The following is a 139,068-nucleotide window of genomic DNA, read 5'->3' on the forward strand; positions in this document are numbered from 1 at the left end:
GACACGCCGTTGGAAGATGCGATAGATGAGCGAAAACCCTAGTCGGCAACCGTCGGACGCTTTCGCAGGCAGCCAGTCCTCGCCGGTCATGGATCCACAGACGACTATCGTGAAGGCGGCCCTTGATTCGGATTCTCATTCGGTCTCGGAGGCGGCCCTTTCTTCGGGTCTCGCAAAGAGCCGCAGAATGGTTCCGGCACTACCTCGCCGGTCACGGACAGATCCGGCCTGAATCTGCCGAAGGTCTCCAATAATTTCATAGCTTCGAGTATTTCTAGTTCTGGGAAGGCGGCTGCGACTGCGGGCGTCCTCACGCAGAAGTCCTTGTTGCCGCCGGGAAAGTCTTTGCTTGGTGCTGGTTCGGCTGACAGGCAGCGGCCAGACGCCATTGGGCAGTCACTTGTCTCTAGCGCAAAGGGAGGATCGATGGAAAATTCAGGGAATGATATACAGGCCTCTGGCGAAAAAGGAGAATTTCTCCCGAAAAACATTTTTGTGAGTAATGGTGTTCAGCGTGGCTCTTATGCGGGGGTTGTTGCCCCTCAAGTTTTACGACGTCCGGACGTCTCCACTCATAAATTCACGGCGCTTCAAGCCCAAGACTCTGGTCATGGCTTCACTCTTACCTTGCCTTCTGAATTTTGCAAGGAACGATTTGAGGAATTTCAATTCTCGATTATTGGAAGATTGCTTTTGAAGAAAGGTGATAAGCCTCGTTCGACAGCTGATCTTAAGCAGGAACTTCAATCACTTTGGAAACTTTCTTCGACATGGAAGCTGATTCCTATGTGCAAAGGTTTTTTTATCTTAAAGTTTCAAACAATGGAGGTGAAAAATCTTGTGAAAGCACGATCTTTATGGGAGTTATCTAAGGGCTCTCTCCGTATAAGAGATTGGGTGAAAGGTTTTAATCCTTATAAGGAAGTGTCCTCGCTGAGCGAAATTTGGGTTAGAATATATTGCCTCCCGGTGGAGTTTTGGCACCCGGAAGTTATCACGGCCATTGGCAACGTGATAGGCACTTCTATTAAGATTGATGGGGCATCTGCCCATGCAGACGTTGGGCATTTTGTTAAATTGCTCGTTGAAGTTGATTTATCCCTTCCGCTTCAAGAGTCGATGCACGTTCAAGGTGACGATACTTCCTATCACGTTCACTTTTATTATGAGAAGTTGCCTCTTTATTGTACCCACTGTAGGATCACTGGGCATAGTGTTGATAAATGTAATAAGGTCAAGAAACAGCCTCGGGATGAGGCTGAGAAGCTGGAATCAAAGGATGCTACTCATCCTGGAGTTTCTGTGTCGAAAGAGCAGTCATGGCAGGCCAAGGCTAGGGACAATAATGTTGTTAGCATGGATGATGATGCTAACAGATTTCGAGTTTTGGAGGACAATGAGGTTGGGGAAATTGTGGTGGCAGGGCCTGAGATAGATGATGATTTTACTCGAGGGGCCGGTGATGTTAGGCACCGTCATTCTTCAGCGCCAAGATCTGTGGCTTGGTCAAAGGTTACCGAACAGGCGATAACAAAACAGATTGATGTTCCGGTTCTTGAGAAAGAGGCTGTTGAGACGCGGAACGCATTTCAGGCTCTTGACTTGGAGAATAATGCCCAGACTGTTTTGGATATGGGTGTTGATCCTATTTCTGGAACGTCTTTCGGGGTTCATTTATTTGGGCCGAATTTGTTGGAAAAAGACTTGGTTCCGATTCAGGGGGATAAAGATGTGATTATTAAAGATAGTGACTTGGTCATTAACGAGGAGGACTCGGATGTGGAGGAAACTTTGGAGATGGAGGCTCCAGATGGCACGGGTTTGAACAGCCCGATTATTGACGACACAGTTGTTGCTCGCGAACGTGACCCAACTTTGGACAAAAGAGGGGGTGTTTCGCATGAAGGTAACAAGGATTTGTCTGCTCTTGGCCCGGACAATATTGCTAGTCGCATTAGTCAGTTAGAAGAGCAGGCTAGTCAGAGGATGAAAATGCTCTCGGACAAAACGACCAAGCGGGGACGTGGCCGCCCAAAGGGCACGGGAAAGGGCATGGGAAGGGAGCCGATGCAAGCGGTTCCGGAAGGTAGCATAAAAGGTCGTCTCAGGAATGCAGGGGAAATGGGCTACAAGCCGAGGGACTTTGTAGTTGATTGTAGCAATAGTGATAGCATGAGGGCAATGAATAATATAGTTCATAGACGTTGGTCAGATGAGATGGACGACTATCCTGATTTATGGGATTGCTAGTGTCTTCAGGTTTCGTAGCTTAACGATCTCTTTTCGAGTTTCGTGCCCTTAGTCTGCGTTTTGTGCTCTCAAGGGATTTTTTTTCTTTTTCTTTTATAATAAACCTCAATTTAATAAAAAATTAAAAGGACGAATTCCAAGTTTAAAGCAATTTCAAAATTGTGTGACAATTTTGTAGTTATAATAAAATTAAAGGTGTACTTGTAACTATATGTTTTTATTTTCTTTTTTCCATCTTCCTTTTTATTTATTTATTTCTTTCTAAATTATAAAATTCAACTAATTATAAAATATTTAATATGCATATCAAATTGAAGATCACGATCAGAGCTTTAATTTATTAATATTTTATTTAAATATTTGATTTAAAATGCAAAATTTATATTTATTTAAGTTTATTTTTTTGATAAAAAAAACTCTCCCCTCTCTCATCTTTTTCTTGAATAAATCTAATTTTGAATTATTTTTTATTTTCTTTTCTTTAACTTTTTTTTTTGCTTTTTCATAATATCAAGTTTCATTATTATGAATTCTTCTTATTTTTTTTTATATTTTTTAAATATTCGGTGCAAATATATTTAATTAAAATTTATTTATTTGTTATATTTATGAATATAATAATTGAGACGATATCAATATAGAAATAAGAAAACGTTTTCCGTGCATTGCATGGGTTCAAATGTTGTTGACCTATTAAAATAAAAAGTCTAATTAAATAAATGTGGCATATTCTCCCTATGTCGGTCATAAGTATCTCACTTTTGTCATTTTTAACGTCCAAAAATGTGTCACTTTCATTTTTAGGACATGATCCCACATATTTTTCTTATCATGTATCTTTACAGATACTCGTTATTTACAAAAAAAATCATTCCCTATTAAATCTTAACCATTTATTTCATATAATGATGAGACTCTTTCTCCACTACATAAAAATCACCAATCATTTTATTTATAATACTAAAATGTGGCTATAATTTATTAAAATAATATTGAGTGGATAACTATTAATTTTTATTATTATCAATAGATATTTCGCACTATTGCCACATAAGTATATTTAAATTTTGATTTTTAACCAATATTTATAATAAAGAAAGAAATACATGAAGTTTTATTTGTTTGGAATCCGACACAAATTAGATTATGTTAATAGGCAAAAATGTCACTTTCCTTAAGTCGTATATGAAAAATGCTCTATTTTATAAACTTAAGCATTTTATGCTCAAATTATATGAAGAACCTGTTTTATCATTTGATGTTGATGGGTTTGCTTGATTTTTTGTGAAAGTTTTGTACATTTGACCGATTTGACAGCTATCAGCCATAAAAATCAACGATTCGACAGTTATCAGTCAATAACTCATATGACCGGTGAGTGGCTAGAGCATCTGACCGCCTGGGAGGTCAGATCATTTCATCGGGCGTTCAAATGATTTTATCGGGCGGTCATATGACGTGACCATCCAAATCATCTGATCGTCCGGTGAAATGATAACCGCCCGGATGTTCAGATAATCTAGCCACTCACCGGTCAGATGAGTTCTTGATTGATAGCTGTCAAATCGTTGACTTTTATGACTGATAACTGTCAAATCGGTCAAATGTGTAAGATTTTAACAAAAAATCAAGTAAACCAATCAACGTCAAAGGGTATTTAAAGAATATGGCAAATGAAATTTATGTTTATAAAAGATGACATTTTCATATATAACTTAAGGAATAAAGCATTTTAAATTTTCACTCAATTAGATTTCTGATTGTACTTAATCCTATGCAGAGATTGAAAATTAATTATTTATATCGAATAAATAAGTTTTGATATAATTCATTCGTCCCACGAATCTTGATGCATATTTTTTTTGGGTCATCCCACGAATCTTGTTGCATTTCTTAATATAGTAACAATTAGTTAAAAAATAAGGGTTCTTAATTATACTTAATTATCATTTTTCTACTTTATTATCTACACACTTCTATTTTATCAATTTTCTACTTTATTACTTACACATTTAAATACTATCACGTTCCTAAGGATGCTCATACTGTGACAATAGAATATGAAATAATTTGATCTATCTTAGAGCATCCATAGTGGCTTACTCGATGGGGCTTACTCGAATAAGCTTTCCATCGAGTAAGCCACTGTGGGGTGTTGCTTACTTGAGGCCTACTCGTTTAAACGAGTTAGGCTCATCCGCTTTTTTCCTTCATGCATGTAGTACACGCGCAGAAGAAAAAAAGGAAAAAAAAAAAGAAAAAGAAAAATCTGAACATTACCTGGAAGTTGCGGCACCATTGAAAGAAGAGGAAGAACTGGGGATGAAGCGCAACTGCGCAGGAGCAGGAGGTAGGTTAAATGAGTAGTTTAGGGTTTTAAAATTATAATTAGGCTAAAAATGTTTGGGCTTCTATTTTAAATGAGTAGTAAAGAAAAACTGAAAATGTTTAGGCTTGTATTTTTTATTGTAATTTTTTAAATTTTTAATTTTTTAAATTTATATTTAAATTTTAGTAATTTAAATTAATGCAATTTTAATTTTAAGTAATTGTGTTATTTAAATTGGTGCAATTAAAATTACATGAAAAATACAAAAATCAAAACTAAAGAGAATGAGTAAGAAAATGAGTCACCTCACTATGAGCTCCTTACTCATAAGTGGCCCATCACTCTATTGAGTAAGGAGCTTAGTCAACCACTGTGGATGCTTTTATAGATCTAATCTAAGGTAAAAGACAAATATATTTTCTGTGCTTTTAACAAATAGTAAAATTTATCATACGTTCCTAAGGATGCTCATACTGTGACAACAAAATATGAAACAATTTGATCTATCTTATAGATCTAGGGCAAAAGGCAAATATATTTTCTGTGCGTTTATCAAATAGTAAAATTTGTCATAAGAGGTGCTTCAATAATTTAATTATTATCATTTCTATTATATAGCTATGGGTATTTGGATAATTTATTAGGTCAATGAAGTCAAGAAACATCCTGCAAAAGCTTATATTTTAGCAATCCGCCCATTCAAAAGACTTTGATCATTATTTTTTTATTTTACATATGTGTCTATATATTAAGACAGACGGGCTGTAAACAAACCAAGCCGCTCGCGAATTATTCGGAGCTCGGCTCGAAAAAAGTTCGTTCAAGTTCGTTTAGAGAAGCTCGATAAATAAATAAACTAAACTTGAGCTTAATAGTATTCAGCTCGTTAACTCGTATCGAAAATAAATGCATAAATATTCGTGGGACGAAGAGAGTAGATATTTGAAAAGAGTTTTAAATTTCAAATTATCACATAAATAATTTGAAACTTTCACGTAAGATTATGTATGATCGAAATTCTAATCAGAGACAAATTTCATAAAATTAAAAGTTCGAAAGTTTTTTAATTAAAAATAGAAATTTAAATATGCTTGATTCGTAAATAAATGAGAGTATTTGGGGCAAAAGTGAATAGAGTGAAGCGCTGCAATCAATGAGGGGCAGTGCGGGGACCGAAAGCTACTCGCCCACGGATTACAATGCCAAAGCATAAAAAAAGTGGCAGACACCCAAAAGCAGATTCACACATACATACATACATATTTATATGAAATATTTAATTCATTTACATTAGAGAGAAGATTATTGTGCTACGAAACGTTTAAAAACGAAAAGATAATTGAATAGTGGGGCTGTGGGATGTGTATTATGGATAAGAGCGTCACATAATTTTGCCCCACTTGTCCAATTTTTGGCTATTAAATAATCTTTTATTTCCCACCAGATGTATTACGTCATACTCGTGTAATTTAAAATTTTGATGGATGTTAGTTAAATTTGAATCTCAATAGCAAATTTGAAGAAAATGAAAAATCGAGCTAAAAAGCTATTGAAAATTGTAGACAAAAGATAAAGAAAGAGTGTAAAGAATAGAGAGAATTTTTTTTTTTTGAGGGAAGAATAGAGAGAATTATGATAGCTTGAAGAAGTTGAATAACTTGTATTCCTCTCATTTTGAGTATAAGGGATAAGGCCCTCTTTTATAGTCAATTAATTAAATTTAAGACTAAAACTTGATATTAATAGCCCTATTAAGTAAGGCTCTTTTTTTAAAATATTTCTAACAAAAATTCTATATGAAACACCAATTAAAAAAAAAATACTTATCTATTATAATTCTTATTACATATTTTTTTTTATCTTTTAGAGATGACAATTATTTTTCAGGTCTGTCGGGTTTGGTACTTGTCTTCGTGGCAATTAACTGTCTTCCTAAAGTACCTTTGTTGTTTTCACTATTGACTTTTTTTCCTCCTTCATTGTTGATTTTGTTGACTTCATTCAGAGTTGACTTCGTGTAGGACTGCCTTTGTTATTTCAAAGCTAACTTCGTCGTACAAAATTGCAGGTGTTGACAACGACATTTCAGATGCAGTCAAATGAAAAGTTTTCAACAGACAAATTAAAGATCAGAATTGAAGCAGATTTTCTCCAACGGCTTTATTCATTTCCCCGTTTATAAATACAGCGGAAGATCAAGATACGCGTGGGTTTGAGCTCTGGACGCTACTGTATACTTTCCTTAAAACCTTTATGATTATTCTCAAACAACAGCAACGATCCAAAGAATAACTTGTTCTCATTGTGATATTCCAAGTATACACTTGTGAATAAATATACATATCCTAGATTAGGTAGCTTTTCATTGCAAACATCCTTAGCCTAGAACCGAACACACTGAATATACCCAACTGTTCTTCATTGTAGTAGTTTGTTCACTTAGTTGGACACCACTTCTAAACCTCCCCATCCATTGTAAAAGATAGGTGATGAAGTTAGGATAAGTCCGACAAGTCAACTACATGTGAATAGTCTGACAGTTGGCGAAGTAACGGGTGCTACCGAAAATAGCATATGGAAGCAATCTGCATAAATTTGCCATTACGATCACGATCGCGCAACCTGTGGAACGTACAACTCAACGTAATTAGTTGATCGATTGACTTGCAACCTTAAAACAAGGAATCCTAAATTAAGTGGATTCTCATGTTTAACAGGGCGGTGGACATAGGAGCAGTTGGCTCCGGGCCACATTAAATCTTTATACACTTTACTTTATGTTTTATTTTGTTGTTATCTTTTATCTTAATTAAAACATTGCATACAATCTTTCGGCATGAAGTTAGCAAATAAATAGTCAGCACTTACTTCACCTATTATTTCTAAGACAAAAATTTGTGTGGGCTCTACCTCACCGTGAGCTCTTATTTAGAATAAAGATAATTTGAATTTTTAAATTTTATTAAAAATTAATTAAATTTTAATTAAATTAATATGTAATAATTAATATTGAATAATGGTGATTAGAGTTGATCGCGCATGGGAGATCAACTCTATTTCTAAAAGAAAAGCTGACTGAGTCCTCCTGCTGATTTGAAAGAGATTTTGATAAAGCGAGTTTTCACAACCACCAAATTCTGTGCACACATAAGTTACTAGTCCAACTAATTAGCTGAATCGTTGTCAGTAGGATTGTTAACTGATCATTTAGTGTGAACATGATTATCTGAACCTCAGTCAGACTATCAGTTAGCTTATTGGGATCTGAACACAATTGACTAGTTATCTAAACATAGTTGACTCATTATCAGTTGGACATGTTCCCAGACACAACTTTGATCAAGAAACGAAAACGATGTAATTGGTGTATCCCCATACTCCAATACACACTCGCTCAACACCAACAATTTTTATTTTAACATTTAATCATACTTGAAATACCTCATATATATTTTAATTATTAGTTTTAGTCATAAATTATATATTGAACCTTTAAACCTCTATTTCATAGATGAACTTCGTGGAGTCGAGTCTAACAAAAGGGATGCACATAACGATCCACATTGGGAGCGTTCAATTGCTCGAGATTGAATTGTCCCGAAATTATCTTGAAATTACTTGAGATACTTTTATTATAGGAATAAACTACAACTCATAAGTCAAGACTAATCACATGTGACATTGTCTCGAATGTAAATATTTGATCATATCTACCTAAATAGTCCAACCAAGCAAAATAGTACAAGATTAATCCTATATAATCCTACAAATTGAACAATCCTAAATTTAGAAGTTTTTGGGCAGAAGTAGAGGTCTAAAATTTAATTTTCATCATCCATATACCTTCAACTAAAAAATAACAATGACAATAAGAACTATTTAATTTATTTGAGAACAATAAATGTTAATTAGATAAAATACAGTGTCAATCAGATAGATAATTACTCAAGCTAATAAGGATAAAATTATCAAGAGGTGGTCTTGGGTACATTCGGGTGTACTGTACATCCGAGTTGACCTATACCCGAATCCTGATCGTACCCGCATCCTGACTTAAATCGTGTAAATGACACTATTCGGTTATACAAATGACATTGTCTGTAATGGACACTATGTTGTTATACAAATGACACTGTGTATAAATGACACTATAACATTGTAAATGACACTGTATATAATTGACATTATTCAGAAATATAAATGACACTTCTTGTAATTGACACTATAAGATTATAAATAATACTATAATATTTTAAATAAGACTAAAAGATTGAAAATAACACTCTAACATTTTAAAATGTTATAATATCATTTATATAATTGAATAGTGTCTGTTATAAATAATGTCATTTAAATTAGCATGCGGGTCATGATTTGGGTACGGATCAACCCGGATGTACAGAAGATTTTGTAAATTACGAATACCGCTCCTACAAGCAATCTAATGAATTCATGATTCATGGATTTAAATCTGACGGGGGAACAATCCAGACAAGTATTTTAGAGTTCGAGGGTTTTTTAGGACAGTAACTTAGATTGATTTGGAAATTAGGACAATAACTTTCGGACTTGTAAAAATAGGACACTAATTTTTCTTAAGAGTAAAATAGGACACTAATTAATAAGTGTTGCATCCGCAGGATATTTTTCGGCCAATTATCGGCCGAGAAATGTCCTATTTTTACGACGCTTATTAATTAGTGTCCTATTTTTACTCTAAAAAAAATTAGTGTCCTATTTTTACAAATTCGAAAGTTTTTGTCCTAATTTTCAAATCAACATAAATTATTGTCCTAAAAAATCCCCTGACTCAGTATTTTATAGGTTGCGGTTCATTTATTTGATTAGTTTTTTTTCCTTAAAAAAAATCAATAATAGTTAATTCAATCCCAATTAATTGGAAGTGAAATATTTTATCAACTGAATATGCGTTTTATTATCATGTATTATATAAATTATTAAATGTAAGAAGTTCGTAATGTTTGCTAGCTCTAACACTAGTATTTAGGGATTAGATTATAGTGAGATTGCTATTTTTTGTAATATGTAAATATATAATGATGAATAAGACAGTATATAAATATAATGTTGAATAATTATATTGAAAAAATTAGTAAAATTTACGTCCCTCCAAGATTTAAATTCAGGTAAAATTTTCTTCTTCCATATCAATTTCAATCATAAAATACATTAAATCAACGCCTATAAATTAATCTAAGATATCAAATGTATATAAAAGATTTCGTTGAATGATGCCCTATATATTAGAGCTCTATAGTGCATATATGGCATATTGCTTGCATATAAGTATATGATTGTATATCCTTGTACACAGTCAACTTATCAAATTGGCAGCATAAAATATAGTTTATGTCTTTTTTTATAACGAAACATAAATGTGGTTGTGGATAAGGTATACCTATTATAATGTGAATAAATAACTTCTTTTAATAGATTTTTGTAGTATGATTAAGTAGTGAAATTTAATAATTAAAAAAAAAAGTAGTGAAATTTAGAATAATGGGTTAAGGTTCAATTTAACCCCTAACGTGGAGGCCCCTTGGACGTTTAGCACCTTATGGCAGGGGGTGCATCAACTAAGCCCCCGAAGTCCATAATTTTCAACAAATTAGCCCCTCAACCAAACGGAAAGTTAACTTCGTTAGTTTTTCTCTTAGGCATTTCGTCGAGCAGCTTCTCTGCAACACGATCCGGCGCTTTTCGGTGGGCCTCCTCTCTCCTTCCCCAGCCACGCAATTTTCGACGAGGTTACCAACGATTTTCGGCTGCGTCATTGCTGGAGTTCACAGAGAAACAATGCTGACGTCGAACCACGACCTCGAAGGTGACCAAGGAGCCTCCGTCGTCGGACAAGCAGCAAGCCACCTTCTCGACGGGGTAATCGACTGCGAGAATGGAGATGATAGTGTTGCAGAGAATTTGCTCGACGAAATGCCTAAGAGAAAAACTGACAGAGTTAACTTTCCGTTTGGTTGAGGGGCTAATTTGTTGAAAATTATGGACTTCGGGGGCTTAGTTGATACACCCCTTGCCATAAGGTGCTAAACGTCCAAAGGGCCTCCATGTTAGGGGTTAAATTGAACCTTAACCCTAGAATAATATACCGTTGTAATAAAATTATGACTAGGTTAATCAACAATTTAAACTCAAAATCCTAATAATGAACATTCTTCTACTCCCTCCGTCCCAATAAATGTGGCCACTTTGTTTTCGGCACAGAGATTAAGAAAGTGATAGTTAAGTTTTAATTAAGTGTGGTCCACTAAAATTAGTGAGTTAATTAGTCATTTCTCCAACCTATCTTCTTCAACCATCTTCTTCTCAATTTTCACCACTCAGCCTCATTCCTTCAATTCCGGCGAGCAACAGCAGGAGCCACCACCACCGGTCTCCCTCAATTCTCCGTCGCCGGCGAAACTTGCATTTTTCTCCGGCGAACTCCAAAATCAAAACTAAATCCCTAAATCAAAATCAAACCAAATTCTAAAACCAAAACTGAATCCCTAAATCAAAACTAAATCCCTAAATCAAAACCAAACCAAACCCCTAAATCAAAACCAAACCAAAATCAAACAAACTCCAAAGCCAAATCCCTAAACCCTCAAATTGGTACAGTTGGCGACGGCGCGGCACGCGTTGCCTCGCGTCGAATCTCCGGCGGAGGAGGGCAAAGCCGGCGTCACAGCGGAGTTAGAACAGCAGTGCGGTTTCCCAGAATCAGAGGGCCGCGGTCGTGGCTTTGTCCGCTGTGACTGCTGCTGCTACTACTTCGTCACTGCTGCTGCTACTGCTTCGTCCATGGTCGTGACTTCCCGGAGTGGTAGAGGGCCTCATTGATGGCGCCGCCGTCGAGGCGACGACGGAAAACAAGAGATGGTGGAAGGCAGGAAGCGGGTAGGGATGTCAATGCAGCCCGAAACCCGTGGGCCGACCCGAATAACCCGACAAAATTATAGGATTAGGGTTAAAAAATCGTAACCCGAAAAAATCTCCAGCCCGATTAGCCCGCACCCGACTAACCCGGAACCCGATAGGGCTAGCCCGAAAACCCGATGGGCTGGCCCGGTGGGCTGACGAAATTGTGATTGATGCATCCAGTTACAACTTATGCTATGTTTAGATCTATGGTATTTGCTTAAATATGTATATATGTAGCCTCATTAAAAAAAGTGAAATTAATTAGTTATAATATATATATATATATGTGTGTGTGTGTGTGTGTGTGTGTGTGTGTGTGTGCAATCTCATTAAAAAAAGTGAAATTAATTACGAATTTTTTGTAGAAATTGATTATTAGTATCTCATTAGTTAGAAATTAATTATTAGTATCTCATTTTAAAGTGATACCAATTTTTTTGTTTTTTTGTTTTGTCAATGAGACGTGCATGTCAAATCCACTAATTATTCAGTAATAATCGAGATTGATTCTAGTGCATTGATACATGTTAAATTTTACTATCTCATTTTAATATAATTTTGTTTATGTAATCTTGAATATCTTATATTTTTGCATTTCATGCTTTGCTATATAATTTATATCTTTAATATCTATGTATATTTTATACATTATACATTAGATCATTAGGAATAATAAAATACAAATGATAATTTTATTTTTACGCCTTTAACCTGATTAGCTCGATGGGCTAGCCCGAAACCCGAAAGTTTAGGGTTAGGGTTGAAGATTTACAATCCGAAAAAATCTCCAACCCGATTAGCCCGCACCCGACTAACCCGGAACCCGATAGGGCTAGCCCGAAAACCCGGTGGGCTGGCCCGATTGACATCCCTAGAAGCGGGAGATATATATATATATATATATATATATATATATATATATATATAAGCGCGAGATGACAAAGAAATAGGGCAGGCGAAGAGAGAGATGCGAGAGGAGGAGGAGGCGGCGGTCGGCGCAGCGGCGGCGGCGCCGTCGACCGGAGAGGGCAGACAAGAGGAAGAGGGAGAGGGTGCGCCGCTGGTGATGTGTGTTTGAGTGTGTGTAAGTGTGTGTTTGTTTATTTAAATAGGATTTAGGTTTAGATAATTAATTAGGCTTAATTAAATTATAATTATTTCCATTTTGAGAAAGTGGCAACTTTTAGTGGGACAAACCAAAATGGAAAGGTGGCCACATTTATTGGGACAGAGGGAGTATAATTTTCTACACTAGTTAATGATTTTTATTTTTATTTGGACAACCTGAGTATTTTTTGAATTATGATATCAAATACATAATTCGTTTATTAGCTAAAATCAATTTTTATTTTATTTTTTTCATATTAGCAAGCCTTTCATTTGTAGAAATAGAACGTAATGCAACTTTTTTTAATCAAAAGGGACAATTAATTATTTAAAAATTAAAAATAAATACTCCTTTCGTCTCATTTATATAGACTTGTTTCCATACAATGTAATATTTTTTTAATCTTATTTATTAATATATTTATTAAATATATATGTTAGAAAATTTATATATATATATATATATATATTAATTTTTATATAAATTCCAATGAAGCTGTATAAAAAAATGAGACGGATTGTTTCATAGACAACAATTTTGCATAGAACCTAATGTCTTTATGGCATAGTTTAATTGGAATGATGATGAGTAATATTGTAATATTGTTTTTCCAAAAAAAAAATATTGTAATAATGTGAATAGTTAATCGTTTTTTACCCAATGATTTGATGCTTTAAAAACAAAATTAGAAAAAGGGTAATTATCTCTTACTCACCGCTACTATCCACGTGTCCCCTTTATCTCTTCTCTTTGATATATCCAAAGAAGAAAACTCTAAATTTGAGGGAGAGAGTGTCAGTTTCAGTCAGAGAAATTTCTTTTGAAATTCTTTACATACAAAAAAACGAAATAAAACATCTCCAGAAATATCTATCCATCCAATCCAAGTTCAGTTTTCGGAATTTAATTTTCAATTTCAATTTTCAACGGAGTTGAAAGTTTCCATTTTTCATCAGCACTGATGATTGTTTGATCCTCGAAAAATATTGGGGAAAAAGGAAAATTTTCGAAGAAGAAATGTATGTAAGCGGCGGAAGTCCAATACGGAAGTCTTTCAAAGACTCGCTTAAAGTTCTTGAAGCCGATATTCAGCATGCTAATACTCTGTGAGTGAATGAATCTTTTTTTCCTCTTCTCTCTTCATCTCTCTCCTTTTTTTTTGTTTGTTTTTTTTCTCCCCTTCTCGTTGATCGATCAAGTTTATCGCTTGTTTTTTTTTTCTAGAATTTTTTTTCGGAAAAGTTTTAGTTGCAATTTCTGTGTTTGGAGCTATTATTTTTTTCTTTTAATTTTTGCATAAAACCCAAGTCGCTCTTTGTGCTGGTATGATGATTCTGCATATTGAACTGGCAATTTTTGTAATTGATGTTAGTTTGGCATTCACTTTATCTGTTGCTTCAGTTTGTCGTAAAGGTATCATTTTGATGTCTCAAGTGACCTTTTTATTTAAACTTGTCAAATATTTCTCTTGAAGGGCTAAAAATTGTACACTCTTCTTTCATGAAACATCTCCGTCAAACTACAAACTAGTTTGATTGTGCATTTGTTGAGTAGAGAAGGGCTCCATAATTTAGGAAAATTGGTGGTTATATGGGTCCAACATATGTAAATATACATAAATATGTGGGAATTGAATTTTAAAGATGGTAGTTTGTTGACGGACGAAAAAGAAAATTAGAAGGATGTTTGTGGTTGTGGAGGATGAAGTATTAATTATTTTGCTCTTTTTATTCCCCTCCTCTTTCTGGTTGAATTTTGGGGAAATTTTCATATTAATTGGATTTTCGAGGGGGTACAAAATACAGCGAGTATGTTAAATGTATGAGGAATATGCTGTTCTTATGAATTACTGTAATGTCAAAATAATCATTACTGTAGTGTATTTGGACTTTGATTAGTCTGAGCTAGATTTCCCCCTTCAATTGTGTTAATTGTTAGGTGTAAGGCTGGTTTATTAGTTAAAGATTATCCATTCCATTTCATAGTAATGTTGTAATATGATCCTTGCAGTGCATCTGATTTTCCAAGGGAGTATGATGGCGCGTGTCTACAAATGAGAATGTCATACAGTCCAGCTGCTCACTTTTTCCTTTTTCTAGTTCAATGGACTGATTGCCACCTTGCCGGAGCTCTCGGACTGTTGCGGATCTTAATTTATAAGGTCAGTCTTCTGTTCTGTATAATGCCAGTCGTGGACGCTTTAGTACTTGTTCAACTTATTCATCGTTGCACAGGTATATGTTGATGGCACCACCACGATGTCCACTCATGAGAGAAAAGCGAGCATTAGAGAGTTCTACGGTAAGCTTCCTGGTTTCTACTTACACGCACTTCTTCTAAGGTGGTTATTAATCAGCTCTGTTCTGAAAAAGAAACATATCTTGTGCCCAGCTGTTATATATCCATCTTTAATGCAACTTCAGCAAGGTGTTACGGATTCAGAAGATAGAAAACAGAAAGCTGTATGTCTGGAGAGATACAGAAGGAAGGATGAAGATGATCTCAGTCATTGCTCGGAATCGGATGTCGAGAGGGAGGAAGAATGTGGCATTTGCATGGAGACAAATAGTAAGATTGTCTTGCCCAATTGTAACCATGCCATTTGCCTGAAATGCTACAGAGAATGGTATGCTGCTGCTCCTTTTTAAACGTTTTCGTTAGTTTTTTTATAGAAACAGATATACATCTTTGTTGCTGGCTGGGAACTGTTACTTTTGTGGTCCATTATTGCACTGTAACTGAAATTTTCCATACATTGTCCAGCTTTGTTATATTGGTAGAATGCTTTCATCATTCTCTCGTATCTTATGAGAATCCGTTGCCCTCGTCTTTATTTTAAAGGTGCTGTTAGCAACAAAATTCAAATTATAGCAAATATTTAGTCACCGTGTTGTCGTATAAAGGTGCTGTTGTTTTTCTATTCCTTGCATGTTGCTATTGGTCTTCTATTAGGTTGTGTTACACTCTTGTCTCCCCGGGGTTTCTTCTAGGTGAAACTAGGCAGGTCTAAAGATTCATATATTTTTTATGTTCTTATGTCGATAGCTTTGCTTTCTCTTCACTAATAACTTAAAATTCTGACTGCAGGCGTTCAAGATCACAATCGTGCCCTTTCTGTCGTGACAGCTTAAAGAGGGTAAACTCTGGTGATCTATGGGTTCTTCTGGACAACAAGGATGTGATAGACATGGCTGCTATAACAAAGGAGAATCTGAAGAGGCTGTTTATGTATATAGATAAGTTGCCGCTAATTATCCCTGATAACCTATTTGAACCCTATGATTCCCATGTCAGGTAAAATGACTTGAATATTTAGAGTTGTCGTGCTATCTATGCTGGATTATGGTATGGGTCTTTCATTCTCCGCGTTCACAAGAGGAACAAGAGATGCTCTATTGAATTAGACTTAGAAAATCCATATTCCACTTATGTTTAGGAAGAACCCAGCCTTGATTTATTGTGGGCGGAGGTTTAAGTTTAGAAAAGAAAGGGGGGAGGTACCTTTGTCGTCTTGAAATTTGTAAATTCCTGTATAGTTTGAGGTCTTCTCAGTAACTTGAGATTGTGACGGCATAAAGAAATAAACTACTTTGTTATGGAGCTTGTGAAATGTTTAGTTAATATGACCTGCTATGCTTCTGCTGTTCAATGTGTTTTCTTGTGCATATGATAAAGAGAAATAGAACATTAAATGAATTCAAGTTGCATGTCTATAACTTACATTCGGGTAAAGAGTTATTCCTGATAGGATAAGATGTAGTATAGCATTAGATCCTAGAATTGTCTCTGCCGAAAACAAATGTGGTTGCCCAGTTGACAGCAACATAAAATCTGTTTCTCCAGCTGATCACTCGAGTGAGATAGGCCGAGCGCCAGATGAACCAGCTTATGAAGCCCGCTAGTGATAAACCCTTTGCATTCTGCCATCCAAGATTAATTTTCTCTTATAAAACTAGTTGTTATTATGTGCCCATTTCTTGAAATAGTATATGGAATGAAGTTATTACCTTGGACTGGCGGAGATCGACCAAGGCTTTGTAGCGGCCCACAGATGCCATACTTCCGAGATGCTTGTAGACGAAGGGGTCACCTAGAGGAACATCTTTGCCACCTCCCTGTTTCCCCACTCTGTTGAACAACTCAACTAGATACTTCCCTTGCCTCTCTGCCACCTGATACATAACACAATATAATCTTGCATCATTCTCTGGATTTTTGGTGAGCTAGTTTGGTTTTGTTGCCTTTTGAAATAAAGGATTGAATGACAAACAGCATAAGTTGTCGGCAATCAAATTAAAGAAGCAAATGATGCTGTAGTTTCACCTGAGCCAGAGCAGGAAGCACTGGCCTCCCGACCCCCTCAACGAATCCAGCGCAATCGCCAATGGCAAACACATCTTCCACCGATGCCACTCGAAGCCATTCATCGATACCGATCCTGCAATATATTCCGTTTCATTTAATACGAGATGAATGCAATGTAGAACAAGGGATCAATTGATTGGTAGTATACGTACCTTCCACCGGGAGCCTTGGGGAGAGTTAGTGATTTTACAAATTTTGAGGGACCAACTCCAGTAGACCAAACAAGGAGACCATAAGGAACATCACTTCCATCGCTAAGAACTATCTTATTCGGGTGGACCTCTTTGACGACACCACGCACAAGGCGTACTCCACACTGAATGAGAAAACAAACGATTAGGTGTCAATCCAATACTGACAAGGAACGATCCAAGTGCCTGAAATTACCTTTGTCAAGTGCTTTGTTGCATATTGCCTTAATCCAACGTCAAATGATGAAAGAATCTCATTCGCCTGGTCAGAGTAAACAGTTATAAATGATATGGTTCGAGACAAAGTGACAAGTTAATGAGGTAAGACAAGGAAGGAGTGGGGGCATACCTCAATGAGGGTCACTTTTATGTAGTTTTTGACATGAGCATACCTCTGCCGAACATCTCTCATAATGAAATCACTCAATTCTCCACTAAATTCCACCCCTGTAGGTCCACCCCCAATAACAACACAGTGCAGTAGCCTCTCCTTTTCTTCCTCTGACATGCCTGCACCAACGTCCATTAAAGTAAGTCAAAGACTGAAGATATGAGAGAGGGCCGATGGTGCCTATAATTCCGTGTATATATGGTTTCAGTTTCATAGAAGGATAATTTGATCATAACTTGTGAAATGCAGTTTTACCTCCAATTCGTTTCAAGTTAGTGCAAGAGCAATTAGAACACCAAAATCATCATTTATAACTGAAGGTTCAGTAACATAGAGGTTTTGTAAGACTTGACATCAAATCATGATTTTGTAGACTATGACATATAGGGCTAATGTGTGGGAAACATCTTTTTCCTCGTGCCATACACAAGCACTTGGGCATGCATATAATATACATAAAAGAACACCTGGATTTTCAGAGAGCATCAGGTTTAGAAGAAGTCTCTTCCTTATTTCTTGGGCATGAAACACCTCTCGCAGAAAAAAAGCATGTTCTTCGACTCCCTTGATGCCGAAGGTCAATGGTTCAGCTCCAGAAGCAATTACCAGTTTGTCATATGCAACTTTGAAATTGTATGGTTTTCCACCATCAACTGCTGTCTCACAGAACACCTGATATAGTAAGGTAAATTGAATGTCTTACTTCTGAATCAACTCAAACAAAAACGACAACAATATTGAAGTGTCATCAATTAATTTTTCTAGATAATTAAAAGCTTGCTTAGATAATTGTTGCGATTCCAGGAAATTGTGCATATTAGACCAAGTGTGTGGCCGCCTATACATAATGAATCATGTGTATGTGGCTGTGGTGTAGAAGACATACAAGAAAATAATATTTTGGATGAAATAACATGAGTATATGAAGCTACTAACATACAAGAACATAATATTTTGGATGAAATAACATGAGTATAGGAAGCTACTTACTTCACGCTTGTCCGTGTCTAGACCATTGCACGAAGCAAGGAAAAAATAAGAATTTGGATCCTTTGCTAAAGCTGTCTGTATCTGACTAACAGGCTCTGCTACTGAACGGAATTCTAAGGTTCCAACACAAGTTGAGGCAAGCAAAGGTGTAAAGACCATGTGATTCCTTGGTGATATACAAACAACATCATATAATTTGGTGTCGAGCCCTTTAAGAAATCTACATGCCGCCCACCCACTGCCAATAACAACCACCCGAGGCTTTTCACCAGGCTTTGTTGCTTCAAGGGTAGGATACTTTAGATTCTGATATTCTGAATCAGATTCCTCAACAGCTGTTTGTGCATGAGCATATTCATTTTGAGGGGTCATCCTCACACCCCTACTTCCAAAAGTTGCAGCGGGCAACCTGCCAATGCTCGAGAAAAATGGAAGATTGCTACGTGGTTTAACATTTTGTTGAAAAGCTGTGAAGCTCCCACTGAAAGGTGAATGAGACTTGCTCAAAGAAGATGATTCCTCACTGAGCATGTCCCTTGCTCTAGCATATCTACCTGTGGCACCTCCTGATTGTTGGCAACAATTTCTAGCTATTCTCGCCAACGCCATTTTGGAGCGCAAAGACTAATACTGTTAGTGCCTTCTGATGATAGCAAGTTGAACTGAATTAGAATTCTCTACAAATTTTCACTGCACAAAATGTTTAAGCACAAGTTATACAGGGGAAGAAAACCAAATCATCTTATTATCGAAGAACCTTAAACTCCAAAGAACGTGGAGAAGTGAAGACAATGATCTAAGGCCAATGAAATTTCACAACATGAAACTTTTTTGTCGTAGTGAGGCAAAAAGACAAATGAACTAAAGGGCAAGAAGCACCATACAACCACCAAAACTGATGGCAGCTTCAAAGCAAAAACCTTTGTAAGACTCTACTTGAGGATCTATTATCAAAGAAAACAGCATATACTTGTCAGCTGTCAATCTCTTTATAGTTTCAATCATTTATATTTCTAGCGGAAAGACTAATTCAATAACAAATTCCATTTAGGCATGGACAGAATCACTCAAGAAAATACAAAACTAGTCATAATCTGCAAACAAAAATATATACGATTTCTCATATATAATAGTCTTACAGACTAAATGCCGACAAAAAAAATTCAATCCCAGTTTAAAAGGCAGAAGCATACATCCAGAGTCATATATCTACTTGGTGAAATTAAGGATTGAACTAGGCCAGGCCAAAAAGGCAGCAATGAGAATGATACGCCATGTTTAGCAGTCTCTACAAGAAAGAAATTAAGCAACCTTTCTGTTCTAACTGAACGATAACTGTCGCAAAAAAAGAATTTAAAAAAACCAAAAGTCGACAGAGCATGGGCGCTAAGTCAGATTATTTTGTTCAATAACCCATCCAGACGTTACAACTGATACGACGAAACGAATCAGCTCAAAACGGCCTTCATCATTGATAAAAGAACAAACACCTAGTGGCCACGATACGAAAACAACCAGAAACGCACACACTGAAACACACAGTTGGTTAGATCTACTACGCGCGAGCAGAAATACGCACCTCAGCTTTTTTTTCTGTCCGTAGGTATTCTTCGACAAAATGTATGCATATAAAAATGTGTATAAATGTTTGTAGGGTTTAACGGAGGGTTTATGGTGAGAAGAGACGATCATACATTGCACATGGCCATGAACCTCCTGATTGGCGGAATGCCTACTTTTCGACGCCAAAAAAAGGGAAAAAAAGAATACGAAAAACAATCTCCGTGTGTCTGGAAATGAATAAAATAAGCAATTAACAAATAATTAAATAACAACATTTTGCAGAAACGAAGCTTACAAAAATATTGAAAATGCAAAGCCTTGCTGAACAAGAAAGTTTGGTAACAAATACCTGCTGGATCCGCAGCCTGAAAATTTTCTTACTGTCAAATTTGTAAAAATGCTAAAATGGTAATGGAGATGTATATACGTACAAAATAAGTTATATAGATACGATGGCTATAAACCCTATGGTTCAATGTGGGCAAGTGGAATACTGGAATTAGCGGAAAATGCAAAATTAATAAATGATTTTAAGGCTCGCTTCAAAAAATTAATAATAATAATAGTAATAATAATTATATTTGTTCTTTCTTGCTGCCACGAGGTATTTCGATTTATAATAAGTTGTCTATTTGTATTTATTTGTTTTTATTTATTTATAATGTCACGCGTGCTCTGGTTGAAAATTGAATTGAGGAAGACCAATTTGTTTTGTAGGCTGCCAATAGGATTAGAACTTTCAGAAACATGACAAATTGTCCTTGCATTTAATTTATATGCAATTAGTAAGTATGTGAGTAATTAGAATTCAATTACATATTGCATACCACACATACCACTCTTTCTTTTCAAAACGTTTACTAATACTATATGTTTATATATATATTTTGATATTACTATACTCCGTGATATGTATTACCCACTATGTTTAGCTAAATCAAATATAAACAAATTAAAGAAGTCGAATTGATCTTAATGAGATTACTAACCTCGTGTCTCATTTTGTAATTATTAATTTCGATTATGCACCAAATATTCAGGTGCACTTATATGTTAGTGAAAATTGAATTATTTGGTAGCTAAACTATTTAATTAAATTAAATGGAATTATTAGTATTAGTCACATGGATTTTTGTGAGGCATGAAAGCAGTGGGAAAGTGGTGAGTTTGGTGTCAAAATGTGATAATTCAAAGACAGGAGATAGTTGGTCCTTCCACTTCACGTTTCTATCAACCCCGGATTTTCGGAGCCGTCTTCTACGATTTCTTACTTCTTTGTTCCACTTTTTTTTTTTTGGCAAGATTTTATTTTTTTCATTAAGGTGTCATTAATTTGATTGTAAAATTTTCATTAAAAAATAATGGATCATTTTCTCCTTTTTTATCATATGTATATTAGAGATGAAAAAAAAAATTAAAATATTTGAAAAATATTTTTATACCACTACTCAAAGATAATATTATTCAATATTTGAGAGAAAATAAGTGAAAATGAGTTGTCCAACCATGTCTGAAGAAAATTTTATATCACAATTAAACATGTGAAATGATTAAAATATTCTCTTATTTTCCATCAAATTAAATGGACCCTAATACTACTATTTTAGAATTTCACATAAATTATTACTACAATTTAACGAAAATAATGCTACTTTAAAAGGAAAGGAGAATAATGATTATTTTCGTTAAATTCTATAGTTGGTGTAATCCAAATCAATGATATTAATATGTTGAAGCTTAATAGTATACTACTTTTCTACAGGTACAGCTAAGTAAATTTATCGCTAAACATGAACTCGCAAAGGCGAAATGTAAACTTTTTAAAATCACTTGTACTTATGTACACCTTAACGTGATATCTTTTTATTTTATATTCTACTGAATTCGATCTGTTTCATTTCATCGACACATATACATAAATTATTGAAATGGAGTAATAAATGAAGTATGTTAGATGACATACGTAAAAATAATGAAACACGAAATTGACACGCAGCCTAGTGATGAAAGTCAAGGAGGTTAGTTAATCAAGTAGCAACAAGAGTTTCGTCCATGTCTTGGCTAATGCTATGACCAGCAAAAACCCGGTTCAAAATCATGGCTAACCGGACTCCACCCTGAGCTATCCGCTTCATAACAATGGGCATTCGCGAGTTGAAGTAATCATCTGTCAACACAAGTAAATAAAAATGGAGTGAGCAGTCGCAGATGAAGATATGTCATCTTATGTTTCATCAAAACAAAAACGGCCCTCCCCACCTGAAAGAGTGTCCCCTGATTCAACACCTTTGTATCCCCATCTGCAAGCCATATCCATACTCTCACCAGCATACCTGCAAATACATCATTATCAACACCAACATTACGTCTTGCATTTGTTGACACAGATACTCACTTGTTCACACAAGAAGATATGTCGACGCATTCCCTCCATGAGGCAAGATCGCTGGCCCAGCTCCCCTGTTTGCAACAATGGATGTGGCATGATGGATCAGACTATAGAAACGATCGTTTTGCAAGTACATATATGATGAAATAACAAGCTACGTTTGCATAAGCATTAAGGTTTAGTTTGTTTTAGGCAAAGGATGTTGGCTTACATCAGTAAAGTTTCCTTGAATGTCTTGTTGGAGGAGGTTGATGTCCTTTCCATAGTAATCTGCGGCGGCTGTGAGAATTATCTCTCTGTCCCACACCTACAACCGTGATTGGGGAAGAAATCAATGCCGTCAAGCTCACTCAAGTTTCAACTTGAATCCAACTACACAACAGAATTGAAGATACCTAAAGCAATAAAGGAATCTTGATCTTAACTAGATTGCATATCTCATTTCCAGACCTATTTTTTCTCTCTATCTATTCATACATATATGCTTATATGAGAAGTATCATCCTTAGCAAGAAAATAGTTTAAAAAGTAGTAGCATCTCATAAGCCAACACTTACATGGTGCAGATTCGACTTGTGCCTGAACCAGCGCAACTCCACGGTGTTTCCCCCTTCGTCACTTGTGAACCCAACATGCATCGGCTAACAAAGGCGAAACCACAACTAATTGACCGATCACAGTGAAACCAAGAATTCGCACATAAAGACATGTTAGTGTCTGTTTTGGTTACCTGATGGATGTCTCCCATGAAATGTGCTAAAAACAACAAGGCTTCTGTCATGTTATCTGGGAATCATAATGTAGAAAGAATGTCCTTAAGTATGCTTAAGATAATTGGTTTAAGGCGAAGATGTTATAGATGAGGCAGTTCATGATAGAAGGATGATTGATCTCTTACAGCGTCGATCAGAGGTCCCATGATGGTAATGTGAGAGTTGATCGGTGAAGTTCCGGATGGCACCTGCGACGCACATATCCTTCACCCCCTTCGGATCATGGCAGTCCCCTTTGTTCATCCATCAGTGTCAGATACCATAACAATCGATTAGACATTAAAGTGATGATGATCTTATTAACTTACTTTGATACTTAAAATTGCAAGCTCCGTCTGGCGTGTCGATGAAGTGAAGAGGGCTTGTCCAGCGGTACCTATACCAGTGTCTTACTTGGTCAGGCCAAACGCACAGTGCCGACAAATCGCCCTTCACGTAGTCAGGCAGTAGCATTTGAACAGCGTGGTGTGCCTCTGGTTCGAGCAAGTCCTGTGTTTTTTCATGCATCAAGGGATCTCAGTGAACATGAAAGAGAGGTAAGACCACCAAAAATAATTAATATTGAGAATGTATAAATGTGAAATTTCTCAAAGATTTTGAGAAAGAGATAACCAAAGCACGCGAAGGAATACAAAAGGGATCTCCACCACAAGGGGGAAAAAAGGATGATTTTTCATGGGATATTATTTATCTTCCCCCTTGAATATATATATAATCACAGAAATTGAAATGATTGCAGATAGCAAATTTCTGATGATATTGATACCTGAGCAATTTTGCAAGTCATGGCATGACCCTCTTTGCTCCATGCTTGAACACAAGGTTCGTAAACAACAACACAAGTAAGAAAAGCAACGAAATATGCAGAAATTCCTCTTAAAAACGACATTTCGGAATTCGAAAAATGGATATCGTGACCCACCAAGATTACAATCTAGTTCCATATTACTATATATACATAAATTATTGATAGTTTACAATGCGTACAAGCTAAAGACTGCTTATCTTTCATGTGTCTTCTAAGTTGCTTTTACACAAAAGTAAAATACGGAGGCATATATCACATTAACAGAAGAATTGGCTCCATAATTTAAGGTGCACTTTCTTAGCAGAGCAGCAATGTTGTCTTCCAAGATAGCCAACTACTTAATTAGGAAACTTATGTCTTGACGTGAGGGAATTGTACAAGCCAAGAGGGGTGGCACACATAGAGGCCCTTCTCTCGGGATTTAACGTAGAGTTCATCTCTATCCCCTCAACTTATATTATTCTTCTGCAATCGACTTATGTTTGAAGAAGATCCTGTTGAGAAGAGTTGCCAACCGGACCCCACCTTGGGCAAGTCTCGACTCAACAACGGGCCACCGAGAGTAGAAGTAATCGTCTGCACAGAAAGAAAGAAAGAAAGAAAAAAAAAAAAAAGAAGTGAAAATTAGCAAATACATGAAAAGATAAATACAGAATTTGAAACAGGAGTGCGACATTAATCATCTTACCTCCTAAGGTGCTTCCAGGAGTGGCATTTCTGTAAGCATATCTACAAGCCAAAGAGATGCTTTCAGAAGCATACCTGTGGAGATATATACACAGATAAGAAACAAGAAGTAAATCATATCCATATATGCTTAAACTGAACTTCTTTTATCTTGTCAGGACTCAGGAGTGGCGATTGGGCGGGGAGTGTGAAAGAAGACTAAAGAGTATATACGTACGGATCTGGACATACTGCACTATTGCAATTCTCCTCAGATACTTCATCAACCATGGCATCCTACATGCAGTTATATTTAATGAGAACAAAGAGAAGATGGTGTGGTAAGTACATGACCAAAGAAAATCTCCCAAATACTTAAAATTCTTGTGGAAGAAAGTTGGACAACAGAAGGCAAGGAGTGGCATGAAAATAACATCTCTTCCAAAGAGAAAACTAAGGTTTGTTAATCCATATACAATAGAGAAAAACGGATAAAGTACTGCAGGAAAATAAAATAAAATAATTATGTGCACAGAAGTAAAACTGTTGAGATCTTCATAAAGGATTGTTTAGTTATTTCTTTTACTGAAACAAAATACTCGCAAGGGGCTATTACATAATTTCACTTTTCACCTAAGCATAAGCAGAAAAGTATTGCCAACATCTAACAAAATTGCCCCATTAATGCAAAAGATAAATTTGGTTTTAGAATGGCAGCATAAATATGAAATATCAAAGACATCAAACACAAAGCCATATTGAGCCTCTCAAATGTTAATAACCATGCTTTATTTCACCAAATTAGCAGCTTCACACACCGTGATATTGTTCTGAATAGCTTGGGTCATTACAGAGAGATCGTTGCTGTAGAATGTCTTTAGAGCAGATTCAATGATCATATTGTCCCACACCTGAACCATAATATTTCTCATTACCTTCTTAACAAGTTGAAACCACAGCATCTCTCCAAAAAAATAGAAAGAGTGAAAGAAAGACAGCATAAAGATTGTGTATCCAAAATTTGATTTGATGCCAAATGCAACTCACATGGTGCAAATTAGTTTTTCTACGGTACCAACGGATGGTAATTGAGTTACCACCTAAATCTCCAAGAAAGCCCAGGTGCATTGGCTGCCAACCAATTTCAATGTTAGAAACTCTTGGATTACATTAATTCTTTGGTGAATTGTACTTTTTCTGTTACAAACGTTCAGATCATTAAACAGGATTTGTATAGAAAAATAGAAATGACTTAACCTGGTGGACATCACCAATAAAATGGGCTAGGAACATAAGTGCCTCTGTCAGGTTGTCTGTAATTTGAAGATACAAGTTAGTCAATTTCCAGAGTATGAGAAATAGAAACCATTTAAGATTTGTTTGATGCTTACAGCTTAGTTTATATAAGCCAGAATCATCATGCTCTGACATAAGCTGCTTTGTGTAGTTATAAATTGCTCCAGTGACACACCGATCCTTGCGTCCAACAGTGTCGTGACAGTCTCCTAAAAATATATACAGAAATGAAGGTCGGTCAAGGATCTCTCAACCTCAAATTGAATTACATATGCATCTGAGCTATATATAGGACAAAAAGTGCAACATTTGAATGGAAAGTGATACTGAAGCTTAGAATCAGCCCTCGGCCAAGTAATTATGAGATAGTAAACATTATAAACTTTCAGGCAAGACGCAGCATTAACAAAAGTGTTCAGTGGCTAGATACAAAATCTTAATACAAGTACAATGAAACGAAAGCTTCAATAGCATCTCAACCAGGCAAAGCTTATCTAGTTGCATTGGCATAGGGCGATTGACTGATATATACTGAAATTTTTTTCATTTGGAAAAAGCAACCCAAAATATAAAATAAAGCAAAGATAAGACATTAGAAAGTAGAGGAATGAAAAATTACACAAAAGAGATGAGCTTACTGCAGTAGTCGTAGTTGCACCTGAAGTCAGGTGTATCTGCATAATGCAAAGTTTTGCTCCAGCCATAGTGGGCTTTGTAGCGAACCTCGTCTGCCCAGGCGCAAACAGAAGCAAGATCACCTTCAGCAGAATCTGGAAGCAAGGCTTTCACTGCAGCCAGAGCTTCGTCGGTAAGATAATTCTATGACAAACAAACAACTTCCGTCAGATTCTACTGGGAAAACTAGTTCTTCACAAATGTAATCTTAAGATTCTGAAAATAAGCCCTTGCTCCTCTCAAGACCTTCTCTATATCGAAAAACCTTCAATGAAAAAGACTGTTACACCTCCAGCATTGTGGAAAATGCAGTTAAACACGAGAACATAAATTCGAAAGAAAACCAAGTAACTAGTAGAATGCAAGCAACAAGTCAGATGTCAATCCATCAAGACCTCAGCAATCTTGCAAACAGCATGGTGGCCATCTTTTCCCCAGGCATGAATTGTTGGAATTACAAACAAGCAAATAACGATCCCCCCCAATATCCAGTGGCGTTTCGACGCATCCATGTCTGCCCATCATTACAATCGTCGGTGAATAACTAATTTACAGGGTGAAGAAAATGCAATTTAACTTGCATACCTGCAGTGTTTTGGGATGGGAAGCGATAGAAATCCCCAAAAACTGAATCAATAATTAACACACTGCAGTCTCAGAAATCGATGACGTCTTTATATAACTGGAGTAAGTAGACTGATTGGTTGATAACCTTATCTTGACTAATCAAGCTTATGGGCAAACGATACTTGAGCTGTTGGTTTCCGATTGGTTCACTTTTTATTATTTTAAATGTTTCCATGTACGAGGATGAAGCACAAATAAAACGTTTCATCGCTTCTCTCACCAATACATGAGACGAGAGTAATTTTGAATTAAAAATTGTTCCAAGCATTTTTAAAATATGAGATAAACTGAATGCTCACTCAATTATGATAGGTAATGTGCTGACTAAACTCTAGTTATTATTTGCATTGGATGATTTCAGGAATAGTACTAGGTGACCCAGATCCAAACACCAACAAATATCATAAAAACCCCTGAACTATACCTGCTTTATCAAAAATACCCTGAAACTTTCGAAATATTTTCTAAACCCTCAAACTATCAGGTTTTTATCAAATATATCCTGCATCTATTGTTTGGTTACCGAAAACGTGATGTGGCTCGCCGGATGCCACAATATAATTTATATTCTATTTTTTTTAAACGACATGGCAAAAACGATTTCGTTTCGTACCACATTCTATCGTGTTTATCCCTAATTCTAGGTTATAAGCGTGAATTTCAAACACGATAGAAGTGAATTTTAATTTCAGAGTGGATTTTTTAAAAATGATATAGTACGAAACGGCGTCATTTTTGCCATTGCATTTAAAAAAAATAGAATATAAATTACATTGTGGCATCCGTCGAGCCACATCACGTTTTTCGTGACCAGAAAATAAATACATAATATATTTGATAAAAACCTGATAGTTTAAGGGTTTAGAGGACATTTTGAAAGTTTTAGGATATTTTTGATAAAAATGGTATACTTCAGGGTTTTTCATGATATTTACCCTTATAAATATGTCAATGTCAAATTAAACTGGTAAAAATATGAACCGTTTAGGGATATGAGACGATTTTACACAAGTTTATGTCTAACACAACACTTCAATTTTACAAGTAAAAAAAGCCTTTCCAGTGGACGTATCTAACCAGATAGTATAACTTTATTTTTGTTCCTTACATTAGGAAGAAAGAAATTCAATCGTCTTATCATCACCTCTCATTAGAATGCTATACAAGAACACCCGATGTACAAAACTAGAAAAAGAATATAGTATACAACAGAGTCACAAACTAGTTGATCGTCTCTGATTCAACCTTGTGTTACATTTCTATGTCATCCAGGTCTGGTAGGGGGAAACGGAGAATCGCAGCAATACCAGTCAGCTGCGTTAGTTCTGCTCGAAGACAAAAATTACCCCAATAAACACATGAATGCTAGTTAAAAACAGGTTCGTAAAATGTATGATCACAGACAGTACACTTTCCCTTCCTCGTCTAACAATTAAAGAAACAGATGCAATGATTTCTTACATGAAATGAAGGACACATATAATGTGACTGCATGAGCCTGTTAGGGAAGTATCTTTCTTATGAACACTTGCTAAAAAATTGCTTATGAGGCTAACAAAATGTAAAACAGAAACCTGAGTACTTACGTTCTCCTGAAACATGCATTGATGAGAAGATGTGAACAGTGCCTCCTGAAGCCTTGATTGAGTCGACCAAATTGACATATTTTTTCCTTGTTGCAACATCAGAACTCCTGAGAATTGCAGAAAGAGAAGACATCTTTAGTGGACGGTGGAAATTTCATGGTGCCTCTTCTTTGCATAGCCATATGCAAATGATATTTCATGATTTGTACAGGAGTAGATAACAACTCCGATAAGGCTTAATACATTTGTAAGGATGTGAATCATGTGATGTATGGGTTTTGACGAAATGATTAAACGGTCCTGTCTGTTGGTCGCTTACTTCTTCACTAACGGTTCCTGTTTAATGTGTTCAGTTCGCTCATTCACAAAAGGTTGTGAGGTTCGTAAGAGTTTATATGATCACTAACCTGAAGAGCTCATCGGTGATTAGAAGTGTCTGGACAGCCATTCGCTCATGGGCAACTTCAACATGTTTTGGTCCATAGCATGCACGGTCAGGATCCTTGAGCCAAATGCAATAGCTCAAGTCAAATAAGCAACAAACGTATAGTTTACCTCTTTTACTATCTCCCTTACTTCAGTTATTTAATACGAATATTATGCTAGAAAAAGCATAGTGAAATGAACACCAATGAGAAGGATAGAACCTAACATTGGAAAGCATGGCAAAGAAATCCTTAAGCCCTCGGACCTGCATCAAGAAATGAAACACAGGCTTTAAATAACTCATATGACTAAGAAAGTTGTTACTATACTAGGATAATGTATTAGATCAAAGAAGGAATAGGTAGTGCAATAGGTGCAACGTTACCTCTTGTGCAGCTTTTGTATCTTTTATCATATTCATGACATTTGGAGCATCCAAAACCTCTCTCAGGCTATGCCTGCAGAAAAATTTTAAAGATAAAGTTACAAAAGTAACTAGCGCTCATTTACAGTAGCGTGAAAACTCATTAGCAACCTTTTTCAACTTCTCAAATTGAAAAAAATTGGTGCCATATAAGATGTAAAAGATTTGGACTTTAGTTTCAAATCCTACACTTCGTCTTCACAGGTAAGCATGATGAACCATCCAATTTAAATGAAAAAATTAGCAGAATAGACAGCATATCTAGTTGTAAGGGTTTTAAAGTGCAAACTTGGTCCTGTCTTTCAGTCGTCGATCAAATCAGAAAAAAACAGAGTTATAAGGATTTGAAAGTACATATCGAGGCCCCTCTCTATTATTTCTAGGGGAGACTGTGAGTACATTTCAGCACGCATGGCTGCAAATACCTTAATTTTTATAGTGGAACCATAGTAATGCTTGAATTCAATTTTCCATCCAAACATAAATTGCTAGTGATTTCTCAAAGGCAATATCACAGATACCGAGAGTACAGAGAGCGTAAAGAACAAGGAGGTCATACTTGTAGCCAGAGGTAGTGTGCACAAGAATAATGCGGGACTTATTCTCAATGACAGACCTCAGCTGCCTTCTCTCTGCTTCCAACAGTAAGTGCTTATGAAATTGGTCCTATACATGAATAAGAATGATTTACACATATTATCACACATATGATAAGTCACAGGGATAAGTTACATGTGATCAAACTTTACCTTAGTAAATCCTGGACTTGCAATCACAGCACAGCGAACAACGTTGAAATCCACATGCTTAAGAAATGCCTAAAACAAGACGAGTTTGTATGCCATACTTATTGAGTTTTGGAATCAATTTTGAAAATGAAAGATCAAGCAGAACGTCAAGATTGAGTTAAGTTTACCTGTAAGATATTCTCGAAAAACTTACTCAAGGCCTGCAAAAAAAAAAGGGAGGAAGCATCCCAACAAGGATTATATCTACATCAACTTAAAAAAGTTTCACTAACATAACCAGACCAGCATTACACATGAATAGAAGGTGGTCATACTTTATCATAACCAGCAACAGCGGGTCCATGCTTTCGCGGTATTGAAGTCTCTATACGAGCACGTGTAATTGTCATGCTGTTGCACACATCAGTTGACCATAAGACTTGGAAAGCAATAATGTATAGAAACTGAAATGACCAATCATCGAAGTTACATCTCATAGAAACAAAAATAAGTGCCTTGCAAAGTCATTAAACTATAGAAGAGTGAAGAGAGGACATAAATTCCAACTAAAAAAAGCAAATCCAATACTATGTGTTATACTGTTAATAATTTCCTCGACAATACATCAGAACCAAAATTACTGATATTACCTTTTACCAACAAGTAAGATATGACATAGACCTTCTTGCATCAGAACAACAGCCAGGTCTGCGCTTGCTTTAGGATCTACAAAAATATGAAGTCACAATAAGCACATTGGAACTCAAGTTACCATACAATGATTACAATCCTACAAAGGGCAGCACGAAATATACACATCAACATCTATTCATACTCTGTTGAATTTTCTTCCCTTGATAACTTTCTTGCATTTTCCAATTTGATACTTTAATCATGACTAATACTCCCTCCATCCCACTTTGATAGTCCGCATTGTTTTTTCACACATATTAAGAAAATATAATAAATTTTTATTGGAAAATGTAATTGTTCTATTTTGCCATTGTTCCACGTATTATCTTCACAAACATAAAATAAGGTTATTTTAGTAAAAGAAAATTTTAATACAATAAATTTAGAAAGTGGACTATATCTTGGAGCATCCCAAAAAGGAATAGGGGGCTATCAAAGTGGGATGGAGGGAAAACTATTTATGGTACAGGTGGTCTGCTATAGAATATTAAATTGGGTGAGTACATTTGTCAAAACAGAGTATTTAGAAGAAAATTATCTACATGTATATGAGTAAGAATCTTAATACAGATTGTGCGGCTCAAAAAGGAGATAAAAATAAGCAAATGTAAAATGGGTATATACCAGATGCTTGGTGAATAACATCCAATGCCAACGAGTCCCAGATGTCCTGAAACAGGTGAGAAGATTTTAATAAGCACAGTACATATTTATGCAGTCTAATTTTTCAGTGAGCCGCAATAAACATAAAGGTTTTGAATGATCATGAAAGGGAATACATTATTTTACAATAGATTACCTTCCTCAATACAAAAGGCCGGTTGAGCTCAATTTCTAGAGTGTGAAATGCTCCTATCTACAATACGACGAGAACAAAGTTCTGTTGGAGCACCAAGGGTACGAAAATTAGGAGTAGAAGGCCCAAGCCACCTACCTTGACATGTTCATTCTCCAAAACATTCTTCCCACGTATGCGTAAGACAGCTCCTTCTTTATCATACTCGACAGTCTGATATTGAAAACATATTCTCACGCAATCTTGTCTAGTAGAAATTTAAAGCAAATGAAGTTTTTCATTACATTCAATTCAACAACCATAAAGAGCATGGATGAATTTCTTCAGTTACCTCAACTTTGATTTCTAGTTTCAGTTTCACTCTTTCGGCATCCCTTCCTCCTGAAGCAGCTTCTCTCATAACCTTTCTGAAATTAACAACATTGTGAGATCGATTTCAAAATTCGACAAGGCTAGACATTCAAAACCATTTACCATGTCAACCCGAATTCATTTTAGAACAGTTCTTGGTGCAGACAAATATTACTTATATCTTTTAACACAAAGAAAATTCTACCTGACTGTGACGGCCATTACATTATCGCCCTCTACAATCAAATTATAAGCAACCCATAGATCATCTGCTTCTTCTGGAATCATCTGTACCAAAACCAGTAATCAAATAAACAACACACTAAGAAACCATTAGGAAAAAATATGAAAACCAAACCCATATTACCCATCCCTATTAAATAATTTAAACCAATACACAAAAAATAAAATCGATTATGGTCGAATAATCAATTATTTCTCGAAACAGTGAGCAGAAAATTAACCTTCACACTTCCAGGCCCGTTGCGCGTCAGGTCTCTCCGAACGATCTTCATGTTTCTCTCTTTTGCGTGCTTAGTCTTCCCCAAGCTGATGCTGAATGAAGTTTACGCTATACTTGTAAATTGAAACAGTTTGTACAGAAGTAGCAAATTAAAATTGCTCTAGGGTTCCTGATTAACAACATTCCGTGTCTAATCAACGGTGGTCGGCGTCGGTGGAGTTCGATTTGTGCACCATACTTGTTTTATTTTAACAAGAAAAAAGAAAAAGAAAAAGAAAAAGAATACTCCATATATTATGTCATAATATTATACTCCTATATTATTAATTAAATATCTATATAAATATCTATATATCTATATGTCTATTTAAATTATGAAATTATAAAAATATTAGGACCAAAAAATAATTTTGGTACATGTATAATATGAATTGTGTTAAAAAGTAAATAAATATGAAAGAGTGGATTTTGAAAATAGCCACTTTGATATAGTAAACTTAAAAATTGTCCACTAAAATAAAAACATAAAAAAATGGCCACTGTTACCAAAATACCCTTCCACATTAAAAATTAAAAAAATGTCCACTTTACATCACCCCTTTAAAAAATCCCGCAATTCACAACCAGTGTGAATTCACAACCAAAACTGGTTGTGAATTGAGAATTCACAATCAGTCGAATTCACAATCAGAATTTTTTGTTTGTGAATTCACAACTAGTCGAATTCACAGCCAAAATTTAATTCACAACCAGTCGAATTCACAACCAAAATTTAATTCACAGCTAGAATTTTTTGGTTGTGAATTCACAACCAAACGAATTCACAACCAAAATTTAATTCACAACCAGATTTATGTTGGTTGTGAATTCACAATCAGTCGAATTCACAACCTGAATTTAATTCACAATTAGAATTTATTTTGGTTGTGAATTCAAGTAGTTGTGAATTTGAGTTTTTAAAGTTTGAATTCACAATTAAAACTGTAATTTATTTTGATTGTGAATTTATAGATTTGTTTGTAAATTTAAGAATATTAAGTTGTGAATTCATCGAGCTAGTTGTGAATTCAAGAACATTAAATTGTGAATTCATCGACTTGGTTGTGAATTCTTAAATCTAGTTGTGAATTCATAAATGTATTCTTAAATCTAGTTGTGAATTCATAAATGTGGTCGTGAATTCAAGAACATTAAATTGTGAATTCATAAATTTGGTTGTGAATTTAAGAACATTAAAAAAATTGTTGTACAACACCAAAATACAACAACTCAATCTACCATCAAAATACATCAATTCCTCTAAATCAACTATCAAAATATAACAAAATATTATCCGAATCAATTCAATCTACAATCAAAATACAATCAAAATTATTCAAAATACAACAATTCCCCAAAATCAAAATACAACAATACATAAAGAAACCTAGCAAGTAACACACACAAAATATATCTATGTAAGAAGTAGGCAGGTTAATTTGGGATCTGCCACGTTTATGATGATAAAGAGCCAGATGGCTTGAAATAAGGAGAAATCATCATCCACCTCACACCTTCCTCCTTATTAAAAAAAAAAAAAAAAGAGGCAGCAAGAATTGAGTTGCAAATAGAAGAAAAATGTCAGGATCGACGGTAGAAACTCACGACAAGATTGACGGCGGCGGCGATGGAGATGAAGGCGGTGAAGATAGACGGCGACATCGATGGAGATGAAGGCGGCGTTTCTCGATGGAGATCGGTGGAGATAGATCGGTGGAGAGAGAGAGAGAGGAGAGGAGAGGATGCGGTGGCCGGCGACTGTGAAGCGGCGGCGAGGACGAGAACAGCAGTGTAGCGGTGGTGGTGGGGGGCAACTGTGCAGCGGTGGTGGTGGGGGGCAGACGAGAAGGAGAGGAAGAGGGAGAGAGAAGGAGAAATGAGTGGCCATTTTTTTAAATTTTGAAGTGAGGGGTAATTTTGTACTTTTACACAAAAAATGGCCAAATTTTAAAGTTTTTATTTGACTGGCCAATTTTTAAGTTTACTATATGAAATAGGCTAGATTCATATATTGACACAATATGAAATGTAAACTTTTCGAACTATATGTCATCAAATATAGATGTATATATAGTATATTGTGAGATGAAAAGAAAATTAAAAATATTTAATATTAAAATTTGATATTATTATACTAAATTATAAAATCGTGTTATACTTGAGATTAAATTGTAAATTGGTGTATTTTCTGATCAAATTATAAGATCATGTTATAAATCAAGAAATTGACAAACTATGAGTATTTTTCGATAATAATCTCTAAAATAATATTCAAACTGATATTAATTTTTATTTTAAATTAAATTAGTAGTTTGATTATATGTGATACTGATACCTGGTAACACTGCAAAACTCATCTTTAATTTCGATTTTTTCATAATGGGGCGCCTTTATAATTGGTTGAGCATCACCTGATACGTATTTTTATACCTTTAATAAAAAGTTGTTTTTGTTTAGTTTTTTAAATTACTAATTTTATATTTATATTCTAATTTTTTCTTTAATTAATAAATTAACTATAAAAATAAGAAAATAAAATTGTATATACCCGATGCGCAATACCCGATATCCCTATAAAAATAATACTTAATACTGATATCCAGTTCGTCGCCCCTACCAAATTTAATTTGTTGATTGATTATTTTAAAATCGATTTAATATAATTTTAAAACAATTATATGGGACTAGATGAGATTTAATGTAATTTAAAGTCTTTAATGTGATTTTTTAATATTAAATTAAGGTTTTCTTTAAAATAATTATTTATTAGATTTCTCTTATGTTGGAGTGTTGTGATTCAATAGTTATACTATTTGTATCAAACATCAATATTTTAAAATTATAGTACAAACTTATGGTCTATAATTTTAATATTTAGATATTTAGGGGATGAGAGACGGGGATGGTCGCGACGGATTTGGCTAAGGAGAGGGACAACGCCTGTGATGTGTTATGTGTTCTATGAGTGGTGTGCGTGTGGATTTGGGGCAAGGGACGATGGCGGCTGCAAACGGCGGCGGCGGCGGGCAAGCAGGGGAGGGGAAATTAGGGTTAGGGAGTGGGGAGAAGGGGGAAGAAGATGTGTTTTTTTTTAAATATATTTTTCACATGTCAAAAATAAATTAAAGTGTTCGGAAAATTAGGGTTTGAGGGAGGGGAGAAAGGGGAAGAAGATGAGTATTTTTCTTAAAAAAATATATATATATTTTCTATATGTCAAAACTAAATTTAAGTGTTTTTTTCAGTGCTACGGTGTTATTTTCGGCTGCTATGTGTCAATTTCCGATGTTCACGTAAAAAATTGACCGATCATTAAATTACTTTTTCACATCTAATGTAGTACTTTTTCATTAAAATTGACCGGTCAATTTCCCATGAAGCATGACACAATGTAGTACTTTTTCATTAAAATTGACCGGTCAATTTCCCATGAAGCATGACACAATTTTCTTTTTGGTCTGTCCCAGGAAGCATGACACGTTTCTAAAAATGACAAAAAATTTACCCTTTATTCACATTTTCACTTTTTCACCTACCACACTTAACACACAAAATACCAATTTCTTAATTTTCGTGCTGAAAATAACTGTGTCATGCTTCATGGGACGGAAAGAGTAATACTAACTAAATTCAAAAAAATGCTACTCCCTCTGTCCACGAAAAAGTGCCCTACTTACCCCTTTTTTTTGTCCACGAAAAAGTGCCCTGTTTACCTTTTTGTACATTCATACCCTTTACTTTTCAATTTATTTACAACTTATGTCATTAATAAATCCACACTTTTATTTAATCTATGCAATTAACCCACACAATTAATCCCATTTATTTATTTATTTTCTTAATTTTCAGTTTATTTATTTATTTTCTTAATTTTCAGTTTATTTATTTATTTATTTTCTGAATTTCAAGTTTATTTATTTATTTATTTTTGAATTTTTAGTTTATTTATTTCCAGTTTATTTATTTATTTATTTCCAGTTTATTTATTTATTTTCTGAATTTTCAGTTTATTTATTTATTTATTTTCCATTTTATTTATATATTTATTTTCTGAATTTTCAGTTTATTTATTTATTTATTTTCTGAATTTCAAGTTTATTTATTTATTTATTTTTGAATTTTCAGTTTATTTATTTTCCAGTTTATTTACTTATTTATTTATTTATTTCCAGTTTATTTATTTATTTATTTTCTGAATTTTCAGTTTATTTATTTATTTATTTTCTGAATTTCAAGTTTATTTATTTTTGAATTTTCAGTTTATTTATTTATTTATTTATTTATTTTCGAATTTTCAGTTTATTTATTTTCCAGTTTATTTATTTATTTATTTTTCTGAATTTTCAGTTAATTTATTTCCAGTTTATTTATTTATTTATTTATTTCCATTTTATTTATTTATTTTCTGAATTTCAAGTTTAGTTATTTATTTATTTTTGAATTTTCAGTTTATTTATTTTCCAGTTTATTTACTTATTTATTTATTTATTTCCAGTTTATTTATTTATTTATTTTCTCAATTTTCAGTTTATTTATTTATTTATTTTCTGAATTTTCAGTTTATTTATTTATTTCCAGTTTATTTATTTTCTGAATTTTCAGTTTATTTATTTATTTATTTATTTTCTGAATTTCAAGTTTATTTATTTATTTATTTTTGAATTTTCAGTTTATTTACTTATTTATTTATTTATTTATTTATTTATTTCCAGTTTATTTATTTTCCAGTTTATTTATTTATTTATTTTCTGAATTTTCAGTTTATTTATTTATTTATTTTCTGAATTTCAAGTTTATTTATTTTTGAATTTTCAGTTTATTTATTTATTTATTTTCGAATTTTCAGTTTATTTATTTTCCAGTTTATTTATTTATTTATTTTTCTGAATTTTCAGTTAATTTATTTCCAGTTTATTTATTTATTTATTTATTTCCATTTTATTTATTTATTTTCTTAATTTCAAGTTTAGTTATCTATTTATTTTTGAATTTTCAGTTTATTTATTTTCCAGTTTATTTACTTATTTATTTATTTCCAGTTTATTTATTTATTTTCTCAATTTTCAGTTTATTTATTTATTTATTTTCTGAATTTTCAGTTTATTTATTTATTTCCAGTTTATTTATTTTCCATTTTTTTATATATTTATTTTCTGAATTTTCAGTTTATTTATTTATTTATTTATTTTCTGAATTTCAAGTTTATTTATTTATTTATTTTTGAATTTTCAGTTTATTTATTTTCCAGTTTATTTACTTATTTATTTATTTATTTATTTATTTATTTCCAGTTTATTTATTTTCCATTTTATTTATATATTTATTTTCACCTAATAAAATAATGCCAAATAGTTAGTGCAAGATTAGTAAAAGTAATCACAATACATTAACACTACCCTTTTAGTCTTTTACACCACCTTTACACCACCTTTTTCAGCTTTCTTAAAACCCGTGCCAGCACCCAAATGGGGCACTTTTTCGTGGACGGAGGGAGTATGAATTTACGGATAATTAAACCCATAATTATTGGATATTTGAATTTCGTTTCAAAATAATGAGGGGACACGGAAGTTGATTAATGAATAATTGCGTGGACAAAAATCCAAGGTAGCGTCCCAGTGTATTTCGACGACGGCTAAGACGAAGACGGTCATCCCAAATTCAGAGCAAAACCCTCGGCGACGATAAAATCATGAAGGCGATTGTGATCACCGAAGCAGGCGGCCCCGAAGTCCTGCAATTGCAAGAAGTGGAGGCCCCAAAAATGAAAGACGACGAAGTTTTGATCAGAGTTGCCGCCACTGCTCTCAACAGAGCCGACACACTTCAGCGCCAGGGCAGGCACCCTGCCCCTAAGGGCGATAGCGAGTTTCCCGGTCTTGAATGCTCCGGTGTCGTTGAAGCCGTCGGCAGAAATGTCCGCCGCTGGAAGATCGGCGATCAGGTTTTTACTAGTTTATTTGCGACGAGTGTTTGATGAAATGCCTAGTGAACTTTATCTCAAGAGCCTTCTTTGTTTTGTAATTGGTAATCCCGAGCTGATAAAGTGTGGATGATGCATTGATGCTTCGAGTGAGTGATTTAATGAGAGACTAACATTGTGCATAGTTGTTGATGGTGGAGTTTTATGGCCCAAATGTTAACTTAGGAGGATAAGCCCCGAGTCCCAAGCATCAGAGTAGGAAAAGGCAGCATAATAGAAGATTAGGCTATACTCTACTGTGGCTATTGTGAAGTACTGATGTAGCTGTGTGTGTTATGAAGGTGTGTGCTCTTGTTGGTGGAGGGGGATATGCCGAGAAGGTTGCTGTTCCTGGCGGCCAAGTTCTTCCTGTTCCGCCCAATATTTCTTTGCAGGACGCAGCTAGTTTTCCCGAGGTAGCATGCACGGTGTGGTCCACCATCGTTATGATGAGCCACCTATCACAAGGGGAAAACTTCCTGGTATGTTTTCCTTGCCTGAAACGTATTCATCCGAATATGAGAGGTTTTCAAATAATTTGAGAAGCTTACATGCATCTTATGTGTAATGAGAATCCATTAACTGCTTCGTCTTAGTACTGTTGTTTCTGTAATCTTACTCACATGTAACCTCAGATACATGGGGGCTCCAGTGGCATCGGCACATTTGCTATTCAGTTGGCTAAGTACCTTGGAGTCAAGGTCTTCATCACTGCAGGTCACTGCGAAGTTAACATTCACTGATTGTATATGCTAGTGATTCTGGAATAGTTTATTGATGGTATGACTTACCTAATACAGGAAGTGAAGAGAAGTTAGCTGCTTGCAAGGAACTTGGAGCTGATGTCTGCATCAATTATAAGACAGAGGATTTTGTTTCTCGTGTTAAGGAAGAAACGGGAGGGAAAGGTTTGTCCTAGTCCAATTATATATTTTTCGATCTCAAGTACTTCCTTTTCTTATCTACTCTGCATTGGCTCTCTGTCTGACTTGTAATTGTTCAACCACAGGTGTCGATGTCATCTTAGATAATATTGGTGCTTCATACTTGAAGCGGAACCTTGAAAGCCTAAACTTCAATGGGAGGCTTTTTATAATAGGTTTAATGGGTGGATCAGTAACTGAAATCAACCTTGCTAGTTTGCTCGCAAGGCGCCTTACAGTGCAGGGTAACTTGCTTGAGCCTTACATGTTTCTTAAATGCTCTATATTATGCACCAGAAATAAACACATACAAGTTCCAATACTCCACACCGGTGAAAGTCTTGAAAGCTGTTAATTTTGGCTCTCTGAAATAAGTTTCCATACAGGAGTCTTATCTACAAATTCTTGTTATTTATGTTATCCAGAGTTACCCTATAGGCTAGTTGACAACTGCCATGTTTTATTTTGAGTATTTGTTATACTGAATGAATATACATTTATTTGGTTACAGCTGCCGGCCTGCGAAATAGGAGCCCAGAGAACAAAGCCATGATTGTAAGTGAGGTGGAGAAATACGTGTGGCCAGCAATCGCTGCAGGCAAGATAAAACCAGTGATTTATAAGCGTCTTCCATTAGAAGAAGCTGCGGAAGGTCACCGGATCATGGAAAGCAGCAAGCATATAGGAAAGATTATCCTGCTTGCTTCATGAAGATTTTGGTCTCACTTATTTCTGATGTTAAAATATATGCTCAATAGTTGGGATATTGCAGTAAGAATTAAGAGTGTAAGGTGCTATAAAAAGTCTTATCTTGTTTTGCATCACTAAACATGTACTCCCTCCGTCCCGGCTTTTGGTATCCAGTTGAAAACGGCACGGGTTTTAATAAAGTGATTGATGTGTTGTGAGTGGAATAAGTGTCCCACATTTTATATGAGAGTTAAAATAATTAAAGTGGAGTAAGAGCCTCACCTACTTTTACCAAAAATAGAAATGGGTACTAAAACGTGGGACGGCCAAAAAAGGAAAGTTGGATACTAAAAGCTGGGACGGAGGGAGTAATATTTTGTAGCATCTGAAACACATACCACTATACCAGGCTTACCAGCTGTCACCACAATAGAGACCTTTTCCACCTTTCTTTGCCTTCTAGTTGTTCATACCTGCAATATAATGGTGAAATTTCCCACTTGTTGGGAGGCAGTGGTGGTGCACATAAATCTTAAATCATGTTCTATAAAATTTTCTTGCATCGGCAACTGTCAACGTTTCTGCACAGGATCTATTCAGCTATAGGAAGCGATCATACAATATCGTTCGTAGTTATAGTATCATGACAAAATGCACCACCAATTGAATACATACATCCTCAGAATATGATGTTTTGATACATACATACAATTTTGAAGCGCAATTGGTGCAAAGGGACACACAAGAACTTGGTTGTTGAAACTTGAAAGCTACAAAATGAGACAAAGCATAAGTTGAAAAGCAGTCAACTGACTCAACCTAGACAATGAGCTTCAACGGCCAAGGTTTTGGTAAGATTTGGACAGGGATCTCCAAGTGTATCCATGGAGACAGGAATCGAACATCTTTCCTCGCCCACACATACCTGTATGATACCACATTTTTTTAGCATGTCAACTTCAGCAAGATTAAATGTAAAAACAGAGTAAAATGGCAACATCAACATTAGCCTTTTTATTTTCCTCATATAATTTCATATCTTTGTAGGTGAAACAGTCTAATAGCACGAAATTACCTGCTTAACAAATGATGAGACATCGGCATGACAACTCCCTAGCCGGTGTGCTCCACAACTTCCTTGAGGGTTCCCAAGGCTAGCAAAACGAATAGAAGCAATCCGCTGTCCTGTTTCACAGGCCAGTCGAAGTTGTGGTGTTGTGGATACAAAACCTACTCCTCGTTCCCAAGTATCAGCCGGTGGAAGATGGTCCTCTGATATGCGCCCACATATTACTTGCCCGATTTGAGCAACCACAGAGATGGTCTTAGGGTCGCCACCAAGCTCTTCATGGATGACAAGTAAGTTCTCACTGTGTTGTAACCAAGACCGTGGAATATGATACCTAGAGAAGATTCATTCATGAGAAACGAAGAGTTAGCAGACCTAAAACTGAGCTAACCAGATTTAAATAAAACACTTCCCATTTATCTTGATACAATACTAAAGAGCTCAAGTTGATTTGTCATTGCAATAAATGAAGTGTCTACTTACAAAGTTTGAGCAGGTTGGCCACACTTCTTCAAACATTTTGATGCGTCATAAGTTCCTCTATAGTCACACGGCTCTGAGCATCCACTTGACGGTGAAAGATATTGAGACCAATACCGCCCTATGCTCAGACCGTTCACCCATGCTTGGCCTTTCCCCATCCCGGAAAGATTTAGTGATACAGGGCCGTTCCCTTCTGGAGCAAGGAACGCCGTCTGATAATACCAGGTAAAATGTCAAATTGAGCATGTTATTTTTAATGTATGTCATGTGTGTGTTGTGGTGTTACATATATTTCACCCTTTCTTTTCTCTTATTTATGGAAAAAGATATACCAAATCCAATGCAAAGAGACTTTCATTACCAAAGGATAATATGCTATAAATTCACACCAACAATTGTAATACATTATAAAGTTGATATAGAATTAGCTTAATAAGAAGCATGTCTACATAAAGTATGTCTATATAATCCTAAAGATTTTTGTGTTTCCCCAATCGTTTCTACAACCTAAATGTTTGAAAGTTCATTTTTCTTCCATCATAAGATACACCTATGAGATAATTCAATTTCTGATGCCAAGGAATCATACAATAGAACATCTCTAGCTTCAGTGTCGACTAAAAAGCACAACGGAGATTGACTCAGTTCTGAGTTCGCATACCTTGTACCATGTCAAACTGCGATTGATTGGTAATGCACCTTCGTCTGTCCATAATGAACTATTTGCAAGCGAGACATTATCAAGTCCAAGATATTCGCCTTCAAGTCCAACCTGTATATGCAAGTTGTGGAACAACAGTTGACACAACAAGAAATGTTAAATTTAGGTATAAATAGTTGCTACAAGTACAAGTTATGGTTATTTTTCTCTCTGTAAAATTTACCATTAAGGTGAGATTAAAGTGCGGTTAAAGACAATACTAACAAGAAATGACTTCAAGTAATGTACAATTCGTTACTGGATAACATTCTTCTAAGAAACCTGCCAAACATGAATTACATTTTTAACATATTTTTGCAAATACTAGACTTTCATTGTTGAAGGACAGAAATAATTTGCTTTCTCACTAAAACAACATTAACCTATTTCAGCACCAATGCAGCATTTTTAAATCCATTTCGTCCATATTTCTTCAGTGAGGTCTAGTTTTCTGTTTTTTTTTTTTTGGTCAAAAGTGCAAATATAACTTCAGCTCACTAAATGGCAGATGCCATTTTTGGGCAAGTGAAATCTCAAGAAGATTTTGGTTGGAAGGTGGAATCAACAAGGACAGAGAAAATATTAACGCGCAAATGTAAGAACGCACATCATGCATGATGATTTACCAGTGGTTTGGGCTTGTTTCCAGTTTCAATTTGAGGTAGGTATTTATTATGTTACACACATAATAATTTGTCAATTTGATAAACCAAGTTATAACCGACTACCTGATAGGTCCATTGTGCAGAAGATAGATCCTTTTCTGAATCCTGCAATCCAGCCAGAACAACCGAACGTATTCCTGCCCCTTGGATATCAAACCATGGTCCATAATTCTGAGGAAATCATGTTCCAAACTTTAACAAATAGTATACTGATTGAAGCCAACAATAATAATTAAGTTGACTATCATAAGAAAGCTAGAAGAGGAGCTATACTAGATTATATTGGAGCACTCCAAGAACTCCCCCATCAAGAGGAGGTGCCAAGTTATAATCTGATATAGTAGCCTTACATCTGGGGTCTCAGGTTTCAAATTTGTACATAGTTTTTTTTTTTTTTTTTTGATAAGTTACACAAGTAAATAAAGAAATTTAAAGGCCGCACCATGGTGGACTTGAACCCAAGACCTTAAGCCATGGGCATTAACCACCTACCGCTAGGCCAACACACGCACACGAAATTTGTACATAGTTATTCCAGCATTTACGTATAAATTCTGGTTACACAAAATTCAATTTGGAGAAGGACCCGATTCCTCTGCTTTAACAAGCATTTATAAATTATAAGATTAGAATCACATTCTTTAGTAATATTTCCTATCTATTCTCACTCCTTTTGAAGTTAAGAACATCCAAAATTCACAAGTACTCCGTATTATCATGATTAGACCAGATTTGAGAGAGAGAGAGAGAGAGAGAGAGAGCGCTTGAAAATCTCATACCTGCAAACCAATCATCATACTCAGTATTTCTATTTTGTTGCTTCCACTATGGAAGTCAACCTTAGCACTCAACACGAAGCTGGCATCATCATGATTTCCATAACCAAATGCTGACAGTAAAAGATTAGAATGCTGTATCAGAGTAGAATATTATATCGAACAATAATCCAAAATTAATACATTTGTATGCATTTGGACCAATCAGACAAAGTGTGTCAACGGATTGAAACTGCAAGAACAATCAGGGCAATATTTTTTTTGTTCATAGATCCATCTAAAGAACTAACAACACAAACATAGCAGTAAACTATAATATGCATATACATTCATTGTCCATTCTTTATATCTGCGTATTGTTCCAGTCGATAACCTCTCAAAACTTTGTTTGAGCAAAAAAGTTCTTGCATCATGCGTGCAAATTAATGCACCATCGTCCAAACTGACTAAAGACAAAAAGTTCTTGTATCATGTGTCGTTGATCATCATAAAAGCTTGTCAAAAGTCAACTAGTTGGTAGGGTAGTAGTAATATTTCACGGAAAATGTCATCAAGCTGGAGAAATTAATGATAGATATCTGAACAAAAGTACCTTCCATAACCATTCTCTTGAACACAAACACAAAACATAGGAAATAAGAGGAGCCGTGTGAAGGGAAACCTTCCCGCACGGTTCGGAGCAAAATCACAGATTAAACTTGTTATAGCCAAGTATAATTACTGAGTTGAACTGCCATAAATGGCTCACCTACTAGTTGCTTGTTAACAAACAGAATAGCTGCATGTCCCAAGCTCCCAATAAGCAAACCTACTTCATTGGTCTGATTTTGCTTGTTGTTGCCATCAACATCTATGCTGCCGAGTAGAGCAATACAGACAGGAACTTCAATAAATTTCATATCTACATCCAATTTTATAGAAAAAAACAAAACAGATCCTAAATGAAGATACTTTCAACATATAAACTGCTGATATGTCTTGGAATGGTCGAGGTTCATCTAGACCTATATGGTAACTACAAGAACATGATATCGAGTAAGAGGGAAGTACATTAATTATGATCTCACTCACAAACATTTATCCTATTTTAGGTGCAAAACTCAATTTCAACCATATATTTTCTCAGGCTTGATGATGTTAACACTTGAAATCTGGGAGAATCACTTCATTTACAGGCAGGCGTCTGTTTCATGAGCATTTGATTACTAGATAATTAGCATATTCAGGGATAGCAAAATCGTTCCAGAACACAGTCGACTGAACATGTAAAAAAACAACAAAGATAAAATGAAGCAATTTACCTTATCGTATACCAGAGAAAATCACTTGTATCTTTTGTTGTGTTTATCTGTTCTAGCAAACTCGATGCCTCAAAGGAGCTGTTACCCCAAATGCCTGGCTTTTCCTTGTACCAACTCCAAGATGCCGATGACAGTGAAGACTCACGCATGGTGATGTTCCGAGTGAAAGGTTCATCATTAAGAGTTATTTGTGAAATAACCTTGTCCATCACAAATGAAAGGAATAATCTCCATAAGATTGCAAAACTAAGGGTTTGTCACCAGCTTCAGCATATAGTTTACACCATGAATTATACATAACCATATCTAAGTATTTCAGAAGATGACCAACACATTTGAAACTTCTATATAAAAATGTGTTTCAAAGCAAAAGAAAATGCCACAAGTTGGTTCATGACATGGCTGTGCATATCACAAATTTATTTTCAATTTTGCTCTTCAGTTGGTATTTAGGCATAAAAACTCAAGTATTACAGTTTAGAGAAATAAACTTTTTGAATGAATCTTCTATTTGATATTCTCATAGACTGCATATTACTAATCCTGATACCCGAAATCATATTGAAAAAGAAATATATACAAGAAATGAAATATCAAGTTTTGAAACTCCGGAAAAGGAAATAGACAGAGGAAGAGGGTACACCTTAGCTGTGTTGAACACGACATTCACGCAGTCTGGAAGAATGCTCACGGACCATGCAGGAAGAAAGTAAGATTTCCCACTGAAATTCACTGTTGCATCAGAAGAGCTACCATAATTGGCAAGAAAGGCTGCACAGTCATTGGAGGATCTGTAGTACACATGCGCCTGATGGCAAATACAATGGTTAAGCATCCTGTTCAACATGAATATTCTCGTTCAATGAAATTCTAAGTGCCATAAATGAATAAGAGAAATACCATATAAGGGATGTTTTAAAATGCAATGCTTCAAATTTAACAAGAAAAAAAAAAAACCATATTCAATTCTAGATGCCCTGAAATTAAATTAGAAAAGTAATTTCCCCCAAATCCTAAAGTTCAAGCACAAGCAAGCTTCTGTTTTCCATCCATTCAGATACTTTTTCTAGAGCACAACAATATCAAGTTATTTTCAGCATAAGATCGTCAGGAGCTCTCACTAGAATAAACAGGACCATTTCTGTTCCAGGGACTGATTCCAACTAATAGGTATTACCTAACATAAGAGTGCATGAACAGAGAAGTGCTACAGCATCTTCTACTACTTTCTAGTTTTCCCTTTTGCACAAGATAGCACAGAATCAGAGTAGAGCAAACAAAAAAACTGAGAAATGTTGCTGCCTACTGATTCAGTATTTTCACTATAAATACTTAGAATTGCTTCTAAAGTATCTGCATTTTCGTGCATTTTCGTGGTAATAAATTGCCCTGTAATTGTGCTCCCTTTGGGATTCAAACCCAAGACCACTAAAGTGCAGATACTTTACAGGTGAAGTGCAATTATTTTATAAGTTAAGTGCAAGAGGTTTGTAGTTTGTACGTCAAGAGAGGTTTTTATATGATCCAATCCCTATATATATAAATATATATATATATATAGTGTGTGTGTGTGTGTGTGTGTGAGAGAGAGAGAGAGAGAGAGAGAGAGAGAAAGGTATATATATCCGACTTTCCACCCTTTACCTACTAAATTTCCAATCTACCACCAAGCTGAATAGTAGCAAGACAGACTTTAGATATTAAACATACCTCAAGATTCTCACCAAGAGAGATTTGGGTTGCATTTGCATTGACCAAATGATCCTCACATTGCTTAATTGCAATATGAAGGTCACGTAAGTGACCCCACTTTGGTTGATTGATAAAACCTGCATAAAGGATTTCATTATATGAAAGTTACTTAAACAGGTGTTCTTAGTTAAGGTCAAAGCATATTTTCTAACTCGTGAACGCTTTGATGTTGCCAAGAACTGAAAAATGGGGACTATGACCTCAATATATCTAATTGTTTTCTGTAACTTCAATATGTTAGGCTATCATCTCTATGATTCTTTGGCTCTGAAAGAAACTCCAAGCATGGATGAAAAACATCGGTCCATTATATGAAGAAGGCACCGTACGCATCAGAAAATTATGTCATGAAAAAACAATATTATAGATCAGAATGTTTACCATACTCATTTATTGGAGCATCATAGTCATAACTAGTCGCAATCAGAGGTCCTCCTGCTGTTCTACCAAAGTTGGTGCCGCCAAAATACTGCAAAAAATTATTTGGCGAAGTCCCAATGTCTCATGATATTGCATTAATCAAGTCACAGGTTGCAAATAAAAAGATTAAACTACTGTGGCTAACCATATAATAGTTCTGGAAAGTGCCACCTCTTTCAAAAAAGCGTGCAACAGCAAAAGCCAAGTCTTCAACGGGTCGGAAAGGAACAGCATATCCAAATGCCAGGAACCTATGAAATAACATATAACTGTTGAACTCTCTAAAGAGAAAAAAGAGTACAGATATTCAAGTATTCCTCCACTATACTTTTAGGTGCTGAATGTGTAGTTTTACCATCCAACATAGTTCTCAGTCCACATTGATGGCTTGAATGGTGAATTTGGAGTAAACCCATCACAATAAAATCCATTACAAGTGTTTATCTGCGTCATCAAGCACATTTGCATTACAACATAATAATATAATTTCTTTAATCACATACCACTGCTCCACAAAATTACAGTGACAAACTTGTAATGCATTTATAATATGTATACTTACGATTGGATCAGGTGCATCCCACTGTGCACACATCACCCAAGGAACAGAAGTATTAAGACCTACAGCTGTTTCTGCAGCCCATTTGACATATAATGCTCCATCTACTCCATAAGCCGCTTCAACATTCCCATATTCGTTTTCCACCTATATCAACATCCCCCTAAATTAGTAATTCAAACAATATACAGAAAGTAAAAACTAACTGATGCAATGCCAATTGTATTTGGAGAACCACCAACATGTTATATGTTCGTTACTGCAAAAACCATTGAGAATGTAAAAAAATGATTATTTCAGAACAAGCTCGAGCAGGCAGGTGACAACGAACTGCAGCTCAGTTTGTAAGACGGTTCCCCTCCAACCATTAGGTGGGGGGTTCGAGTCACCACAGGGGAAAGTGGGGAACTTTTATTGATCCTCTCTTCTTCTTCTTTTTTTTAAAAAAAAAGCTCGAGCAGGCAAGTACATCCCCTATCCAGGACTTCTAGCAAAAAATTGTATGTCCAAACCATGCTTGGTTAATTCTAGACTGATATTTAAAACTGAAGGCAAATATATTGAGATCCCTTTCTGAACTGTAGGAATTACCCTTACATCAAAGAAAAACGATTTATTAGATACAACGCCCATTGATTTTTCAAGTTCATGAGGAAGATATACCATAATGCAGCCACCAAGTAAATAAGGAGAAGCAAACCTGTGCAAGAATAATGGGCCCTCCTTGTGATAGAAATAGATTCTCATCCTTCATCATGTCAACTATTTTGGCAAGAAAGCGTTCCATTTCTCCCTGCACTCGTACAGAATCTTGAGCTTGTAAGTTGATACATTAAGGGGGCATTTACTTTTGAGGATTAGCCTAGATTGATAAAAATAGTAAGACTAATCCATTGTTTACTAAGATGGATTGGAACTTTGGGATATCCCAAGGCCCTTTATAATTTTCATCATTTGAGTTAATTTTGCTTGATTCATATCCCATTACAAGGGTGGGATTGAAGATATCCAAGTAATGAAGATAAAAATATTAATCATGCATCTTATCAATCATGAAAAGTAAATGCCCCCTAAGAAACTAACGAAAAAGTCAGGAAATCACCTGGAAAAGATCATTCTTCGTGCGAAATTGAATTCCAGGAATGAAATGCAACCAAATTGGGAATCCCCTGTTCAGACAAGGTAAAAGACATAGGTGAAGAAACATATATAAATGTTTGAAACTGAATAAATTCATCTTTGATCAAACTAGAGTTTCCCAGATTGAAAAAAGCTTAACTTCACATTAATTGATAAAATGAGCTCATAAGTAACTCTAGAAATCCATAAGACGACAATTATGGGTATAAGGCACATCAGTGTTACCCATGGTACAGATCAGAAAGACTGAATGAAAGACTAACCCATAGTTCCACTCCGCACAAGCATAAGGTCCAATTCTCAAATGCACAAAGAGACCTGCTTTATACACTTCCTTCACGAACCGTATTAGGTCAAACCTACCTTCAAAATAGTACTACATAGTGAATGAGTCAGTGTATGAGGTAACAATATCGAATGAGAATGAAAGAAGAGTAACATACTACATCTATGTCATTTTCTTTTGTGCCAATGACAGCCATATATATCTATAGAAAGTGGAAAACTTCTGTCGCCAACACATAAGTCCACAGCACACTTAGTCTTTATCAAGAATTACAACAGACATCTCAAGCAAAAATAGAAACATGCTACAAATATCAACATTTAGCTACAGGAGCCTCATGCAAGTGAAGTCATGTAAAAATGTAGTTAGATACCTCCACTTATCATCTGTTTGTATTTGATACTTTCAATACACCTAGACCTAGTGAACTTAGAAACTTTCTGTTTGGTAATAACATCCACAGAATTGATTACGTAATAAGCAGAGAAAAACAAGTAATATCAACTTATCAGCACTGAGAATCGAATAAGTATGTTGGTAGTAGCAAAATTGAATCTATTTCTCCAACCATAAACTTTTCCCCAGAGGAAGACTTCAAAACAAACCAACCTCCATCCATCTTGAAAACCAAGACATTAAACTCGGGATGAATGAGTGACAGTCACAGAACAAGAAATCAACTACATCATACTCAAACAATTCAATCAAATTTCCCTGAACTCAAAACTTTAGCAATGTAAACACACACTAACCTCTCCTCTCACAGGTTCATGGTAATTCCAGAATACATAAGTCTCTATCACGTCCAGTCCTCCTTCCTTTGCCTTCCTAATGATTTCTGGCCATACCTTCAAACATTGAACAAATGCATCTTTGAGAACCTCAAACCAGTGAAAAAAATAAAACAAAATACAGATTACAGCTTACATCTGGTGTAGTGCGCGGGTAATGCACGGACCCTGACTGCAAGATTCTCCTTTTGCCATTGATGATCAATGCCTTGCTATCATAAGTCACAGACGTTGAAACTGCGGTTTGCAAGAAATTACAATCAAACAATAAAATTGCCAAGAGAAGTGCAGACAACATATCTTTCCGAGATTCAACCACAGACATTACTGGCAAAGTAAAATAAAACCATAACCGAACCTCATATTAGTTAGGCGGGACAATGTGTTGGGAGCGATAATGACGAATGAGAAGGGAACAATATGGTCTGCTATCTTAGAATTATTACTGCCACTGAGCGATAATTGCGAGAGCGAAGCTATTGTCGGGTATTCTTGTGTTGTGTATGGGGCCGTTGCTTTCAAACTTCAACCTTGTTTTGTTTGTGATTGCGACGTACAAACATGTAGTAATTTTGATCCCACTATTTGGAAGATTGTGAAAAGCTGTTTCCTTTGGCTGAATCTGATTACGAGTGAGTTTTGGGTGCCGTGAAATAAATTCAAGCTTATTTATCCAATGCAAATTTCTGCATTGTTTTTTATGGAGTTGGTGATTTTGGTATGAAATGTCTGATATATCCCTTGACTTTCCCACCTCTTACCGTTGAACTATCAACGATTGTGTGCGCGAAAAAACAAAATTCTTCTCAATCTGCCTTTACTCAGTTCTTCGATTTTTACTTCCTCCACTACTATCCGTCATCAATCCTAGCAATCACTGTGATTTATACAGAAGAATCAGATTCAAGTTGCAGAGAAACATGGATTTCGCAAACATGGATCGGCGGCAGCTGACATTAGCCGGCGCCGGATTCTCGGTGATGCTAAGTCTGCACTATAGTTTTCAGCTGGTATCGCAGCATCTGTTTTACTGGAAGAATCCCAAGGAGCAGAGAGCCATACTCATAATCCTACTCTTGCCGCCGGTTTACGCCGTTACCTCGTTTTTTGGATTTATCGATCGGGCCGGCAGCAAACCTTTTTTTATGCTATTGGACTCTGTGAAAGAATGCTACGGGGCTTTGGTTCGTCACTTTCTTTCTTCTTCTTCTTCTTCTTCTTCTTCTTCTTCTTCTTCTTCTCGTTTTATTTATTTGGTGGCTAGCTGGATGTATTGATGTGGAATTATGTATTTTGATGTTGGCGGAGCAGGCAATTGCGGCGTTTTTGGGTTTGATGTATAGCTATTCGAATCTCTCGATGAGCAGAAATGTTGTGCCTGATGAGATAAAGGGGAGGGAGATTCACCTTTCGTTTCCGATGAATCTTTTCCTGGTGAGGTTTTCCCTTTGTTCAAGGCAGTGCTTTGTGCTTTTCTGGTGTTGAATTTCAATTGTTTAAGAAAACTAGGGTTTCTGCTGGCTGCTAAACTGGAGCTTAGTGCATTAGTAGTTAATTCTAACAAATAGGGGTTCTGCAAATGCTTTCAGTTGGATTGTAGATTACGAATCTTTGTCTAAGAAAAAATATTTTCTGGAAATGTGCAGCCTAGAAAGACTCATTTGAATCAGCAGACTTTGAGACTTGTGAAGAACTTGACATGGCAGTTTGTGATCATTCGTCCTGTTTGTTCTGTCCTGATGATGGCATTGCAAGTCATTGGGATGTATCCCAGTTGGCTCAGTTGGGCATTCACCATTCTTCTCAATTTATCGATTCTTTTGGCCGTCTATGCCTTGCTCGTCTTCTACCATGTCTTCGCCAAAGAATTGAAACCGCATGAGCCACTCTCAAAGTTTATCTGCATTAAAGGAATTGTTTTCTTCAGTTTTTGGCAGGTAAATGCCGTTTCCTTGCTTTCTCAATTATTCCACGCAGACCTTAGCTTTGCTTATTTATGTGAATGCTGAATTTCCTCGTGTAAGTTGGTTCATGTGGCATGCTTAACGTGTATTCTGCTTTACGTTGACAAGATAAACAGCTAAGTTAATAAATATGTGGGGAGTTCAGTCATGCTTAAATTTCAGAGCTTGACAAACTGGATGGTGATTTTCATCTTGCATGCTTCACATTTGTTCTTTCATTAAATTCACGAGATAGCTAGATAGAATAATAAGTATATGTAGTTGATTCATGCTTAGACTACAAAGCTTCACCAAATTGTTGAATATCTACCAAATGAAAACTAGGTTTTGGTAAATGTATTTGTTTGTGATATTTCTCTGTATGTGAGAGGGATAAATGCAATTAGATCTGTGTATAATTGAAGTTATTACCTAGTTCTGTTTGTACGGTTTGATTAAGGCGTACATTTTCGCTCTGCCTGCTTATGTGAAAAAATAATATTGATGCAAATTGTGAACCTTGTTGTTACCACAATCTGTCTGATATTGATTGCTGATTGTGATATTAGTAATAGAACTAATCGTTTCAGGTGAATAATCATAGAAAATCAAATGATGAATCTTCTCTTTTAGCCACAATGACTAGACTTTAGAAAATCAATTAGAAACATGTGCTTCAATATAAAGATATAAAGAAATTTGCTTATATTATTGCTTTACTACAACATGAGCATCACATTATCAATTCATGCTGAAAGGAAACTGCTAAGCTTTCAATTTCTTGCATTTTGAATCCCTGAATACTTGGTTCTATATATTCAAAATATGATGAATATTATGTAGAACATAAAATGCTTCTTTGTCAACTGGGCATTATAACAAATTATTTTCAACTTTGCTAAACGTCACGATGTAATGCAGGGAGTGTTACTTCACATCCTGGTAGCGATGGGCATTCTCCAATCTCATCATTTCTGGTTAGAGACGGAGCATGTTGGAGAAGCAATGCAGAAAGTTTTAGTCTGTGTTGAGATGGTCTTCTTCGCAGTACTCCATCAATATGCATACCATGCTGCACCTTACAGTGGAGACATAGAAGCAAAATTCAAGTTGCAGAAAAAGCGTGAATGATTCAGGATAGAAGTTGCATGTTTGTCGTGGCCACCGGTGAAGTGAAGCACTAGCCATGTACCACTTTTTATGACATGATCCTTAGCTATAGAGTGCTGAGATTGTCTTGCAGTTTTTGGAGGTTCAGAAACTGATGTCTATTTTGTACAGCTTTATTAACTATGAGCTTGTTTTACTGAAATCAAATATGTTTCTGGTCTGCCATAGTTTTCAAATTGGACCTATCCATAATGAAGCTTTCTTAATGCATAATGCATCCTACATGAAAGTGAAGGATGATTACACAAATCTGCTGCATTTTGTCGAAGCGCATCTTTCTTTACATATCTGGAATGAATAGATAGCACAAATTCTTCAGCATTTACATCAAGTTTTCATGATCACACCGAAACCATACAAAGAGTGATAATTTTGGGGAATTTCGTTAGCCCTGCACCAGCTTTGAGCCCTTGTAAGAGAAGAGGCGTACTGCATTTTCATAGCTGAGTTGAGCCAGTTCCTTTTCCTCCATTTCAAGAAAATGTGCGACATAAGCAAGTATATGATGAATGTTTGCGGGATGATTGATATTCTCCTCCACAATTGAAGTATCTTCGTCGCCACTGGAGACTGTTGGGAAATTAGTTCCACATCCAAACTTGGTAGAAGCAAGAAATAAGAATAAAACTAGACACAATTTAACAACACAAGAATTTAACGTGGAAACTCCAAATCCGGAGAAAAAACCACGACACACTGAAAAATTACTATATGATAAATTTCTACAATCACACAGTATTTCTCACCCTCTCGACTCACAACCGCTACACTCTTACAAGCCTTTGAAAACCTCTCACCCCTCTAAAACAAAGAGTAAGGAATTTCAAACTAGAAGTAATCACAAGACTAAAGGTAGTGATTGATGCTTTGGTTGTGTTGGGGATTCTCTTTCAGGCTGCTATGCATGCTCAATTTATAGGCAAAGATCAAGCCTCCAGATGAATAGTTAAGTTGCAGATTGTTGAAATTGTTGGTAGCAAAGTTGGAATGTTGAGCTGCCCTTCTTTGACTAACAAATCCCCACTTTCATTTTTAACACAATTCCAACAATCTCCACCTTGTTAAAAATGAAAGAAAAAACACCATTGTCTTCACCGACAATTATGATTCTTATCACAAAGAACCATCATCCTCAAAAGAGAATAAACCTACTCCACCAAATAAGTAGAACACTTAGAATAAACCATTCTAAGAATTTTACTTCGGCACATGTCGAAAAAACCTTGCTGAAATTTTTGGTGCAACCTTCTAGCTTTTGGCCCTCCTAGAAGTCATCAGCCATCGACATACTTTTCACCACACACCTGCATCCATGCCAAAAACCATGCACATGTGGTCCAACTAACATCGTCACATCCTCTATCATGGCCATTGGACATGCCATAAGGATATTCATGTCCTCAAAGGACATCATCAAACACGATGTTAGCTGATTGTTCGGAGCTTTCTGCCGAATCCGCTCCACCTTGACAAGCTCCACCTGGACAGTTTCGCTTCGTATGGCCGGGTTTTCCGCACCTCCAACAAACAACGCCCTTGGAGTCTTTCTTTCTCCCTCTGCTAAAGGCCACCATTGCTGAATTTTCCGATGAAGTACGTCCTTCACTCATCAGCCTTCTTTCTTCCAAAAGAAGTTTGCCCGTGACTTCAGCAAAGACCAGAGTTTCCTTCCCATAAACTAATATTGGCTTCATGTGTTCATAGGAACGTGGAAGAGACAAGATGAGTCTCAACGCCTTATCCTCATCTTCAATTTTTGCTCCAATACTCTCCAGTTCAGAGATAATGCCATTGAGAATACTCAAGTGATCTGAAATCTTCACACCTTCATCCATCCGTAAGGTATGAAATTGTTCCTTCAAATACAATCGATTCGAGATGCCTTTTGCTTGGTACAGAGCTTCCAGCTTTTCCCAAAGCTCCTTCGCACTCGAAATCCCATGTACATTTGCAAGTACATTCTTGGCCAAGCAGAGACGAATTGTGCTTGCCGCCTTCAGATCCAGATCCTCCCAATCTTCATCACTCATACTGGACTTTGCGTCATCATCTGCACCGGGCTTTTTGACAGCACCCGGACTTCCTTTCAGGGCCTTGTGTAACCCAGATTGTATCAACACATCCTTGACTTGCACTTGCCACAAGCCAAAATTTATTATTCCATCGAATTTCTCCACGTCGAACTTCATTTGGACTTGAAGTTGACTTGACGTACCGCTTTTCCACCAAAATGAACAGCCGTCTCGCAAGAGACACCCCGCCCGGATCTTTCTCAAGAAATCCTTTCTGATGTGGAAGATCAGACAATGCTGCAACCACAGAGCATACTTGGAATATCAAGAGACCTCAACCAGGCTCTGATACCAATTGTTGGGAAATTAGTTCCCCATCCAAACTTGGTAGAAGCAAGAAATAAGAATAAAACTAGACACAATTTAACAACACAAGAATTTAACGTGGAAACTCCAAATCCGGAGAAAAAACCACGACACACTGAAAAATTACTATATGATAAATTTCTACAATCACACAGTATTTCTCACCCTCTCGACTCACAACCGCTACACTCTTACAAGCCTTTGAAAACCTCTCACCCCTCTAAAACAAAGAGTAAGGAATTTCAAACTAGAAGTAATCACAAGACTAAAGGTAGTGATTGATGCTTTGGTTGTGTTGGGGATTCTCTTTCAGGCTGCTATGCATGCTCAATTTATAGGCAAAGATCAAGCCTCCAGATGAATAGTTAAGTTGCAGATTGTTGAAATTGTTGGTAGCAAAGTTGGAATGTTGAGCTGCCCTTCTTTGACTAACAAATCCCCACTTTCATTTTTAACACAATTCCAACAATGTTAGAACATGGTATTATCATAATGCATAGAGAAAGATAAAGAAAAGCAAATGATTGTTATTGTATTTCTTGATGTTTCTCATTACAATCATCCTCTGATTTATAGTATAAGTGTACGTTTTAAAGAGCTACAAAGTCATACAAGGTAGCCGATCTTCAGGGATTTTGGTTAACTTTTGACTGAATTTGCTGCTATTTCTGACTTTGTTTTTCTGCTATTTCTGACTTTGTTTATATTTTCAACACTCCCCCTCAAGTTGAGTGACGGGATTTCCGATGCTCAACTTGTCGAGAACTTCTGTAAAACTCTTGGAATTGACGGCTTTGGTAAGAATGCCTGCTATTTCTGAATTTGCTGCTATTTCTAACTTTATACCAATACCATGTTCTAACATGGTATTGGTATAAAGAAGGAATAAGCAATACAATAACAATCATAAGCTTCTCTACATTATGATGATACCATGTTTTAACATGGTATTAGAGCAGGTTCAACCCTAGGAACTCAGAAACGAATCATCACCATTCATAATCCAAAACCAAAACCGTTCCTAGCCAATTCACCAAATCAAGGCAGCCCCTGTTCTTCATTTCCTGAAAAAAAAAAAATGCCAGGAGAGATTGAAACCATAAACCAAACAGATTCAAATAACCCAAATCCGAACAGAATCCACAGAATGGGTCTAAGAGACCCAAATCCAATCAACTGCAATGAAAAAGGGACCAATAAGCGCCGAAAACTGATCGGAAATCACCGATTATTTCAGTTCCTCCCTGGATTAGATGGGAGATACGACAAACTTTGTCGGGACATTCTCAAGAAAGTTCCCGTTCCTTCAGTCGAGTCGGCGTTCTCAAAAGTGAGAAGGGAGGCCGCCCGACTACAAAAAGGGAGGCAGCCGGCAACCAATCGCTCCGACATCGACGTCTCATCATCGGGAGGGGTCGAAGCCGGACTCGCCGCCACCCACCGCCGCTGCCTTCGCGGCCAACCAACCGCCGATGCGGATTTGCCCAACGCCGCCACCCACCGCCGCTGCCTTCAAGCTGATGACACCGTCGCCGTTGGTGTCGGCCTCCTGCATCATGTCGCTGAGCTCGCGATAGGTGAGGGGGTGGCCCATCTTGGCCATCTGACCGGCGATTTCGGCGGCGGTGATGTAGCCGTTGCCGTTGGCGTCCATGTTGGCGAGGAGAAGGGAAAAACCGAAAATGGGGAGGGAGCGGCGCACCATTGTGGAGGAAAAGGAAAAATAGGTATAGGGTTTGGTGGCTTGCCACTAAACCCTTCAACTTTTGCTAAATTGTTAAATAGACCCCACTCTATGCAAAGTGACCTCCCTACTATTGTTAAATATCAGATTGGCCCCCATTTGCAACCTAGTCCTCCATTATCTAGAGATTTATACAAAATACCCCATAAATTACAAAACCACCCCAAACCTCTACATAATACTAAAAACACCTCTCAATTATGTAGAAATTCCCTAAATACTTCCGCTGCATATCAAACCTCTTGTGATAATAGGGATAGAGGTAAAGGGTGGATTTTTGATTGTGGAGCCACTAATACAATGACTTTTGATAAAACTGATATTATTAAGTCATCAACATCACATCGTACGCATGTTCAGACTGCAAATGGTGATTTGACTCGTGTTAAAGGAGCCGGAACTATAGAAATTTCCTCTACTTTACGTCTCTCAAATTGTCTTTATGTCCCGTCTCTTTCACACAAACTCTTATCTATTAGCCATGTTACTAAAGAGCTCAATTGTACCATGCTTATGCATCCTCACTTCTGTTTACTTCAGGATATCAGAACGGGAAAGATTATTGGGTGTGGCACTGAGCGGGATGGATTGTACTATGTGGATGAGATAGCTCAACAAGGCAAGGTGATGCTGGCTCACGGAACTGCTGACCGGGAAGCCTGGCTTTGGCACCGTCGGTTAGGGCATCCATCCACGGGTTACCTTAAACTTTTATTCCCTAACATTATGCAAAATAATACTTTGTCTTGTGAAACTTGTGTTTTGGCTAAAAGTCATCGACAACCTTTTAAACCCAGTGATACTCAAGTCGATTCTATTTTTTCTTTAGTTCACTCTGATGTTTGGGGTCCTTCACCTGTTGCCGGGGGTCAAGGGTTTAAATATTTTCTGCTTTTTGTTGATGATTGCACTAGAATGACATGGACATATTTTCTCAAAAATAAATCTCAAGTTTTTGATAAATTTACTCATTTTTTCGCCATGGTGCAAAATCAATTCCAGAAAAATATCCAAGTCCTTAGAACTGATAACGGGGGTGAATTTGTCAATCATAACATGCAGAACTTTTGTCAACAAAAAGAGATAATTCATCAAACCACTTGTCCCCATACCCCTGAACAAAATGGTGTTGCCGAACGAAAGAATAGAATCTTGCTTGAAATGACCCGAGCTATGATGATTGAGTCTAAGGTACCCAGCCATTTTTGGCCTGAAGCTGTCGCAACCTCAGTTTACCTTATAAACCGCCTTCCCACTAGAACCCTCAAACTTCAAACCCCATTACAAAAATTATCCACTTTGGCTAATATACCCACTGCCCTTACGCTGCAACCACGAATCTTTGGTTGTTCCGTATTCGTTCATGTTCCCAAACATGAGCGGACAAAACTCTCTCCGTGCGCTATCAAGTGTGTGTTTGTGGGCTATGGGGTCAATCAAAAAGGGTATAGATGTTACAACCCTCAAAACCGTCAAATTGTGACCACTATGAACTGTGACTTTCTCGAAACTGAGTATTTTTACAGTAACCACCCTAACAGTCAGGGGGAGAGTGAAAGTGAGAATAAGAGTGAGATCGACTTGTTAAGTTGGTTACCAATGCCAGTCCCGGAAGCAGATCCAACAGAAAAAGTTAACCTAACCACCGAGCATGTTTCATCCACTTCAGAACAATCTAGTCCGCTGCATGAGCCTATATCTTCTCCGCCACTGATATCTGAGGTAAGATCTTCTGAACCTACTATTGTGGCTTCTGATTCTGCTGATAATATTTCTCAAGTCATTGAAGAAGAACAGGAGGATAATACAGTAGATGGAGATACTGGGAGATATGTGCTACCACCCAGGAGTAATCGGGGTGTACCTCCTAAACGGTATACCCCAGAGAAAATTGTGAGGAATTCGCGATACTCAATTGGGAATATCGCCAAGGAAAACTTGTCCAAAAATGCCACAGCCTATGAAGCGGCCTTATATGATGAGGAGATTCCACAAACAGCAGAGCAAGCCCTGAAGATCGAGCATTGGAGAAATGCTATGAAGAAAGAGATAGGAGCCCTAAACCGGAATCACACATGGGAGAAGTGTCGGTTGCCAAAAGGGAAGAAAACTGTGGGATGCAGATGGGTTTTCACAATCAAACGAAAACCCGATGGATCTATTGAGCGATACAAAGCTCGGCTGGTTGCAAAAGGCTACACACAAACATATGGGATCGACTATGCAGAAACTTTCTCGCCTGTGGCAAAGATGAACACTGTCAGGGTGCTCCTCTCCATTGCTGCAAACAAGGATTGGGATCTTCATCAGTTTGATGTTACAAATGCCTTTCTTCATGGTGAGCTTGAAGAAGAACGGGAGGTATACATGGATGCACCCCAAGGTTTTTCAGATGAGTTCGAGGAAGGGAAGGTATGCAGATTGAAAAAAACTTTATATGGACTCAAACAGTCTCCCAGAGCTTGGTTTGGAAGATTCACCACAGCTATGAAGAAGTTCGGGTACCAGCAAAGCAATTCAGACCACACCTTATTCTTGAAGAAACGAGGTGATCTTATTTCTTGCTTAGTCATTTACGTTGATGACATGATCATAACAGGGGATGACTTAGAAGAAATCCAGAAGTTGAAAGCAAATCTTTTCAAGGAGTTCGAAATGAAGGACCTTGGGAGACTAAAGTACTTCCTCGGGATCGAAGTACTCAGATCGAGAAACGGGATTTTTATCAATCAGAAGAAGTATACTCTTGACCTTCTTGCAGAAACCGGGATGCTAGATTGCAAGCCAGCTGAGACGCCTATGGCTATCAATCATGGGCTACAGATTGTGAAGGGAGCTGAATTGGCGGATCGAGGAAAATATCAACGTTTGGTAGGGAAACTTATATATCTTTCCCATACTCGGCCTGATATTGCATATGCTGTTGGAGTTGTGAGTCAGTTTATGCACCAACCACAAGCTGACCATATGGAAGCAGCACTCAGAATTGTGAGATACTTGAAAGGAACCTTTGATTATGGAGTACTGTTCAGGAAGACTGGACATCTCGAGATACAAGCCTACACTGATGCTGACTGGGCTGGAAACCCAGTTGACAGGAAATCAACAGCAGGATACTTTGTCTTCATTGAAGGGAATCTTGTATCATGGAGAAGCAAGAAACAAAAGGTAGTGGCACTCTCAAGTGCAGAAGCAGAATTCAGGGGAATCAAGAGTGGGCTGACTGAAGTTCTTTGGTTGAGAAGGCTACTAATGGAGTTAAGTCTTCATCCAACAAAAACATGCCAAATGTTCTGTGACAACAAAGCCGCCATCAGCATATCTGAAAATCCGGTGCAACATGATAGAACCAAACATGTTGAAGTTGATAGGCACTTCATCAAAGAGAAGATCGAAGGAGGGATCGTGACCCTACCCTTTGTCAGATCCGAAGATCAACTCGCTGACATCTTAACCAAAGCTGTGAACTCCAAGAGTTTTTCAGAAGTTCTTGGCAAGTTGAATATCGGGATTCCCGTTACTCAACTTGAGGGGGAGTGTTGAAAATACTAATCAAAGTCAAGAAACAACTACATCTAGAAGTATAGAAATATTTAGCAAAAGTCAAAAGATATATTGTGTGTGACTTTAGTGGGATTTTGCAGGAATAAGCAATACAATAACAAAGCCGTCAATTCCAAGAGCCGAGGGGGAGTGTTGAAAATATAAACAAAGTCAGAAATAGCAGAAAAACAAAGTCAGAAATAGCAGCAAATTCAGTCAAAAGTTAACCAAAATCCCTGAAGATCGGCTACCTTGTATGACTTTGTAGCTCTTCAAAACGTACACTTATACTATAAATCAGAGGATGATTGTAATGAGAAACATCAAGAAATACAATAACAATCATTTGCTTCTCTTTATCTTTCTCTATGCATTATGATAATACCATGTTCTAACATGGTATCAGAGCAGGTTCAATCCTAGGAACTCAGAAACAAATCATCATCGTTCATAATCCCAAACCAAAACCTTTCTTAGCCAATTCACCAAATCAAGGCAGCCTCTGTTCTTCATTTCCTGGAGAGAAAAAAAAATGCCAGGAGAGATTGAAACCATAAACCAAACAGATTCAAATAACCCAAATCCAAACAGAATCCACAGAATGGGTCGAAGAGACCCAAATCCAATCAACTGCAATGAAGAAGGGATTAATAAGCACCGAAAATTAATCGAAAATTGCCGATTATTTCAGTTCCTCCCTGGATTAGATGGCAGATATGATAAACTTTGTCGGGACATTCTCAAGAAAGTTCCCGTTCCCTCAGTCAAATCCGCGTTCTCAAAAGTGAGAAGGGAGGCCGCCCGACTACAAATCTTGCAGCCGGCAACCAACCGCGCCGACATCGACGCCTCATCATCGGGAGGGGTCGGAGCCGGACTCGCCGCCACCCACCGCCCTACTCAGCGGCCTGAGGTCCGACAACCACACACCGCCGCCGGCAGAGGCAACCTACCAGAGTGGTGGGAAAACAATTCCAAGGTTGCGAAAGGGAAAATGGCGGACGGAAGTGGAGGAAATTCGGAACAGATCGGAGCAACACCGACTGGATCGGCGGTGGCCGAGAACCGATCGGCGTGGGCCGCAAGAGCGGCGGCCATGGCTGTCAACCGACTGGCAGCCTCTGGATCGTGGGGCACGAGGGAGATATCGGCGGCTGGAAATCAGTCGCCGCTGATCGGTGGGGCGGCGGCACCGGCCGTGGACCGAGCAGCTGTGGATCGTCCGGCAGAGGCTGCAGGACCAAAGATTGGAGGAGGCCGGATTCTGGACAGATTGGAGGAGAATGGCTTGAATGAAGGAAGCGGCGCCCATTCAAACCGAGAAGGTATAGGGTTTGGTGTTTTTACACCAAACCCTCCTAATTTTGAATATTTACAAAAATTACCCCATGTCTTGCCCTCTAAGTCCCCAAATTCTGAAGTATTACAAATACCACCCCTGGGTTATCCTGAATTGCAAAAAGAGCCCCACTTTATGCAAACTACCCCCCTGGATTTCCATAAATTACAAAACCACCCCAAACCTCTACATAATACTAAAAACACCTCTCAATTATGTAGAAATTCCCTAAATACTTCCGCTGCATATCAAACCTCTTGTGATAATAGGGATAGAGGTAAAGGGTGGATTTTTGATTGTGGAGCCACTGATACAATGACTTTTGATAAAACTGATATTATTAAGTCATCAACATCACATCGTACGCATGTTCAGACTGCAAATGGTGATTTGACTCGTGTTAAAGGAGCCGGAACTATAGAAATTTCCCCTACTTTACGTCTCTCAAATTGTCTTTATGTCCCGTCTCTTTCACACAAACTCTTATCTATTAGCCATGTTACTAAAGAGCTCAATTGTACCATGCTTATGCATCCTCACTTCTGTTTACTTCAGGATATCAGAACGGGAAAGATTATTGGGCGTGGCACTGAGCGGGATGGATTGTACTATGTGGATGAGATAGCTCAACAAGGCAAGGTGATGCTGGCTCACGGAACTGCTGACCGGGAAGCCTGGCTTTGGCACCGTCGGTTAGGGCATCCATCCACGGGTTACCTTAAACTTTTATTCCCTAACATTATGCAAAATAATACTTTGTCTTGTGAAACTTGTGTTTTGGCTAAAAGTCATCGACAACCTTTTAAACCCAGTGATACTCAAGTCGATTCTATTTTTTCTTTAGTTCACTCTGATGTTTGGGGTCCTTCACCTGTTGCCGGGGGTCAAGGGTTTAAATATTTTCTGCTTTTTGTTGATGATTGCACTAGAATGACATGGACATATTTTCTCAAAAATAAATCTCAAGTTTTTGATAAATTTACTCATTTTTTCGCCATGGTGCAAAATCAATTCCAGAAAAATATCAAAGTCCTTAGAACTGATAACGGGGGTGAATTTGTCAATCATAACATGCAGAACTTTTGTCAACAAAAAGAGATAATTCATCAAACCACTTGTCCCCATACCCCTGAACAAAACGGTGTTGCCGAACGAAAGAATAGAATCTTGCTTGAAATGACCCGAGCTATGATGATTGAGTCTAAGGTACCCAGCCATTTTTGGCCCGAAGCTGTCGCAACCTCAGTTTACCTTATAAACCGCCTTCCCACTAGAACCCTCAAACTTCAAACCCCATTACAAAAATTATCCACTTTGGCTAATATACCCACTGCCCTTACGCTGCAACCACGAATCTTTGGTTGTTCCGTATTCGTTCATGTTCCCAAACATGAGCGGACAAAACTCTCTCCGTGCGCTATCAAGTGTGTGTTTGTGGGCTATGGGGTCAATCAAAAAGGGTATAGATGTTACAACCCTCAAAACCGTCAAATTGTGACCACTATGAACTGTGACTTTCTCGAAACTGAGTATTTTTACAGTAACCACCCTAACAGTCAGGGGGAGAGTGAAAGTGAGAATAAGAGTGAGATCGACTTGTTAAGTTGGTTACCAATGCCAGTCCCGGAAGCAGATCCAACAGAAAAAGTTAACCTAACCACCGAGCATGTTTCATCCACTCCAGAACAATCTAGTCCGCTGCATGAGCCTATATCTTCTCCGCCACTGATATCTGAGGTAAGATCTTCTGAACCTACTATTGTGGCTTCTGATTCTGCTGATAATATTTCTCAAGTCATTGAAGAAGAACAGGAGGATAATACAGTAGATGGAGATACTGGGAGATATGTGCTACCACCCAGGAGTAATCGGGGTGTACCTCCTAAACGGTATACCCCAGAGAAAATTGTGAGGAATTCGCGATACTCAATTGGGAATATCGCCAAGGGAAACTTGTCCAAAAATGCCACAGCCTATGAAGCGGCCTTATATGATGAGGAGATTCCACAAACAGCAGAGCAAGCCCTGAAGATCGAGCATTGGAGAAATGCTATGAAGAAAGAGATAGGAGCCCTAAACCGGAATCACACATGGGAGAAGTGAGGATGCATAAGCATGGTACAATTGAGCTCTTTAGTAACATGGCTAATAGATAAGAGTTTGTGTGAAAGAGACGGGACATAAAGACAATTTGAGAGACGTAAAGTAGAGGAAATTTCTATAGTTCCGGCTCCTTTAACACGAGTCAAATCACCATTTGCAGTCTGAACATGCGTACGATGTGATGTTGATGACTTAATAATATCAGTTTTATCAAAAGTCATTGTATCAGTGGCTCCACAATCAAAAATCCACCCTTTACCTCTATCCCTATTATCACAAGAGGTTTGATATGCAGCGGAAGTATTTAGGGAATTTCTACATAATTGAGAGGTGTTTTTAGTATTATGTAGAGGTTTGGGGTGATTTTGTAATTTATGGAAATCCAGGGGGGTAGTTTGCATAAAGTGGGGCTCTTTTTGCAATTCAGGATAACCCAGGGGTGGTATTTGTAATACTTCAGAATTTGGGGACTTAGAGGGCAAGACATGGGGTAATTTTTGTAAATATTCAAAATTAGGAGGGTTTGGTGTAAAAACACCAAACCCTATACCTTCTCGGTTAGAATGGGCGCCGCTTCCTTCATTCAAGCCATTCTCCTCCAATCTGTCCAGAATCCGGCCTCCTCCAATCTTTGGTCCTGCAGCCTCTGCCGGACGATCCACTTTCATTGTTGAGCTGGAATTTTGGGGAATTTCGTTAGCCCTGCACCAGCTTTGAGCCCTTGTAAGAGAAGAGGCGTACTGCATTTTCATAGCTGAGTTGAGCCAGTTCCTTTTCCTCCATTTCAAGAAAATGTGCGACATAAGCAAGTATATGATGAATGTTTGCGGGATGATTGATATTCTCCTCCACAATTGAAGTATCTTCGTCGCCACTGGAGACCTCTGTCTTGATCACAAATAGAGAATCCGGATCAACCGAGCTTGGCCGGGCATCCGGAGCATCTGTCTCCAACAGAATCCTTTCAGGAGGAACAGACTTCAACATTTTCTTCGCCTTGCTCTCTTTCATCGACATGAGAAACCCAGAAAACGAGAAGTAAGCACCAAGCTTAGATAATTCAGGAACCATCTCAGCAGAGCCAAGAAACGAGTGCAATACCAGACCAGCAGGGAAAGGCCCCTCGGATTTCAGAATCTCAAGAAGATCGCCAAAGGCACGCACACAATGGATAGATGCTGGTTTATTCAGCTCTTTCGCGAGTTGGAGCTGTTGGCGGAAGACTTCAACTTGATCTGTAAAATCTATCTTCTTCCCAGTAGACCCTTTGTCCAAACCAATCTCTCCTACTGCAGCAGAGGGAGTGGATACCAGGAAATCTTTCAACGTCTTCAGCCAATCGGGAGTTCTATCGGATATAAACCAGGGATGAAGGCCAAAGTTCGGAACAACTGAAGGATGGGTTTCACTCATCTCCTTGACCAAATGCCAGTCCTTCTCAGACACTCCATTTACGGCAAAGTGAAGGACACCGGTATCAAGGGCCTCTTTTATAAGTTTAGGAGCCACATTCAAGATTCTCGAATCTTGTAAGTGACAATGAGAATCAAAAAGCCTGATCATCGCTCACAATCAACAAGTGATGTCAATCTCGTATCTTCCCCTGTGGACAAAGCTCGAAAAGCAACAGCTGCAAGGAAGCCAGAAGGATAGAAAGTGCCGCTATAAGCATCATGTGAATTTACTCAAACAGCAAAGAGGAGAAGTAACAGGGCAGCATCAAGTGAAGAGGCAGATATGATAAATATGCATTTGTTTACGAAACGGAATTGATTCTTCCCAAATGCAACTAACATGATAAAAAATCGTGTAAACTTCAAAGCATAAGACTGAAAGGCCAACATAATTAAAAAATGTGTGGCAAAATTTGCTCTCGACCTTGCACAAGTACGACGACAGAGGAGGAGACACCATCATCCTCACGCACAAATTCAAAAAAACAGCACAAAATCACGCCCAAAAAAAAACAAAAAGCATACAATCAAACTTCACTAGCAGTTAGGGAAAGCGCAGTGTGCGAATAGCAGAGCAAGTCCAATGCGTGAAGCAAAGTAACCTCAATAAATAGAATCGGGGCCAATTTCGCTAGATCATCAAATGATCACGCAGAGGAAGAAGCAAAGCTATGTATGAATTGTTAATTTACTTCATGAATAGTCAACTTACAGGCACAATCGTATTTCGCCCAGTAAAATTGGATATCAGTTGTGTATGTAATCAGAAAACCTTTTTAACTCTATGAATCAATGCATTTCAAACTGATATCTACGGTCAACCAACATAGCATAAGATCAGAATTCGAGAGGTAGAGACGGAGGAGAGAGAAACCTGGAGAGAGATGAGAGCAATCCGCAGCGGTGCCAGCGGGAGAAAGTATAAAGAAAGGGAGCCGGCCGCGACGACTTTCAATATTCCCGTTATATCCTTATCTTTGCTGCTTATCCCAATATTGCCCCGCCCTTCAAATAGAATCTGATGGGTGTTTCGTGTGCTCGATATTGGACTGGGCTAGCCCAAACCCAAACCTATTTTGGGCTATTGAAGAAATAGTAGGGATCAATTTTTACGCAAAATGATCCCAACTTTTCATTTTGGGCTTTCGATATAAAAAGAATGTTAATTTCATACTTTAATATTTAAAAAAAAAAATCTCATTTCTGCACATTAATTTATTTTTTTAATTATTTAATTATTAAATTTTATCATTTTACTATTTCATCATATTTCGACGAGGTGATATGACATAAACATGCTCGTGTGGTATAAATATAACTTCGTGGAAATGTAAAAATCATTATATTATTGAGGAGATAGAAAGGAAGTCATTTTGAAATGACATTATTTTTGCAACAAATGATTAAAAGTCTTAAATCTCTTTTATCACTATTTCACTTTCTAATCCAAGCTGCAGCTCCACGAGTTTGCTTGGAACTGTTGGATTCCTAAGCATGTCACTTTCTCCCTCTCGCTTTCTCTCGTCAACTTCAAGTCTCTCACATTTTCTCGTCAATTTAAAGCTATGATTTTTTATTTATGCTCTAATTTAGTTAGATGCTAATTTTAAACACAAACGACGTTGTTTTAATTTGTCTAGTAATTGACAGATTTGAACACAAAATTTCAAACAGTTACTTCAATATTAAATTTGGCAAAATAGCAAAATAAGAAAAAATTAATAATTAAACAATTTTAATAAAAAATTTAAAATTAATATTAATGTGCAGAATGAGAATTCTTTTGAAATTCAATACTCCCTCCATCCAAAAAAATTTGTCACATTGTAAATGACACGGGTTTTAATAAAATCTGAATGGAATTGTTAGTGGACTAAGGGGGGTGTATTCGTTGTGGAGTTTAATAGATTTCTATGGATTTTAAAAGTCTGGGTGTATTCGTTCCAGACTTTTAAAAGTCTGCAGAAATCTGGGTGTATTCGTTCAAGACTTTTAAAAGTCCATATAAATCTGGGTGTATTCGTTTCAGACTTTTTAAAATCCATACAAATCTAGGTGTATTCGTTATTCCATTGACTTCAAATCCGGAATGACTTTCATGGATTTCATCCAAAAAATACACACGACGAAATCCGGCCAAGAACCACGAGAATTGAAATCCATGGAGTTTTGAGCGAGCGCTGAGTTCCAGCGACCGCGGCCAAGAAGCCAGCGACCGCTGGAACTCAGCCACCGTTGAGAGCAAATAACTGGCACCGTGGAGAGCAGAGAAATGAAGGAGCAGTTTCTCGATAATATGGACTTGGAGAGAGAAAGAGGCATCACTATCAAATTGCAAGTTTTGTCTCTGTCTATTACTGCTCTAATTGCTATATGACTACTTTAGATGAGTATAGACATAATGATTTGTTGGTTGAATTGTCTTACATGAAGAAAACACATAATTGTTGTCAATGTTTTCTCTTTTCTACATAGGCTGCACGGATGCGTTATATTCATAACAATGAACCCAGCGCCCCCTGGTTTCCAGCGCTCGCTGGATTCCCAGCGGTCGTTGGGTTTCCAGCGGTGCTGGGACTCAGCGGGCGTTGGCATCATGGATTTCAATTCCAGAATTATTCCCTAAATTTTTCGAAAATCAGTAAAAATCGGGGTGAAATCCAACCACGAATTCTTTGAAAGTCCTCTGGAATCTATGTGAATTCCATGGACTTTTTAAAGTCTGTGGAAATCCACAACGAATACACCCCCCTAAGAGTCTCTCTTTAAATGTGAGTGGAATTGTGTAGACTTTATTACTATAAATGAAAGTGACAAATTTTTTGTGAAAAGATAATTATGACAAAAAAATTCATGGACGGAGGAGTAATTTGTATGCAATTAACTCCAAAAAAAGTTCTTCTACCAACAAACGCATGACTACATTCTATTATTTAATTGCATGAGAATAAAATTAATAGGACCTGTATATTTAATTACACATGAGTTCTTCAAGCCATCAGTATTCACCTTATAAAAATAGATTATATTATAAACTAGAGAAAAGAGGGAGAGAATGCAGAAAGAATATTATAGAGAACAATATATATAAAAATATTTTATTATAAGGACTAAAAGCCTTTATTTTTAGAGAAATATAAAATCAGGGTTTAAGATTTTTTTTTTTAGAATTACAAGAGGTATATATCATATAATCAAATAAGAAACTCGCAGATAGGCAGAACCTCTGCACCACATAAAGATGGGAAAATAACCGAGGCGGAACCACTACCCACACAAAAGTGTGAAAAACTGTTGCAGACGAAATTAAACCCACCAAAATAGGGGTGAGCATTCGGATTTCGGATCGGATTTTTGCCTGATCCGATTCGATCCGAAAATCCGAAATTTTCTTAAAATTCAATCCGATCCGAACCGTATTATCCGAAAATCCGAAAAATTTCGGATAAAATCCGATCCGAACCGAAAAACCCGAAATGTGAAAAAAAATTCGAAATGTAAAAAAAATCCGAAAACCGAAAAAATCCGAAAAATCCGAAATAGATGTCAACCTAACATATTAGATAATTACAATCAAATTAAGGCCATAATTAACAAGCCATTAATTATAATCAACCAAAATGGGAGTATAGGGTTAGAATTTAGAAATATTTAACTATTTAAAAACTAATAATTATATATATTTATTTATAATATTATAATATTAATTATATTATAAATATAATTCGGATTTCGGATTTTTTCGGATTTTTAAGGTGTCAATCCGATCCGATCCGAAAATCCGAAATTTGCTTAAAATTCAATCCGATCCGATCCGAAAATCCGAAAAATCCGAACCAAATTTTAAATTTCGGTTTGGTTCGAATCGGATATTCGGATTTCGGATATTTTGCTCACCCCTACACCAAAACCTCTTACAAAAGATAGTCTTTGAGTGCCTCAACTTTGCCACTGAAACTAGGCCTCATCGGCAATTAGGATTTAAGATTTGATCATCACTTATATTAGAAAAGATATATGTATATATATTTACAACAGACGATTTATTGTTAACCATGTTTATTTTTTTTATTATATAATTCACCATACATGTAACTGTAGTAGGTGTTATATATATATATATATATATATGGTTGCATTCTATGACAACCACTCCCCTAGATAGAGAATAAAGACCAAATCAAGACCATTCATCTCACTCCAATCAACGGTTCATATAATTTCCTGATTTAATTTTTCATGTAATTAAATATTGGTTAATTACATTTATTTAATCCGAAAAAGGCAAATATGTCTACTCAAATCCACCGAATTATGGGATCTCGTTGAACAAATCCCGGAAATTCCTCTCTTCCCATTCTGGGACCTGATCCGTCTATGAACATAATAGGTGAACATTAGTATGTTCATTTGTTTTTCTACGAACATATCGACTAACATTAGTATGTTAATTTGTTTTTCTACGAACATATCGACGAATATTAGTATAAACATATTAATGAACATGAGCATTTCTTAAAACTAACATATATATGAATATATGTTTTATCACGAATATATAGATGAACATTAATACTCCCTCCGTCCCATTAATAAAGAAATAGGTCTTTTGGGCACGGAGATTAAGGAAAGGTAGATTAGTTGTTAAAGTGTTGTGGTCCACCACTATTAGTGTAGTTGATTAGTTTTAATTTAGTGTATTTATTTATTTCTATTTAATGTTTTAGTTGAATTTTAAACCACCACCATCTCCGACAACCACCACCGCCGCCTCCGACAACCACCACCGCCACCTCCGACACCACCGCTACCTCAGAAATTCAACCCCCAATTCATACCCAAAATCGACACTACCGCCGCCGCCTACGACAACCACCACCACCTCAGAAATTCAACCCCCAAATAAAACCCAGAAATCAAACCCAAAATCGAACCCAAAAATTGAATCGCGGCAAACCCCAGCCCCTAACCCAAAAATCGAATCGCGGTAGACACAGAGTCTAGGGAGAGAGAGATGAGCCGAAGAGATGAGGGAGAACCGAGAGGGGAAGAGAGAGGAGTCGGACAGAGAGAGATGCGAGGGGAAGAAGGAAGGCGGTCGCGGCGCGGCCCTAGAGCCGACGTCGGCTGGAGAATGAGAAGCAGGCGGCGGCGGAGAATGAGAAGAGAGGGGAAGGGGCGCCGCGCTGCAAACCCTAGTCCACCACCGGAAAGTTAAATCTTCGCCGACCACCACTCTTCGCCGCCGAAACCAAACCACTGAATTGAACCCAAAATTTGAAGTTTGAAGTCAAACCCAAAATTGAACCAAAAATCTCTCCCTCTCCTTAAGTCTCACCGTGTTCTCTCGCCCTCTCCCTCTCTTGAAGCCAAACTAAATTTTGAAATCTAAGCTTGTGCTGTTGACTTGGGAATCTGGAAAAGAGGTCGGATCTAAGCGGAGAAGAGACGAGGGCGATGAGTCGGGCAAGGTGGTGGTTCGCCGTCGTCTGAAATAAGGCGATGAGTTGCCAAAAATCAAATAGGGCAGAGGCTGGAAATTGGGGCATGGGTTTTTCAGGCGGCCCCTCTGCCGCCGTTACCTTTCCAAAGTGGGGAAGATGAGATGAAGGTAGAGAGAGAGACGAAGGTTGCGGTCGCCGGAGACGAGAGGGGCGGCGGAGGAAATATGAGAGGGCGGTGCAAGATTGACGGCGGAAAGAGGGAAGAGAGAAGAGATGGTTCGAGAAGACGGAGGCGGAAATGAGAGTCATATTAGAGTTTCCCCTTGTAGAGAGAGATTAAGCTATGTTAATTACCAATTAAATTGCCTAATTATTTCCTTATTTGGAAGTGTGTCTTTATTATTGGGACACCCCAATAAGGAAAGTGTGTCTTCAATAATGGGACGGGGGGAGTATATTCTATGAACATATTGATGAACATGAGCATTTCTTGTACTTGCAAATTTATGAATTAATGAAAACGAAAAAATACATAAATTCATAAACTGAACATTAAATAAAAAAACTTAACCTAACGTATCTGCAATAGAATCTTTCATAAATAAAAGATTTGATTAGTTGTAATTAGGGAAATAAACTGATATGGAAAATAGTAAATGACAAACCTAACCTTTATTAAATAAAATAAATGAAATAAAATCATAATTAAAGGTTAAATTATCACCGTTAGATTAAGCAAGATCGACACACATGATTTGGTCTTAATTTTTTATCTAAGGGAATGGTCTCCATTGAACATCTCCAAATATATATATATATATATAGGGGGCCGCTCCAATGAGACCCCCTAATTTTAGTGAGATTTAGGGCACGATCTGGTGCGCTTATTTTATCAATCCTATGGCTGATATTGTATCTGGAGGGTGATTTTTTTTCACATGGTTCGAATCCTGGAGGGAGCAGAATATTTTAAATTTTGTTATTCATCAGCATATACTGCATTGTTCATCAGTATATACGGCCATGTTCATCAGTATATATGTCTTATTTATTACGAATTTTTTAAATTTTATTTTTCATCAGTATATACATCTTGTTCATTAGATATACGTTTTGTTCATCAGTATTATATGTCTTATTCATTGTCCTAGTGTTTCACGAAAATTATGGGGTCTCACTGGAGCGCGCCCCTATATATATAGGGAATGGCTAAAATAAGAGCATTTCTTAAGATATAAAATAAGAATCATTTTCAGCCTTTACATCATCAAGATCTACGGTTGATTCGTAATCTTGTTAGATGGATTTATGGTCCTGAGTTCGAATCCCGAAGGTAGCAAAAAATTGTTTTTCATAATTCATACCTTTATACAACAAATTCATACGTGTTCTACATAAAATTCATACATTAAAAATTGTTCTTTTATTAATAAATTAGACTACGTTTACTTTGATTGATAAATTTATCCATATATGAAAAATGATGAATAACAAAAATTTATATATTTAAATGTCTCATTTCTTTTCCAATATTTGACACAAAATCATTTTTTCTTTTTTATTTTCACTTCAAGGATGGATATTATTATCCACTCAAAAATGGAATGATAATATTATCCATCATTGAAGTGAAAATAAGGAAGAAAAAAATGATGAACTTCTCTTTTGTGTCAAATATTGAAAAAGAAATAAGACATTTAAAGACATAATTTTTTATTATTCATTATTTTTCTATGGATAAATTTATCTATCAAAGTAAATGCAGCATTAAGCAAATCAATATATAATACGATTAAGGATTCCTGCGCTCTCCTTAATTCGGGGTCCTACGTGGCATATCTAAGAATTCACCATTCAAAATCCCTGCAATTCTAGAGCTTCTAGCTTTAAAATTTAAATCCTATGTGGCAAAATAATTCCACATGTGATAATTTATTTTTAAAACCTAATATTTCATTTTCATTTTTCATTTAATATCTTTAATTCCTCCATCTCCATTCAATCCAAAATCCGAAGAAAAAAAACACCATAAATCTGCAAATCTCACCCTCACCGCCACCGCCGTCTTCGCCGCGCCGGCCACCACCTTCGCCGCCGCCATCTGCCATCTGCCCTCTATTTCCCTCCCTCCCAATATGGTTTATATATTTGATATCCTTAATTCCTCCACCTCCTTAATTCTTCAACTTCCATTCGATCCCAAATCTGAAAAACCCCTACCACCAGAAATCTGCAACTATCACTGACACCGCCGCCTTCTTCGCGGCCCCACCGCCTTCGCCGTCGCCGCCATCTGCCCTCCATCCCCCTTCCCTCCCTGCGATTCCGCGATCTGCCACTTCCTTTCGAATAAATCCCAAAACCATGACCAGTCGCCCCACCACCAGAAATCTGCAACTCTCACCGCTGCGCCGGCCACCGCCTTCGCCATCGCCGCCGCGATCTGCCGTGATTCTTGCTACACAGCCATGGTAAGTATTAAATTAATTTCCTTATTTAATAACACGTTTGACTATCTTAAATATAGAATGATTATTATTTTAGAAAGAACAAATTTTGGAAAGAATTTTAACAATGGAAACTTATAACCTAGATTTTTAGCTATAAATTCATTAGTTAAAATGATTTAGGTCGTCTTTTTACAGCCACGCAAGGTCTCTTTCTTTCTTCTTTTGCTGCTCTTTTTCTATCCCGCTGGAGCTTTGTGGTTTCCACTCTTCGGTCTGGTTCAAAGTAAGTTTTGTTTTCCTCTCTCTCTGTGTTGTCTCCATGTCACAGATTGGAATTTTTTTTCCCAAATGTATGTTAGATTTAGTTGTTGTTTCTTGGCTTTGTATTTATATAGGTTTAAGCTTTATTGAATTGTTAGTGGTTTAATTCCTTTTTTTTCTCTATAGTATAGTTTCGAAATTCGCGGTCAAGGAATTCAAAGTGCCTCTCAATCCAGTTCCAACATCAGTGACGCACTGCGGTATAATTTCTATTTCTGTTGAGATGAATGATGAGTCTCTTCTTTTGTGTTCTAGGACGCTCGATTTGTTTGAGTTGTGTTCTAGGATGCTCGATCTGTTCAAGGAGTCTCTTCTCTTGAGGCTTAGTAATAGACCAGTCCAGGCTCATAGTCGAGGCAAGTTTGGTCTATATTCTTTAGTGGTTGATAGTGTTGTTGATGATGGTGATAGAAAAGGTCTTATCTTGAAGTTAAAGAATGGACTTTTTCAAGAAATCCAAGGAAATTCTTCTTATTCTTTTAGTACGATCCAAAAAAAAAAACAATTCAGTTTTACTCAAAATGCTAACTAATTTTCAACTTTGTTTAGGTCGTATGCTTTAATAGTATGTAATAAGAAACATAGTCGTAGTCTTTAAGCATTAGTCTTGACAAGTATAGTATTTAGTTGTCCCTTTTGTTTAAGCTTCTGCTTATGATAGTTATCTAGATGAACTTATTCATCATTCACCTGCCTTGAGCAGTAGAAGATGCAAAAAAGTTCAAGCGATGGTGTTTTTTTTGTGATTTTTCTACTGTATTTAAAATTTGTGTAACGCATGTATATTGGATTTTGTGCTGGTGCAAGAAAATGGATTGCAGACATCAAAGCTTCTACAGATCTTAGTTGCTGATTGATGCTATTTTCGATTTTGTAGGTGAATGGGTTTCATGTTCGGTTGGTGCTAATTTTACGCCTCATATCATCACGGTCAATGCTTGAGAGGTAAAAGGCGATAAAAAACTCCTATTTAGTAAATTAATTCTTTGTCATCCTGTTTCCTTTTCCATTTTGTGTTAATAATCTCTCATTTAATTTCTAGAGTAGATGTGATTGGATGCCTTTGAAGTATTCAATTATGTGCGCGAGCATTGTCAAAATATATTCTGCTGTCTGCTTGTGATTGCAAATATTGGATTTGCTAGATTTCCATATCTGGTATTTGTGGTGTATGAACGGAGCTTTGCCGTTTTAGTGGTGCCAAGATCTAACTTGGAAGGGACGGGTCCGCTGTCATCATTGCCAGCAATTGCATTTTCATTCTCTGTTTGTCATTTGTGAAATGAATGTGTTGGTGTTGTAGGTTTTTCTGTTTGTTAATTAACTCAATGCAAGAAGTACTTCCACAATCGCCTCGGGCCTGCTAAGCTTACATGGACTACTATGTACCGTGAACAACATAAGAAGGTGAGCAAATTACTTGATGATATTAGTTTCTTTTTGGTATTCATCTATTGTGCAACATGCTAGAGTTAATGGTTTCGTGATTGGCATAGGATGTCACTGCCGAAGCTGTCAAGAAGAGGCATTGTCAATTATGCTAGAACTTATTAGCAAACCATAATACTTTCAAAGATTGCATGCCTACAACTATAATTAGAATTGTTAATTAATTAGAATATTCTGAAACACAATAAAATAAGTAATTTTCGAATATATATATATATATATATATATATAAGTAATCAAGGAACTCGATTTTTTCAAAATTAGACCGTCTTTAAAAAAAATGGGGCATAAAAATGATAATTTACTCTCTCTCAACAATTTCATGCCTTGCCTTGTATGGACTGCTCGGAAATACAAAAAAAATTACCATATAATCACATCATTTGGTGTCAACAAATTAGTTCACAATCAAGGCCATGAGAATAACATAGTAGCCTATAAATCTCCAAATAAATAATGCACAATCCATTCATTGGTGGAGGCAAACAATTTTAACAGGACATAGTTATAACAATAAAACTCTCCAACTCAGTAAGATTCAAAGGAACATTATTGTGGCAGCAAGCATTTACCTTTTTATGCAGTTCTCGGAGCCCTTGCTGGTGCTGTACTCGGAGACATCAGCCAACGTTAAAACCTTAGACATTGGAATCAATTCAAAGAAAATTAGAACTCATAAACCGGCAAAACAAGGAAGTGAAGCAATCGCTTACTCCCAACCAAAAATCTAAACCAAAACAGGGAATTAAAGCTAATTATAAAGTATATGCTTTGTGATATAAATTGAGTTCCTTAAAGATGATCCAAATATTTATGGGGGATTTGATCGAGAAATTGGAAAAATTATACACTGATTTGTTTCCTATATACATCAAAATTAACAAATTTAAATCACCTTAATTACATATAGAAATCAAATTTATTACTTATAAAATTCCAAAAAGAAATTCTAATGAAACAAAAAGAGAGAGAGAGAGAAGAACATGATATGACAATTAGCCGTATAGAATATTGTATAAGTTTAACAAAGCATATTTTTTAGCTATAAAATCATTAGTTTAATTTGAAGCATAAGTTCTTCCACATCTTCTTTTTGAGGCCAACGAACAATTCAAATATGAGCGCCGACAGGAATTTCAAATCAAACGAACATTGTTTCGAGAATTTTCGGCAACATCAACACTGTCTTCTCCTTTCCTGATGATCATATCTTACATTCGCTCATACTTTAGTTAATTACATATATAGGTACTTTACTCACGGGTGGTTGATTGCAGGATGTCGATGTCGAGAAACAGCAATGCCCCTACCTCTCAAGCCTCGGCGAGTATCTGACGGATAGTGGGTGATGGGTATCCAACGGGTAGCGGGTGGTGAATATCCGACGGGTGACGGGTATCCGTGGGTTGCGGGTATGGGTGGCAAATAGTAGTGGGTGGCAAATAATTTTTTCGAATATATGTTTCGCTAAGTCATGTTAAGGATGAAAGTCCTCTTTAATTTATTTTTTTCATTTTAGTTTAATGTGTAACGTTGACCTATATAATATTAACAGTTTTTCCAGTGAATAATCTCCTTAATTTATAAATATATTAAGAAATAATTTTTACATTTTTTTATATAAATTATAACATCAAATGATATCCGTCGAAATTCGACGGGTTACACACTAGTGAAACGTTAATTAGATTGGTGACCTAATCATACACTATCTACTAACTAACGAATCACCCCTTGTCTCAATTGCATGAGCTTCCAAATCTTAAACTAAAACTTTTACTTTTTGAAGGAAAAACTAAACTAAACTAGAACTTTTCTTGATGAGGCAACAAAGTCATGGCATCCTAACTCACGTGTTTGTGGCTATAAATTGTAAGAAATTGTTAAGCGATAAACAAGGATTAATTTGAGCTAAGGCGTGATGACTGAATAGGAATCCTTGTAATCCTATCCAATCAAGCATCATCCATTTTGTCCTAATCCACATGAAGTGGATGTGGCTCGTTTGGATACTATTACTCTCGATTCTTCTCAACTAGCTCCTTCCCATATCTACATTTTAATTTTAATTATTACGCCTTCTTTTATTTTATTTTTTCCACATTTAATGTGTTTCTACGATTAAACCCAGACCACACATTGCGCACAACCACATTTACAAAACACTGGTCATTCTATTATAAATTAATTATTAGTCGTATTTTTAGTCAGAAATATAAAGTATCTCAATTAATTAAAACGATTATGATGATATGTGTCTGTAGATTTATAATATTTATAAATTAATTATTAGTCGCAGTTTTAGTCAGAAATATAAAGTATCTCAATTAATTAAAACGATTATGATGATATGTGTATGTAGATTTATAATATTGATCTAGCTATATACAACTAATAAATCTAGCTATATTGAACTTTATATATATATATATATAGAGAGAGAGGGTGCGGTTATAGTGAGAACATAAGAACAAATAAAATTACTGCATCTGCTATACAAATTAATGCATCCACTATTAAATTTAATGCATCCAAAAAAAATAATTTTTTTGCTCCCTTCAGGATTCGAACCCAGCATCTGCATCCATCCACCAAGATGATGAATCCACCGTAGATCTTGATGATCGAATGGCTTAAAATGGTTCTCTGTTCTTATTTTATTAGTGGTTCTTATTTGAACATCTCCCTATATATATATATATATATATATATATATATATATATATATATATATATATATATGGGGGCCGCTCCAATGAGACCCCCTAATTTTAGTGAGATCTAGGACACGATCTGGGGTGTTTATTTCATTAATCCTATGGCTGATATTGTATCTGGAGGGTGATTTTTTTCGCAGGGTTCGAATCCTGGAGGGAGCAGAATATTTTAAATTTTGTTATTCATCAGTATATACTTTTTTTTGATCGGTAAAATTAAAATTTTATTAAGAAAAAAAGCAAGGCACCAGGGATGCCAATCAAAACAAGAAGGAAAGATTGAAACCCTTTGAGCACCACATGGTGAAAGGGATTCTCAACTCCAAAACTTTATAGACCTCATTCCAACTCCAAAGTCTACCCTTGATCTGTAAAACAAGTCTCTCAATATCCCAAATCTTTCCTTGAAAACGACTCTCGTTTCTTTTTTCCCATAGTGTCCAAACCGTTCCCACCCATAACGCATTTAGCAATCTTCTTCCTTTCTTCTTTTTGGCAGCAGAGATGAAGGAAGTGTAATGATGGAGAGTACCTCTAGGATTTGCCGTTTTGATGTGTAACCATTGGAAGATTTGGTCCCACACCGCCGCAGCTTTCGGGCAATGAAGAAACAGATGTTCCGTCGTCTCCTCTCCAGCGACGCAGGCGTTGCATCCTCTCTCTTCCCAGCTAATTTGAATTTGTCGTCTTCTTAAGTTGTCACATGTAGCCAAACGATTTCTAAGACATCTCCACGCTGTCACCTTGGCTTTGTGCGATGTTGGAGCCTCCCAAACCATAGCCATCTCAGCCGGTTGAGTTTGTTGCGCCTCTCTGGAAGCCGCCACCAAATCATAAGCCGACTTTGTTGAGAATTTACCGTCCGTAGTTGCCCTCCAACTCCATCCATCAGTTAAACCTGTAGAAGGGACAAAAGCAGCAACAAGTCTCAAAAGTTCCTCCACCTGTCCATTCTCTCTTTCCCTCAAATCCCTCCTCCAATTCACCGACCACACCCACTCTTCTCCTTCCCAAAACCCACTCTCTCCGACAAGGGCTTTCTTATTCGAGCACAAGTTATACAATCTCGGGAAAGAGAACTTGAGAGGTTTGTTAACAGCCCACACGTCCTCCCAGAACATTGTATTCATCCCATCCCCGAGACTGTGTTGAAGGTGATCAATGAACCATCTATCGTCTCTTCCTCCCCCTTTCTCCACAATTTTCGCCCACCACCCCAACTGCCCACTTCTTCCCACCATCGAACAATCCCCCTCTTTGCACCAGACAAGTTCCCCATAAATCGATTTGATCACTCTCGCCCACAAAGCTCCCCCATCCACCAAAAATCTCCAAAGCCATTTAATTAACAGAACATGATTAAACAATTCCACATCCCGAAACCCAAGACCTCCTGTTTTCTTATTGGAACACAAGGAGCTCCATTTAAACCAGGTGATTCTTCTCGACTGAGAGTCTCCACCCCACAGAAATCTGGAGAACAAGGAATTGAGGTTCTTGAGCACCGTCTTGGGAATGAAAGCGTAGGCCAGTTGATATACCGGAATAGATTGAAGCACCGCTTTGACAAGAGTGATCCTCCCTGCCAACGAGAGAGGTCTTTTTCTCCAGCTTGCAATTTTGTTTGAGACTTTATCCACCAAGAACTTCCACTCGCTAACACCATTGCTTCGGCCTCCAATTTTGGTTCCCAAGTAAACACACGGGAAGTAACCAATCTTGCAATGGAGAAACGAAGCCCATGTCCTCTCGACTAACACATTCACTCCTACCGTCATCAGGCTGCTCTTCGCGAAGTTGACAGCAAGACCCGAGACAAAATGAAAGAGAAGCAACAGACTTTTCAGTGATTCCACATTACGCTCATCAGCCTCTAAAATAAAGATGGTGTCATCCGCGTACTGGAGGTGTGTAATCGGCACTTCATCCTTACCAATCTTAACAGGAAACAATAACTGTCGTTCCACTGCTCTCTCAACAAGCGCATTCAATCCTTCCGCAACAATGAGGAATAAGAAGGGAGACATCGGGTCACCCTGTCTCAAGCCTCTCTCCATTTTGAAATCTCCCGTTGATGACCCGTTAACAAGGACACTTGCCGTGGCTGACTGTAGACACCCTTGAATCCATTTCCTCCAAATCCCATCGAAGTTCATTCTATCCAGCAAAGTATCCAAAAAATCCCATTGAACTGAGTCGAAAGCTTTGGCAAAGTCAATCTTAAAGAATATCCGGCTTCGTCGCTTCTTTTTTGACTCAACAACAACTTCATTCAAAATGACCGCCCCATCGAGAATGAACCGCCCTTTAACAAAAGCGCTTTGATTATCAGAGATGATCGACCCCATCACCTTCGTCAGTCTCCCCGCCAAGATCTTTGCAATGATTTTATACAAGCTGGTAATGAGCGAGATTGGACGAAATTCGTTCAACGAATCAGCCCCTTCTTTCTTCGGTATTAAAACGATGAAAGAAGCATTACCTCCTTTAGGAATTTTACCGTTCGCGTGGAAGTCCTTCAAGACCTGGAGGATATCCTCCTTAACCACATGCCAAGCCGATCTCCAGAATGAAAAGTTAAAGCCATCAGGTCCTGGACTCTTATCGCCAGAGCAGCTCCAGACCGCTTCTTTAACTTCTTCGGGTTCGAAACCTCTAATCAGCCAATTTCTCTCCTCATCAGAGATTTTCCTTCTCACAAAGTCAATGGGAATAATAGGCATTTGTCTATCTTTCCGCTTGAAAAAGGTTTCAAAATGATTTCTCACCCTAGCTTTTACATCTTCCGGTTTGGAGATCCATGAGTTATCAAAGATCAGTCCGCCTATGTCATTCTTCAACCGCCTCCCTTTAATCGCCTTATGGAAGAAGCCAGAATTCACATCTCCCTCCTTAAGCCATTTCAGTTTAGCCTTCTGTTGTAAAGTCATCTGCTTATGCTTCATCTGAAGGAAAATGAGAGCTTGGAGCTCATTTCTCCTGATAACATCCACTTCGCCTAAACAACTCTGCTCGTCAAGCTCATCTTTCTGTTGTAACTCCTTCTTTAATTCGTGAATTTTAGAATCAATCTCACCAAAGGATGTACGATTCCAAACTTTTAAAGCCTCGCGAAGTTTCTTCAATTTCTCCTTAACCACGAAAAAGCTCCATCCCTGACAGTCAGTCCCCGTCCACACTTTCTTTACAACATCTTCAAACTCCGGGTGATTCGTCCAAGCATTTAGGAACCTAAAAGGTCTTGGTCCCCAATCCTCTGTTCTAGTAGTGAGAACAATTGGGCAATGATCCGAGATCGAACGCTGAAGACCGCGTGCAGAACTTCCTTCCCAAGTAAGCATCCAAGTTTCGTTAACAAGGAAACGATCGATCTTGCTCTTGCATTTGCCATTGGGCTTGTACCAAGTGTACTTTCGACCTTGTGTATGAATTTCCTTCAGATCGTTCCCCCTAATAAAATCCTCGAAAAACCTCGCATCCGACGCTCGAAACGTCTCCCCGCTGCCCACCCTCTCTTCTCTTCTCCTGACTGCGTTAAAATCTCCCAAAATACACACACTTCGATCCGCATTCTGTTCAACAATAGAACCAATTGCATCCCAGAGAATCCTCTTTTCCTTTGATTCAGTTGGCGCATAAACATTGATAATGCAACACAATAGACCGTCCTTCTTGTACCTACCGTTAACAACCACGGCCCCCGGTAAATCCCAAGAACTAGATGCTTCGAACACCTCCCTATTCCATAAACACACAATTCCCCCAGCTCTCCCCTCAGAGTTCCTGATTGCCTTATCTGTGTTATTAAACCCCCACCAAGAATTACCAAAAACATCACTAAAAGTCTCCATTTTTGTCTCTTGTAAACAACAAATATCAATCTTATGCCCTCTTGCAAGTTCCATAACATCTCGCTGTTTCGCAATACTCCCCAAGCCCCTAATGTTGTATGACAGTAAATTCATGGACAATTCATCTGACTCCCAGCATTATTGAAGGAAAGGAAGTTACCTTGCATCTCGATTTGGCGCACAATCACCTCTTCTTCAGTCTGACTTGAAAGACCTAACTTCTTCCCAAAGTCCCAGATTTTGTGACCTGAAATTCCCCCCTTCTCTGTCAAAAGCAACCCTTTTTGTCTCTCCCCAATGTCTTCCTCCTCTGCGGCCTCCTCCCCTCTCCCATTTAGTGGTTCTATTTCAGAGATGAAACGCCCCCAATTTTCCTTCTCCCTCGCTCTATTCTTCTTTTTCCCTTTACCTTTTTTTCCTTTTGTGCATCGGTGATCAGCCCTTTTGTTGTTGGAAGGCAGCCTAGCTTCCCCTGCTTGGGAGCCCGAAGAATCATCCTTTTCGGTCGTAGACACTCCCTCAGAATGGTTGTTTTCTTCTACAAAAACATTCACGTCGAGACTCTCACTATTATCTTCCAGATCATCAATACCCCCTTGTAGAAGAATGGGTTCCTTTTCTCTCTTTTCTCTCACAGCAGGAACCGTGGGCAAGGAAATAGGTACCTCGCAAAGAGTGGCCTGCTCGGCCCTGCAAGAAGACTGGCTTAAAACTGCGGCATCAATCGCATTCAAAAGCAGTCTCGAGCCTCCCAATGTTTTCTCCTCATGATTGGTAACCTCGACTGACGTATCTGCAACGGTTTGTTGCGAAGGAATCGGAGAGTTCAATTCTTGGAGAACTGAGACGTCTTGCGAAGGAATCGAAGAGTTCAATTCTTGGAGAACCGAAACGTCTCCATCTTCCACACCGATGCCATCCATCATTCCAATGGTAGCGTTAGCCTGATCCATGGATTCCACTCCATCCGACCATCCTGGATCCGATTCCGATTCCGACTCGTCTAAATCCGGTTCTCCGAACAAGGACGAGATTGGGTTATCCTGAATTTCTTCAATGCGAATTGTGAAACTAGCTCCATCAATGCAGCACTCCACTACTTGCTCAATGGATTTGAGACCTGTAGAGATTTGGATCAAAGCTTCGTCCAATTTCTCTCTTTCTTTCGTGAGTTCGTGAATTTTCAAAACCCGCCCAAATTTTGCCGTCACCGAATCAAAGAAACGAGAGTTCCATGCATGAAGCGGGATCCCAATCCATTTCGTCCAAATAGATCGCTGCTGGTGAACATCCACGAAGTTCCATTTCCTCTTCCAAAGAAACCAGAAGTCACTCCATTCATCTAACTCCGTGAGAACTTCTTGTGTTGGCAGTTCGCAAATACTTCGGATGAGCACCAAACTTCCCCCCATCGTCGAAACTTTCAGTTTCCCGGCACATTCGCTATTGATTTCTTCTTTGATTTCATCCCAGGAGAAATCATCTTTGATGAAACCTGTGAATGTTCCTTCAAGCCACTTTGAATCCTCCTCCGAAGTTTTGAATTGTAGCTTTTCTCTTGTGCTGGGTTCTCCTTCAGAGACTCCAGTGAGAACTTCTTTAAAGGAAACTCCCGGCTTCTTCTTTGCAGAATCCAAAAAATGGAAGTAGTCCGGTTTCTTTCCAATATCTCTTTTGGCGTCGAACCCCTTTTTTTCCTCATCCCTCACCACCCTCTCAAACCTTGGTTTAAAAAATCTAATTTTGTAGCTTCCAATCCAAAGTTGGTTCAACTGTTCAAGCAAACCTTCCGTATCCTCGACACCTTCGAATCGGACAAAGCCGAAAGGCTTCCCTTTTTTATCTCTCTTATTGGGACAGAAAATGTCAGTCGGAACGCGGACAGCACCAAACTTCCTTCTTAAGAAATCAAAGCTGCAATGTTCGGGGATGTTGTTGAAGAAGAAGGTGACTCTCTGTGGTTTAACCTCTCCAGTGGATCGACCAGCACCAGTCCTCCAAGTCTTCGGCTGTCTATGAAAGTTAGTGCTCCGTTGATACACCTCATTGCCTTCTGCTCTGGTCCTCTCGTGCCCCCTTCTCCTCACCACCCTCCAAACCTCCTGGCGACTCATGTTCTCCGGTCAATGAAATAGGAAAAAACTCTCAACCAAGCAACTTCAAGTTACTCCACAATTAATTCAACTCAACAGCCACTGGTCAGTTTCAAGGTAATCCACAATTGGAAATATCCATTCCAGAATCATTCATATCCAAGGAAAATAAGTTTGAAGAAGAAGAATCCGTAAACTGCCTCTATTCGAATTGTTGTGAAATCCAAATCCCAAACTCCAATCCATACGCCATTTTCATAGTAGAGAAGAGACTACGATAAGGATGAAGGACGGCACAACAACAGAGCTTTCAACCATTACAAGATAGCTTACATTGGCGTCGGAACTTGGGTACAATGACAGCAGATGACGCCGGTCAGAGCGGGAGTAATCGGCCGAGAGAGACTGCAGGCGTTGAGATAGGTGGCTGGTAGGCGAGATTCAGATTCAGAGCATAGCTTCGTGACTACCGGCGTTGACCGATCTTGCGCAGAGGTGAGATGTCTGCTGGGAGAATTGCACGCTGCGTCGGCGGCTCCGGTGGCTGCGACTGCAGCTACGAGTCTGTCTCCTAAGCGTCGGAGGTCTGCTGGCAACCGGACTGTTGGGTGGCGTAGAAGCGTCGCCGATCGATCTGCTGGGTGGCGGAGGAGTGGCGCCGATCTGCTGCAGCCTCAAATCTGCACGACTGCAGATCTGCCGGAAGCCGATCTGGTGGATGGCGGTGGAGCTCTGCTGGGAGATAACCGATCTGGTGGATGACGGAAGAAAGGCGCCGATCTGCTGCGGAGGCGGCCGTTGACGAGGCTGCAAGGGGTGGTCGCAGGGTCACCGGAATAGCTGCGCTGCCGGAGTTGGCGAGGCGGCGAGGGTTGGCTGCTGCTGCTGGGGACTGGGGGCGGGCGAGCAGCTTGCGGAGTGACAGCGAGGGAAGGTCCAGGCCGTCCGGCGCGAGGGTGGTCGGCGGGTTTGAGTGGGTAAGGGGTGGCAACAGCAGCGTGGGTTCTATTTTTGAGTACGATTCATCAGTATATACTGCTTTGTTCATCAGCATATACTGCCTTGTTCATCAGTATATATGTCTTATTCATTACCAATTTTTGAAATTTTGTTTTTGTCATCAGTATATATATCTTGCTCGTTAGATATACGTCTTGTTCATTAGTATTATATGTCTTATTCATTGTTCTCATGTTACACGAAAAATAGGGGGTCTCACTGGAGCGCGCCCATATATATATATATAGGGTTGGGATTTATGAAAAAGTAACTATATTTCGTTCTGAATAAGTCAATAAATTTACCGAATAAATCACGCGACCGCACGAATAGTTATTTTACTGAATAAACACGTACATTTTTCGTTCATGCGCTCGCGTGATTTATTCATTAAATGTATTGAGTTATTCAGCCTTCGATGTTTCCTTCTACATTTAGCATTCTTATTTTAGTCCTTCCATATATATATATATTTCTAATGAATTCATTACCTAAATTAAAGTATTGATCAACAATTCACAATTAATTTCCACCTCGAAGTCAAGCCTCAATCTCAAAATTGAATGGTCCAACAACTTGTCATAAAGCAAAACAAAAACCGAAAGTGTAGACAATTTGTGAAACCCCTAAGTACTATTAATTTGGAGTATTTTTGGGAATTTTTTTTTTATATAAATTTGAATGCAATATAATATTATTGTGACCCATCCTTTTCATTTAGTTAGGGGTATGGTTAATGCATGCCAACCTGTGCACAAAGAGATAAAGAGAAGCATTTGTGTTAAAGCTTTTGGTCGGCGGTTCTACCTCTTGGAACCTACCGCACTACGTCGTTTTCAACCGGAGATTGTTGAATTTTGATTTTTATCTGCATGCGAAATTCCACACATATTTTTGGACGCCAACGGCAACTGAGAGGTTGGGAAAAGTGGCAACACCCTTTTTTACAAAATTATTATTATCTCATCGAAATTTTTAGACCATTTATATGCTTATGTATTCTAGTGCAAACTAAGATATGGACAACATGATTAATGTATGTGCGCGCTACAACAAAATGTTCAACAGTGATATGATTTTTGATAAACAATGACACTTATAAATGTCATTAAATAAAATTGTTACATGTTGAATTGAGTAACTATTATGCGTGTTACAAAAATAAAGATATGTCACTAAATTTAATGACATTTAAAAATGTAACTATTTTTGTGGCATTTAAAAGTGTAGTTGTTTTTGTGACATATGAAAGTGTAGTTACTTTTGTATGACAATATATATATATATATATAATTCTTTAAAAAATATAATTTATTAATAATGTAGTAATATAAATTATTATGTATGTGTGTGTTAATCTCTCTCTCTCTCTCTCTCTCTCTCAGAGTGAGAGGGGGCAAAAATATATTGTGACACTTAGAGGGTGTTTGGCTGAGCTTATAAGCTCCTCCAAAGTGTTTGGCAAAATAAGTTTTCAAAGAGCTTATAAGCTCCAAAAATAAGCTTCAAGAGCTTATAAGCTCTCCAAAAGATAAGTTTCTCTACCCCAACTTATTTTTTTTATAATCTCATATGCAATTATCATTTTACAAATATTTTTCAACTATAATTTATTATTTTCATTATATATCATTTAATTTCATTTTTCTTTGATTTTCTCTCTCTAAAAAAATATTTTCTCTTTCTAACAAAAAATTCTCTCTCTAGCTTATAAGCTCAATTATCCAAACACTTTGACAACTTATAAGTTCTTAAAAATTACATCTTATAAACTCTTGAAACATTTTATAATTAAGCTCCAAGAGCTTATAAGCTCTTTAAAATAAGCTTAGCCAAACACCCTCTTAGTGTAACAAAAATATTTTGTGATAGCTTCAGATGTCACAAAATTTATTACATGTAAGGTGCGTTTTCTTTTGTTGTAAATTTGTCATGAGAAAAAGAGGGATAAACAAAAGAGTCAGGGGATTTTTTAGGACAATAACTTATGTTGATTTAAAAATTAGGACAATAACTTTTGAATTTGTAAAAATAGGACACTAATTTTTTTTAAGAGTAAAACATGACACTAATTAATAAGTGTCGTAAAAATAGGACATTTCTCGGCCGATAATTGGCTGAAAAATGTCTTGCGGATGCAACACTTATTAATTAGTGTCCTATTTTTACAAATCCGAAAGTTATTGTCATAATTTTCAAATCAATCTAAGTTACTGTCCTAAAAAACCCTCGAACTCTAAACAAAATTTCACCATTTAAATCAATCATCTCTTTTCAATTCCCTCATTTCTAGAGCTGGCAAATTGGGCGGGCCGACCCGGCCCGGCCCGACCCAGCGGGCTTTTGAGATTTTTCGGGCCGGGCCGGGCCGAAATTGACCGGGCTTTCATTTTTCAGGCCCAGCCCAGCCTCGACCGGGCCACCGGGTGGTCGGGTCAAACCCGCCCAATTATTTTTTTTCACTAAATCTTGTTTTTTTTTACAAAAAATTAAATAAACTAAAATAAATCCAAATAATAATTATAGACAAAATAGTAATATAAAATCCTACTAGTCTACTACAATCGACAATTCAACATGAATAGATTTTCAATTCAAATAGTCCGACATATAAATGAAAACTAAAAAATAAAATTCCAAGTCCAAACAACAAAATATTCAAATAAAACATCTATATTTAGCAAGGAGAATGAACTATGGCTATCACTATTAGTAGACGCTAGACGGAAATACCGAAATAGAATTAAGGAAAATTGAAATAGAAGTAATAAATTAAAGTTATTAAACTATAACTAAAATATAAAAAAATTAAAAAAAAAGGTGGGCGGGCTTTTTGGCCCGAAAACCCGGGCTTTTTAGCCCCAAAGCCCGGTCGGCCCGACGGGCTTACTGGGCGGGCTTTTTAGGCCCGGGTTTTTTTGGGCCTATATTTTGTACAGCCCAGCCCAGCCCTAAACACGGGCGGGCCGGGTCGATTTTGCCAGCTCTACTCATTTCCTACTTGATCCTTATTCATTCCTCCATTTTCACTACAAATGATGAATAATATTATTCCTCCATTTTTGGTGTGATAATATTATCCCTCTTTTGTAGTGAAAATGATGAATGAGTGAGGGTCAAGTAGGAAATGAAGAAAAAGAAATGAATGTTTTAAAGGATGAAATTTTGGTTATCGTATCCCTCATTTTTTCATGATAAATTTACAATTAAAGAGAATCCTTATAGATGTCATAAAATTTGTTACACTTTTAAATGCAACAAAAATTACTTATATTTTTATGTGTAATTAAAGTATATAAATACATGTGTGGGTGTAGCTAAACTTTATTACACTTAAAGATGTAACAAATTTTATGATATATCTCTTGATGTGACTAAAATTGTGTCACTACTAGATAATTTTGTAGTGGTGTGTGTGTGTGTGTGTGTGTGTGTGAGAGAGAGAGAGAGAGAGAGAGAGAGTTTTATTTTGTTTCGTTTTCTTAAGCCGATGCCGTTCGTACTCAAATTAATGACTCGAATGGAAAAAAATGTAATTATGTCTATCATATCTATATATATATAAAAGTGGAACCAATATGCCTATACTATTTTCCCGCCCAAAGTATAGCATTAATTTTAACCTTAATTAATTAATTTACACAATTCAATATTAATTTCAACATTTATTTACATAATTAATGCTGATTTTTATTTATACTAGCAAGTTCTATTTCTGATCTATTAAATTACGACTATAATTTGTTCTCATTTTCAATATAAATGCTCAATTGAATTAGCATTTATATTTATCTTAAAATATTGGATTTCATGAGAATCAATACTACAAAAGTATAATGATATTTTTTTGGTAAAAAATAATCTCTCATATAATACACTAATAACATTAGGTTCTTAAACCACATTAATTTATTCTAAACTTAATAATTATCGTCAAAATATATAAAAAATTGTTTATGTGTAAAATGATTATATGGATAGGAAGTTAGTTGAAAATACGTTCACTGAGACATAAATAAAATTAAAAAATATTTAATTATTTATATAGGTTAAAAGATTAAAAAAAATAAAAAATCAATTTCACCCTAAAATTGAAAACGATGACATGGAAAAAAATAGTTAAGATAGAGTATTTTTTTAGGTAGTATGCATTTTCTTCATGAAATTAGATGATAATTGTTAAATTGTTTAGATTTTGAAACAAAATAATCAGCAACACTAATTTTTCGTTTATAAAAATAGGTAAACAATTAAACAGAACACAAAAACTTAGGTGCTATTGGGTGCACTGTAGAATCGGGTTACACCCGCACTCAGACTTTAACCTGCATTTTGATTCAAATCATGTAAATGACACTATTCAGTTATACAAATGTCACTGCCTATAATTGACATTATTCAGTTATACAAATTACATTATAACATTTTGAAACATTATAGTGTCATTTACAATTTTATGATGTCAATCACATGAAGTGTCATTTACAATATTATAATGTCAATTATACGTGGTGTCATTTGTATAACCGAATAGAGTCAATTACAGACAGTGTCATTTGTATAACTGAATAGTATCATTTACAAGGTTTGAATCAGGAAGCGGGTTTGTATTTGAGCGCGGGTCAGAGTTTGAATGCGAGTGCAACCGTCTAATCAGAAAGCTACATTTATATATAAAAGCAGATCATGTGTTCATTGAAAAAATTGTAAATACATTATTTTTAATGGCTATGATAAAATCAACAACAAAATATGTTTAATTTTATGGATTTCAATAATAAATTATTGTTCGCATAATTATTATTAAATTTTAAAATAAGTGTATAAAATAAATGATGTGTACATAATAGTGAAGCTTAATAAATATGATCGCAACTCATCGTTTAGTTAATTTCACTTTAAACTTTTTTTAGACAATTTCACTTCAAACTATTGATATAGTATATGATTGGTGATTTCATGTCACTTACAAAGATATATTCCTAAATTTATACCACTTCAAAAAATAATATTAACTCATCACAATCATATTATTTTTATATAATATATAATTTAATTCTAATATAAAATAAAAAATATAATAATTTTTTTTAAAGAAAAAAAATTATAATATCTAAAAAAATATAATACCCGTGCATCGCACGGGCAAAATACTAGTCATTCATATATACACATCTAATAATAATGACTTCCCATCACGGCTAGAAATCTTTCACATTTAATTAAATCTAATCTTGCCACCCACACTATTTTGTTAACCATCGGTTAGTTCGTTATTCGTTTGTTTCTCCGTCGATCGGGTGCCCTTTTACAATATATATTGCATTTATTCATTTCTTATATATAATTGTAGTTGTAGTGTTTGACTTTTATTTATACGAATAATCAATGACTATTTCTATTTATATTCATATATTTAAATGGGTTCAAATAACTAATTGGATTTGAAATAAATAGTGATATATAAATCTTATATTTATATTTTAAACGAGTTTAAATAATTAATTGGTTTGAAATAAGTATTGACATATAAATTCTAGACGGATTCTGGTAGTTAAAACCCTATAACATAAATTTGAATTATCTTTGTGCTCCGTTTTGATAAACGAGGAGTGAAGCAATGATTGGGATTTATAAAATTTTTACTCATAAATTATAACGTAAAGTGATTATTCATTAATTAAAACTCGAGAACATACAATTTATACATCATATCTAGAAGTACCGCTCTCATATTATATTTGTTTTGAGAACATAATTATAATTATAAAAAATATCATAAAGTGATTTTCCATTTAATTTGAACGGACTATAAAAAGTAACAAGATATCGTTTTTTATTTTCCAGAAATCTGTTTCTATATTTTTGATATATAGCAATAAATGATTTAAATTGATGGCATCGTGGATCATAATACATTGGACTGGACCCAATATCTTATGGAAATCTCTAGGCTCTGCCTCAGCGGTGCTTCCACGCTGCAATGAAAAACCCATTAAATTCATGAGATCTGTGAAACTACCGTTGGATTTATGAAGTTGGGTTTGGTCAACGTCACGTTATGGGCGCATCTATTCTCTAATTATCTTTTACATTTCTCCAATGAATGGGGTATGGGTTGGTTATTAATACTAATTTTCGAGAAAAAGAGTGTTCATATCTTGCACATCACTTCGGATCTTTTGACTCCATACATACCATATGTATCGTAACATTCGTGATCATACACTGCGCGTACAATACTTTTTCTTTCTTTCTTTCTTGTTTTAAAGATGATTAATAATGAAAATTCATTTTTCATTAATGTTTTATCAATTAAGTTGCAATTTATTATCACATTACACATACAATATTTTACGTTGAAGAAATTGTAAAGATCGATATGTAGACTCAACACGTGTAAAACTGATATTTAAGTGTAATTATATGTACTTAACAATTTCCATATTATTTGTCTTAAAATCACATATTCTAATATTGTGTAGTATCATACCGGACGTGACGTTAAGTCGATTGAAGGAGCTTAAATAAAGTATAAAGCAAGTACGTAGCATTAAATAAATTATGAGTCGTAAACTCAACAAATTTGTTAATAAAGTATTAAATAAATTATGAGTCATAAACTCAATGGGTTTATCGACAACGAACACTACAACAAAATATGGCTATTACTACACCCCTCTTACGACATATAACATGTATGTCTAGATAAGACTTCTATTACGACATCTTATCTTTTAATATTAATTTATATAAAATCGATGAATACTATAACAACATAGTTAGACTTGTGTGGCAATATTGTGTCAATTATGACACTAGAAAATGCTTCACCCCATACATATTACTTATTTTATTTTTTTCCGACTTTCGATTTTTTTTTAAAAAAAAAAGTAGTAAAAACAAAATAGAAGAAATACATGTTAAGATATTAGCGGCAACTTTCCCACCAAAGTGCTTTTTAATAACCCCCCACTAATTTTTTTTTTAACTATGTTATATTCTAAAATTCAAAAGAAATAAAATTGTTCATCTCATGCCCTAAGTACAATTTTCTCTCCCTCTCACTCCTCAGCGGAAGTGAAAAATGAAGAAGCCACGGATCGACGCCTGCAATTGGTGAGGAGTGTATCCGATTGGGAGCGAAACGACGAAGCAGTTCAAGAGTGGGAGGGAATTCAGTGAGAGACTGTGGCGATTCGTTTGCCCGGGGTTGAGGGACAGGCGGACAGCGACGAGGCGTGGGCGAATCCGGGTAAGGATCAGAAGATATCGGGTTTGGGTTGCGGTCCGACAATTTTAATCGTCTTTGCAGCCGACCCACCAGAAACCCCTTGCAATATCTACAGGTAGTTATATAGTTTTTTCTTGAAATCTCTATATTTTGTGGATTGTTTTAAATTTTCAATTGATTGTATGTGAACTTTGTAGTGTTTCAGAGCCCTCGATTACACTTCAATGTTTCTTTTGCCGTGTACAGGGGTCCTAGAAGGTACCACTTCCTTGTATTTATTGTTGGAAATATGGTTTTATGCCAAATCTGAAAATTATTATTTAATTAAATATTTATTATTTAATTAAAATAATAATTGGATGTTAATCTACATCTCGAGTAGATCAACGTGATATACTTGAAGTCTCAAAACCGATTTCCGGTGAGTGAGATATTGTATGTCAAAGTTTGGATGTTGAAGAGGGAAAATCAGTTTCAACTTCTGCGTTCAACGATTGCGGCCACCTACCGCAGCCGCCGGAATTGACTGTTTCAACTTCTGCGTTCAACGATTGCGGCCACCTACCGCAGCCGCCGGAGTTGACTGCCGATCCGTTCACACTCGGTTTAACACCTATAAATATGGGTGTGTGGTGAGCTTTAGAATTCACTCTGAAAACTCACAACTCACAACTCACAAAATAGTCTGCATTCTGCATTCCACCTCTAGCTCAGTTTTCGATCCTTATTCAGTTCGCCGGAGCTCGCCGGATTGTGGTGCTACATCCGCCGAGACGTAGTCGTTTTACCTTTGGGGAAGATACGCCAAACCGAAGAGCACTACCGGGGCGATAATCTTCTTGCGGGAAGAGATTCATCTCGACTCGATTTTGTTTATACGTATAATTTATTTATACAGTGTATTTCAGTTGTATCAAATTATTTGAGTTGTAATTTCTCAAATTATTTACTTTGTAATATTTCAATTATTTTGAGTTGTAATTTCTCAAAATATTATTTTGTAATATCTTGATCGTGTACCCGGTTCTAACATTTATGAACTGGTATTAGCCCGTTAAAATACTCTAGATCTAGGTACATTTATTTTGAATTTCTCTTGGATAGCAATTTGAAGTTTAGAATTTGGATAATTTTGTTGCAGATTAATTAGTTTCTTGATACTTTGTTGGCTTGAATAAGGCTTGCAGCTTTGGATGTCTTAAATTGAAGATTGAAAAAATTTATATCGAGATTGGCATGGGGTTATCTAAGTGAGTTTTTGTTTTTCCTTCTTTGAAACAGATTTTTTCTATTTAGTAATTTAATTTGCTTTTGTTCGTCTACATCACTACATCTGTTTCTCTGTTCCATCTTTCTATGTGTATTTAAGTTAGAGAGGACTTTTTTGGAGCTGCATGTACTTACTCACTTAAGCATATCTATCTAGATAATTGATTTGGTGTATTCGGAGGGAAGCTAAATTGATTTATTTGATTTAAGTGACTCTTAAAAAGAGTAAGAAATAGTTAGAGTAACTTAATCTCAATTTCGTGGATTTAAGTGACGCCAGTGTTGAAATCCTCCACTTTGGTATTGAAATTTCATATGTATTGTGGTTTGTAATTGTCTGGTTCTTGGAATAATATGTTCTAATTCAATGTTGTAAGTTTCCTTATGTAATTGTATAGATGGATAATGGTTTTGTTGAACCTTAGTTGAAAGGAAGATCCTGAACTCCAATCCCACCTCTTGAATCTTGATGTCATATCTAACAGGCCTCCAACAAACAAGCTTGATGGAGTAAGTTGTAAAGAAAAATATCTTGATATTTCACATCTTGTATTTATTTACTAATGCATTCTTAATTACTGAAGGTTCTTCTTGGCATGTATTGTAGGTACATCCAAAAGTGCATGTACCACTTATGTTTGGGAAAAGGGCTATATGAGGAGTTGGAATGGCTATAAAACAACACTGCAAAAAGGTTTGGATCTCTTCTTATAGTTAGAGGTTAATATAATGAATTTCACATGCTTGTGTAAAAGATAAAGAGTGTTAAATGTTGTAAAATGCTTTTTTGTCCACATTGTTTGGGTTAACTTTTTAGTAGTGATTTTATTATTGATTTAGTTTATGATTACTAACAATGGTACTATTTAAAGATGCCTTGACGAGATGGTTGCTCTACATTTGTTTTAGCATATGATGTTTCTTTATTCATATTTAATTATTGGAATTAGATGTTTGAAATCTAAAGTGCCATAATTTTTTTTTCAGGTACAAAAGTTATCAAAATATCAAATTCTTGTAGTCAAGATTGTAACCAAGTTTCTCACCAGAGAAATTTGGAGAGTGCCATCTGTTGCCGACAACCTACTCTAATTTTCTTTTCTTTTGGAGATAGTTGATAGGATTTAGAGCTATTTTTCTAGCAGATAAGATAACATCTATTGGTTTAATTCTTCTAGTTTATTTATCATTTATAATTGTAACAGAATTTGACTTGATGTTTGAAATGATTATAATATTAATGTTTTAGGTAAACACGTCTTTTTGCTATTTTGTTTTCATTTTATACTAATTTAGAAATTATTAGCATTATCAATTTGAAATTGGGCACATAATAAGTACTAATGTAAAATGTTTTTAGCGACACAAGAAAATGATGGTAAATTGTATTTATCCAAATGATTGGTGTTGTAATAGGTTATTTATCACGACCCATAGTTATGTCTGGATATGTACTTACCCTTTAGCTACACCAATACACGCGACACCATAAATAAATGTTGTGATAGATCAAATGTTGAGATAAGTATTTTATTATGACATTTTTAGATGTCTTCAAAGGTGATTTTTTTTGTAGTGGAAGCTTAGCTCAGTTAGTAAAACGTTTCCCTTTCAATTAATAAATCGAAGCTTTGTAAATAACGAGTCACAGAGAAAATAACAAATTAATGTTAATCCTTTTCTTTAAGAAAAATAAAATAAAATAAATAAAACTCAACAGTTCTGTCCTAAAAATCCTACTACTATGTGGCCCAATAACATTTCTTTAGGTGTGAACAACATTAAAATATTAACAAAGAGACAGAAAACTCCAATTGTTAGAGTAGTTTGACTTTGAATTAAATAACTAAAATAGATTGGCAATTGAATTACCTTCACATTTAGGTCAATACTCGCGATCCAGTGCACGCAAAAAATTATTATAAAAATAACTAAATCTAATTAAGCAAGCCAGCACTGTCACATGCAATTAGTTAGTTAATGGGTTCTATTTAAATTCCTTAATTTCGCCGAGGAAATTCTTAATGCCATGACAAACCAGATCTTCAAATTAAAAAAATTAATTACGTGTTCAGCTTCATAATTGCTGCTAATTTTCAGCCACGTACACCATTAGTTTGCTCAACTAACTTGAGGGATTCAAACGTAGAATATTATAACGATGTGATGGGACATACACAAAGGATGTAGAAATGTGAGCAGATTCGAAAACAAAGGATGGGACATACACAAAGTGGTTACGGAGATTAAGGTGAGGATGTGGAGTTGGGGTAAGATTTTCGGTTTTCTTGATTTAGATTCCAACTTTGAGGGATGGTTAGCTGATGCTTCATCTCTTGTGACTTTGTAATGTGATCTTGGTACTGCTGGTACCCATGGTTTTTTTTTATAAATTCCTTTTTCTTATCAAAAAAAAAAATAACGATGTGATGGTGAATTTTGCTGATACATATGAGGTGTAGCTGTACAGTTAGGCAACAGTTCAATAATTTATTATAGTAAAATAATTAGTTTTTATATTAAGTGTTCCTTTATATGAAACCACGTAATACCATGTTGCTTCCTAAAATACTGCATTTGACTCGATTGCATTTTATAAATTGGCAGCAGGGTATAGAAATTAATTTACATTATATATTCAACTCATATTCCAAAAGTTAGATCACACTTTCATAAAATTTCGAACTTCAAATAATTAAATATGATTTGTTATTGCTACAAAATAGCTACACGTTATCATCACGCGACTTAATTCTAGCCTAACTAACAATACTACCTAACACTATAATAATTGATGGAGGTCACTCAATTATATATAGTAGTCAAATAACCTGACAAAAACTCATAATAATGAAAACCAAAACGAGACACCTAATATTAGACAAAATGCCTAAAACTCAATAATAACTAGTAAATCAAAAGTGTTGGCATAGGCATCACTTAAAGATGTGGTCCAAACCTATTAAAAAAACTAACTGCTTTTAGCAGTTTTCCTTGCTTGAAAATAGTGGCAAATGAAAAGAAAAATAAACAAAATTGAAAGAAAAAGGGGGCAGAGCCGTTGAAGGGCATACCGTAGTACAGTGTGCTTTAGCCGTGGGACCTAAAGTATATAAAAAAATCGCGATTACTAAAAGTAGCGCACTTTCTCTTTAAGAAGTCGAAATCGATTTACAGAAGAAAAGAGGACCTTTTTTTAGCTGCAAAATGAAAAGAAGAAAAGGTCGGTGAAGGAAGGGGCGCATTACGCATACAACAGGCTGGTGGGCCACGTGACGGGCCCACCCGCAACTCAAGGCCCGCTGCACCGGGATCTTCCTACAATTTTTCTCTTTTCCTCATTAAATTAACTGTGAATAGGCGAAAGTACCCACTTTTATAACTTGTCTTATAAAAGTACCCACCCAAGCCAAAGTCCAAAAAGTCAAAGCCGACATGCTTGGTTTTTTGGAAAATCAGACCTGACATGCTTCGGTTTTTGTAAAATGTCTAACTCACGTCAATTTCACAAGTTTAAAATGTGATGAAGAGACAATAATTGCCCAACTCACGTCACTTTCACATTCTAATGTATACTGTATGTTTGAAAATTTATAAAAAAATTAGCTTACGTTTGCATTATAAAAACATTAGTAAGAGGACTAAAAATTTCACTATTATGTGTATTATGCAACAAAAAAATATTTAGAAACCAATGAAACAATTAGCCGCCGGAAATTCATAGCCGTGAACAGTAGCCGGCGGTCCAAATTATACACGGCTACTGGTCAGCGGCTATGAACTTCCGGCGGCTAATTACTCCATTTGTTTCATAATATTTTTTTGTTGCATAATATACATAATAGTGAATTTTTGAGCCCTCTTAGTAATATTATATTATAACACGAATACCTTAATTTAGAGTTTTTATTTAAATTTTTAATTTTATTTTTTTTATATTACAAGAAGTATACATTGATGTCAAATATGAGAGATACTGAATCTGCCAAAAATTGGATTATAGTGGGGTAAAAATACTCACTTTATGCATGATTTGATTGAACACAAAATAATACAGTAAACACATAAAATAATAGGCTATTTTTAAAGAAAACACTTGAAACTCCTGAAATGTAAACACAAAAATATTTTAGCTCTAAAAAAACAATTAGCCGCCGGAAATTCATAGCCGTGAACAGTAGCCGATGTTCCAAAATATACACGGCTACTGGTCAGCGGCTATGAACTTCCGGCGGCTAATTAATCCATTTGTTTCATAATATTTTGTTGTTGCATAATATACATAATAGTGAATTTTTGAGCCCTCTTAGTAATATTATATTATAACACGAATACCTTAATTTAGAGTTTTTATTTTAATTTTAAATTTTATTTTTTTATATTACAAGAAGTATACATTGATGTCAAATATGAGAGATACTGAATCTGCAAAAAATTGGATTATAGTGGGGTAATAATACTCACTGTATGCATGATTTGATTGAACACAAAATAATACAGTAAACACATAAAATAATAGGCTATTTTTGAATAAAACACTTGAAACTCATGAAATGTAACCAAAAAAATATTTGAGCTCTAAAAAAACAATTAGCCGCCAGAAATGCAAATCCGGTCGTACTAGCCGTGTGAAATTTTTCACACACGGGTAGTGAATCCGGCTACGATTTTGTGGCGGCTAAAAGTTTTTTTGGGAGCAAAAAATCATTTTGAAGTAATACATATGGTTGTAAAATTTTTTACCTTGTTATTTCTATTTATTTGTTAATGTTTTAGTCAAAAAAGTACATGTCCACATGAAATAAGAGATAAGGTGACTGCACAAATTTGGATTGTAATGAGGCTTTAATGCTCACTTTCTGCATGCATTTGATTGCACATTGAATAATAGATTGAAGTGTACTGAATGAATGAACAATACATTTCACGTGAATTTGTACAAAGGAATCTAATATTAGTCTATAATTGCTACACTTGTGAATGAGAAAACATAAATCCAAATACTCGTAGAAAGAGCATTCAGTTAAAAAATTGAGAATTTGAAACCCTCAAAGATTTGAGAAGTGGTTTGTGCGATAGTTGGTGCAATTGGTGTTCAAATTCTACTTGAAGAGGTGATTTTCTCATATATTGTTTGTGTAATTAATAGTTTGAATGTTTTATGTTATATTTATGAGAATTTTTAAAGTGTTTATGCATATTTTAATACTACATTTTATGTGTTTTTATAGATGGAATTCGTTAGATACATATATGTGAGATACAACGGACTCGTCGATGGTATACACTATGTTGGTGGGGATACAGAGGTCCTTCCCCTCGTCAACGAAACTATTGAGAGCCTGATGTGCAGCGTCAACAATATTATGAGGACGCATTCGTTGAGCTCGAGCTACCAATTGTATTATTTGGCGACCAATCTATTTGGTAGGGAGATGAAATGTGGCTTGGCCACAGACGATGACGTGGAAGCCTTGTTGGCAACTGCCGACTATCCCATGGTGTACGTTGAGCACTACAACGGTCCGATTGTAGAAGAAGCCTACATCCCTACTTTTAATTTTGCTGAACCTTCGGGACACGTAGATGAAGCACAATGCAGTCAGTATGAGACGCCGTATTATCATCATACGTCGTTTCATGGTGTCCAGAGCTCGCCTCCACGACAATATTTTAATTGGGATGGACAACCGCTAGACGAATCTGCATGGAATCAAACCGAAAGGCTTAATGAGTAGTTTCTGGCGTCCTCTGTAGCCGTGAGTAGTTTCTTACCCACGGCTACGTCAGCCGGATACATATTTCTGGCGGGTACTGGGTTGTAAGGTGTATAATGATTCATTGATTCATAATATGTGATTTTGTAGTTTTGTTATCGACTAGTTGCTATTATTTTATGTGTTACAATATTAATTCATATTCAATCAAATAAACTATATAAATTTAGACTTATTGAGTTTATTTTGTGAATCTCCTTCTCGTGAATTTACTGCAAAGAGATTGTCACCCTATAAAGCTGCATTATGCCCGTGAATTGTCCAATCACCCTTTAAGTTTATAATAATTATACAAATTATGGCTGTTTAAAAATTTAAAATCAACAATATTATGAAACTAGAATTTTTTTAAAGCTAATTAAGTATTTACCCGCCTGTTAATACTAGCCGGTCCAAGTAGCCGCTGGGATCCATTTCCAGCCGGCTACTTCTAACGGCTACGATTAACTGCCGGGTAATTATTGTATTAGCTTCAAAAAAAACTTGTTTCATAATACGTTTCATTTAATTTTTTTTCAACTTTCTTATAGATGTTTAATAACATGAAAACATGTCCTTATTTTTTCGAACTTAAGGCATTTTAGGGTTACAAATAATGACTTAAGTTAGCAAATAATGTCATTTCCTCAGATTTAGAGTCATATTTAACTACCTCTCTTACACATTTTCTTACACAAGTGTACTTGTGTAAGAAAAGTGTAAGAACTTTTACGGAAAACGATGCAAGCCTATCACCATCAATTACAAAGTGGGTAGTTTTATAAGACATCTTATATGGGTGGGTAATTTTGTAAGATAACTAACCAAAGTGGGTACTTTAAATTCCATCCCTTAAATTAACATATTCTCAATGATTTCCAAAATACTAAGTGAAACTAACATGATTGTTTCCTCGTGTAATATACATGCATGTTGAATAATATACTAAGTTCTTTTGTGGACGTTCCGAAAAGGAAAGATATGAAGTTTTTTCGTGGATGGAGGGAGTATATAGAATTATATATATATGGGCCCACAAAAAATTTGGTGCCCTAAGCGACAGAATGTTGAGCATATGTTCAGGTACGAGCATGAGATTCAAACACAATTTTTAATAGTTATGAAATCTCTACCACATTACAAACTAGGGGAAGTCATGATAAATAGCTAGCCATACAGTAAATAACTAATTAAAATCTAATCAACGTAAACATTTATCAAACACTACTAATTTAGCGATTTGACTATCAACATCCCGTTGATAGCTTGCATAGTTGTAAAATCAATACGACATAGATACCACATTGTTACTTTTTTTTTCTTTGAGGGGAACCATATTATTGATTCTTGGTATAGTGTTGTCATTTCCTTGCAGTTCCGGTCTGGTTAAAACTACATGAAGTTTACATGTAAATAGTAGATAAACCATGAATTTCTTTTAGAACAAAATCAAGTCTCAATCGGATTAATTAAAAAGTGCATAATCTTACAAATTCTAGAACCGATATACATACATCACTAAGCGTCACATACGTTATTGTCTAAAAGTTTATGACTTTTAATTTTTAAAACCATGTTATCAAATTAAGTCTATGAGTCATACTCAAATTAAACTGATATCACCTCGAATGTAGTGTATGTTCTAGACAATACTACAAGCTGTAATTCCTTAATTGGTTTGAGGGAATAGTTAAAAATCCTTAGTTTGGAATTAGATATCCGGGTTAAGACAACGTAATAATCAAGTGTTGGCCGACCAAAGAAGGATAAACCTAAGATTGGTAATTTTGACTTTTCACCATCAAAATCACTGTGCTTACTTCCTAATCCAGCAAGTAATTAGTATAATTATAGTTAAAATTAAAAATCAAAATAAATGAATATAGTTTGACCCACACCTGGGCCAATCCACGCACGGCAAACCACAAGTTGCAACTCCTCATCTTGAGAAATCACTACTGTTTTTGTCCCCTTATCCAACGGCCCAGATTTAACGCCTTTGCAACAAACCGCGTCCTCCTCACCTTCCGCTCCACATTATAACTTCCCAACCGCACCACCTTCTCCCCAGCACCACTCCAATTCCCTTCACTACTCGTCTCATCTACTCTCTCTCTCTCAAACACACACACTCGCTAGATATGGGGGCGATGAACAGTTGGATGTCGATGAGGATGATTCTGATATCAGCTGGAGTTTTGTCCGCGGCTATGGGGCTCAAGTTGTCGATTCCGATCGCCGTGGACGGGGTTCCAGCGTTGTGGTCGGTCATTTTGTCGTGGATGAAGCCTCCGTATTTGTATATAATCATTAATGGCATCATCATCACCATCGCCGCGTCGTCGCGCTTCCACCAGAGCCAGACGGAGCCTGCGGCGGTTCGATCTGAGCACTTGATTTCGGTCATAACTCCTCCGGCGGAGAGTTTTGAACCGCTTTCGGCTCCGGAGAATGTCAACACTACCGCCGTGCCGGAACCGGCGGCAGAAGTTGTGGTGTCGGCGGTTGAAGACAGGGTTGTGGATTTGAAACCTGTGGTGGTGAACGGTTCGAAAATTGATTTCGCAACAGAAGTAGACGATCTACGTATACTTCGAGCTGAAGCTGAAGATGCGTTTGATGAATCGACTTTGCCGTACAATCCGCCGCTGCGCGAGACTTATTCTCCGGAAGTTCAATTGGAGTCGCTCTTTCCAGCGAGGGAGAAACCACTGGCTTCTTCCAGATTCGTACACCGGAAGCCAAGCAGAACCCCTCCTGAAGGTAAATTCACTATAGGAAGTCTCACTGTATTTTATTTATTGAACTGTAACTCTCACAATGGAACAAAATATTCGTTCCTTTTGTTACTGCTTGCTGTTAATGGAAATACCATCCATTTCAACACGATCATCACATACATAGCTATATGTTTATAATCGGAAATTTTATTACAGTTTTTAATTTAATGTATATTTTTTACAACGAGGTGAAGAGATTCCAAACAAATTTTCAGAGCTTTCCGGGATCTCTACGTTGCTCTTTTTGGTCTAAAGCTTTGAATTCCACAAAATTTAACGGCATAGAATTCGAAGCCTTTGCAATTTCAATTGTGTTGTGGTTAAGAATTAAGCATGCAAATGTTATTACGTCATCTGAAAAAGTTTTCCCTTGCATTTTGTTAAATCATATTTTACTGTTGGATTGCAGGTGCGAGGGCGCTGCGGCGGGTGGCTCGGCCGAAGAAGCAGGAGACGCTGGAGAGCACGTGGAAGATGATAACCGAGGGGCGGCACGTGCCGCTCACGAGACACCTGAAGAAGTCCGACACGTTTGAGCAGCACGCGTCCCCCGCCATGGATCACGTCGCCGCCGTGTCCAAGGCGGAGACGTTCAAGGACCGCAGCGACTATGAGGCGCCGCCGCCGCCGCCGCCGAGGATCCGGAAAGAACCGTCGTTGGGGCAAGACGAGTTGAATCGGAAAGTGGAAGCCTTCATCAATAAGTTCAACGAAGATATGAGGATGCAGCGCCAGGAATCACTGCAACAATACAAGGAGATGATCAATCGTGGAGTCTAGTCTTACCTCCATCAGATTCGCATTTTCTTTTTCTTTCTTTTTTTGTTTTTTGTGAATGCATAAAATTCAAGATAACTTCTTTTCGAAAAAAGAATCTAAAAGAAGAATCACGATTAGAAGAAATCATTTTCAATTCTTTGGTTAGAAGCATACGGATTAACAGAAAAAAAAAAAAGTTATATGTAGCCTAGGTCATGGAGAACTATTATTGTATTACTTTCGTTTATTTGATTGTGTACATTAATATGAATTTGGTTGTAGAGTGTAGTACTGTTTTTGCACTTCATCAATTTGTTGTTACATTTATCAGTACAAATCATGTTAATGAATAATAACTAATAGTCTTAAATTAACAAACACTGCCTTTTCATATCTTCCCTTTTTTAAAATTAAATTGGAATAAGTAGAATATAGTATTTGGCATTTGTTGCATCATGAATGGCTGTCATCCTGAGATGTAATATTCTAGATGATCATTTAAGCCAACCACTGCATTACATTAAATTCCAGATCGGCGATGCACTAATTTATTCTAGGCAGAAAACTAATGATGAGAATTTGTTAGCTTAATACCACACTGTATATTGGTCAATATTATACGACGTTTTTTTCACAGAATTGACTGAAAAATAAACAAAGAAAGATTAAAAGAAAGGATCACGGTGTTGACTGCCGACTTGCATGTATATATAAAGTCAAAATTTATTTTCACTCGAGTTTAGAGTCACGCCATCTCTCCATCTCACTTTACCAAACTATATAGACTCACTACTTTCACATGTTTTTTAGGAACCTTTTTATAACTCAAATTCCTACAACATGAAGAGTTCCATGTGTGTATTGGCTTAACGGTAAAATGATTAATAGTATTTGAAGTTAAAAATCTCATATTCAAGTACATCATAATACAATTCTTTAAAAATAATTTATAATTAACCAAAAAAATCGAGAGCTCCTACTCTAGGGGGCTAATGTTAAGTTGTTGATCTAAATTTTATCAAAAGGTTGGCTAATATTAGTCCAAGTTTCTTATCTAATAAGTTAGGGTTAGGCCAATAGGCTTGTCGTGGACGGTGAACCATTGATTATTATAGCTGCTTAGTGCTTATCAAAAAATCATTATTTAAAAAAAAATCGGTTTGAATTTTCCAAAAAGGTTATCATTGTTACATTTGAACTCTTTTTTCCTTTTCATTTTTCCTTTGGTTAATTGGGCAACGTAGTGGAGGAGCAGGCTTAGTACAAAGTATATGTCATCACAATAATTAATTTCGGAAATAATAGTGGGCCGACTTGTTATATGCTTATTAGCCAACACAAACTGACGCAATCACCACACAGGAAGTGTTGCTGCCTCAATTATTAATTCATCACATATAATTTCCAGATGCCTCACAAAATTTAATGATTACGAGCAATAACTCAAATAGATCGATATCTAAAAACATATCCTCCTCCGATATCCGAATAAATGCCGACGTTGAAACTAAAATTTATCCCTCGACAAGCGTTATATCAAAGTTTTATAAAAATGATGTCAACTTCACATTAATGCAAATTATTTTAGTTATTCCATTTTTCATGTTATAATCCATAATATATTGAAAAGATAATTTTTAAGTTAAAATCAATTTCAAATTCAATTTTTATATAATACTATCAAATTGAACATATTTTCACGAATTTTTATTTAAGATGCATATTGTATATTTTAATTTATTTAAATGTACATAGAAAATGAGAAAAAATTGGAAAAGGAAAAGGAGAAGTAAAAACTTGTTTTTCAAAGGGGAGCAATGAGTAATTTTTTTTTTAATAATTAAATTACATAAGTAAATAAAGAAATTCAAAGATTGCGTAATGAGAGGATTTGAACTCAGGACCTCAGAACTTGGACAGTAATTTCCTACCGCTAGGCCAACCTCAGATCTTGACGGTTGTGTAGGATAGTTGATTGACTTTTGATTTTGTTATTTAGAATTATATTTGTAAATGATAATTTTAATCTTTTAATTAAATTTATTTTTCTAATTGAGTTTATAATATTTTTATATGACATTATAATTAATTGATTCTATTAAACCCCATATAGTCTTAGCATAAATTAATAGATTATTCATGTATTAGTGATTAAAAAATTATCTATATCTACATAATATATAAAAAACGACTTTTTGAAAAGGTTAACGGTGATTACTCAGCCAATTTGTTAATTTTCATTTTTGTAAATATAATTTTATGAAATATTAAAACTTTTATCTTATTAATATACTACTCTATTTTTTATAGTACAGTTACAAATGTTTTTAAAAATTAGTAATATTATGTGTCATGTTTAATTTTTTTTTTCTAATTTAGTTATATTTATATATATATTATTTTAATTATAATTATTGGTGTACACCGCACAGATGACAAATCTAATTAAGAGTAAAATTATTCATTTTTTCCTATAAAGGACACTTATTAAGTTGGGGATGGATTAAGTATATATTATATCTAAGCTCAGGTCTTATTTTCTTACTCTGACACGAAGAGGGTCCAAATTATAGTATTATACTCTCCTCAAAAAAAAAAAATTATAGTATGGCTATCACTTTTGGAGGTTGCAACGTACATATCAACTATCGTTGCTATAACTTTCAAGGGCCACCAACAGTTGGGTGCATTATCAATTCGTTTCTCAAAACATTCATTCATAAATACAACTCTAGAGATGTCGCCTAATTATATCATATATAGACAACCCCCCGCTCAACTTGTCACCAAATTGTTAAATGCGAGTATTTCATATATTCTCTTATTATTCTTATCATATCTGTAATATGCTCGAAAAACTTAAGGGGTTGATCTTCAATTCAATCTCAGCCGTCCCCTTTTCAACGGATGAGATCACTCCTGGTTGAGCTATAGCTAGCTGGTGTATTGCGGTTATACATGTTGATTACTCATTTTGAGAGTTTGTTAATTAAGGTGAGAGAAATATGTTATAGTCGACAGCAAGTGTGAGCTGTGAGAACGTTTTCTTCATCTTCTTGATTGTGTTCTCTCTTGCAGAATCAAACCACGTAATTCCTCGAGTCTTAGTTCATGCATGCATGCAGAGTTCATCGTTCATATACTGCATGTGTTGCTTATTTCCTTGCATTGCTGTGTGTTGTTTTGTGTGAGAATTAGGTGCATGCACATCGAGTTAATTTCAGCAAGTAAGAAAGAATATATATAGTCTAATTGTAAGAAAATATGAAGAAGTTGGTAATCTTGAAAGTAATTTCTGAAGCATGATCATATATGATAGAGAAGTGAAGTAATATAGTGTAGCAGCAGCATTACATATTTTCCAATTGAATATCAACTTTAAGAATGGAGATGACGAGTGCGGTGATAATTATCAAAGCAATGACTATAGCAATATAAGCTTGATTTCGGGTCTCCTTCTCGTAATCATTGAGTCCCCCCGTCCCTCCGCCCTTTCCTCCGCCTAATACGCCCGCCACTGCCACTGCCCCACCCTCCACCACCGCATCCGCAGCTGCTCCTCTGCTCACGCCTCCCTGTCCTTCCGCTGCGGCCGGCGCGGCTATGCCCAGCAGCACCTGGTGCAGCGCCATCAGGTTCCTCCGGATCTCCCTCATCGCGTCGCGCCTCTCCTGTATCTCCGCCACCGCCTCCGCCACCGGGTCCCTCCCCAGCTCCTGAATCGCGTGGTGGATTGGACTCCCGGCCGCCTCGCTCGCGATCAGGTTGTCGATGGCTTCCGCCGTCGCCTTCTCCCGCGTGATGGCGTAGAACCTTCATCAATTCATTAAATTAGATTCAACATACATATATTAATGTACGAATTGCAACACAGCGAAACCTAATTGAACTGACTTGGCCTCGATGATCTGCCTGTGATCGGTCTCCATTTGGGTCCTGAGGGACTGGAACCTGCGCATGAGGAACTGGAGCGCGTCGGCGACGTCGGAGATCATGGAGGCTCGGACCTGGTCGTCGGCGGAGCCGCGCTGGGCGGCGTTGGCGCGAATGAGGCCCTCGTATTTCTTGTTGATCTGCTTAGCCAGCTTGAATAGGTGGTCGAGGTCGGTGTTGAGGCGGCCTCGGATTTCTCTCATCATCGTTGAATCCTCTGCGTTTTTGATATCTTCATTGGATTCCTGAAGGCTGTCGTACAGCCTCTCCAGAGTCATCAGATCCTGCTTCACATTGTCCACTTCCACAGAGAACATCTCGAGGCAGTGCGACGACCCCTGCCTGCTCTCCGCCTCCACGTACATCTTTGACGAACCCTTCTCCTCCATTTTCTTTGCTTAATTTCGTTTTCTATTTTCCCAATTCTTCTCCGGAAGAATTTCGGGGCCGAAAACTCAATGGAGATTACGAGGTTTGATGATGGATCATCCTCCCTCGTATCTCCGATGAGGATCAAGAGGAGAAGCAAGGAAGGAATAATTGGGAAATTGCTACACAAACACATTGTTTTGGAGTTTTTACTGCTGTAACGGGGAACTTTCATCACGACCAACCTTTCTTCCACGTTGGAGACCCGACTGAATTGATGTTTGTGAATTCATTGGTTAGTTGAAACCGTTTATGGACCAATTTGTTTGGAGTTTTACCTTTATTTTAATCTTCACAATATATCAGTAACCTATGTACCTTGTATTCATATGATATGCCCATGCAACATATTTTTCTATAATGAAAACATATATTTGTACTTAATTAGAAACTATTACCATCTTTATCTTCTTAACAAATAAAAAATAATTATTCAACTAGTATTATTCTTACTGCTGGATATAAATATTTCAAGTGAGTGGAAGGCACTGAGGATTGTGATGTGAATATTGCAGAAAGAATGATGTAGCTGCTGCATTCTATTCCTAATATAATAATTACATAGGCATCCATACAGCGAGTGGGGTCCCGTCCATGCATGTATACAAAAAATACGATAACTGTGAAAAGCCTATGAAATTCTGCTCTATTCTAATGGTTATGCAACCTTTAATTCCTCCTCCCTAGACCCTTCCCTTTCAATATATACAGCTTTTAGCCAGCCAAACCAACCAAAATTTCGACTATTTTTCTTCCACCAATTCACACTGGCAATTACATCTAACCACTCTTTTTGTCTAACGCCACACAACTTATTATATTCACACATCCCACTCCATCTTGCTTCCCTAACAAATTCTCCATCGCATCGGAGTCGAATGATCTATGCTGCTGCCTGAAAAATCTATCAGCAGAACCCGGAAGAGAGCATTTCACGGCCCCACAATCAGAACGAGGTGAGAAATCTTCCTCCCGCTCAGGCTGGATATTTAGGTCTATTTGACCTTTCAAAGGTGAACTTGACAATTTTCTAGCATTAGGTTCTTCTAGATGCCCTGAATTCGGCGCCTCTTCCTCGTTTAAGCTTCTGTTTGCAGTGTCGCTACCAACACATGCATCAACATCCTGCTCCTTCTCAAGTAACAGCTGCCCTTGTAAGTTCTCAGATGAAGATGGGGGTGGTTCAGTTTCTTTATCCACTTGTTTCTTCTCCCGCCTCTCCATCAAGGTTCTAAAACGACACTTTAAGGAAGTACAGACGACACACTCACAAGACTGCCGGTGCTTAATCCCTTTCCCACTGGGAGGTTGAAGGCAGACAATGCATGTACAGCCACGCCTATGACGTGGATGCTTTGTCCTGTTCTCTGAAGAACCTACAAGGCCCTCTCCTTCCCCTTCAATAGCTAAATTAGCAAGTGTATCAAGTCCTTCCACAGCCACACATAAATCTGCATCCCATCCGGAGCTCTCCTCTTTATTACAAGGGCCTGTTCAATAGTTGGCAAACTTGAGAATGAAATACATAACGGTGAGAGACAAGGGAAAACAAAGAGTAGACCTCTGTTCATGGCGGGTAGCATTTCTTCAAGCTGTTCGTTAGTTAATTCCTCAGCAGATGAACACATAGATCTGACACACAAATCATTGCAAGTATTTAAAGGTTCCCAGTAAAGTAATTAAAAGATTATGAAGTAACATGACAGTAGCCCGTGGAACTCAAAATATAATTCTTAAGATTAAGAAATACAGGCCACAAATTAGCAAGTCAACGGAGGACACATCAAACTGAAACCCAATTTAGTAAGTTCACTTTGACTATATTCAACGGAGGACACATCAAGAACCTGGAATGCAAAAAAAAAATTGTTTGCGAGAAGTTGCAGCAGATGGGTACAAAGATAAGATGGTAGATACAGCAAGTTTTAGCAAAAGAATTGAAAAACATCAAATAATGACACCAACAAAAACAACTAAGTTGTCCCTAACAGAAAGATCTGCGGCATCTGCCTACCTGTGAAGGTCCCATCCATTATCTGAACAGGTCCACTTTGAAGGAACAAGAGCATTTGCAGGCACCTTACGCCACTTGAAACAGTCCTCACATTGAACCCACTGGATCTTTTCACTTACACATGAAATAACTTAGTGTTAACATTTCCACATGCAACTGTAATGTCTAACCTCTGATAAAGCCAGATTGGATAATGCTACTGCTCACATAAGCTAAGACACATACCCAGAGTGATCTATTCCCAGAAGAGTAGGCCTCCCAATAACTGGCTCAGTTTCCTAAAAAAGAATCAAATTAAGATCAGGAAGCTGGAGAACGGACAGTTTGTATATGGCATGTTACATATCCATCCTGTAGCTCAGTAGAAATTCATACTACAACTTTTTTTTATACAAGGAATTGCAGTTATCATTATGGAATATATCAGATCATAATCCCAGGCAGATTAAAAGGGCAAAGTAATAATAAGGCAAGAAAACCCAATAAAAGACAAAATGCCTGTTCGGAATAAACTGAACAGCTAAGAAAGTTTTAGACACAGATCCCAAGTACCTCAAATTCTTCAAATTCACACCCATCAACAACAAAAGATGACGGAACAATTTTCGCAGGTGCACGAATCAGTCTTTGAGCTTCCTTGTAGGTGAGCTTCAGCTCCATCATGTCCTCATTTTCAATCCTAAGGCGTTTACTTTTTGCATTTAAGTTGCTATTCTTCCGCTTAACATGCATGACAGGTTTGTCTTCAAGTATTTTTTCTGCAATCAACCAAGGTTAGTTATTTCAGACAATTACTAGTTGTATCTCTGCTTTGGCATCCTTGCTGATCACACACATGCCACTTAATGATTTACCTTTCATGTGACCATTTACAGAAATAACATCGGTACATTTACTTCTAGCACTAGCATCACCTGGACTTGAAGCTTCACTACCTATCACATTAACTTCTTCTCCCTGTGATCAGAGAGAAAATGATATCAAACAAATCCAAATTTACATTGATTTTAACGGATAAAGATAACAATTTACATTTTTCTTAAGGATCACCATGAATTATATTTTTTCAATTGCAACAAAGTAATTTTTTGTTTTTATAAATATTTTATAGGATAAATACCAAACCAGTTTATATTTGATTACATTTTATAACATTTGTACACGAAAAAGAAAACATCCAATTCAAGCGAGAAGAAAGGTTGACTGAGGCTGAAGTAGTTTTTCCTTAAGTAATATGAAAATGTATTTTTCCCCTGCATTTAACAGGGGAAATAGTTTGCTCACCATGTTGATATATTTATCTTATGTGTATAATGCTTTCACTTCTATAAAATATTCTCTCTGTGAAGGGCTTCTCTTCAGCAAACCGATTCCTTTCTAAATAGAATGTTAACGTGAGTTGAACATTTTAGAGATACTGGGATCATGAAAGTGGGGGAAACAAGTAGACATGTCATAGAACTAAGAAATGAGTAGCTTAAAATGTGAAGATATCAGGGTATAAAAAAATTGAGTTGATGCAGCCCCACCGCCACCCCACATAGTATGGAAGTAACATAATTTCGCTGTAGCTTTGTCCTTTCACATATTCATTAGTTGTGTAGGTGTGAGTGCCAACCTAAAAGGCTACAGAAGCACTTGAAGATGGACATACCTGATCTAATGATGGAACCGCTGAAGCCTTTCTGCCACCCATGATCAGCTTCCCTTCTGGTTCCAACCTACTAAATGTTACTGGAAAAATGTCCACGAGTCATTTTGTAATTCAAAGACAAAAAATGGATCAATGAACTCAAGTAGTATGGGCGATTGTATAGCATGGATATGCAAAGAAACAATAAACTGAAAATAACCTGAAAGAAAACAAGAAAATTAGTATATGTCAAACCAAGTAGCTAAGGTGAAGGCATAAAAAGAAAAATAATACTCCTTCCATTCCCCAAATAACTTCCTAGGAGGGAGGGGCACGAGTTTTAAGATGAAATTGTTGAGTGTATTGGAAGTGGTGAAAAAGTGTTATAATTAGTATTGAAAGTGGTGAAAAAGTGTTATAATTAGTATTGAGAGTGGTGAAAAAGTAAGAGTAAATGGGGTATTATTAGTGGTGGGGTAGTGTCCTCAAATGGAAAGGGAAGTTATTTGAGGGACGGCCCAAAAAGGAAAGTTAGGAAGTTATTTGGGGGACGAAGGGAGTATCACACATCAATCATGACAGTGATTGACAGATTCTGCTGCTCCCGTGAAAATGATGCAATGATGCCAGAAGAAGAAAAACTTCTAGTAACACAGACTGAAAGACAATAAGAATGACATTTGGTGGTACTGATAGATTACCAACATCACCAGCTTGTAGTTGCATTGATTGTATACAAGGAGTTATTCCTTCCAGGACATACATTCTGCTGTTGTTATTTGGCCAAAATCGGAACTGGAATACCCATTCCTTCCCTTTAAGGTCTTGTACTTTTAGAGGTAACCCTTCTGGATGATTGATTGTTGGAAAATAAGCCTGTCCAGTCATCAATGAAATAAACTTTGTTACAATGAACCTGTATATTTCATGGGCTAATTTAAATAAAAGCTGCAAAAGTATTCAGAAATGAAAATTTTCATCTGTGTTCTTTCTCTTCTGAGTATCGCATAAAGAAGAGGTTCTTCTCCAGCCCATATGTAAAGGGCCAGGATTGTTTTGAATTTCATTTCCAAGCCAATGACAATTCAGGAAAATGTTTTTTCTGACTTAACTAATAACACCAAATGGTGAAAAGAATCCTTAAGATCTTCTTGATTTTCTACACCCGTCTTCTCTTGGAGCTTCAATGAACCCAATTTCTCAACAAGAAAACAAACATTTCCATTGCTCCAATTCACCAGTCGATCAAGTACTAGCAGAAAAAACTTGTTTCCTACTTCTTTGCAACTTTCTGATTTCTTCAGAGAGGTTGAAAGACAAAGACCTGTCTGGATAAGGGCACCGAACCATATCTGGCTATAGTTTTACTAAAGCGGTATCAGCAGCACCCTAACCCAATCCAACAATTCAGTCACCACCTCAAAATCATGAGGTGAAATTTTAGCGTCAAGTTCTCTTGGGGCTAAAATTCAGATTGAAAAATGGATTGCTGACTCATGCGGTTTTTGCAATTAAAATTACTGAAATTCAACAGACAGAAACCACTGATGAATTTAGAAAACAAACTACTCTATCCAGTATCAAAATAATTATTTCCCCTGCTATCGACTGAGACGTTAGGGTAGAGATATGTCAGTTCAGATGATTCCACAAGACTTTGCAACATACCAGCACATACAGACCTCAATTTATAAGCTACAGTATATACACGTCTGTGTACTAATTGTTCCTAACTACCTGTTGCACAGCGGTAACTAATGCTTGAGGTGTTGTTATAAAATCAACATGGACTATAAGCAAAACTGCTGAACATAAAAGTTTGAACAGTTGGAAGTGGGTGAAAATACATGAATGCATGAGTGCTCACCTCTGCACACTTTTTTGGCAGCACTAAGCGCCCAATCCGTCCAGCATCACTTGCACTTAACATTTTCTCGAACAAAGGGGTAATAACGGATTTTGAACTAAAAATAAGCTAAGGCAAAATGTTTGAGCAAAATTCAAAAAATGCACAGGATTTAAGGTCAGTGTCATGCCAGGCTGTTAATGACAAAAACGATTATTTGTGCAAGTCTTACAAGCTGTTACTAAAAAGTTAGGAGCATGGGGAAACCATGTGTACCACTAAACTGTTTTATTGTGATCATTGAAAAATAAAATGAAAACAATGCAACCTGCTACAACCATAGGATACTCTCCAGAGATTTGCTGAAGCTCTTCATCAGTTATCTGGGGGCGGTAGCGAGGAAGCAACTGATTTCGGCTTCGCCCATCTCCTCGAGACTTCCCATTACGTATTTGACCCTCACCAGATGAGTCCATTCCACTCTGACTGCACACCTGTTTGCCCAGAGAAATTGGGACAGATGGTAATTGTGAAAGAATAGCCGAAACTGGTGCATCATCTATTTCATTTTTGGATGAAGATGCTATGCCCAAACTTAGGTTTGAAGAAGTATCATTTCTGGGATAGATGGGCTTAAAGTCACTTGTGAATGGACAATGCTGCTCCTTCACATTGAGTCCTTCAATAAGAAATGAATACTTTTTTTAGCAGTGACAATATAATGCTAAGCTACACTCGTAGTGTCTAAAACCCTCTTTTTCTTTAAGTGTAAAATATTACCAATATTTCCATTCTGAAGTGTTTCAGGTAGGCCAAGTCTCAACTTTCCATTAGCTAACCTTTCATAGGAGCGCTCTTGTTTTATCTCAGGTGAAGCCATAGATAATCTCTCACAAAGGCCATACCTATCAATCCCACCAGATACATCTACTTCGAAGGGCACCTTCAGTTGGTCATTAGCTTGGATACTGGAACCATTGAACAAAGAAGGAGCCTGACGCCATGGAACTGGACCTGAGCCAGCTATAGCATTCCATGTTTTCATTGAAAGATCCTTCATTCTTTCAGGCTGCGAAGGAAGGAAATGCAAAGGTGGTGGCCATGCTGGATTTGGTGTCTGAATGAAAAGGTAAATTACATAAGTGACTTACATTCTAAAATGAGTTAGCAAAACAATATGACAGCATCTAATTTGGTTCGGTGAAAATTGCAAGTGCTCTCTGTTGCTGTGACATGTACAGCTACAACTAAACAAGCAAGGAATCCATTTGAAACTGTTATTTCTGGTTATCCAAGGAATGCCAAACCAATGAGCACATTTTCGTGACATTCATAGAGAATATAGAAAAACCACCCAGGTCTCAGGGGGTAAATGTCATAGAAGTTATGTAGATAAAATCCTAATGTGCAGGCAGGAAACATTTAGAGTCGTGATTTACTTGGGTTAAACTCAATTAATGTTTTAACGATATTCTGGGAACAGATCAAGTATTAATCATGTGTAAACAAGTAAGGAAAAGCAAAGGGGAACAGAAATCTTCTATTGGAAAGAGCATTTAAATGTATCGAGAATGCATCTCCAAGGATTGTTCAGAAGAGATATGACATATTAAAGTAATTGTCGTGTGAAACAATCTTTGTAGTGTCCCAGCTTTAGTTGCAAAACAAATAAACTAAAATTGGCAACAAACATATAACATAAAAGAAAATTAGGGGGAAAAGGATATCATACCAAAATGTAACTCTTTTTTGCACATGTTAAGCATTCTATTCCTCCTGCATCCAATAGTACGAACATATGGAATGAAACTATGCATCCACAATGTATTTGCTGCACGATTCAAATTGACACAAGCAGGGCATCAAATTATCAAGCCCAATTATTTCAGGAAACTACATTTTGAAGTCTATGTGGACATCATAAGAGAAATTTACCTTTCCACAAGATTCACAGCATCTCCACCCTGACGCATTCATGTGAAACGTCTCACAAAATTTCCCATCCTCATAAGCAGAACTAGATTCACATTAAATGACGTCAATTTGAAAGAAAGTCACGAAGTGGCAGATATCTTCCAAGCATAAAGTCATAGAGCTCAACATGATACAGCACCTCACTTAGTTTCACATTTAATACAAAATCCAGTTGGGGACAATCATATCAGCTCCATCAACATATCAAAACCCACTTCATCCAGGAAACCTCTGAAAACATTTTCCATGACATTTCAAGATATCACTTTTGCCAAGTGGAGTTGACTTTTACTGAACAAAACTAATAATTGCAGGTACTGAGAACATTGTTACTTGGCACAGCCACTAAGGCTTTCTTTTGCTTTTCTTTTTTTCAAAAACTCAAGTTGTACTTGAAAACAGCCCCTGTAGGACGACTTAGTTAACGAGGTGGCAACTTCATGACTAGAAGGTCATGGGTTGAAATCTCAACGCCTTCAAGGTCAAGATACCCAGTTCGCAGCCACAGGCAGCAGTTGTGGGTATCTGAAAAGAAAGAAAGTTGTACCTTGAACCACATTGCAATATGCAAGCGGCGCAAAAAATGGTTAACAGAAATGTCCATCCTGTCTAAGAGAAGCCAATAATCTAACTATTTAAGGCTCTCACATGCTATCATCAAACTACGCAAAAGAACAAAACTAACAAATTTATGAACTTCACTTCTGGCACTATGGTAATATCGAAGGATTCAGCCACCAACCATCAGCCGGATACTAAAACAAAATCAATGTAAAGGAAGAACAATTAAAAGTTTCTAAAAAATTACTAACTCAGAGCTCACTCTAAACCTCAAGACAATGGAAAGCACATTCGTAAACCAATTGACCTCTGCCCCCACACACAAAATGGGGGATAAATTCGAAAGGTCAAACTTTAAACGACTAATAAATAAGTTAGAATTCAAGTCAACAAAAACGAAGGGAAAAGAAAAAATAGACGAGCAAACTCTCTTACGCGCAGCGATCACAGAGGTGAGCGTACTCGCCGGTGCGGCGACGCCAGCCTCTCCTCCACTTCTCCGACGTATCTTTGCAGTTTGAATTAAAACACACCTCCGTCGTAGACGACATCACACACACAAACCCTAACAAGACACCAACTTCTGTTCTATCTAGTGGCCAAAACCAAATGTTAACTGTGCTGTGTTAGCTAGACAAATAAATTGAGCACTAAATTTCCCTAGTCAGGTTTGAACAATAAAAGCGTAAAACCCTAGGCGAAGCTAGAGAGAGAAAAGCACAGGAGGTGACAAGAAGACATAAGTAAGTAATTTGAAAGTCATTATGGGATGGAGGAGGACCGGGGCGGAAGGAGCTAGATAGAGAGAGAAAGTGAGTGCGTGTGTGTGTGTGTGAGAGAGAGAGAGAGAGACGCGGGAGTCAAGAGAAAAATGAGTGTATACACCATATACAAATGTGTGTGTGAGAAAGTGAGTATATTAGTATGTGTCTGTATATGTGAAAATTGAGTGTGTGCTGATGTGTGAGAAGGTACCCTGCGCATGCGTGCGTCACTGTGTGAATACTCTCTCCTCTTCTCTCTCTCTCACACACACAAATTGCGGAGCGACCGGTTCGAAAAGGGACGTTGGGGATGCTGCCTGCTACTATTTGGCGTCGTCGTTTCTCTCTTTTTCGATGAGCTGTCGCCGCTTCCGCTCTCCAAATAGGATCCGATTCCAAATTCCATACTATCATCTGCAAACCTTTTTTTCTTTTTTCCAGTGAAATTGTGTTGTTTGAATTTAGTAAATTAACGTGACCAGCTATTATTTAAGCATAATTAAGAGAAAACGTAACCATAAATGTATTTAATTTAAAATATATTTTGCATGAGTGAATTTGGTTGTTTGGGAGTTGAGTGACCATAAAATTCAAGGGTTGCCCTCGAGTAATTTGGAGTCCCCAATTATGGTGTGTTGCGAGTGGAGATAAAAATAGGACGGCTGATATTTTGGCTTTCGAATGTTTAGGTTTGGTCTTTTAAAGTCATATGCAACTACACAAAATTAGTCTACTTTTTGTTATAGGCTTTTACGTAAGTTAGATTGGACCTTTTTCAGTAATACTAACAAAGCTTTTCTGATATTCGTAGTAGTACGTAAAAATAATTACTAGTGAGTACTTTAAATAAATTTTTGGGCAATTTATCATAAATTTTATGAATGATTGTAGAAAACATATATTGGTAAAAGTATTTAGGGATAGTTATCAACATTTAATCGATTTACTATAAATTATGGTAAGTTTTAAACGTTTTCAATATACTTCGTAAATCCAACATCTCCAACTTTTTCTGCCTAAAGTGCGTTGGTGAAACGATGTTGTCGAAACACTGAATTTGCATTGTTTTCACACACGCAACAAATGAAGGTGTTGACTTTTATGTAGAGTGTATATATATACATATTTCTAATTAAGAATGTGGCCCTTTTATTGATGCCTCAGTTAATATATAGTGTGCACTACAATGTATTAAGAGATGAAATAGTATTTTGTATGAAAAAGGTTCTTCTCTTTAAGAAACTTTTTTTAAAAACAAATTACTATTTTTTTATCTTTAAGAAACTTAAAGATCAAGAAATAAAATTGGAACAATATTCACTAATTATATCATACTATATTGTTCCATAAATACGGGTGATTTTTCTTGTGTGGGGAAAAATGAGCGATTTCAACAATATTATTGTTCCATAAAAAATGAGCTATGATGAACATGTAATTGCAATAGTTTCACTAGCATGGAATGATATCCCACAGTCCTCGAATAATGTCTTCTTCTTTTTCTTTTTTCATGGAAAAAACTCTAAATCGATTCGTGGGAGTATTTCTAGTAAAATTTATTTGTGTACAACTATTCTTCAAACTATATGGAAAGGCAAATTAGACAAAACTTATATAACAAGTTCTACTTAAAAGGCATTGATAATGTTCTCAAATAAAGATATGAACAAAGAAAACTGGTGATGCCAATATTTTTAGAATATTTATCAAGTGCTAAATGTTAGTGCACGCGAATCGCGATCAAGATATCACAATTCACAATCCTATATATACGTTGAAACAAATAAATAATAAATGTTCCGGAACCAAACTCAATGAACTTATTTATTCTTTTATGTACGTTAGTTTTCTTTGGATGTTGCTACCTGAACTAATGCATCATGTGATTAATTTCCTCGGTGAAGATAAAATTTATACATATATAAAAGCTGAATTAATTGCTCAAAATTTTTCTGCCAAACATAGTCAATATCATTACTAATATAAAAAAAATATCATTAATAATAATTAATTTAATTATTAAGTACATTAACACTAATATATATATATATATATATATATATATAGTACATGTAGTTAATAGCTTAAAGAATTTCTATATTTGAATTAATTAACCAATCTAATTTAGTGTCAATCAATAGATTTTCTTTTTAATCCTTATCACTTGGTTTATATAGATACCTAGCTGCATATTTATTTACTTAAAGGTAACCAGTTTATAGAAATAACATGCATCTTTTGATAGCATATTTAATTACTCCGTATACGTGTTTATGAACATGAACCAGGCATCACCATGACAATCAAAGCACACTACCAAATTTTAAGAATTGAAATCAATTCTTTTATTTGCAGTTGCATTAGCGTATAAAATAAGGATTACAAATATATATGATGAATAAATCAACCAAATTGAGATTATGCTAATTTGGAGCAAATAAAGTAGCCAAACCTTGATCAATTCTAATGAGTAATCTGTCGTATCTCATCAATGTATCTTCTTCACATTTGTATGCTCCTCTCCCTCTAGCCAGAACCTCTCCATCCACATCTATGATCCCAGCTTTTGTTGGGTCATCGGTCCGTGGACCAGGCTGCAATATGAATGCCTTCACCTGTAATTACAAACCAATACAACTACTTTATTGTTTTAGAAAGTGTTGCTAACAAAGATAGAAGTAAATCCTATATATCAATATTGCAAAATGGATGAAAGAAAGTGAAACGAGCCCGTCATTCAAAACTCTGAGCACACCTTCAGATAAGATACATAAGGGGATTTAACGTGGCCTCCACTGTTCAGTTCAGTCATCAACTTCAGCAATGGCAGTTTGGGACTTTCCTTTATCATGATCAGGTCCAAACAACCATCCGAAAACTGCATATAATTAACAAAAAGGACGGAGTTATTACTCGTTTTACAATTTTATGTAATTACCTCCTAATTGGTAAACAATAAAGAGATCCATTAGTACTACAGTGGGGATACCAAAAAACAGTGGGGGGCAAGTAAATGGAGGTTACAGACCTCAGCATCAGGTGCTGCTTTAGTATCTTCACCTCCCCAAGGTACATTGTGGAGCCAGATTGAAATAAATGGCCCGTCAATCATCCGCCAATTTAAACTCTTGATATCAACTAAAGGACCCTGGTAACCATACGCTGGATCTCTAACAACTCCGTCCACAGATTTCTTTGCACTTTCATCGACAATAATTATATTCTTTTCTAGATCTAATGGTTCTCCATAAGATTCATAACCCGATGCTGGCACAAAAATAATACTGCCATTGTACCTCCTTAGACCAAATATTCGTTGAAGAGCCTAAAAATCACAAGAGAGCTCATTAGTGAAGAAAGACATTTCTCAGACAATGATGTATCCAATTAAGGTAATGATAATTCATAGAATCAACATGACAACACGACATAGAAAACAATAGCAGCATAAGAAATAACAACTTTCAGGAATACCTCAACTAAATTTCCAAACTGAAAGAAACATTAAAACGATAATGGTAAACAATTGTAAGCCATCTAAAATAAATAAATTAATCAATGAAAACAAAAATACAAAAGATTGTTTGCGGCCTATCAGTCCATCACATAATAAGAACTCTTCTCAAAGAAACACATAATTGACACTTTCCCTAACAAAGTATGCAACACATGGGGGTGGTTTGGTGGATGAGATAGATAATATTGATAGGATAGAGTAGGGTTGGACTATTTGGATTGTTTAATTTTGTGTTTGGATTGATTGATTGATTTAGGTGTGGGATAAACTGAAGCATTATGACTAAAATGTAGCATAATACCAAGATTGCCCTTAATTACATGTTTGGTTTGGATGTAGCATAATTTTGGTGAGGGTATTTTTGGAATTTTACATTACGGATTGAAGGATGACTAATAATCAACACATATTTGGGTTGATTTATGATCGTCCAATTGAATGATTGGAGCACATGCCGAGTTATCCATCACGGGCCGAATGATTCAAACCAAACATGTGATTAAGATGGATTGGACTTCGTTCCTGGGAGAAGTTATCATTGAAATGATAATTAGAAGGTATTCATTCAATCAAGCCTTATCAATCAAACCAATCACCCCCATCTATGCAATAATAGTATAGGTGTAGTCTGTTTTATGGTTGTCAAGTAAGATTCCAATGCAAACTTACATAGAAATCCAATCGAGCACTTCCCATCCATCTGTATTTCTCCGACTCAATATCAATATCAGCTACAAGACCTGTATTGATTTACCCCAAAATTTTAAATTACCACTAACATAGAGTATAATCATGAGCAAGAACTTGGTTGACTGTTGAGAAATGTGCTCCAAAAGATTGATGATCACATACCCCATGCCAGCATTAACATGCTAAAAAATCTAGTTTCCCCTTGTGATATAGTAGCTATATCCAGTGACCGCTTATGCCCTGCAATTTGCAATTTGCAATTAAGCAAGTGAGAACTTACTTATATTAGTTTCAAGAAAGATTCTGAAAAACTGTCAATAGATTATAATAGAATACAACTTACCTCGAATGATAAAAAGAGCAGCATTAGATGCTGCACATGGTTCACCATGTGAATCTAGAAGCGATTTTGCCATGCCATTTCCAGTTCCTAGGATTAGAATCATATTTTGTTTAAATTTTGAACTCACTTACAATTACCGTCTGTGCTTGTGGCACAACAGAAACAAATATAAAATGAGTTGAACCTGCGGGTACTGCTCCAAGAGGTATCGTTATTGCATTTTCCCAATCCTCCCTCATGAGCAGTCCATTCAGCACCTACTAAGAGCCAGAATGTGTTAAGAAACAATGAGTAGGTGAACAATTTTCAGACATCTTCTGTTACTTCTGCTAATGGGCGACGAAAAAAACCCAAGTAATCACTAAATACATTGATGTTGATGTAATTTCTCCAAATTCGAGAGAGAGAGGGAGAGAGAGAGAGAGAGAGAGAGAGAGGTTGGTCAATCTGGTACAAAGTATGAACATCCACAACATCGTTTCTAGGAAGCTAAAGGCTAAAGCAGTACTACTTCATAGTTTGGTACTGGTATATGAAATTTAAAACACATGCATAATTTTAGATTAGCTCCCACAAATTCTAATACAGTTTGATAGTTTTAAATACTACTAATATATAGCGAAAGAAAGCAACTCATATCATGGAAACCCAACTTTCGTAGTCTGGCTAGCTAACTGCATTGATTCCACAAAAGTTCACCAACATTCCAGTATGTAATTACAAGTTTCACGGCCAACATCAATAAATACGCCACTATAAATACTGGCCTACCTCAACCAGAATTCCATCTCCACTAACGCAAACGATTCCATCAAATTTTTCCAGATCCAGCGACTGAGCGACTTCCTTCGCGTGCAGCTGGTGTTTGGTTTCTAAATATCATGATAAGCCCCACCACTTCAAAAACCACATATATTTAAGTTCATCGACTACCAAAAAAAGAACCGAATGCCTACCTTGTATAGTATATTCCACACTCGCATCATCGAGTAAGGGCTTCACATCGTCTTTAAAAATCTTCAACGCCGATTTCTTCCCTCCGTAGGGATTCACAAATATAAACAGCCGCTTCGGCCTGCCTGAATCCACGCACACAAAACTGGAACATAAATAACAGACATATTTCGTCGAAGACTGATGAAATTGGAATTCTACCATTCAAACTACAGCACAAGTAACACGAATTATGATTATGATCTTCAATCAATCACCACAGAATAATTGTCACAAAAAACTCAAAGGTTTTACCGAGAGAATCTAGATACTCCTGAAGTTTCTCAGTCCAAATTCGTAGAGAATCAGTCGATGATAGCTCGAGTATGAAGGTTTTCCTGATGAGGGCGGATTTACTAGTGCAGCAGCATATTCCAGCTTCAGCTTCCACAACCGTTCTAATTTTGATCTTCAATCCCTCGACAGAGAAACCTAATACCTGCTTCTCGATGTCCAGCCGGCGGTCTTCCCAGCGGAGTTGACCGCTGGCGGAAAGAGTCGCCGTTGTTGTAAGGCCGTTGGTGCGTACGTGGTCCGACAATATATATTCTTCCTGCTCCATTCAATTCAATCACTATGAGGTAATTCTACTCAGCTCGGCCCAAATCATACAATCGTTTGATTCTTGTTGCTGTTGGATTTGGATTCTCCGCTTTGGTGGTTGGTCGAATGGTTTTGTTAATTGTTTTTTGATGGAAAGGTTTTCTTAATAATTAATCACTTTTTTTAGGAAGGTTCATTTTAATCACTGAGTAGTGATAAATGGACACCTGGTGTCCCTCTCCAAAACAGGGTTTTCTGCATTGGTTAGTAATGGGCCGGTTTTTAGGGGTGTTGTGTTTTTACTGAATTACCCTTTGATAAGCTTTTTGCTTCCTTTTTTTTCGTAGGTTTTTGTTTCTTGATTTTTAGGTTGTTATTGTTTCCTGTTTTATCGGTCCTATTCTTTGGTTTTTATTTTTTTTTTCTTTATTTTTCAGTTTTTTACTTATGAAAATTATGTAAATCATGTATTTGAGGTTTATATGATTATTTGTTCCGAAAATTGTTTGATTTATTTGTTTCAAAATTTTATTTAGTTTTTCTATTTTGCTTGTTTTTTTACATTGAGTTATATATCTTTATTTGTTTTTTTGGTTTTTATATTTTTATTATTTTACTATATGCAAATCGATTATGTATAAAACAAGTTTATATTTATTCATTCCTGAGTTTTAAATGTAATATCTATGTCTTGAATTCTATGGGTCACAAGAAACATATGAGTACAATTTTGAAATTATTGTAACACATTCAAAAAATGTATATGTTATACAGTTTTTTCACGCGATTTCCCTGCGTATGAATCATTGAGTAATTGTATTTCTACTTTCTATTCACACTAATTTATTTCAATTATATTATGCAACTTGATTACATTGAGTATACTTATACGAGTTTATTAGTCACACTATAGTAGTTCTCCGAGCAAAATTCCATCGTATGATTCTTGAATATTATTTTTTTTTTCAAAGTCACTAAATTATTTAAATTTATTAATTCAACTTTATTTCATTGAGTTTAATTATTTCTTCTTATTATATCGGGTTTAATTAATACTATAATTTTTTTTATTTCAATTATATAATTAAACTTGATGAATGTTGAGTTTAATTATTTCGACTTTAATACTATATTATACTTATATATGGTCTTCGAGTATATTGTTACATTGTTATATAATTTCAACTAATTAATTTTTTTTTTTCACTGAGTATAATTATTTCATTTTGATATTACCACATCGATTACAATACTTGTTTATATTATATTCAAATAAAGCATATGTTATATAGGTTTACGATCAAAATCCCTGCATATGATTCATCTTATTTAATTTTTTCTCATTACTCACCCTATAATATTTCATTTTCGTATTATTATATCGCTTTTAATAAAGTATATGTATATGTTATATACTTTTTTCGAGCAAAATCCCATCATATGATTCATTCTTTTTTATTACAAATTCCCTAATTAATTTCAACTAATCAATTAAACTTGTTTGCATTGAGTTTAATTATTTTGACTTCGTTACTCACACAATCGTGTAACATTTTTTTTTTTACGATTAAGCAAGACATATAAGCTCATTTTTTTATGATTCATGATTGATTTTATTTAATTTTTAATTTCTAAATTAACTAATTTATTTCAATTAATTAATTCAACTTTATTACATTGAGTATAATTACTTATTATTATTATATCGCGTTTCATACTAAATTATAATTCAAGCATATAATTCTTTGAGATTAACTATTTGGACTTTGCTATTCACACTATGGTAGTCAATTTTCTTATTATTGTATCAGTTATAATACTATAACATACTACTTTGTCTTCAAGTGTATGTTATATAGTTTTCCGTGCAACCTCCCTACGTATTGTTTTTTTTTTCTTTCAAAATCACTAATTCTTTAAACTTTATTTCATCGCGTATACTTTATTTTTTAAAAATTCACAAATTTATTTCAATTATATTATTCAACTTTATTACATTGAGTATAGTTATACGTGTTCATTACTCACACTATTTATGTTTATAATTGTTGGGAACCTCATGGAATATCAGATTTTATTTTGATGATACCAAAATCCTTAGGTTTAATTTGTAATAGGCTATAACTGTTTTGAACTCAAGTGTTAGAGTTCGCTTCTAGTATAGTTAGCAGTTATGAAGACTGAAGACTGAAGACTGAAGGACCGAAGGACTGAAGACTGAATATACCAACTGAAGTATCAGTTGAAGAATCAGTTTGGAACTGATTACTTAATGCGTGCTCCGTGGACTCAGAAGACTGATACTAAAGTCAAGTATCAGTTAAACATTCTTCCTCGGACTGAACTTCCAATGTTCAAAGGAAGCCACGTGCTTACACAGTACAGTCGCATTAAATGCAGAGATTTCAGGATCATCCCTCTCTGCAGAGGTCATTCCTATTTGGCGGCTACTTTATCAGAGACGTCACATCTCCTGTCCTTCAAGAGAGCCGTTTCACCAAACGAGGAACCTCGAAGATTGAAGCCTCAGCCCAAATTCGAAATGCTCTCCAATGGAAGAAATCTTGAAGACGTTCTCCGCCAACGGATCTATTCAAGACCTCTCCAATAAATAGCGCTCGAGGATCAACTTCAATCTTCACCGATTCAACGACCTAAGCTGAAGCTCTGCCGAAATTGCTACTCAGCCCAAAGCTTGAATCGAAGAAGAGAATTTCAAAGCCAAAATCAGTCACTGCTGATTACACACATTCTCTTAGACCTTAGGCATATATCTGTTTACCCAGAAGCCCAGGTCAAAACTTGATCCAAAGAACTTGTTCTTTGAAGTCTAGTTGGCAAGTTTTTCAAACCTCCTTTCGTAAGAAAGAGATCGAGTGTTTGAGTGGAAAATGAGTTCAGGAAGGTACTCTGACACCGTGAGATCCTAGTGCAAGGTCGTGCTAGGAGTGAGAAATCCGACGCGAGTGAAGCGTGGGTACTGAAGAAAGGTCTCTTCAGTGGAACGGTTGTGTGCACCCGGCAAGCACACGGTTCGGTTTGCAGTGCACCAGTTAAGCACTTGCGGAGTGGATTGTTGGTCTGATCAACCGACCGTGGATGTAGGAAAGTGTTTTCCGAACCACGTAAAACTCTCTGTGTTATTTACAGCTTTCAGTCTTTACATACTTATCTGTGTTCTTACTCTTGATAAACTGAATACTGAATAATTGCAAAGAGAAACCTAAGACTAACAACGTGCTCAACCAAGGCTATTACGAAATAAGTTTATTTTCGCTGCGTGTGATATCAGTCTGACTGATCTATCCTCTGATAGTCAGGAAGACTTATATCATCTCTGTTTTAGCAAACTCGACTGAAGCCCTTACGTGCATCAGTTAAGTTCCAGTAACTTAACTGATAACTCCTTACTGAAGAGTTTTCAGTATCAGTCGTCCACCCTGTTTGGTCAAAACTCTTTTCAGTCAACAGGTGTCATAGTTTGCGTGTAAAGTTTCGTTTTGATCTCAATCCTGAGATCCCTCTGTTTTAAGAGGAGAAAGCAAAAATAGCCCATAGGTGTATCCCCCCCATACACCTATTCGAGACCCTCCGGACCTAACAATAATAATAAGAAAAATTGTTATTATATCGCGTTTAATAATATATTATAATACATTGTCTTCAAATATTTGTTATATAGTTCTCCGAGCAAAATACCACCGCATGATTCATTTTTATTTTTATCTTTCAAATTCACTAATTTATTTTAATTAATTAATACTACTTTATTCCATTTACTATAATTATTTCTTATTATTATATCTCGTTTAATACTGTATTATAATTCATTGTATTCAACTATATAGATTCAAATAAAAATGTGTAAACAAATCTAGCATTATTTTAGGAGAATAACTAAATTAGTAGAATCCGATCTAAGATTATATTTTGAAAAATCTCAAAATTAGTATAATTAAATCTAAGATTATTTAGAGAATCTCAAAATTAGTGGAAACAAATCTAGGATTATTTTATGATAATCTCTAAATTAGTGGAAACAAATCTAGGATTATTTTAAGAGAATATCTAAATTAATGGAAACAAATCTAGGATTATTTTAGAAGAATATCCAAATTAGTGGAACGAAATAAAATAACATAATTTCCGATAAACCAAAATAATAAATCTTCGGAAAATAAAAATAAAAACAAAATTTTAAAATATAAAAATACAAAATTACAGAAAAAAAATATTTTCGAAACAATAAAAAAAATAATATCTGGGAACAAAAATAGGATTATTTTTAGGATCTTCATAAAATTAGAGTAAACAAATAAATAAAACATAATTTTTGAATAAAATAAATAATACTTAATTTCGAAGAAAAAAAAAACTGGAAACAAATATAAGATTATTTTAACAAGAAACAAATAATCAAAAGAATTTCAGAAATAAAATTTGAATTTGATTTATATAATTTTCAAATTATATAATTAAGAAAAGCTTTTGAAATAAAAACATAAAAATAAGAAAACAAAATAAACGAAAAAAGGAAACATAATGAAAGAAAAAAAAGGAAACAAACTAAACGAAAAATAAGGAATCAAACTAAACGAAAACAAACTGATTTCGGATTTATATTAACTATAAAAAATCAAAGGATACAAAAGTAAAAACACTAATTAATTAAAACCGGCCCACTTAGAAAAATGCAAAAAACCGGTTTTTTAACCGAGTGTCCTGCACACTTGGTGTCCATTTGTCATTTCCGTTAATGACTTACTCCATATCTTTAAATAAGTGTCTATTGTTTAAAAAAAAAAAAAAAAAAAAAAAAATAATAATAATAATAATAATAATAATAATAAAATTGGCCCATTCTAAGTGTCATAGTATTAGTATAGAGCTAGCAAAAAAGATATAGTATTGCGAATTTTTTTAGTCAAATTGAATTAAAATTCTAATTGTACTAATATTTTTAATACTATAATCAAATGTATTGTCTTCATTTCTTCTCCACTTCATCTTAAAATTAAAAAATATAATTGAAAATATACATATAAAATTATACTCTTTTTTTAGTAAATACTCCCTCCGTCCACGAAAGAACTTCATATCTTTCCTTTTTGGGACGTCCACAAAAGAACTTCATACCTATTTTTGGACTATACCCCACCACTTATAATCCTTTTATTTTTCACTTTTCACAACTCCCAATATTAATTATAACACATTTTCACCACTCTCAATACACTCAACTACCTTTTATCCACTTTCAATACACTTAACAATATTTTTTCTTAAAACTCGTGTCACTCCCTCCTATGAAGTTCTTTCATGGACGGAGGGAGTATAATTTTGTACGTACCTATTTGAACACAGGTGAGTAATTGTTAGTACTTATGTAGATGCTATCAAACAAAACTCTTCCTCGTGCCTTCTCATTAAATAAATAAATAAAACTCCTCATAGTGGAATTAGAAATGTGGGCACGTGTGTGTTGGTCAAGCGGTAAGACTTTAATGTTTAAGGTCAAAGGTTTTGAGTTCGAGTCGCCTGTGGCGCGGTCTTTAAATTTTTTTATTTAATACTCTTAATTTATCAAAAAATAAATGTGGCCACATTTGAACCCCCTTTAGAAATAAAAAATATACTAGTATTAAAAAAGTTGATTTTATAATTTTATTTTATTTTCTTTAATTTGATTGATCTATTAGCATAGTATAATGAAGTTTCAGACAAAAGTATACTTGTAATTCATGACAATAATGAATTAAATACTTTGTGCTCTCTACTATATTATGCCGTCTTTATTTAAAAAAAAAATCAACAACTGCAGCATACTTTATTTGAAACGTATTTTAGTATTTTCAATCTAATTAATTCTAAGTCGATGTTTTAAAAAAAAGAAAAAAAAAAACTATTCTAATAAAATTTATATGGAATACTTCTATAGATTTCTTTAAAAAAATAATATTTTATCAAAGATTAATAAACTTTTATTATATTAATAAATTCTAAATAAAATAAAATTATCTTAATTGGAATTGATAATCCTAATCATTTTTTTCATTATTAATTACGGCCATCCGCCGCATAAACATTAATACACATACAAACTTTAATATTTTGACCCTTAGGAGGTTCAAGATAGTTCTCTACAAGCTCTTGTCTTGTCTAGGGGGGTTTTAATATACAGTTTATTTGTGCAGAATATGTAATATATATGGTTAAGAATTTCCGCAGTAAGCTTATTGGATTGTTGTAAGATTGTTTTGTGATGTTTGTTGTGAATAATTAATACTAATTAATTCATAGGTTTTCTCATGACGGCACATTATCACATTATAAACGTGAATGTTTAAAAATAACCACAATTTTTTTTGTGGTCCTTCTCCTATCATGCGGAGTATATGATCGGTAACAACAATAGATATGCATGGTTTAATTAAGTATTTACAACTAAATGAATTCAACTACTGTCCAATTTGTCGTTTGCAAAACTTGAAGCAAGTAAACTTCTGTTTCAAAAAAGGAAATTGAAGTTGGAGCAAACGCGTTTTACGCAAATTTAGTTGACTCCCAGTTGAAGAAAAGTGCACCAAAGGATTAATTATGCGGAAAATCCTCAGTCGTGGGCCATGCTTTCTTTTTAATCTAAGTATATTATAAAATTGTACTACTATAATATTGATTTTTAATTGGGGGATTCTATAATTATGTTATTAAGTCATATAATTATGTTACCTTGTTATAAGTTTGAGAATCAAAGCAACCGATTTAAAATTTTAAATCGACTTAATCTATCGACTGTTTTAGGAAATTGTACTAAAACAACATTCAAACGCACGCAAAAAAGAGGAAAAAAAAAAATCGACAAATCAACTAAAAATAGTGTGCGGTAATGCATAAATATATCCAACTATGTCAGCTTGAGGCTATAACCCAACAACATTTTATTGCCGACGCTGGTGACGAGGCCACGTCGGAGACGCACTAACTCATTCTCACTTCTTGCATCATGTCCAAACCAAACAAAGGGGGGGGGTGAGTTAGCCCCTAATTATTTTCGACTTCTACGCTTGGTATTTTTTGTGATTTCTTGAATCAACGATTTATGCAAATATTTTATTGATTAAAATATGATTTATGTGCTCGGTAAAATATTATAATGTATGATATGTTGAAAATACGATTTATGTGCTCGTGATAGTATATTATGCACTCGAGAAAATTGATTTATGCGCTCGGTATTTTTTGTTCTTGAGTTTGGTGTTTATTTGTGGTTTATTCGTATTTAATACTATTTGCTCGGTATTTTATATTTGTGGTTAATATGCTAACTGCATTCTATATTATTCGCATATTAAAATATTTATATTATTCAAATATTTTAGTTATTCGCATATTTTATATTATTCGTGGTTAACATGCGCTCGGTATTTTATGTTATGCTATTCGCATTTAATATTCATGGTTAATAATTGTGATTAATGAAATCATCTCTCAGTCTTTCTCTCTCTCTCCTTCTTTTGACGTTGTCATTCACTTGTTGTCGGCGCCTCTTGCATGTCACGTCTATCTGGATCAGTTGCAATAGTAAACCACTAACTAAACCAATTTGATTTCGAATAGAGCTCTTGTTGGATGTGAAGTTGCGGAAATGTGTTTCATGTTGAAGACTGTAGTTAGGTAAATGTTAGACAGAGTGTTGATTGCTTCCAAGTCTGGCCTTGGACATACATTTCTAGGATCAATGTCTTTGGAAAGTAAATTATTATAAAGCTCGTCCAGTTTGCACCTCCATCTTGTAAAAGTACTTTGAACTTAGTGTTAATTATTCCTTGCACTATCTTATTTAGCCAATCTTCAATTTGAAACCATTCATGGAAATTAAAGAAAATAATCACATACATCTTAATGAGAACAACCAACAAAACAAGAATAAGTGGCTTCAAAACATTTTTAGGTTTACATAAATGAGAGTTTCTTAATGATATTAATTAATATACTTACACAAGGTCTGGTATAAGGCTTTGCTATCTTCTAAAACATCGCCCCATCCTGTAGCTCATTTGATCTTAGCATCAGTTCTTACTATAATTCCAATTCCATTACTCATGTCCATATTGAATTTCAATGCATCAGTTTTTTCACGTATAAATGAAATCTTTTACTTGTCATGCTGAAAAATATCATGAAAATTAGATATGAATTGCAATTTACAACAAATTGGCATAATTGGTACCTTTTTCACTTGTTGGTCTAGTTCTTTGCCACGTTGATGACTCTTGCTTGATAATCAGTTTATGCTTTTATGAGAATCAATATAGAAATGAATGAATAATGACTAGATATGAACAATATGTCTCATTTAGTCAAGCACTTACTCACATTCCTAGATATAACTTACTCAATCTCATGTGATTCATTGTGTCGTCTATGTTTTGATCTTTGCATGCTATGGTATTCTTCTCCAACCTTCGAAGTATGTCTGAAATTAATAGGATTCAATGACCGTGGGATGTTCTGTCTTACCAGGAGCCTTCTCAAGTATATCAAAAAATTCTCCTTTTAGAAAATCTCAATCCTATAATAACAAAAATGACAAATTTATAGCAAAATGATCCCATTAACACCTTAAGTGTGAACCAAAGACTTTAATAATTGTAGCATAAGATTTAGAGCAGTCCTTTAATTTCATTCATTTAGCAGTAGATTGGGCATTTATTTGTTCAAACCATATGATAAGTCTATCCCCAGTTACCTAAATTAGAATACATGTGAATGATCTAATAATATTACACGTTGAAGCTTTACATATTAGTAAATAGCAAGTTGTTACCTTCCCAACAATCTACCCCATTTGCACATCATACATCATAGTCATAGCATCCTCAATTCTTTTCGCCATTCCAGGATTGTCTAGTGTTATTTGAAGAACTGCATATGTAAAACTATGTAGAATTCACATGATACATGATGTTCATGGTTAGTTACAATATTAAGACATGCTCAACTCATGTGTTGCCATTGTTTCATAAGTTAAGATTTGAACAAGAAATGGTTTATTTCCCAACTCGAAAAATAGAGCCCATTCTCCTATTTCTATTTTCCTAATACTGAAATCATTGCAAAATTATTATTCCTAAGTAAGCACTTAAAACAGATTGAATATTATATAAAGCTATTAAAAAAACGAGGACATAGTACCTAGAGTACATCATTTTCAGGACATGTTACACAATGCGATGTCGTTCTTCCAGCTTCACTACTTGAAGCTTTAGATTGTTTAAGTGATTGCAAAATTCTTGCTCTCTTCATACCTTCGACAACTTTGGGCCCTGACGACATCTAATTTATTATAAAAATTAGAACAACAATAATAGAAGACTTAGCCCTACCAACACCAAATCATAATTAAATGAATTGTTGTAATAAAATGTGGGTATGTTGGAACCAGAATATGAACAATTCCCTAAGTTTGAATGTTTAATTAAGAAGAAACCTAATTGGGAGTAGAAAATTATACATGCATATGATGATTAAATAAAATAAAAAATATTCACACGAAATGCAAACCACCAATTTCTAACAAACTACATATCAAGATCATCATCGCTGTATTCAATTAGGTGTTGAGACTCTTCATCTTCATTGTTGCTTACACAATCAGAGTTAGTCCCGCCATCCTCTTGAGCTAAACTTTTCCAACATTCTAGTTCAACTTCTTTATTCACATCATCTTTATTACTATCATTCATAATCTTATGGAATATAAGCTCATATGCTACAATGGATTCTAGATAATCTCTAACGAGCTTTTCTGAAACAAATTCATTTTCACATACTCTAGTCGTCCCACAATTTAGTATTCATTTGAGAATGACACAAATTTTAATAAAGTAGTTGAATGTGTTGTAAGTGGAATAATGGTCTCACTCTTATGAGAGTGTTAAAATGATTAAAGTGGAGTAAGGGGTCCATATTTTTTAAGGTTGTGTGGAGTATTTTTACTAAAAGGATACTAAATTGGGCGACAAACTAAAATAGAAATACGAATACTAAATTGTGGAACGGATGGAGTACTTCACGAAGTACACCATCAGATTCGAAGTCCTGGAACAGGTTTGGTGAGTGAGAAAAAATAATATTACCATCTTCAAATTGTTGTGGTAAAAGATCCCATAAATGTCTATGTTGTACTCTTTGCACTAATTGTCAATTGTTCCATGTTTTATATCCATTAACATAGAAAACTTTGTTTCACATTGATAGGCAACACAACGAATCTTCTATATACCACATTAACCCCCCATTAATGTTTGTTTATCTACTTGATTTGTTTTCTTGTTCCTTGTATCAAACCAACCGCAATCAAATATTTAGAGATCTCAAAATCGGCCCGGCCTGATGGGCTGGTCCGACTCACCCTGGTTTGGAGGCGGGCTGGGCTTGAAAAATAGAGCCCAAAAAAATTCGGCCTAAAAAGCTCGAGGTTTTTTGCCTGTCGGGCTTACTGGGTTTTGAGCTTTTAAGTCCGGGGTTTTCGGGCTTTTTGGCCCACCCATTTATCTATTATATATATATATTGGTTATATTTATATACATTAAAAAAATCTTAAAAATACTAAATTAACTAAATGAAATGCATATGGACACGTGCAAAAAACTATTATAGGCATAAATGATAGCATGAAATTTAAAGATCTCAAGTTTCTTCTTATTTTTTTTTTTCACGTTGAGATTGTTTTTGTTGTATATGAAAATTGTAGCTGTCCTAATAAAAATTAAATAGAAAGCATCTCACTCACGTAAACTTTATTATGTAACTAAAATAATATTGTGTTTTTACCTATGTTACAAATGTGACGCAAACAGAAATTTGAGTTGTTTTTCTGAAATTAAGATATAAGAGCCCCCAAAATTTATTGATTTAAATTTGAGTTAATTTTTTTAATTTAAATTAATTTTTTTTTTTGATCGGTCAAAGTCATGTTAGATGTTAGTAGTTAGTTCCTCATCCACTCCAAGAACCACCTTATCTCTCCATTCACCAAACTCCACCTTATATCTCCAATCACCAATTCGTTCCCACGAGGGATCGAACCCGGGTCACTTCACTTCACTTAAATTAATTTTCATTATTTTTGTAATAAAAAAATGAGATTTAAAAAAAATTATGGGCCGATTTGGCCCGACCGCCCGATGGCCTGAGAAGGGCTAGGCTGGGCCTAAAATTTTGCAGCTCGATCTAATTTTGGGTCGGGCCAACCCGACCCGACCCGATAAAATTTAAAGCCCGATGGGTTCGGGTCGGGTTGGCCCAACCCGTACCGTTTGACACCTCTATTGGTTAATAATGAGTTTACGGGTATGAATAAAGCGGATTATGAAAATATATTGTTTTCTAAAAAAATGTGTATTAGTATAATTTATAAAAGTGGTCGAATCGAATCGTGATAACTAAACGAAAATAGTCATGGGGGTTGTATCCAAAGTAGGTGTCGTGTTTGTCCCACTCGTGCTGCCAAAAGCTCTCATTGTTCCGAGAGCGGGTTGCAATGTTCTTAAAGCCGATCACATTCGGCCAAAAAGCGTCCATATCTAGACGTAGTTGGCCACTGATTTGCGTCTAATAAATTAAATAAAACTCATTAGAAAAATTTAATTATAATTTATATCATAAAGTTAAAAGTTAGAATTATTACCACATCATATCTAGGCAGTCCTTGCTGCCGCATATGCCGTTGGACCGCATCCAGAATCTGCGGCCATAATCTGTATATGGTATAACGATGTGTCGCGGAGCTCCGTTGCAGACACAATACCATCCTCCAGCCATCCACTGAATCAAAACTTATGAGTAATTGCGTTTTAATATATATATATTGTTAAAATAAGTATGTAAAATATACCAAAAACTGGTTGAGGTGGTCCGCCTTGCACCGAAGGTGGTCTCACGGGAGAGTGTTGGAACTGATGTGGATGAGACAAAAAAGCTCCAACTGGTAGAAATGGGGGTTGTGGGTGGACTTGGGGCTGAGCTCGTCCCACTAGAGGAAGTGGGAATGGAGGTAGAGGCTGAGCTTGTCCCATTAGAGAAAGTGGGAACGGACCAGTAACTTACTCAGGACAATTTAACAAAAAAATAAGTCATTATTAGTAACTTATAATTAGATATGTCAAAATCCACCCGGCCCGATGGGCTGGCCCGACTCACTCGGGTTTGGAGGCGGGCTGGGCTTGAAAAAATTGAGCCCCAAAAAAAAATCGGGCCTAAAAAGCCCGGGATTTTTGGCCCGACAGGCTGACCGATTTTCGTGCTTTTAAGCCTGGGGTTTTCGGCCTTTTTGGATATATATATATATATATATATATATATATTTATATAAATTAAAAAAACCTTAAAATGCTAAATGAACTAAATGAAATGCATATGGACACGAGCAAAAAAATATTATAGGCACAAATGATAGCATGAAATTTAAAAATCTCAAGTTTATTCTTATTCTTTTTTTTTTACGTTGAGAATCTCTTTGTTGTTTATGAAAGTTGGAGTTGTCCTATTAAAAATTAAATAGAAATCATCCAACTCACGTAAACTTTATTATGTAACTAACATAATGTTGTGTTTTTCTCATTAATCATGGACCTATGTTACAAATGTGACACAAAGACAAATTTGAGTTGTTTTTCTTGAAATTAAGATATAAGGGCCCCCAAAATTTATTGATTTAAATTTGAGTTAATCTTTTTAATTTAAATTAATTTTCATTATTTTTGTGATAAAAAAATGAGACTTAAAAAAATTATGGGCCGGTTTGGGTCGACCGCCCGATGGCCCGAGAAGGGGTGGACTGGGCTTAGAATTTTGCAGCCCGATATAATTTTGGGTCGGCCCGGCCCGACATGGTAAAATTTAAAGCCCGGTGGGTTCAGACAGGGCTGGCCTGACCCGTACCGTTTGACACCTCTAGAAATAGTATCACTCTACAAGTACAAAGATATACCAACTCCACAACTCTACTTAGAAGCCCAAAAAATTCCATCACATTGTTGTTATAATTGTTAGACCGTTGTAATTCAAGTCCCAACCTGTTTTCACAACGTCCTTACCAAGTACTGAACTAGAAACTGAAACCAAAAGTGAAAAGAAGAAGAACATAGCAGAACAGGAAAAACACACACAAAGTGTTTGACAAAATGTCAGAACAAAAAAATAACAGAGAAAAAGAAGAGACGCTGCGCCGTGGAGGATCCACTGCCCTGAAAACGATTTAGGTCGACAAAAGAGTGCTAGTCCTACACGCCGATCGTTACCCAAGGTTAACACAACAATTGAGTTAAGTATGCACACCCTACTTCACTCAATTTGGAGACATGAGAAAATAGTGCTCAGCAAAAAGAAGAAGGCCACAAATGAAAAAAACTGAAATCTGTCACATTCTCAATTAGAAAAGCAGGAGATAAATAATCACAGCCAAGGAGACGTGTTCCCGTTCCAGAGAAAGCGAAAAACCGAAAACATAACAAAGACGTTGAGCACACGACGAGCCATAACTAATTCCTACTGAGCTAGGGCTCAAAAGAAATAAAAGGAATTAATGAGGCTTTTAAGTAGCATCCCAGCCCAAGAGAAATAGACTAACACATAAAGAATAAGAAGAAAAAAGGCCTCAAGGTCTAACCATTTCCAACAATAATTTCAATTCCTTCTACAATCAATCCACTATTTTGTGTATTGTGGTATTGATCGCGATCTTTTGTATGAAAATGAACTTCATTCACCATGCAATCAGTGTAACATTTTGTATCAAGTCTAAAATGTCCATTTGCTAGAGCCCACAATCCTTCTGTAACATCATAAACTTTTATACTCAGCAACTTATTGATCTACATTAAATAAGTCATGTTAGTTCAAACATGATATTGTTTCTCTTAAATAGTAGCATCTCGCAGTGGCGTATCCAGGATCTGTTATTAGGGGGGACGAAATATATTGAAATACGACGTTCTGTTAGTTAATTTTTATATCCAAGTAGAATCTTAATGAGTTTAGAATTAGAATCAGTCACTTAATAGAGTAAATAGTTCTTCGCAATGTCATTAATTAAATGACAAGAACATTAAAAGCATATAAAGACTTACTTCTATGCATTTTTTTTTTGAAAAACTGTTTTATCTTCTAAAAAGATAAACTAATTTCATTATTAATAGTTCATAATTTACTTTAACTCGAGGATTGACTCAAATTCAATATTAAAAATTAACTTATTAGAAAAGAAAATAAGACAAAAATAAAACAAACTTAACAAACTAATAGAACAAATAACTGTAAATTGTTAAATAATTAACATGGATATTATAATTATTAAATTACTAAGTATATTATATTTTTTCTTATATATATATATATATATATATATTAAAAAAATATTGGGGGGTACAGTTGTAAGATGAATAAGATGAAGGAAATTCTTACATGTTTCTTTAACCACTGTGAGATTTTTACAATTGCATAAGATGGATTTTAAACATATCTTACTTCAAATATAATTCCACCTCTTTACAATTGCATAAGATGGACTGATAAGCCTTCTCTAATTCTTGATTTGAGAATGATGGCCCAGACATCATAACTTTACTCTTATCATGTCCAAATGGACGCGCCTCATTGAGAAAATTGAAAGATTTTCTACTCTCCACATTGGGGGCCATCATAATTCCTAGTTCGTTGATTAAATCTAGTTTTAATGCCATGAGATACATCAACATAAAATTCAAGATTTCTTTGGCGATAGATGCTTCTGCTATTGAACCTTCAGGATGAGTTTTATTGCATACCGATCTTTTAAGACAACCTAAGTTCCTAAAAAACATAAAATGATAAATAAAAAATTATAACATGTTGCAAAAATTGTAAAATTAGTTAAATGAAAAAGAGGGGGAAAAAAATCTAACCTTTAAATTGGATACATCCAACGAGGACGTACATGTCCTACAATCAAAGCCACTCGAGGCAAGTGGACAACCAGATGTACCATAGCAGTGAAGAATGCATGTGGGAATATCTTTTCCAACTTACATAATATCAAAGGAACATTTTTGTCTAATCGTTCTTTTACTCTCAATGTCTTAGAACACAATTCTCTAAAAAATTGACCAAACTCACAAAGAGCATCATTTACTTATTTGTTTAAAGAGCCACGTATTCCAGTAGGAATGAGTCGTTGAAGAAGAATATGACAGTCATATGACTTCATACCAGTAAACTTTTTCCCATTTACACATCTAGAAATCTCTGCAGCATAACCATCAAGGATCTTGATAGATTTTAGAGACTCCAATAACTTTTTCTTTTCCAGTAGATAATAATGTGTAACATGCCACTGGCTTTACATGCTTGTTATCAGTTCCACTTAATCTCACGTGCAACTCTTCTCTAATATCCCAATCACACAAATTTTCACATGTTTTTTAATATCTTTTACTTTTTCATTATGGTTAAGTAGTGTCCTTATTATATTGTCACATATATTTTTTCAATGTGCATGACGTTAAGATAATGTCTGATTGATAAGTGACACCAATACGACAACTCAAAGAAAATACTACTTTTATTCACCCAATTTGCTTGATCACTTTGATTGTCATTTTGTTTTCTTTTTCTGATTCAAAGTTGGATGTTTTCCCGGCTTACTAAATTTATCAACAAACTATATCCAAGACATCACATCATTACCAAACAAATCTTTGGGCCTCAACCTATGTTCATCCTTACCATTAAAAGATGTTATATTCTTGCGCTATGAATATTCTTGGGGTAAAAACAATGATGCCCTATAAAGTCAGTTTTTTTTTTTACCTTAATTCTGATCGAGTTTGGTTCAAACAACAAGAACAAGCCAATTTACCCATTGTTACCTATCTCGAAAGTGAACCATATACATGACAGTCACTAATTGTCCACATAAATACAACTTGCATGTGAAAAGTTTCATTACTACAATAATCATATGTTTGAAGACATATGTCCCATAAATCTTTCAAATCGTCAAATAATGGTCTAAGATATACGTCAATATCCTTTCCTGAAGAATGTTGACCCGGAATAAGCAATGTCAACATAAGAAATTCTTCTTTCATGAACATAAAAGCTGGTAAATTATAAGCAATAAGTATGACGGGCCACATGCTATATGAGTTGCCTAAGTTCGACCAAAGGGGTAAAATCATAAGTAGCTAGACTTAATTTCACATTCCTAAGATCTTGAGCGGATTGTAGAATTTTTTTTTTAATCAAAGTGCTTCCATGCTTGATAATCAACTAGATGTCTCATAACACCTTCTTCCACATTTCGTTTATCTTTGTGCCATCTCATATTTGACGTTGTTTTACCAAACGTCTATGTAACTTTCGTTTTAATGGGAAGTGTCTTAAAATTTTATGAGGAATTTTTCTACCCTTGCCCTTAATAAACTTCCATCTTGGTTCATACTGGATATTTTTCTTCATTCTCATTCTCCTTGTAAAACAATGTGCAATCATTTTCACAAACTTTTATTTCTTGATAACCTTTCCATCTTATCTAAAGTCTTTTTAGCGCCATAAAATGAAGATGGAAGTGTAGGTAGCACATCAAAGCTTTTCGTTGGTCCAATTT

At 36.0% G+C, this 139,068-nt stretch overlaps 15 protein-coding genes and 2 long non-coding RNA genes across 66 annotated transcripts; 7 read left to right on the forward strand and 10 right to left on the reverse strand.

Annotated features, from left to right (window-relative positions):
• The first annotated feature begins 13,353 nt into the window (after positions 1-13,353).
• On the forward strand, positions 13,354-16,275 carry LOC130985575 (E3 ubiquitin-protein ligase AIRP2-like). Its single transcript, XM_057908619.1, has 5 exons — positions 13,354-13,732; positions 14,637-14,787; positions 14,861-14,927; positions 15,018-15,252; positions 15,714-16,275. The coding sequence occupies exons 1-5, from the start codon at positions 13,644-13,646 to the stop codon at positions 15,922-15,924; spliced, it is 753 nt and encodes a 250-aa protein (XP_057764602.1). The 5' UTR covers positions 13,354-13,643; the 3' UTR covers positions 15,925-16,275.
• Positions 16,276-16,296: 21 nt separating this feature from the next.
• LOC130985570 (internal alternative NAD(P)H-ubiquinone oxidoreductase A1, mitochondrial-like) lies at positions 16,297-20,698 on the reverse strand. 4 transcript variants are annotated; one of them, XM_057908611.1, is made up of 10 exons: positions 20,476-20,698; positions 20,143-20,353; positions 18,564-19,253; positions 18,041-18,245; positions 17,532-17,692; positions 17,379-17,444; positions 17,144-17,307; positions 16,950-17,064; positions 16,634-16,798; positions 16,297-16,546 (listed from the first exon to the last, which is right to left on the reverse strand). In XM_057908611.1, the coding sequence occupies exons 3-10, from the start codon at positions 19,170-19,172 to the stop codon at positions 16,394-16,396; spliced, it is 1,638 nt and encodes a 545-aa protein (XP_057764594.1). In that variant the 5' UTR covers positions 19,173-19,253; positions 20,143-20,353; positions 20,476-20,698; the 3' UTR covers positions 16,297-16,393. The 4 variants fall into 4 exon arrangements, with proteins under 4 accessions (XP_057764594.1, XP_057764596.1, XP_057764595.1 ...); XM_057908613.1 differs by having other exon boundaries at positions 20,258-20,353; positions 20,476-20,658; XM_057908612.1 differs by lacking the exon at positions 20,143-20,353 and having other exon boundaries at positions 20,476-20,658.
• Positions 20,699-21,962: 1,264 nt separating this feature from the next.
• Positions 21,963-24,189, reverse strand: LOC130985573 (endonuclease 1). The gene is made up of 9 exons (XM_057908616.1): positions 24,055-24,189; positions 23,597-23,777; positions 23,414-23,521; positions 23,246-23,301; positions 23,073-23,156; positions 22,727-22,822; positions 22,522-22,586; positions 22,386-22,459; positions 21,963-22,293 (listed from the first exon to the last, which is right to left on the reverse strand). Exons 1-9 carry the CDS (start codon positions 24,175-24,177, stop codon positions 22,154-22,156), a joined length of 927 nt encoding a protein of 308 aa, XP_057764599.1. The 5' UTR covers positions 24,178-24,189; the 3' UTR covers positions 21,963-22,153.
• Positions 24,190-24,215: 26 nt separating this feature from the next.
• On the reverse strand, positions 24,216-27,609 carry LOC130985574 (endonuclease 4-like). Its single transcript, XM_057908618.1, has 10 exons — positions 27,319-27,609; positions 27,129-27,247; positions 26,697-26,877; positions 26,154-26,267; positions 26,020-26,075; positions 25,810-25,893; positions 25,581-25,673; positions 25,001-25,059; positions 24,785-24,858; positions 24,216-24,672 (listed from the first exon to the last, which is right to left on the reverse strand). The coding sequence occupies exons 2-10, from the start codon at positions 27,243-27,245 to the stop codon at positions 24,554-24,556; spliced, it is 897 nt and encodes a 298-aa protein (XP_057764601.1). The 5' UTR covers positions 27,246-27,247; positions 27,319-27,609; the 3' UTR covers positions 24,216-24,553.
• Positions 27,610-28,423: 814 nt separating this feature from the next.
• LOC130985576 (protein PELOTA 1) lies at positions 28,424-33,138 on the reverse strand. Its single transcript, XM_057908620.1, has 16 exons — positions 32,829-33,138; positions 32,570-32,652; positions 32,345-32,420; positions 32,152-32,226; positions 32,017-32,073; positions 31,842-31,887; positions 31,175-31,250; positions 30,860-30,935; positions 30,713-30,745; positions 30,546-30,614; positions 30,356-30,462; positions 29,758-29,830; positions 29,599-29,637; positions 29,354-29,448; positions 28,947-29,053; positions 28,424-28,685 (listed from the first exon to the last, which is right to left on the reverse strand). Exons 1-16 carry the CDS (start codon positions 32,877-32,879, stop codon positions 28,612-28,614), a joined length of 1,137 nt encoding a protein of 378 aa, XP_057764603.1. The 5' UTR covers positions 32,880-33,138; the 3' UTR covers positions 28,424-28,611.
• Positions 33,139-38,396: 5,258 nt separating this feature from the next.
• On the forward strand, positions 38,397-40,575 carry LOC130985578 (uncharacterized). The gene is made up of 6 exons (XM_057908624.1): positions 38,397-38,810; positions 39,131-39,310; positions 39,464-39,545; positions 39,629-39,736; positions 39,838-39,996; positions 40,263-40,575. Exons 1-6 carry the CDS (start codon positions 38,559-38,561, stop codon positions 40,460-40,462), a joined length of 981 nt encoding a protein of 326 aa, XP_057764607.1. The 5' UTR covers positions 38,397-38,558; the 3' UTR covers positions 40,463-40,575.
• Positions 40,576-41,042: 467 nt separating this feature from the next.
• On the reverse strand, positions 41,043-50,882 carry LOC130985577 (beta-galactosidase 6-like). 3 transcript variants are annotated; one of them, XM_057908622.1, is made up of 20 exons: positions 50,742-50,882; positions 50,520-50,620; positions 50,345-50,440; positions 49,570-49,682; positions 49,269-49,335; positions 48,867-48,959; positions 48,170-48,313; positions 47,963-48,051; positions 47,753-47,858; positions 47,569-47,656; positions 47,146-47,264; positions 46,079-46,243; positions 45,436-45,635; positions 44,883-44,989; positions 44,138-44,247; positions 43,422-43,529; positions 42,655-42,765; positions 41,994-42,205; positions 41,517-41,844; positions 41,043-41,366 (listed from the first exon to the last, which is right to left on the reverse strand). In XM_057908622.1, the coding sequence occupies exons 6-20, from the start codon at positions 48,951-48,953 to the stop codon at positions 41,256-41,258; spliced, it is 2,085 nt and encodes a 694-aa protein (XP_057764605.1). In that variant the 5' UTR covers positions 48,954-48,959; positions 49,269-49,335; positions 49,570-49,682; positions 50,345-50,440; positions 50,520-50,620; positions 50,742-50,882; the 3' UTR covers positions 41,043-41,255. The 3 variants fall into 3 exon arrangements, with proteins under 3 accessions (XP_057764605.1, XP_057764604.1, XP_057764606.1); XM_057908621.1 differs by lacking the exon at positions 50,742-50,882 and having other exon boundaries at positions 50,520-50,740; XM_057908623.1 differs by lacking the exons at positions 50,520-50,620; positions 50,742-50,882 and having other exon boundaries at positions 49,570-49,669.
• On the forward strand, positions 42,007-43,418 carry LOC130985581 (uncharacterized). Its single transcript, XR_009089000.1, has 2 exons — positions 42,007-42,218; positions 43,202-43,418. It is a non-coding gene; the product is annotated as an uncharacterized LOC130985581 (long non-coding RNA).
• Positions 50,883-51,165: 283 nt separating the features above from the next.
• LOC130985579 (uncharacterized) lies at positions 51,166-53,656 on the forward strand. Its single transcript, XM_057908625.1, has 4 exons — positions 51,166-51,567; positions 51,695-51,817; positions 52,030-52,320; positions 53,248-53,656. The coding sequence occupies exons 1-4, from the start codon at positions 51,304-51,306 to the stop codon at positions 53,455-53,457; spliced, it is 888 nt and encodes a 295-aa protein (XP_057764608.1). The 5' UTR covers positions 51,166-51,303; the 3' UTR covers positions 53,458-53,656.
• A 3,309-nt stretch (positions 53,657-56,965) lies between these two features.
• LOC130985580 (probable calcium-binding protein CML15) lies at positions 56,966-57,584 on the reverse strand. The gene has a single exon (XM_057908626.1). It carries the CDS (start codon positions 57,577-57,579, stop codon positions 57,277-57,279), a length of 303 nt encoding a protein of 100 aa, XP_057764609.1. The 5' UTR covers positions 57,580-57,584; the 3' UTR covers positions 56,966-57,276.
• A 7,700-nt stretch (positions 57,585-65,284) lies between these two features.
• LOC130985582 (uncharacterized) lies at positions 65,285-67,081 on the reverse strand. 2 transcript variants are annotated; one of them, XM_057908628.1, is made up of 2 exons: positions 66,932-67,081; positions 65,285-66,233 (listed from the first exon to the last, which is right to left on the reverse strand). In XM_057908628.1, exon 2 carries the CDS (start codon positions 66,164-66,166, stop codon positions 65,300-65,302), a length of 867 nt encoding a protein of 288 aa, XP_057764611.1. In that variant the 5' UTR covers positions 66,167-66,233; positions 66,932-67,081; the 3' UTR covers positions 65,285-65,299. The 2 variants fall into 2 exon arrangements, with proteins under 2 accessions (XP_057764611.1, XP_057764610.1); XM_057908627.1 differs by having other exon boundaries at positions 66,770-66,988.
• Positions 67,082-73,275: 6,194 nt separating this feature from the next.
• On the forward strand, positions 73,276-77,284 carry LOC130985584 (uncharacterized). 40 transcript variants are annotated; one of them, XR_009089008.1, is made up of 6 exons: positions 73,463-73,972; positions 74,147-74,234; positions 74,399-74,472; positions 75,150-75,217; positions 75,315-75,679; positions 76,999-77,284. XR_009089008.1 is itself a non-coding variant. In XM_057908633.1 (5 exons), the coding sequence occupies exons 1-4, from the start codon at positions 73,866-73,868 to the stop codon at positions 75,637-75,639; spliced, it is 342 nt and encodes a 113-aa protein (XP_057764616.1). In that variant the 5' UTR covers positions 73,463-73,865; the 3' UTR covers positions 75,640-75,679; positions 76,999-77,284. The 40 variants fall into 40 exon arrangements, 16 of the variants coding, with proteins under 16 accessions (XP_057764626.1, XP_057764616.1, XP_057764620.1 ...); XR_009089014.1 differs by lacking the exon at positions 74,399-74,472 and having other exon boundaries at positions 75,576-75,679; positions 76,999-77,152; positions 77,194-77,284; XR_009089006.1 differs by having other exon boundaries at positions 74,132-74,234; positions 75,150-75,679.
• Positions 77,285-92,345: 15,061 nt separating this feature from the next.
• Positions 92,346-95,138, forward strand: LOC130985586 (uncharacterized). Of its 2 annotated transcripts, none has more exons than XR_009089026.1 (6): positions 92,346-92,730; positions 92,813-92,873; positions 93,757-93,865; positions 94,283-94,394; positions 94,492-94,578; positions 94,872-95,138. It is a non-coding gene; the product is annotated as an uncharacterized LOC130985586 (long non-coding RNA). The 2 variants fall into 2 exon arrangements; XR_009089025.1 differs by having other exon boundaries at positions 92,349-92,730; positions 94,310-94,394.
• A 6,380-nt stretch (positions 95,139-101,518) lies between these two features.
• On the forward strand, positions 101,519-103,467 carry LOC130985587 (uncharacterized). Its single transcript, XM_057908648.1, has 2 exons — positions 101,519-102,403; positions 102,830-103,467. Exons 1-2 carry the CDS (start codon positions 101,782-101,784, stop codon positions 103,198-103,200), a joined length of 993 nt encoding a protein of 330 aa, XP_057764631.1. The 5' UTR covers positions 101,519-101,781; the 3' UTR covers positions 103,201-103,467.
• A 2,989-nt stretch (positions 103,468-106,456) lies between these two features.
• On the reverse strand, positions 106,457-107,795 carry LOC130985589 (syntaxin-125-like). The gene is made up of 2 exons (XM_057908653.1): positions 107,074-107,795; positions 106,457-106,992 (listed from the first exon to the last, which is right to left on the reverse strand). The coding sequence occupies exons 1-2, from the start codon at positions 107,499-107,501 to the stop codon at positions 106,530-106,532; spliced, it is 891 nt and encodes a 296-aa protein (XP_057764636.1). The 5' UTR covers positions 107,502-107,795; the 3' UTR covers positions 106,457-106,529.
• Positions 107,796-108,050: 255 nt separating this feature from the next.
• On the reverse strand, positions 108,051-116,760 carry LOC130985588 (B3 domain-containing protein Os07g0563300-like). 3 transcript variants are annotated; one of them, XM_057908649.1, is made up of 14 exons: positions 116,005-116,760; positions 114,970-115,051; positions 114,767-114,865; positions 113,815-114,151; positions 113,383-113,713; positions 113,056-113,152; positions 111,890-112,064; positions 111,210-111,289; positions 110,410-110,512; positions 110,108-110,313; positions 109,781-109,833; positions 109,556-109,669; positions 109,103-109,173; positions 108,051-109,031 (listed from the first exon to the last, which is right to left on the reverse strand). In XM_057908649.1, the coding sequence occupies exons 1-14, from the start codon at positions 116,118-116,120 to the stop codon at positions 108,322-108,324; spliced, it is 2,574 nt and encodes an 857-aa protein (XP_057764632.1). In that variant the 5' UTR covers positions 116,121-116,760; the 3' UTR covers positions 108,051-108,321. The 3 variants fall into 3 exon arrangements, with proteins under 3 accessions (XP_057764632.1, XP_057764633.1, XP_057764635.1); XM_057908650.1 differs by having other exon boundaries at positions 114,970-115,239; positions 116,005-116,022; XM_057908652.1 differs by lacking the exon at positions 116,005-116,760 and adding an exon at positions 115,148-115,193.
• A 1,894-nt stretch (positions 116,761-118,654) lies between these two features.
• On the reverse strand, positions 118,655-122,614 carry LOC130985590 (sphingosine kinase 1). 2 transcript variants are annotated; one of them, XM_057908654.1, is made up of 10 exons: positions 122,132-122,614; positions 121,840-121,962; positions 121,655-121,755; positions 121,068-121,140; positions 120,884-120,970; positions 120,703-120,780; positions 120,520-120,590; positions 119,362-119,658; positions 119,089-119,211; positions 118,655-118,948 (listed from the first exon to the last, which is right to left on the reverse strand). In XM_057908654.1, the coding sequence occupies exons 1-10, from the start codon at positions 122,436-122,438 to the stop codon at positions 118,757-118,759; spliced, it is 1,452 nt and encodes a 483-aa protein (XP_057764637.1). In that variant the 5' UTR covers positions 122,439-122,614; the 3' UTR covers positions 118,655-118,756. The 2 variants fall into 2 exon arrangements, with proteins under 2 accessions (XP_057764637.1, XP_057764638.1); XM_057908655.1 differs by having other exon boundaries at positions 121,840-121,958; positions 122,132-122,152.
• Positions 122,615-139,068: the final 16,454 nt, after the last annotated feature.

Source organism: Salvia miltiorrhiza, chromosome 5 (assembly GCF_028751815.1).
Source record: "Salvia miltiorrhiza cultivar Shanhuang (shh) chromosome 5, IMPLAD_Smil_shh, whole genome shotgun sequence".
In the NCBI taxonomy this organism is placed as follows: Eukaryota; Viridiplantae; Streptophyta; class Magnoliopsida; order Lamiales; family Lamiaceae; genus Salvia; species Salvia miltiorrhiza.

What these genes read in the sequence shown, in the direction of transcription:
- LOC130985578 (XM_057908624.1), top strand. Translation starts at nt 38,559, where the DNA reads ATGAAGGCGATTGTGATCACCGAAGCAGGCGGCCCCGAAGTCCTGCAA. An exon ending in CAAGGTCTTCATCACTGCAG is followed by an intron (nt 39,546 to 39,628) that starts GTCACTGCGAAG and finishes TACCTAATACAG; the next exon opens with GAAGTGAAGAGAAGTTAGCT. An exon ending in AAGGCGCCTTACAGTGCAGG is followed by an intron (nt 39,997 to 40,262) that starts GTAACTTGCTTG and finishes ATTTGGTTACAG; the next exon opens with CTGCCGGCCTGCGAAATAGG.
- LOC130985580 (XM_057908626.1), bottom strand. Translation starts at nt 57,579, where the DNA reads ATGGTGCGCCGCTCCCTCCCCATTTTCGGTTTTTCCCTTCTCCTCGCC.
- LOC130985579 (XM_057908625.1), top strand. Translation starts at nt 51,304, where the DNA reads ATGGATTTCGCAAACATGGATCGGCGGCAGCTGACATTAGCCGGCGCC. An exon ending in AAGAATGCTACGGGGCTTTG is followed by an intron (nt 51,568 to 51,694) that starts GTTCGTCACTTT and finishes TTGGCGGAGCAG; the next exon opens with GCAATTGCGGCGTTTTTGGG. An exon ending in TTTTCTTCAGTTTTTGGCAG is followed by an intron (nt 52,321 to 53,247) that starts GTAAATGCCGTT and finishes GATGTAATGCAG; the next exon opens with GGAGTGTTACTTCACATCCT.
- LOC130985570 (XM_057908611.1), bottom strand. Translation starts at nt 19,172, where the DNA reads ATGGCGTTGGCGAGAATAGCTAGAAATTGTTGCCAACAATCAGGAGGT. An exon ending in TAGACACGGACAAGCGTGAA is followed by an intron (nt 18,246 to 18,563) that starts GTAAGTAGCTTC and finishes TTACTATATCAG; the next exon opens with GTGTTCTGTGAGACAGCAGT. An exon ending in TAAAAGTGACCCTCATTGAG is followed by an intron (nt 17,445 to 17,531) that starts GTATGCCCCCAC and finishes TACTCTGACCAG; the next exon opens with GCGAATGAGATTCTTTCATC.
- LOC130985575 (XM_057908619.1), top strand. Translation starts at nt 13,644, where the DNA reads ATGTATGTAAGCGGCGGAAGTCCAATACGGAAGTCTTTCAAAGACTCG. An exon ending in ATTCAGCATGCTAATACTCT is followed by an intron (nt 13,733 to 14,636) that starts GTGAGTGAATGA and finishes TGATCCTTGCAG; the next exon opens with TGCATCTGATTTTCCAAGGG. An exon ending in GAGCATTAGAGAGTTCTACG is followed by an intron (nt 14,928 to 15,017) that starts GTAAGCTTCCTG and finishes TCTTGTGCCCAG; the next exon opens with CTGTTATATATCCATCTTTA.
- LOC130985582 (XM_057908628.1), bottom strand. Translation starts at nt 66,166, where the DNA reads ATGATCAGGCTTTTTGATTCTCATTGTCACTTACAAGATTCGAGAATC.
- LOC130985587 (XM_057908648.1), top strand. Translation starts at nt 101,782, where the DNA reads ATGGGGGCGATGAACAGTTGGATGTCGATGAGGATGATTCTGATATCA. An exon ending in AAGCAGAACCCCTCCTGAAG is followed by an intron (nt 102,404 to 102,829) that starts GTAAATTCACTA and finishes GTTGGATTGCAG; the next exon opens with GTGCGAGGGCGCTGCGGCGG.
- LOC130985574 (XM_057908618.1), bottom strand. Translation starts at nt 27,245, where the DNA reads ATGGATGCGTCGAAACGCCACTGGATATTGGGGGGGATCGTTATTTGC. An exon ending in TGGCTTATATAAACTAAGCT is followed by an intron (nt 26,076 to 26,153) that starts GTAAGCATCAAA and finishes TTCAAATTACAG; the next exon opens with ACAACCTGACAGAGGCACTT. An exon ending in GAAAAACTAATTTGCACCAT is followed by an intron (nt 25,674 to 25,809) that starts GTGAGTTGCATT and finishes ATTATGGTTCAG; the next exon opens with GTGTGGGACAATATGATCAT.
- LOC130985589 (XM_057908653.1), bottom strand. Translation starts at nt 107,501, where the DNA reads ATGGAGGAGAAGGGTTCGTCAAAGATGTACGTGGAGGCGGAGAGCAGG. An exon ending in AGGCAGATCATCGAGGCCAA is followed by an intron (nt 106,993 to 107,073) that starts GTCAGTTCAATT and finishes GAATTGATGAAG; the next exon opens with GTTCTACGCCATCACGCGGG.
- LOC130985577 (XM_057908621.1), bottom strand. Translation starts at nt 50,708, where the DNA reads ATGTCTGTGGTTGAATCTCGGAAAGATATGTTGTCTGCACTTCTCTTG. An exon ending in ACCCGCGCACTACACCAGAT is followed by an intron (nt 50,441 to 50,519) that starts GTAAGCTGTAAT and finishes CAATGTTTGAAG; the next exon opens with GTATGGCCAGAAATCATTAG. An exon ending in GCAGTTTGACATGGTACAAG is followed by an intron (nt 42,206 to 42,654) that starts GTATGCGAACTC and finishes TGGTATTATCAG; the next exon opens with ACGGCGTTCCTTGCTCCAGA.
- LOC130985576 (XM_057908620.1), bottom strand. Translation starts at nt 32,879, where the DNA reads ATGAAGATCGTTCGGAGAGACCTGACGCGCAACGGGCCTGGAAGTGTG. An exon ending in AACTAGAAATCAAAGTTGAG is followed by an intron (nt 32,227 to 32,344) that starts GTAACTGAAGAA and finishes TTTCAATATCAG; the next exon opens with ACTGTCGAGTATGATAAAGA. An exon ending in AATGCATGTTTCAGGAGAAC is followed by an intron (nt 28,686 to 28,946) that starts GTAAGTACTCAG and finishes GTCTTCGAGCAG; the next exon opens with AACTAACGCAGCTGACTGGT.
- LOC130985590 (XM_057908654.1), bottom strand. Translation starts at nt 122,438, where the DNA reads ATGGAGCAGGAAGAATATATATTGTCGGACCACGTACGCACCAACGGC. An exon ending in TGCTCTTTTTATCATTCGAG is followed by an intron (nt 120,781 to 120,883) that starts GTAAGTTGTATT and finishes TGCAAATTGCAG; the next exon opens with GGCATAAGCGGTCACTGGAT. An exon ending in GTGCTCGATTGGATTTCTAT is followed by an intron (nt 119,659 to 120,519) that starts GTAAGTTTGCAT and finishes TGTGATTTTTAG; the next exon opens with GCTCTTCAACGAATATTTGG.
- LOC130985573 (XM_057908616.1), bottom strand. Translation starts at nt 24,177, where the DNA reads ATGTCGTTTTTAAGAGGAATTTCTGCATATTTCGTTGCTTTTCTTACT. An exon ending in TGACTTGCAAAATTGCTCAG is followed by an intron (nt 23,778 to 24,054) that starts GTATCAATATCA and finishes GAAAAAACACAG; the next exon opens with GACTTGCTCGAACCAGAGGC. An exon ending in TCATGGGAGACATCCATCAG is followed by an intron (nt 23,157 to 23,245) that starts GTAACCAAAACA and finishes CGCCTTTGTTAG; the next exon opens with CCGATGCATGTTGGGTTCAC.
- LOC130985588 (XM_057908649.1), bottom strand. Translation starts at nt 116,120, where the DNA reads ATGTCGTCTACGACGGAGGTGTGTTTTAATTCAAACTGCAAAGATACG. An exon ending in CTTCAGCAAATCTCTGGAGA is followed by an intron (nt 113,153 to 113,382) that starts GTATCCTATGGT and finishes GCTTATTTTTAG; the next exon opens with TTCAAAATCCGTTATTACCC. An exon ending in CTGGGAATAGATCACTCTGG is followed by an intron (nt 109,670 to 109,780) that starts GTATGTGTCTTA and finishes TTCATGTGTAAG; the next exon opens with TGAAAAGATCCAGTGGGTTC.
- LOC130985584 (XM_057908629.1), top strand. Translation starts at nt 73,866, where the DNA reads ATGACCAGTCGCCCCACCACCAGAAATCTGCAACTCTCACCGCTGCGC. An exon ending in ATTCTTGCTACACAGCCATG is followed by an intron (nt 73,973 to 74,527) that starts GTAAGTATTAAA and finishes TTTGTGTTCTAG; the next exon opens with GACGCTCGATTTGTTTGAGT.